Raw genomic sequence first — 144179 nt, 5'->3', positions numbered from 1 at the left:
GTTAGCCAAGTTGTGAATGCAAAGGAAAATTCTTGAAGGAAATTGAAAGTGCTACTCCAGTGAACACATGAATGATAAGAAAGTAAAACAGCTTTATTGCTGATATGGAGAAAGTTGTAGTGGTCTTGATAAGAAGGTCAAACCAACCACAACATTTCCTTAAGCCAAAGCCTAATCCGCAGCAAGGCCCTAACTCTCTTTCATTCTCTGAAGGCTGAGAGAGTTGAGGGGGCTGCAGAAGGAAAGGTGGAAGCTAGCAGAGGTCGGTTCATGAGGCTTAAGGGGAGAAGCCGTCTCCATAACATGAGTGCAAGGTGGAGGAACAAGAAGTTGTAGCAAGTTATCCAGAAGATCTAGCTAAGAAATTATGAAGGTGGCTACACTAAACAAAAAATTTTCAATGCACATGAAATAGTTGTCTAGTCGAAGAAGATGCCATCTAAGACTTTCATAGCTAGAGAGGAGAAGTCAATGCCTGGCTTCAAAAGCTCCAAAGGGCAGGCTGGCTCTTATTAGGAGCTAATACAGCTGGCGACTTAAAGTTGGAGCCAATGCTCATTTACCATTCTGAAAATTCTAGGGTCCTGAAGAATTATGCTAAATCTACTCTGCCCATGCTCTTTAAATGGAAGAAAACCTGAATGGCAGCACATCTGTTTATAACATGGTTTACTGAATATTTTAAGCTTACTGTTGAGACCTACAGCTCAGAAAAAAAGATTCCTTTCAAAATATAACTGCTCACTGGCAACATACCTAATCACCCAAGAGATCTGATGGAGACGTACAACAGAATTAATGTGTGATTCATGTGTGCTAACACAATATTCATTCTGCAGCCCATTGATCAAGGGGTAATTTTGGCTTTCAAGTCTTATTATTTAAGAAATACATTTCATAAGGCTTAGCTACAATAGATTGTGATTTCTCTGGTGCATCTGAATAAGGAAAATTGAAAACCTGCTGAAAAGGATTCACCGTTTTAGATGCCGTTAAGAACATTTGTGATTCATGGGAAGAGGTCAAAATATCAACATTAGCAGGAGTTTGGAAGAAGTTGATTCCAACACTTGTGGATGACTTCGAGGGGTTCAAGACAGTGGAAGAAGTAATTGCAGATGTGGTGGAAATAGCAAGGAACTAGAGTTAGACGAGAGCCTGAAGATGGGACTGAATTGCTACAATCTCATGATAAAACTTGAACAGAAGAGGGGTTACTTCTTATGGATGAGTAAAGAAAGTGGTTTCTTTGGATGGAATCTACTGATAAAGATGCTGTAAAGATTATTGAAATGACAACAAAGGATTTAGAATCCTACTTAAACCTAGTTGATAAAGCAGCAGCAGGATTTGAGAGGATTGACTTCAATTTAAAAAGAAGTTCTACTGTGGGTAAAATGCTATAAGACAGCCTTGCATGCTACAGAGAAATTGCTCATGAAAAGAATAGTCAATCGATGTGGTAAGCTTCATGGTTGTCTTATTTTAAGAAGTTGCCCACAACCACCCCGAACTTCAGCAGCTACCATCCTGATCAGTGTGTAGCCACAAACATTGAGACAAGGCTGTCCTCTAGCAAAAAGATTACAACTTGCCGAAAGCTCAGATGATGACTTCCATTTTTTAGCAATAAAGTAGTGAGTTTTTTTTTTAATTTTTGTTTTTGTTTTGTTTTGTTTTTTGAGAGAGAACATGAGCTGGTGGGGGGGGTCGGGTAGGGGCAGAGGAAGAGGGCGAGAGAGAATCTCAAGCAAACTCCTTGCCCAGCATGGAGCCTGATGTGGGGCTTGATCTCACCACCCTGAGCTCATGACCTGAGCCAAAATCAAAGGTTGGACACTTAACTCACTGAGCCACCTGGCGCCCCTCAAGTAGTTTTTAATTAAGATATGTACCTTGTTTTTCTTAGACACAATGCTATTATACACTTAATAGACTGCTATTGTACAGTGTAAACATGACTTTTATATGCACTGGGAAACCAAAAAATTCATTGACTTGCATTATTGTGATACTTGATTTATTGCGGTTGTCTGAAACAAGCCCTCCATATCTTCAAGTTATGCCTGTAAGTGAGACTAATATTATGAGTCTTATTTCCAAAATACTCAGAAGCATGAATTGGAGAAACATTCTATTTTCTATCCTTAGACTGCTTCTCAACAAGCTAGCTTGGAAATAGATGGTATTAGTGCTAATGGAGATTCATTATCCGTATGTATAGCTCAGGGCAAACGAAAATTTATTAAGTAATATCAACTTTATTTAGAAATTAATACCCATTAATTTGTTGTTGTTAATGATAATAGATCACAAATTGAAAATAGACTGTAGAGATGGAAAGGATTATAGAGACCATCTGGTCCACTTCACTAATTTTACAGATGAAGAAACTGAAGCTCATAGTGACTGACTCCTTTGTAATTCATTAATGTTCACGAGTAGAAGCCACAGTTCCTGACTCCAGTTGTTCATCCCCCTAATCATGCTGCCTTCCTATTGTTAAGCTCTGTTTAGAAATTATGTAAAGTTCCCATTTCACGTATTTAGCAATTGTTCTCTAATATGATGTTATGAAACTATTGGATATCCATTGGATCTGATGCTGATGAACATAGCATATTGACTGATTTTTTTTTGCTCTATTTGTTACATTTAAAATAATTCAATGGAAACTTTGTTGGTAGCCTCAGAACACCATCAAGTGGAGGAAGTGTAGTCTATTTCCCCCTATCCAGGCAAAACCATATGGAAGAAAATTACCTTTACCCTGCTACAGGATATAAAGGGTTGGCTAAGATATATGATATTCTTCAAGTCCTTAGTCAAGATGCCTTATGTCACATAATTTGTTTTTATTCCATATACTGTCTTATGTACTTCTCTAGTGACAAACCAATACACTATTTATTGAATTTTCCTACTTTTGACTCTGGGAAGTCATTCCCACTTGATATTATCTCTACTTCTAATATACATCCGTTTACAACTGTTAATCATTCTTTATGGTAAGGCTCATATTTGAGCTGAGATTTAAAGAATGAGTGAATAAAGAAATGACTGAATAGTTGTCACCACTACCTTTATTAGAGTGAAGGACACCTTTAATTTCATGGTATGTTTTCCTAGTTTCAGGGGAATGGAGACTCTTACCGTTAAAACAGACCCCGTTTCCTGCCTGCAAAGGTTAAACATTCATTTCTTGCCAAGCTATTAAACTGGCAATTATGTTTTTTTAAAGTGTTTCTGTATCATGTTATGTTCCTGCCTTCGTATGATGTCCAACCTGAATTAACATGAGTGGAACAGATGCTAAATGACTGTACCCAAGTCACTTGTGTCCTATTTTACACTTCACTTCATGAACTGTGCTAGACCAGGAGAACATTCCCTCTCCAGCTCCAAGTAACACCATATGTCTTCAAATTCATGGGATATAGGCTTGTGGGCAATTTACTACCCACCTGATCTCACCGTTGCTTTCTTAAAATTTAAGTGGAAGGGAACTTAATATCGCAATAAAAGTTCAAGTTATAAGAATATGTGTTTTTATATTTAAGTTTTTAATAGAATTAATTTTTTATTAGTGTAGGCCAGGGAATAAGTGGTAATTTTTTACTGGCTGAAGTATAAAAGTGCAGAATATTTGTCATTTAGTTTTGTGTAATGAGCTGAAGTTTCAAGTGTTTTTATATCAAAAGTTTATGAAATTCAGACAGGGCTGAAGTTATTTTTTATAAAAGTATTAATAAGCCTTTATTAGGTGATTAATAAAGGTGTTATTTTGAAAAGAAAATATGCCAGACTACTGGAGTTACAGGAGGAACTATATTAACATTGAAAGTGGGGGATATCAGCCACTCTGTGAATGGTGATGGGTAGGGAGGCGGTTTTCCATGGTTGTGTCCTTCTACAAAGAAGTGGTCAGTAAGTCTTGCAGTTACTTTAGTTTGCACTGGTCTTCTGAAGGCATTTCTATTTGCCTTCCTAAGTGGGACTTGCTTTGGAAAAGTACAGTATCTCTGATGACACAGGTCAAACAGGAGTGGATCCTATTTACACATAACACAAACTGAGACTTAGACACAAAGCAGCAAATTTAACCTCAGAATATACCCCCGGTTCTAGAACACTCCATTTAACTCATTTTGAGCAGCGTGAAGTCTGATTATGAAGGAGGTACATGTTTGATCTGTACTTTTGTATACAAACAAAGAAGTGCATAGTGCTTTTCCCGAAGACCATTTTGAATGAAATAGTCTACCTACAGTAACGAGGAAGTAGTCATCATTCTCCGGAAAAAAAGAAAACAAACAAAAAGAAATATCCATAGCAATGATCACAAAATCATCAGAAACTCTTTTGCCATTTTCAGAGTATTAAAGAGGGTAAGACTCATTTCCTCCTCACTAGGAAGAAAGGATTGGGATCCCAGCATAGTCTTGCAAATATTTTCTCTTTTATTTTATTTAAAAAAATTTTTTTACATTTTTTAAATTTTATTATGTTATGTTAATCACCATACATTACATCATTAGTTTTTGATGTAGTGTTCCATGATTCATTGTTTGTTCATAACACCCAGTGCTCCATGCAGAATGTGCCCTCTTTAATACCCAACACCAGGCTAACCCATCCCCCCACCCCCCTCCCCTCTAGAACCCTCAGTTTGTTTCTCAGAGTCCATAGTCTCTCATGGATCGTCTCCCCCTCTGATTTCCCCCATTCATTTTCCCCTTCCTGTTATCTTTTTTTTTTTAACATATAATGTATTATTTGTTTCAGAGGTACAGGTCTGTGATTCAACAGTCTTACACAATTCACAGCGCTCACCATAGCACATACCCTCCCCAATGTCTATCACCCAGCCACCCCATCCCTCCCACCCCCCATCACTCCAGCAACCCTCAGTTTGTTTCCTGAGATTAAGAATTCCTCATACCAGTGAGATCATATGATACATATCTTTCTCTGATTGACTTATTTCACTCAGCGTAATACCCTCCAGTTCCATCCACGTTGTTGCAAATGGCAAAGATTTTCTGAGATCCGAGACCAGCACTGTGCTAGGCACTGGGGATAATGAGCAGAGGTATCATGTTGCTAGTGATGACAGCCTCCCCTTGGTCATCTTGCTCCATGCTCAAGGGGTACTGGTAGGAGCCCTCAAATTGGATAGATTATAAAAGAAACTCCAGGTTAAGTAAATGCAAGAAGGAGGTGTAGAAGTGTGATTCGGTGGTGAAAGGATTATCAAACAGTTCCGAGTGAGAAGAGAAGCCTGGGGGAAGGTGGGGAACAGCTGTATAGCCTCATAAAATGGTCCTTTTCCCTCATCTCTTTTCCAAGGGCGGAGTGGTAATGAAAGAGGATAAAACAACCAAATATTCAGCTCATCATCCCCATTTTCGGGAAAGTAGAATTTGCTCCAGATAAGAGAGGACATCAGCTGGAATCTCCTAACTCCTAGACATGACATTCTATCTTCAAATATTTCAAAGGGCTAAATTGCATATTTATTTTCCAATTAAGCCAAAAATTCCTTTTCCTATAACATTGTTCTATTAGTGACCAAATATTAACATTCAGTTTTTTTTTAAAAAGGGAAAGAAGCTAACACATTTATTTATTTATTTATTTATTATCTATTTATTTATTATCTGGGTAATTTACCCCAAGGAACACACATATTATTTGACTAGTTTGTTTTAAAATATTCTGGGAAAAGTTAGGCCAGCTATTGCACAGAATTTGCCTTGCTTTCTCATGTACTCTGCCAGAATTTTCTTTTTATTTAATTGCCTTATTTTTAATTTTACCTTCTTGCTCTAGGCTTTATATCAACTTTCAGTTTTCAGTGTTTACACACATTAGGTATTGGTAGACAATTCTCATGTTTCCCTTAGTTAGCCAACTGCATGTATCTTATTTATTCTTTTAATATTTCCTCTAGAGTAAATACCTCTGGTTCCTTAATTATTCCTGTTGATTTCTTCTGAACTTCCTGCAGTCTGTCTCTCTTTTTCTTATAATGAGATCCCCAAACTGAATGCATATTCCTGCTTCAGTCTCTCCTGAATCACAAAGAGGGGACTCTTCCTCTGTTCCATAACAATTTTCTTCTTTTGCATATGCAGTCCGGAATAACAATGACCTTCTTCTCTTAACAAGTTTCAGTATGAACCTGCTCATAATTACCTTCTGATAATATTTAAAATATTTCAGAAATATGAACTCACTTCCAGTCTTGTGACTGCAGTCATTTGGTAGATTTGGGAAATTGTGATCCCAGGTTTTTTGAGGCGGGGGCTTTCAAATTACCATGTCATTCTGTTTCATGATGATCCGGCATCCCATAATCAGGTACAGCTGTAAGTCCAGTTCTGCAGCTTTTCCAGGCTTCCATTGCTTCATAATTGATGAAGTGTCAGGGATGGAAGAGGACTGGCAAAATGAATTCTTTCAGAAGAGGGATGGGGATTTCACATATGTGAAAGAAAAGTGTCCATCCTTTAGTTTATTCTCTAAAAAGGTTTAATGTAAGTTATTTCCATGACTCCTTCCTTTAGCCATTTACAATGCTGCCTTAATTAATTTTTCTGAAGTAGCATTTTAGAATGTTACTCTTAAACACTTCTATGGCTTCCCATTGTTTATGTGACAAAATCCACTGTAGCTTAGCACATAAGAATCTCTGAAAATGAGTTCAGCCTTGCGCCCACTTTCCCCCTTTTTAAAAAAATCTGATTGTGTGTACGTGTGTGCCTGTTCTTGTGTAAGTTGTGACTTGCACGTTTTTGTGCATAAATTTCTGTTCACTGTACAACTTTCTTGTACATCCTTCGAGACCTCCATTATTCCTTGTTCTTAGTAATATTCATTTCACCACATCACTCGCTGTCTTAGATTATTAGACATCTCTTTATATATCCTCAGTGTGTCTCCCTTCCAGAACAAGCTCTTTTAACAAAAAGACCATGTTTTCATTTTCTTTTTCTTTTCTTTTTTTAAGATTTTATTTATTTATTTGACAGAGAGAGACACAGTGAGAGAGGAAACACAAGCAGGGGGAGTGGGCAGAGGGAGAAGCAGGCTTCCCGCTGAGCAGGGAGCCCGATGCGGGGCTCGATCCCAGGACCCCGGGATCATGACCTGAGCCAAAGGCAGACGCTTAACGACTGAGCCACCCAGGCGCCCCCATGTTTTCATTTTCTTTATGCTGTTTTGAACAGAGGAAAATCTCTCAAAAATAATGAATGGAAAGATTTCCCACATTATCCCTAATGCTTAAGGGTAAAGGAAATACCAAGTATTAGTAAGTATTAAGGGCTGAGTTGTGGACCCCCACATGTACCTCACAACATGACCTTACTTAGGAATAGCGTCATTGCAGATGTAATTAGTACACTGGAGTAGGTTGGGCCCCTAAACCAATATGACTGATGTCTTTACACAAAGGGAAAATTTGGACATAGAAATACACAGATGCTAGGAGAGAGGCCTGAAATAGATCCCTTCCCTAGCATCTTCAGAGGGAACACGGTCCTGAGACACCTTGATCTTGGACCTCAAGTCTCCAGAACTGGGAGATAATAAATTTCTGGTGTTCATGCTGCTCAGTTTGTGGTACTTTGTTACAGCAGCCCCGCTAAACTAAAACAATAAGAAACTAATAATACTTTAGGGAACCAATGATGACTAATTAGTAGGGCTACCGTATATAGTTATATTTTTTCTTTCTTAAAAAATTCATTTATATTGACTGAGAGACAACTATATTAAATTAATAAAATAGTCTTTAACATCTCTTTGGATACAGTGTTGTGACTCCTATTCTGAAAGACAAGCCCTCTCATTATGCCCACAACAGACAATTTCCTAAGTATATCTTCTGCTTTCATGGCCTTGACTTGTACGTTTTTTCCCTCTGAGATTTCCCACTCATGTTGACATAGATTTGCGGTGTGTGATGAAGTGACAAAATCAATGAAGAAGACATGTGACTCTTCTGCTTGTAAAAGGACTTTATTTTTTGTTGCTTATTGTGTAATGTAAGCCCACCAAACTGTATTTATGAAGAAGTAGTTATTTCTTTGATCCATTACATTCTGTCTGCAGCTTAGAGACTTCTCTTGGAAATACCACGTGGTACATTTCCAAAAATTTTATTTTCATAAAAATAAATTTATGTGGCTCTAAAATGATAGCCTTTCTGTCCTAATGTTTGTAACCAATACGGTGCTTAAGTCAGAAATTCAATTTGAGGGGCGCCTGGGTGGCTCAGTTGGTTAAGTGTCTGCCTTCTGCTCAGGTCATGATCTCAGGGTCCTGGGATCGAGCCCCACGTGGGCTCCCTGCTCAGCAGGGAGTTTGCTTCTCCCTCTCCCTCTTCCCTGCTTGTGCTCTCTCTGCCTCTTTCTTTCAAATGAATAAAATTGAAAAAAAAAAAGTGTGGCTGTTTGGATGGTGAGGAGGAGGTAAGGATGGTCAAATTGATATTAACTAGTTTTCATCTAACTTGGAAGTTGGGAAAGAAAGAGAATTCATTGATCATCCCAAATTGATTTTTAGTAGTTTAACTTGTAAGACTATTGGCAGAAAAATCCAAGTAAATCTAAGTAAATCCTTACTAAGAATTTAGTTCTTAGTAAGAACTAAGTAAGGTATTGTTGCTGTTGGTTTTGTCATCATTTACCAGTCTAGGGACAGATAAAAAGAAAACTTATCTTTTCATTATGAAATGAATTTAAATAAATAGAATAAAGGAAGCTCAATATGAGTGGATTTCCTAAAATTTTATTATTATTGGTTTTGTAATTTGAGAGAATAATTTATCCAAATATGGCTAAACATAAAAGTACAGGAAAAAGAAAATTTTCAGTACAAAGAAATCAAAACATTAACAATTAGATCATTTATAGTAAGATAGAATGAAGATTGCCTGCACATTATGAGAAATAATCTACACCGATAATACACTGTTACTCCTGTGAGTTGAATGCACTTTGAGAGCTCTTGCCTTAAATATTTTTTCATTTTATTTATTTTTAATTATGTTATGTTAATCACCATACATTACATCATTAGTTTTTGATGTAGTGTTCCATGATTCATTGTTTGCATATAACACCCAGTGCTCCATTCAATACGTGCCCTCTTAAATACCCATCACCAGGCTAACCGATCGCTCCACCCTCCTCCCCTCTAGAACCTTCAGTTTGTTTCTCAAAGTCCATAGTCTCTCATGGTTCGTCTCTCCCTCAAATTTCCCCCCCCCCTTTCATTTATCCCTTCCTACTATCTTCTTCTTCTTCTTTTTTTTAACATATAATGTATTATTGGTTTCAGAGGTACAGGTCTGTGATTCAACAGTCTTACACAATTCACAGCGCTCACCATACAACATACCCTCCCCAATGTCTGTCACCCAGCCAACCCCATCCCTCCCACCCCCCACCACTCCAGCAACCCTCAGTTTGTTTCCTGAGATTAAGAATTCCTCATATCAGTGAGGTCATATGATACATGTCTTTCTCTGATTGACTTATTTCGCTCAGCATAATACCCTCCAGTTCCATCCAGGTCATTGCAAATGGCAAGATTTCGTTCCTTTTGATGGCTGCATAATATTCAATTGTGTGTGTGTATATATATATATATATATATATATATATATACCACATCTTTATCCATTCATCTGTCGATGGACATCTTGTCTCTTTCCATAGTTTGGCTATTGTGGACATTGCTGCTATAAACATCAGGGTGCCATACCCCTTCGGATCCCTACATTTGTATCTTTGGGGTAAATACTCAGTAGTGCAATTGGTGGGTCTTAGGGTAGCTCTATTTTCAACTTTTTGAGGAACCTCCATACTGTTTTCCAGAGTGGCTGCACCAGCTTGCATTCCCACCAACAGTGTAGGAGGGCTCCCCTTTCTCCACATCCCCGCCAACATCTGTCGTTTCCTGACTTCTTCATTTTAGCCATTCTGACTGGTGTGAGGTGGTATCTCATTGAGGTTTTGATGTGGATTTCCCTGATGCCAAGCGATGTTGAGCACTTTTTCATGTGTCTGTTGGCCATTTGGAAGCCTTCTTTGGAAAAATGTCTGTTCATGTCTTCTGCCCATTTCTTGATTGGATCATTTGTTCTTTGGGTGTTGAGTTTATGAAGTTCTTTATAGATTTTGGATACTAGCCCTTTATCTGATATGTCATTTGCAAATATCTTCTCCCATTCTGTTGGTTGTCTTTTGGTTTTGTTGACTGTTTCTTTTGCTGTGCAAACGCTTCTTATCTTGATGAAGTCCCAATAGTTCATTTTTGCCCTTGCTTCCCTTGCCTTTGGCGATGTGTCTAGGAAGAAGGTGCTGCGGCTGAGGTGGAAGAGGTTTCTGCCTGTGTTCTCCTTTAGGATTTTGATGGACTCCTGTCTCACATTTAGGTCTTTCAACCATTTGGAGTCTATTTTTGTGTGTGGTCCAGTTTCATTCTTCTGCATGTGGCTGTCCAATTTTCCCAATACCATTTGTTGAAGAGACTTTTTTTCCATTAGACATTCTTTCCTGCTTTGTCGAAGATTAGTTGACCATAGAGTTGAGGGTCCATTTCTGGGCTCTCGATTCTGTTCCATTGATCTATGTGTCTGTTTTTGTGCCAGTACCATACTGTCTTGATGGTGACAGCTTTGTAATAGAGCTTGAAGTCCGGAATTGTGATGCCGCCGGCTTTGCTTTTCTTTTTCAACATTCCTCTGGCTATTCGGGGTCTTTTCTGGTTCCATACAAATTTTAGGATTATTTGTTCCATTTCTTTGAAAAAAGTGGATGGTATTTTGATAGAGATTGAATTGAATGTGTAGATTGCTCTAGGTAGCATTGACATCTTCACAATATTGTTCCTCCAATCCATGAACATGGAATGTTTTTCTATTTCTTTGTGTCTTCCTCAATTTCTTTCCTGAGTATTTTATATTTTTCTGAGTACAGTTTCTTTGCCTGTTTGGTTAGATTTATTCCTAGGTATCTTTTGGTTCTGGGTGCAATTGTAAATGGGATTGACTCCTTAATTTCTCTTTCTTCCGTCTTGTTGTTGGTGTATAGGTATGCCACTGGTTTCTGTGCATTGATTTTATATCCTGCCACTTTACTGAATTCCTGTATGAGTTCTAGCATTTTTGCGGTGGAGTCTTTTGAGTTTTCCACATAAAGTATCATATCATCCACAAAGAGTGAGAGTTTGACTTCTTCTTTGCCGATTAGGATGCCTTTTATTTCTTTTTGTTGCCTGATAGCTGTGGTTAGGACTTCTAATACTATGTTGAATAGCAATGGTGATAGTGGACATCCCTGCTGTGTTCCTGACCTAAGGGGGAAAGCTCTCAGTTTTTCCCCATGGAGAATGATATTCACTGTGGGTTTTTCATAGATGGCTTTTATGATATTGAGGTATATGCCCTCTATCCCTATTCTCTGAAGAGTTTTGATCAAGAAAGGATGCTGTACTTTGTCAAATGCTTTTTCTGCATCTATTGAGAGGATCATATGGTTCTTGTTCTTTCTTTGATTAATGTATTGTATCACATTGATTGATTTGCAGATGTTGAACCAACCTTGCAGCCCAGGGATAAATCCCACTTGGTCATGGTGAATAATCCTTTTAATGTACTGTTGGATCCTATTGGCTAGTATTTTGGTGAGAATTTTTGCATCCATGTTCATCAGGGATATTGGTCTGTAATTCTCCTTTTTGATGGGGTCTTTGTCTGGTTTGGGGATCAAGGTAATGGTGGGCTCATAAAATGAGTTTGAAAGTTTTCCTTCCATTTCTATTTTTTGGAACAGTTTCAGAAGAATAGGTATGAATTCTTCTTTAAATGTTTGATAGAATTCCCCTGGGAAGCCATCTGGCCCTGGGCTTTTGTTTGTTGGGAGATTTTTGATGACTGCTTCAATTTCCTGAGTGGTTATAGGTCTGTTCAGGTTTTCTATTTCTTCCTGGTTCCGTTTTGGTTGATACATCTGTAGGAATGCATCCATTTCTTCCAGGTTGTCTAATTTGCCGGCATAGAGTTGCTCATAATATGTTCTTATAATTGTTTGTATTTCTTTGGTGTTGGTTGTGATCTCTCCTCTTTCATTCATGATTTTATTTATTTGAGTCATTTCTCTCTTCTTTTTGATAAGTCTGGCCAGGGGTTTATCAATCTTGTTAATTCTTTCAAAGAACCAGCTCCTAGTTTTGTTGATCTGTTCTACTGTTCTTTTGGTTTCTATTTCATTGATTTCTGCTCTGATCTTTATGATTTCTCTTCTCCTGCTGGGTTTAGGCTTTACTTGCTGTTCTTTCTCCAGCTCCTTTAGGTGTAGGGTTAGGTTGTGTATTTGAGAACTTTCTTATTTCTTGAGAAAGGCTTGTATTGCTATATACTTTCCTCTTAGGACTGCCTTTGCTGCATCCCAAAGATTTTGAACAGTTGTGTTTTCATTTTCATTTGTTTCCATGATTTTTTTAAATTCTTCTTTAATTTCCTGGTTTACCCATTCATTCTTTAGTAGGATGCTCTTTGGCCTCCATTTATTTGAATTCTTTCCGACTTTCCTCTTGTGATTGAGTTCTAGTTTCAAGGCATTGTGGTCTGAAAATATGCAGGGAATGATCCCAGTCTTTTGGTACCGGTTGAGACCTGATCTGTGACCTAGGATGTGATCTATTCTGGGGAATGTTCCATGGGCACTAGAGAAGAATGTGTATTCTGTTGCTTTGGGATGGAATGTTCTGAATATATCTGGGAAGTCCATTTGGTCCAGTGTGTCATTTAAAGTCTTTATTTCCTTGTTGATCTTTTGCTTAGATGATCTGTCCATTTCAGTGAAGGGGTTGTTAAAGTCCCCCACTATTACTGTATTGTTGTCAATGTGTTTCTTTGCCTTTGTTATTAATTGCCTTATATAATTGGCTGCTCCCATGTTAGGGGCATAGATATTTACAATTGTTAGACCTTCTTTTTGGATAGACCCTTTAAGTAGGATATAGTGTCCTTCCACATCTCTTTTTATAGTCTTTGGTTTAAAATCTAATTTGTCTGATATAAGGATTGCCACCCCAGCTTTAGCATGGTAAATGGTTTTCCACACCCTCAGTTTGAATCTGGGGGTGTCTTTGGGTCTAAAATGGGTCTCTTGCAGACAGCATATCAGTGGGTCTTGTTTTTTTTATCCAATCTGATAGCCTGTGTCTTTTGATTGGGGTGTTTAGCCATTTACATTAAGGGTAACTATTGAAAGATAGGAATTTAGTGCCATTGTATTGCCTGTAAGGTGACTGTTACTGTATATTGTCTCTGTTCCTTTCTGGTTGATGTTACTTTTAGGCTCTCTCTTTGCTTAGAGGATCTCTTTCAATATTTCTTGTAGGGCTGGTTTTGTGTTTGCAAATTCCTTTAGTTTTTGTTTGTCCTGGAAGTTTTTTAGCTCTGCTTCTATCTTCAATGACAGCCTAGCTAGATATAGTATTCTTGGCTGCATATTTTTCCCGTTCAGTGCTCTGAAGATGTCATGCCAATCCTTTCTGGCCTGCCAGGTCTCTGTGGATAGGTCTGTTGTCAATCTAATGTTTCTACCATTGTAGGTTACAGATCTCCTGAGCTGCTTTAAGGATTTTCTCTTTGTCTCTGAGACTCATAAGTTTTACTTTTAGATGTCGGGGTGTTGACCTGTTTTTATTGATTTTGAGGGGGGTTCTCTGTGCCTCCTGGATTTTGATGTGTGTTTCCTTCCTCAAATTAGGGAAGTTCTCTGCTCTAATTTGCTCCAATATACCTTCTGCCCCTCTCTTTCTTCTTCTTCTGGGATCCCAATTATTCTAATATTGTTTCATTTTATGGTATTACTTATTTCTCGAATTCTGCTCTCGTGACCCCAGTTTCTTTATTTTCCATCATTTGGTCTTCTCTATCACTAATTCTCTCTTCTGCTTCATTTATCCTAGCAGTTAAGAGCCTCCATTTTTGATTGCACCTCATTAATAGCCTTTTTGATTTCGACTTGGTTAGATTTTAGTTCTTTTTTTCTCTAGAAAGGGTTTCTCTAATATCCTCCATGCTTTTTTCAAGCCCAGCTAGTATCTTTAAAATCGTCATTCTGAACTCTAGTTCCTAGTACTAATATCCGTATTGATTAGGTCCCTGGCAGTCAGTACCACCTCTTGTTCTTTTTTTTTCAGGTGATTTTTTCCATCTTGTCATTTTGTCCAGAGGAGAAGAGATGAATGAGAGAACAAAATGCTAACAGGGGAACAACGACCCCTGAAAAATATACACTAAACAAATCAGAAGAGACCTGAAACCAGGGGAAAAGAAAGGGAAAGAAAGAAAAAAGAAAAAATGATAAAAACAAACAAACAAACAAAATAAAAAAAACAGAATATAATCAAATATGATCAGGCTGGTGCATAGATCAGTGCCACACACTAGATTTTGGGCGTATTTTGGTCCGTTAGAAGAAAGTGTCTCCCAAAATTTTAAAGAAAGAAAAACTTATATATGTACAAAAATAAGGGTAAAGACGATGAAGGGATGGAAAATGACTTTTAAGATGAAAATTAGAAAAGATTTTATAAAAGGAATTCATAAGATAAGAAGTTGGTTTAAAAAAGAAAGAAGAGGATTTAAAAAAAAAAAGAGAGAATGTGATGAGGCAGGAGACTAGAACAAAGCCATACACTAGAGATTTAGGGTATATTTTAGTCTGTTAGAAGAAACTGTATCCCAAAATTTTAAAGAGAGAACAACTTATATATATATATATATATATATATATATACACCAAAAATAAGGTTAACTACTATGAAGGGATAGAATATGATTCTAAAAATGAAAAATAAAAAAGATATTTTAAAAAAGGTATTCATAAGATGTTGGTTCAAAAAGGGAAAAAGAAAAATTCAAAAAAAAAAAAAAAAAGAAAGAAAAAGAAAGTTAAAAAAAAATTAACTTCGAAAGACTAAACAATCTTGGTAAAAAAGCCATGAATTCTATGTGCAGTATTCCCCTAGTGCTGGAATTCTGCTGTTCTCATTGATCTATAAACTTGTTCTTGGCTGGGTGTTCTTGCTGATCTTCTGGGGGTGGGGCCTGTTGCTGTGGTTCCCAAGTGCCTTTGCCAGAGACAGAATTGCCCTGCCATTGCTGGGTTCGGGCTAAGTAATCTGCTCCAGTTTGCTCTCAGGAGCTTTTGTTCCCTGCAAGCTTTCCATACAGCTTTGGAGGACGAGAGTGAAAATGTCAGCCTCCCAATCTCCACCCTGGAGGAGCCGAGAACTTGGGCCCCCACTCCTCAGTGCACCCCAGAGAAAAGCAGTCAATAAGTCCCATCTCCCTGGTCTCCAGCTGCCCTCCATGCTCACCTGGCCTGTGACCCAGCATTTTTATCTCTGGCATCTGACACTGTGTGGAGTCTCCAAACCCAGCAGATCCCTGTGGTGCACTCCTGCACCGCTCCTCCTGGGGGAGGAAGGGGAATCTCCCCGTATCTGCCACTTGTTGGGTCCCTGCTGGAGTAGCAGTGGCCTGACTGTGCCATGGATCACGGTTTATGGCAACCCCGAGCTGAGAGCCCAGTTCTCGGCTCCGTCTCTGCATCCGGCTTCCCTGCTCCCAAACCTGGGAGCTCTGTCGCACTTAGGCACCCCCAGACTTTCTGTGACCCCGAGAGTCCTGAGACCACACTGTCCCAGCAGGGGTTCCACCCCCCGCTTAGCCACTGGAGTGATGTCCCTCAGTAGAGCTGACTTCTAAAAATTCCGATTCTGTGCTCCGCTGTTCTATCAGTTGCCGGTAGTGGCCAATGGAGGCCCCCTCCCCCGCCGTCTATCCTCCCGAATATTGCCTCGGATTCACTTCTCCGCATGTCCTACCTTCCAGAAAGTGGTAGCTTTTCCGTTCAGAGAGTTGCTGCTATTCTTTTCTTCGATCTCCTGTTGCATTCATAGGTGTTCAGAATGGTTTGATCTCAAGCCGTATTCCTGGGACCAGAGGAAATTTAGGTCTCCTATTCCTCTGCCATCTTGCCTTGCCTTAAATATTTTAACAGTTCTTGAACTACACTTCCATTATTGAATTTCCAAAATTAATAATCTGGCTTTAGTCAACTATGTCATATAGCTGGCATGAAGTCTATAACACTGCATGTCAACTCTACTCAAAAATTTTTTGAAAGATACAAAATTCAATAACTTATTTTTGTTTGTTTTGTTTTAAAATTAATATTCAATTTATTAGTTACAGTTTTTTTAAAAAACATAGTTTTTCTTGTGCTTTTAGGTTCAACCCGTATGTCTTATTCTATTTTTAGATGTAGTTAAAATTTAAAAAATCACCTGTTTAAATCAATTAGGTTTTGATTTAATGTTATGTTCCATTTATAAATGAGGTTAACTATATAATTTTAAACTTTTAAAATTGCATTTATACATTAAAATATTTGATTTTCTTTTTGAGCATTTTATTTCATTTATTTGTGTGTGTGTAACATTTAGGAACGAGCTATAAGAGACTATTAATGCTAGGGAAAAAACTGAGGGTTGATGGAGGGAAGCAGGTGGTGCAGACAGGATAGATGGTTGATGAGGATTCAGGAGGGCACTTGTTATAATGAGCACTGGGTTTTGTATATAAGTGAGGAGTCACTGAATTCTACTTCAGAAAGCAATATTGCACTGTATGTTAACTACCTAAAATTTAAACAAAAACTTATTTAAGAAATGAAAGTAACACATGGCAATCATAAATTAAAATTATTTAAAATAACGGTTTATACAAGTATAGGAAGAAAACAATGAATATTTCTTAAATTCTGTACCAGGCATACCATATAATGAATTTGCTAACTAAAACAAACAAATGAGTTAGGTACCATTATCCCTACTTCAAAGACGGAGAACAGAGGTTTGGAGAAGTTAGCCTGTTTACCCAAGATTACACAGCTAATAAAAAGTAGCACTGCCTCTGAATTCTGTTGTTTTCCTTTTATAGTTTATGTATTTTTTTTTCAACATAGCATGACACATTTTCACAAACACACAAACACATAGGACTGCATTAACTGCATAAAGTTCCTTAGTTTCTTTTGTCCTTATGCAAAAAATCCCACTAAAGTTTAGAAATGAGTTTTTGCTTCTTATTCCTTGCTTCACTGGAGTTGATTTGTGTATTTGTAAACCAGCATCTTTCTCACGATTGAGCTTGAGAGATAGAAAACAGTTCAAGAGCTACTCAGCATGTTTTATTTTTAGCTTTGTCAAAGTTGATATGATATGACCATATCTATATAATACGCATATATATGCGTATTATATATGTCCATATACACATAATTAGAAAGGATAATATAATAGTTTGTAGGAGTTTTTTATGTTTTTATTTATTTTTTTATTATGTTACATTAATCACCATACATTACATCATTAGTTTTTTTATTTTTTTAAAGATTTTATTTATTTATTTGACTTTATTTTTTTTAATTTTTTATTGTTATGTTAATCACCATATATTACATCATTTGTTTTGGTGTAGTGTTCCATGATTCATTGTTTGTTCATAACACCCAGTGCTCCATGCAGAATGTGCCCTCTTTAATACCCATCACCAGGCTAACCCATCCCCCTACTCTCCTCCCCTCTAGAAACCTCAGTTTGTTTTTCAGAGTCCATCATCTCTCCTGGTTCGTCTCCCCCTCTGACTTACTCCCCTTCATTCTTCCTCTCCTGCTATCTTCTTCTTTTTCTTTTTTCTTAAAATATGTTGCGTTATTTGTTTCAGAAGTACAGATCTGTGATTCAACAGTCTTGCACAATTCACAGCGCTCACCGTAGCACATACCCTCCCCAATGTCTATCACACAGCCACCCCATCCCTCCCACCCCCGACCACTCCAGCAACCCTCAGTTTGTTCCTGAGATTAAGAATTCCTCATATCAGTGAGGTCATATGATACATGTCTTTCTCTGATTGACTTATTTCACTAAGCATAACACCCTCCAGTTCCATCCACGTCGTTGCAAATGGCAAGATCTCATTCCTTTTGATGGCTGCATAATATTCTATTGTGTATATATACCACATCTTCTTTATCCATTCATCTGTCGATAGACATCTTGGCTCTTTCCACAGTTTGGCTATTGTGGACATTGCTGCTATAAACATTGGGGTGTACGTACCCCTTCGGGTCCCTACATTTGTATCTTTGGGGTAAATACCCAGTAGTGCAATTGCTGGATCGAATGGTAGCTCTAATTTCAACTGTTTGAGGAACCTCCATACTGTTTTCCAGAGGGGTTGCACCAGCTTGCATTCCCACCAACAGTGTAGGAGGGTTCCCCTTTCTCCACATCCCCGCCAACATCTGTCGTTCCCTGACTTGTTAATTTTAGCCATTCTGACTGGTGTGAGGTGGTATCTCATTGAGGTTTTGATTTGGATTTCCCTGATGCCGAGCGATGTTGAGCACTTTTTCATGTGCCTGTTGGCCATTTGGAAGCCTTCTTTGGAAAAATGTCTGTTCATGTCTTCTGCCCATTTCTTGATTGGATTATTTGGTTCTTTGGGTGTTGAGTTTGATAAGTTCTTTATAGATTTTGGATACTAGCCCTTTATCTGATATGTCATTTGCAAATATTTTCTCCCATTCTGTCAGTTGTCTTTTGGTTTTGTGGACTGTTTCTTTTGCTGTGCAAAAGCTTTTTATCTTGATGAAATCCCAATAGTTCATTTTTGCCCTTGCTTCCCTTGCCTTTGGCGATGTTTCTAGGAAGAAGTTGCTGCGGCTGAGGTCGAAGAGGTTGCTACCTGTGTTCTCCTTTAGGATTTTGATGGACTCCTGTCTCACGTTTAGGTCTTTCAACCATTTGGAGTTTATTTTTGTGTGTGGTGTAAGGAAATGGTCCAGTTTCATTCTTCTGCATGTGGCTGTCCAATTTTCCTAACACCATTTGTTGAAGAGACTGTCTTTTTTCCATTGGACATTCTTTCCTGCTTTGTCAAAGATAAGTTGACCATAGAGTTGAGGGTCCATTTCTGGGCTCTCGATTCTGTTCCATTGATCTATGTGTCTGTTTTTGTGCCAGTACCATACTGCCTTGATGATGACAGCTTTGTAATAGAGCTGGAAGTCCGGAATTGTGATGCCGCCAGCTTTGCTTTTCTTTTTAAACATTCCTCTGGCTATTCGGGGTCTCTTCTGGTTCCATACAAATTTTAGGATTATTTGTTCCATTTCTTTGAAAAAAGTGGATGGTATTTTGATGGGGATTGCATTGAATGTGTAGATTGCTCTAGGTAGCATTGACATCTTCACAATGTTGGTTCTCCCAATCCATGAGCATGGAACGTTTTTCCATTTCTTTGTGTCTTCTTCTATTTCTTTCCTGAGTATTTTATAGTTTTCTGAGTACAGATCCTTTGCCTCTTTGGTTAAATTTATTCCTAGGTATCTTATGGTTTTGGGTGCAATTGTGAATGGGATCGACTCCTTGATTTGTCTCTCTTCTGTCTTGTTGTTGGTGTATAGGCATGCCACTGATTTCTGTGCATTGATTTTATAGCCTGCTACTTGACTGAATTCCTGTATGATTTCTAGCAGTTTTGGGGTGGAGTCTTTTGGGTTTTCCACGTAAAGTATCATATCATCTGCAAAGAGTGAGAGTTTGACTTCCTCTTTGCTGATTTGGACGCCTTTGATTTCTTTTTGTTGTCTGATTGCTGTGGCTAGGACTTCTAATACTATGTTGAATAGCAGTGGTGAGAGTGGACATCCCTGCCGCGTTCCTGACCTTAGGGGAAAAGCTCTCCGGTTTTCCCCACTGAGAATGATATTCGCTGTAGGTTTTTCGTAGATGGCTTTTATGATATTGAGGTATGTACCCTCTATCCCTATACTCTGAAGAGTTTTGATCAAGAAAGGATGCTGTACTTTGTCAAATGCTTTTTCTGCATCTATTGAGAGGATCATATGATTCTTGTTCTTTCTTTTGTTAATGTATTGTATCACGTTGATTGATTTGCGGATATTGAACCATCCTTGCAGCCCAGGGATAAATCCCACTTGGTCGTGGTGAATAATCCTTTTAATGTACTGTTGGATTCTATTGGCTAGTATTTTGGTGAGAATTTTTGCATCCATGTTCATCAAGGATATTGGTCTGTAATTCTCCTTTTTGATGGGGTCTTTGTCTGGTTTTGTAGGAGTTTTTTTATATACGCTTGATACCAATTCTTTATCTGGTATGTGTTATAGAATCTTTTCCAGTCTTTGACTTGTCTTTCAACTCTGTTTATGGCAACTGTCCAGGGATATAAAAATAATTTACATTCTAATGTGTAATATGATCTTTATTTTCTCCTAATAATTTCTAAATTTTGTTTTTATATATGCTTCTAAATCATCTGGTATTCTTTTTCTGAATGGTGTAAAGTAGGTATTTACTTATTTTTAATATGGATTGAAAATACGGCCTTTTGTCGAATGCCATGTTTTGCAATGAAAAATGCCTCACTGTAATGGCTTAAAGGTTTTGGCCAAATAAAACAATAAAAAAATCAAGCTTTATTTGTCTCATATAGTAGGACATCTGCAGGCAAGAAGCTGCTCATTGTGGCTTCGGTCGTTTCACAATGTCAGGACTAATCTGAAAATTTACCCTTTCTTTTCCTCATTCTTGCTGCCTTGTGGTCACAAGGATGTTGCTGTAGCTCCAGCTACCATTTCCCTAGTCCTGTGAAAAGGAGGAAGAAGAGGAAGGGGTAAGTGCAAATTCTAGCTGACCTGTCCTTTATTTAAAATCAGGATAGTAAAATTTTTCCTGGAAGCTTCATCCAACAGATTTTTGCTTATATTCATTGATCATAACTGGCTATATGGCTCTTCTAGACAATTAATGACCAAATGGGGGAAGTGTGACAGAACCCTTTTAGACTAAGTTCAGTTTATCTCCCATAGCTGGATTAGAACCCTATACTCCCTTAGATATAGGGATCTCTCATGCCTAAATAAATTGAGAGAAGGAAAAAATGGTTTTTGCTATAGTTTACATTTAAACTTCTATTACTTGATTTATCATTTTTAAAGTAATCTCAGCTTTTATTTTTATTATTTATTTATTTATTTTTGTTTCAAGTTTTTATTTAAATTCCAGTTAGTTAGCATATAGTATAATATTAGTTTCAGGAGTAGAATTTAGTGATTCATCACTTACATATAACACCCATTGCTCATCAGAAGTGCCCTCCTCAATCTCCATTACCCATTTAACCCATCCCCCCACCCACCTCCCTCCAACAACCTTCAGTTTGTTCTCTGTAGTTAAGAGTCTGTTTTATGGTTTGCCTTTCTCTCTTTTTAATTTTCCTCTATGTTCATCTGTTTCCTTTCTTAGATTCTACATATGAGTGAAATTATATGGTATTTGTCTTTCTCTAACTTTTTTGCTTAGTATAATACACTCTAACTCTGTCCACATCACTCCAAGTGGCAAGATTTCATTCTTTTTGATGGCTGAGTGATATTCCATTGTGTGTATATGTGTGTGTGTATGTGTGTGTGTGTGTGTACATATATATATATATATCACAACTACTTTATTATTTAACAAATAAGCCAGTTAAGAAATGGGCAGAAGACATGAATAGACATTTTCCCAAAGAAGACATCCAGATGGCTAACAGACACATGAAAAGATGTTCAACATCACTCATCATCAGGGAAATACAAATCAAAACTACAATGAGATACCACCTCACACCTGTTAGAATGGCTAAAATCAAAAACATAGGAAACAACAGATGTTAGCGAGAATGCAGAGAAAGGGGAAACCTCTTACACTGTTGGTAGGAATGCAAACTGGTACTGCCACTCTAGAAAACAGTATGGAGGTTCCCCAAAAAGTTAAAAATAGAACTACCCTGCAACCCAGAAATTGAACTACAAGTTATTTATCCAAAGGATAAAAAAACGCTGATTTGAAGGGATACATGCACCCCGATGTTGATAGCAATATTATCAACAATAGCCAAATTATGGAAAGAGCCCAAATGTTCATTGACTAATCTCAGCTTTTAAAGAGATTGAAGAGATAAAGAGGTTAGTATACTTACCCTACCATTTAGAGTCTCTTCCTCAGTGATATTAGTTTATATTTCAGACTGTTCTGAAGCTCTAAGCCCTATTTTTAAGTCTTACTCTTACACTTAAATGTATTTAATGCTTGCCCCCACTCCTTTTTTACTATAACTGCATTGACTTAAAGGAATTTATAGTCATTTATGTATGAAAAGCCCATGAAAACTATAATATCAGAATTTTTGCACATTTAAAACTTGTCATTTTTCACCTTTATATTTGTACCACATCTTGGCTAGCCATAGCGTTTATTTGATCACCCCTTCTTTTCTTGAGGGTTTTGTAGATGTTCACTCATTTCTAGCACTGAATATTTCTAGGAAAAAGTCTGAAGTCAGTTGGCTTTTCCCTCTATCATCTTTTTATTTATTTTTAACCTTGATTTCTAAGTGACTCTCTCTTTCTCTCTTTTTTATATTCAAGATTCAATAACTTTAACAAGATATATCTTGGTATTGATTTCCCTTCACATTTGTCTTGGAATAATGGTGAGTGATTTCAATCAGTTGGTTCAATCTTTACTTGTATTTGAAAAATTTTCTTTCTATTTTTTTAAGATTTATTTATTTTATTGAAGAGAGAAAGAGCACTCAAGTGTGTGAGTTGGGGGGAGGGGCAGAGGGAGAAGGAGAGAGAGAATCCTCAAGCAGACTCCCCACTGAGCACAGAGCCTGATGTGAGGCTCGATCCCAGGACCCTGAGATCATGACCTGAACCAAAACCAAGACTCAGCCACTTAACTGACTGAGCTATTCAGGCACCCCTGAAAGTTTTCTTAATTTATATATTTTTAAAAGTCAAATAGTGTTGATTGTCCTCTTCAGGGATACCAATTAAATATGCTTAGGATATCCCTTGTCTGTTCTCCACAGCTATCATTTTCTTTCTTTCTTTCTTTCTTTCTTTCTTTCTTTCTTTCTTTCTTTCTTTCTTTCTTTCTTTCTTTCTTTCTTTCTCTCTCTCACTCTCTCTCTCTCTTTCTTTCTTTCTTTTTAAGATCTATTTATTTATTTTAGGAGAGAGAGAGAGAGAGAGTGCAGGCAGGGAGGGGCAGACTGAGAGAGAGTCTCAAGCAGACTCCCTGCTGAGTGCAGAGCCCAACATGGGGCCCAATCTCATGACCCTGAGATAATGACCTGAGCAGAAATCAAGAGTCCAGTGCTTAACTGACTGCACCACCCAGGCACCCCCCTAGCTATCATTTTCAGTTTCCATCTTTTGCAGCAAGAAAGCCTTCTAAATTGATCTCAGATTGATGGAAAGAGCAGATATAGGCATCATTTGGATAAATCAAGCATGATTTGATTCTTTAAAGGTTATAGAAGAACTAAATCAATAATGATATATTACAGATAATTCAGCAACAACATAAGCAGGAAGAAATGTATACTTTTGATTCTCATCCATCCACCTAAGAGTACAACTTATCACCAGTTGGCACTCAGTATAAAGGTAATTTTGAATGAGTGAGGTTGAGTAATATTAGACCTTAAATTAGTTCATCTGGCCCCTTCAAACCCAGATTTATAGACACAGTGATATATATAAAAACTAGTTTGGCTATATATTAGCAACTATCTCATCTAAACCAGGTATACTTTACCAATCTCAGGATTATAGCGTATATGATAAGATGAGAGTGTGGCAGAGCATACTTAGGCATGAATTCAATTCTAACCTATCTCTCTTCACTCCTCAGGCATCAAGTCCTGGTGAAATGAAATTCTGAACTTGCAGCTTTTTAACTAGAACAAATGGCAGTGACCCAGACATCTAAAAGTTATGTTAATGGGCCCTTAGTTAAATGACCAATTACAAAAACACTGTTCATACCCATTTTATTTTTCTTGGCCCTAACTTCCATGTACCTTACTGCTTTCTCAAGTATGTTTATTTTCCTTTGTTGTGCTTCTATGTGGCTTTCTATTTATGTCACTTTAACTTCTTTCCTGAGCTATGCATATATATGTATTTTTACCTCTTCCATTGTTTTAGCATATTTTCCTGTCATTTTTGTACTGCTTCTAGGATGTTTTTGTTTTATTAAAAGGTGATCTTTTCATTAAGTGTCAAATAATCATAGTAATGTCTTTTTGATAGGTGAGAATAGCAGAAAAACAATATTTGAAAGATGATTTCAGATAATCTAAGACTAAAGAAGGACATTTAGTCTTCAGATCCAAACCAAGAACAAAGAACCAAGAATGAAGAGTAAAATTGAACAAAACTCATTTTTAGATTCTCTGAAGTTATCCTAAAGAAATTAAGGATAAAGGTAGAATCTTTCAATATAACCAGAAGAAAAAAAAATACTAACCTTATACAAAGAAATAGCAGTTAAATAACCAGAATTTTCAGTGGTAATAATAAATGCCATGGAAAAATAACTTTAAAATGCTGTGAGTTGTGTAAGACTGATGAATCACAGACCTGTACCTCTGAAACAAATAATACATTATATGTTAAAAAAAAAAAACAAACAAGAAGATAGTAGGAAGGGAAAAATGAAGGGGGGGGGAACTGGAGGGGGGAGATGAACCGTGAGAGACTATGGACTCTGAGAAACAAACTGAAGGTTCTAGAGGGGAGGGGGTGGGGGGATGGGTTAGCCTGGTGATGGGTATTAAAGAGGGCACGTACTGAATGGAGCACTGGGTGTTATATGCAAACAATGAATCATGGAACACTACATCAAAAACTAATGATGTAACGTATGGTGATTAACATAACATAATAAAATAAAATTTAAAAAAATGTTGAGGCAAGTTAGTGTAAACTTAGAGTTTTATGCCTAACTATAGAATGGGAACAAAATTAAAACATTATCAAGTATTCAGATATGGAAACCATTAATCCCTATCTTAAAAGAAACAAACAAAAACCCAGACAGACAAAAACAAAATCTGTTAAAGATGTATTTTCAATGAGAAAAAGTGAGGAAAAATAGAAAAGTGGTGGGTTATATGAAATAATGGAATTGTAAACAGAAAAATTAACATTTGCTGGCTAAATTTAATAATCTATTCCCCATTTTAAAAAAACATTAATTTTGTAAAGGTAAAGAGATGAAGTTTTATTTTTTTAATTAATTAATTTATTTTTAAAGATTTTATTTATTTGAGAGAGACAGCATGAGGTGGGGGGAGGGGCAGAAGGAGAGGGAGAAGCAGACTCCCCGCCGAGCAGGGAGCCCCATGCGGGACTCCATCCCAGGACCCTGGGATCATGACCTGAGTCGAATGCAGACGCTTAACCGACTGAGCCACCCAGCCTCCCCTAAGAGATAAAGTTTTAAAGAGTTAAAAAATGTTTACAAAAAGTAAGATTTGAGGGAAAGTTAGTTTAAAAACAGTGACAGTGTTTCCTTGTGATGGCTAAGAAGAAATTAGAAGTACTGTATAGTGTAGATTTTAAAATTCTATACTAAAAATGAAGGTAAGCGCTAAAAGATGAGAAATCTAATTTAGATTGTAAAAATGAGCAACTAAAGAAAAGCATAGAATATTTGTCAGTCTATATTTTGAAATGCCATCTATATGGTATACGTACCAGCTATATGGTATGTGTGAGTGATACACATGAACAAAAGCCTAAAGAATGGTTAAACAGAAAATAATGTAAAATAATGTAATAGGCAAATACAAGGTTTAAAAAACAAAAATGGCAGAATTCATATAAAGTAAAATGAAATTTTCACGTTCACCCCACAATTAAAAAGACTAAAAGGGGTCATTATGTAACAATAAAAGGAGAAATACACCAAGAAGACATTATATTTAGAAGCTTATATGCACTTAACAGTCTAGCTCAAAAATGTACTAAAGCAAACAAAGACAAAATGGGAGTAAGAGATTCATAAATCCATAATGATAGCAGATTTTAATGCACCTCAATCAGAAACTGTTTAACCAAACAGGCAAAAATATAAGAAGGGCAAAAGTAAGTTACAGACATTTTGAGCAACGATACTAAAATTTTGGGGCTGATTGTTGTAATAGAAATCTACTTCCAATAAATAGAAAATATATATTCTTTGCCAGTTCTTTTAGAACATTTGCTAAAATTTACCAAGTGTTAATTTGCAAAGGAAGTTTCAAAGACTTTATATAATTATATCAAACATGACATATTTGCTAATAATGCAATTTAATTAAAAAACAAGGAAAATGTTGAAAAGTTTTTCATGATAAGAGACATTTTAATGAACTCCTCAATAAGTAATGGATTATTCCAAAAATCATAATGGAAATGACAAAATATTTACAACTGAAGAAATTGAAAGTAATCAATATATGCATCCAGCCTTGGGGCATGCAGTTAAAGTAGTACTTTTATGTAAACTGACAGTTTCAAATGATTTTGTTAAAATTAGAAGAACAAATGAAAATAAGTAATAGCCATACTCACCTAAGGAAGCTAGAAGAGCTATAGTGAAGTAAACACAAAACTCTAGTATGGGAGGAAATAGTAAAGGCAAAAGCGATATTTAATAAAATATAAAATAATAGGATACAAATAAAAACACTAGTGAAAATTCCAGTAAATGAAAAAACAGCACAGAAATGCATAATCCAAATAGCATGCCAACATAAGATGTGAAAAAAAAATGAGACTGAGCTTTGAGAACAATTAATTATGACAGTCTTTATGTACCTTAATGAATAATATTCTCGACAGCAAATCCACCCTCACATGGCTGTTTTCGGTAATGACCGTAGTGGAATCTAAGAGCATCTGAATTCCACGCTGGGACTTTTTGTTTCAGCAGAACTAGAAGTGGCTTGTTGCATTAAACAGATGGGTTCTGGAGCTAGAACAGCCAAGTTAGATGCCTTGGCCCACCAGTTACTAGCTTTGCAACCTAGGAAAATTGATCCTTTCTCAATCTCCTCTACAAAACAGAGCCAAGAGTGATATCATACAATCTATGTAGACCACAGAGCATAGCTTTTAGTTCAGAAATAAGCAATAAATATAATAATTTATTGTTATTATTATTGTTGCTGTTAGAACAGAAAATGGAAATATATGGTGGGGTTACAGGAATAAAAATCTTGTCTATTTCCTCCACAACTTAAAAAGATTTCCCTGACTTTATGTTTATTGATCAGATAGAAACTGGCTGTCCTAGCAAGGATGGTTGCAATTTATACGAGAGAGAGAGAGAGAGAGAGAAGGTGGAGGGGTAGGGGGAAGAGGAAGGGAGAATATGCATTATGCATGGGTATTTTTGCGTACACATGTATAGTATATGTGGGACACTCAGTGGAAATGTCGTATTTTTATTAAAGAAGATGTGTCACATCTGTAGATTCAGATGTGTGCCATCACAGAACTTGACACAATGCTTGACACATGGGCATTAAATCAATGTCTTGAGCTGAGTTGAAGTAATAAGCGATATTCAGGGTGTTAATTTTTTTATCAAAGATAGAATGTATAGGTAAACTAACAAAAAGCAAACCTAAAAAAATGGACATAATTTTCAGAAACTCTTAACTCAGAACCATACACCAGCAGATAGATGAAACTTCTCCTTTTCAAGAAAGTGAGCTGAAGAAGTGAGTAAGTCTATTTTTAATGTTTTGCAAAAACTTTATCTTATGTTTTCCTCCCTCATTGCCCCTTTTCACATTTCTTTATATGCATATATACAGCGTTCTTATTTTTATAGAAGCAGAGGAAAAAAAACTACCCTACAATTGATCAGAAAGTTCATTTTAACCTTTATAAGATTTGTTGTCTTTAATTAGTTGAAAATAGTGAGAGGGTCTTCATATGACATTAGTGGGAGTGTCTGAGGGCAAGATTTGGCCCCAAGATTTCTCCAACAAGTATTGCTGTATTTTAAAAATGTCATATATTCTATATATGGTGACTGGGTTTTAATTTAACGTTCTTTTGAATTTTAAGAATAAAGATAGAATTATTTAAAGGAGCAAGTCTCGGTTGAGTCTGCAGGTGTTGGCAAGTGTTAGGCATGAAATCAGCCATCTGTGTTAATGAAGAGTTCCCTGTCTGCCACCTGTCAGGAATCCCTAGCTAGGTAAGAGGCAGGACCATTATGAAGTAGTCTGATTCAGTAAGAAGTGTCAGCTAATACAGAGCTGAAGAGAGAAAGAGAGTGAATTTTCTGTAATCTTAGTTTTCAAAACTTGGTACTATCAAAATGTAATCACAAAACATTATTTTAAAAAAGAAAAGATTAAATGTTTACCAGTTTTGATCTATAAAGATGATAAGGTGACCTTGCTATCAGAGTTTCTTGAACTTTAGTTGACATCAGAATACCCTTGGGATAACTGTTGGAATGCAGATTCTTATATACCAGGTCCAGCATTCAGGCACTGGAATAGGGCCTGGAAATCTGAATTTAAAGTATAGATCCTTCTAGAAAAACTTGGTATTTGTTTGCTAGAGATGTTATAACAAAATACCATAGACTGGGAGGCTTAAACAACAGAAATAAATTTGTCCACAGTTCTGGAGGCTTGAAGTCTGAGATCAAGGTGTGAGCAGGGTTGATTTCTTCTGAGGCCTCTCTCCTTGGCTTTCAGATAGCTGTCTTATTTCTGTGTCCTCACATTGTCTTCCGTCTGTGTTTGTGCATCCCTGGTTTCTTTCTGTGTGCCCAAATTTCCTCTTCTTATAAGGACAGCAATCAGATTGGAATAAGGACTACCCTAAAGGCCTCACTGTAACTTAATCACCTCTTTAAAGGCCCTGTCTCCAAATACAGCCACATTCTGAGGTACTGGGGGTTAGGGCTTCAACATGTGAATTTTGGGGGTGCAATTCAGCCTACGACTGGTGGTATATGTAAAAATGCTCTAGGAAACCATCTCTTGATAACAATCTGTTTTGACATCTGAGATAACTCAAGCAATATATTGAGAATTCATCCCCTCCCAAATTGTTTTCTGAAAAGTAGCTGGCCTTGATTAACACTTTCACAAACTTGCAAGAGAAATAGAAATTGCGCTCTCCCATTCGTGCTTAAAATGTAAAATTTCAGGCTCATATCTGAGTCATGGTACTACTCTCTACCCTTCCCCTGAAAGGACTCCTTGGAACCTACTATGGAATAGCCTGGATATATGGACAAAACAAAAATGCCCCTAGGAACCCTGGGAAGCCGAGTGAAAAGTGGAACCATGATTAATATGTCAGTGAAAGCTTTCCATACTTCCCTGTACAAATACCATGGGAAGTGGGGACCCGACATACTTTGGGCAAGAGTTATGTTTCTAGAAGATTTTATGTAAAGGAACCTTTGAAAAGTGCTTGTGCCACTGACATTATTGCAGTCGCAACTTATTTGGACCCTTGAAACCATGTTTATGGGTTCGACCACCACTTTCACTTGACGATCTGCCTGTGGGCTGCCGCATCAATATGGGGTAGGAGAGTAGGCTTTGCAAGCATGTAACAGAAAATGATTTCCCCATATGGTCGAAATAGGGTAGCAGTAAGTTCTTGCCATATCCTGTTATAAAAGCCTTCCAGAACAGATCTTATCACCAGCAGGGGACCAACAGAGAGACATACACACTAAAGGAACCTCTTATATGGGCAGCATGAAGGACTTCACAGGGCAAACATTTCTTGTTATGTGAAAAGTCCTAGAGGTTTGTAATTTCTGAAATTCTTATATTTCAGGGTAAATTGTGATTTACGTGGTAATAACCATTACATAGATAAGTTCATAATTGAAACTAATTTGCTCAACCAAAAGGTATAGGCACCAATGACGTCTGTATTAATACACTATTCACTGAAGCATTTCCGCTGACATTGTATCAAGCTTCTATACTTAGCTTAACTGTCAAATGCTTCTGTGAGCACCATATTAACGAAATGAAGAATAAAGTCACGTCTAAATAATTCAGAAGAACGTGAAATGACCGAATAATTTAAGCAGAATTCATATTTCCCTCATACACTATGAGGCTCACTATTTATTTTTTTCAAATTATAAAACAAATGCGTGTTTTGTATAAAGGACTCTGACAACTTTTGAAAAGCATCCACTGACAAGGATCATTATTATCATTTTTGTCTATGTTTGTCAATACTTTTCTATGGATGAGTTTTTCTTTCCTTTTTCCTTTCCTTTCCTTCCTTTTTTTTTTAAAAATAAATTCACTATAAAATCACCTTCACGTCATACTTGACTTTGCATGTATAAAGACAAGTTTACATCTCGTTCAGCACCTCCATTAGGGAGCATTGCTTAAAGGGAAAGGTTAACGTTATAGATATTATAAGCTTTTAAATGTCAGAAAATTGTCTTGTACATCTTGGTACGTAGTTGATAATTGAGAATGACAATAATTGAAATCAGACATGAATGTTTTATTCTACATCAGGAAAAAAATGAATAGAATTATTTGATTTGACAATGATTAAAATGATCTTAATGAGATCTATGGATATGTAGTCACCCCTTCCCTCTTCCATGCTTTCCCCCTTTTTTTGTAGTGACCTCTTTCTTTCCAGGTTTTTCTCTATTACTCTCTTTTTGATTTTCTGCTTCTGTACTTAAAACAACAACAACAACAACAACAACAAAAAACTGCTTACTCATTCCTCTGGTATTCCCAAGACATGGGATCTGTGCCTGGAATAGAGTAGATGCTCAGTCATTTTGTTTCTCTTAACTATCTTCTCTAGCTAAAGAAACAGCATCAAGATATTTTATCTGGCACTTAGACTACAATAGGAATTTAGATGCATATAATGTGCTGGATCTGGGTGAAAAACCTAAGAATCACTTACATCAGGAATGAAAGATAGGTTTCTTTCCAAGAGGACTCTACAATTGACTTGTTGGGGCCTTGTTTACTACTTTGTATTTTCTACTTACTCTATATTCTGTACCCCTGGAAATACATCAACCTCATTGTTTTAAAAGCCAGCAGTTTCAACTATCTCTTCCATTTTGCTTGTTTCTTGGTATCTTAAAACTAATGTTTAAAGTGATATATTGATCCCTGTCTCCATCACCAATTACCCACCTCCATATACGTCCCCTCATGTTCTTTATTTTACGAAATACCATCACAGTTCACCCTGTTGCTGAAGGTAGAAATCTGGCAGTCACCCTTAACACCTTCCTCTCTCCTAACCCTTCATATCCAAGCTACCAGAAAGCCCTTTTTTGTTTGTTTTTATGAAAGACTATTTTTTAGAGCAGTTTTAGGTTCACAGCCAAAATTAAGAAGAAACTATGGAAATTCCTCATATGTCCCCACGATTATATAGAATTTCCCATTATCAACATCCTCCATCAATGTACAGTTGTTGTAATTATGACCTACAGTGACACATCATAATCATCCAAAGGGTTGTACATTTTTGGGGGTTGGCAAATGCATAATGACATATATGTATATGACATATATCCATAATTATAGTATCATACAGAGTGGTTTCACTGCCCTAAAATCCTCTGTGTTCCACTCATTTGTCTCTCCCCACCTCCTAAGCCCTGGCAAGAATGGATCTTTTTACCCTTTCTATAGTTTTACCTCTTCCAAAATGTTGTATATTTGGAATCATGAATTAGTAGCATTTTCATATTGGCTTCTTTCACTTAGTAATATGCATTTAAGGTTTCTTCATGTCTTTTCATAGCTTGCTAGCTCATTTTTTAAAAGTACTGAATAACAGTTCATTGTCTGGATGTACCACAGTTTATTTATCCATTCTCCTACTGACAGACATCTTGGTTGCTTCCAAGGTTTGGCAATTAGTAAAACTGCTACAGACATCCATGGACAGTATTTTTTTGTTTTTGTTTGTTTTGCTTTGTTTTGGTGGACGTAAGTTTTCAACTCCTTTGGGTAAATACCAAGGAATATGATTGCTGGATCATTTGGTAGGAGTATGTTTACTTTGTAAGAAACCACCAAACTGTCTTCTAAAATGGCTCTTGCATTTTATATTCCCAGCAATAATGAATGAGAGTACCTGCTGCTTCACAGCCTCATCAGGATTTTGTACTGTCAGAGTTCTGGATTTTGCCATTCTAATAGGTGTGTAGTAGGCATCTTATTGTTTTAATTTGCATTTCTCTGATGACAGATGGTGTGGAGCATCTTTTAATATGCTTATTTGGCATCTGTATATCTTCTTTGGTGCGGTGTCTGTTAAGGTGTTTGGCCCATTTTTTAATCAAGTCATTTTTTTTTTAAGATTTTTTTTTAATTTATTTATTTGACAGAGAGAGACACAGAGAGAGAGAGGGAACACAAGCAGGGGGAGTGGGAGAGGGAGAAGCAGGCTTCCCACAGAGCAGGGAGCCTGATGCAAGCCTCGATCCCAGGACCCTGGGATCATGACCCGAGCCGAAGGCAGACGCTTAATGACTGAGACACCCAGGCGCCCCTCAAGTCATTTGTTTTCTTATCGTTGAATTTTAAGAGTCCTTTGTATGTTTTGGATAATAGTCTTTTATCAGATATATCTTTTGCCCACACTTTTTTCCAGTCTGTGGCTTGTCTTTTTATTCTTTTAAAAGTGTCTTTCACAGGGCAGAAGTTCTTAATTTTAATGCAGTCCAACTTACCATCTTTTTTCATGGATCCTGCCTTTGGTATTATATCTAAAAAGTCATTATGACATTCAGTCCATTCATATTTTTCTTATCTTCAGGGGGTTTTATAGCTATGTGTTCACATTTACATTATGATCCATTTGAGTCAATTTTTGTGAAGGGTATAAACATTATGTCCAAATTTAGTTCTTTGCATGTGGATATCCATTTGTTTCAGTACCATTTGCTGAAAAGATAATCTTTTCTCCACTGTAATGCCTTTGCTCCTTTTTCAAGGATCAGTTGACTATATTTATGTGGGTCTATTTCTGGACTCTAACATCTGTTCCATTGATCAATGGGTTTATTTTTTTCACTAACATCACACTGTCTTGATTAGTATAGCTTTATAATATGTCCTGTAGTTGAGTAGTGTCCGTCCTCCAACTTTGTTCTTCTTCTAATATTACAGTGGTTATTCTGGGTCTTTTGCCTCTCCATATAAACTTAAGAATCATGTTTTTGATATTCATAAAATAACTTGTAGGTATTTTTATTGGAATTTCATTGAATCTATAGATCAAGTTGAGAAGAAATGACATCTTGGTAATATTGAATCTCCTATTTATGAACATGGAATATTTATCCATTTATTTAGTTCTTTGATTTTTTTATCAGAGTCTTATAGTTTTCCTCATGTAGGTCTTGTATGTTTTTTTAGATTTATACCTAAATATTTCATTTCTTTGGGTGCTGATGTAAATGGTACAGTGTTTTTAATGTCAAATTACACTTAATCATTGCTGGTATATAGGAAAGTTATTACTTTTGTGTGTTAGCTTTGTGTCCTGCAACCCTGCTATAATTGCTTGTTAATTCTGCAATTTTTTTGTTGATTCTTTCAGGTTTTCTACCTAGATGATTATGTCATCTCCTGCAACATTGATATGATTACCTATTAGTTCTGGGAGTTTTTTTTGTGGATTCTTTCAGATTTTCTACATTGGCAGTCATGTCATCTGTGAACAAAGAGAGGTTTATTTTTCTTCCCAGTCTATATATTTCTTTTTCCTTTTCTTGTCATAACATCAGCTAAAATTTCTTGTATGATGTTGAAATGGAGTGGTGAGAGGAGATATCTCTGCTTTGTTTCTGATCCTAGTGGAATTCTTTGAGTTTCTCATCATTAAGTGTGATGCTAGCTGTAGGTTTTTTGCAGATGATCTTTATCAAGTTGAGGAATTTCTTCTCTACTTCAAATTTACAAAGAGTTTTTATCATGAATGGGTATGGATTTTGTCAAATACATTTTCTGCATCTACTGATATGATCATGTGATTTTTCCTTTTTAGTCTGTTGATGTGATGGGTTATATTAATTGATTTTTGAATTGAGAACCAGTCTTGCATATTGGGGATAAATCCCACTTGGATGTAGGGTATAATTCTTTTTTTAATACACTATTGGATTCAGTTTGTTAATATTTTGTTGTAAATTTTTTCATCTATGTTCATGAGAGATATTTGTCTGTAGTTTTGTTTTGTTTTTGGTATTGCCTTTGCCTGGTTTAGGTATAAGGGCAATCAATGCTGGGCTTCATAAAATGAGGCAGGAATGTCCTATTGTTGCTTTTGTCCTCTGAAAGTGATTATAGAGAATAATTATAATTTCTTCCTTAAACACTTGGTAGAATTCATCAGTGAACCCATCTAGACCTGGTTATTAACTATGGATTCAATTTCTTAATTAGATGTAGGCCTAGTCAGATGTATATTTCTTTCTGTGTGAATTTTGGCATGTTGTGTCTTTCCAGGATTTGGTTCTATTTCATCTAACTTATCAAATTTGTGGGCATAGAGCTGTTCATAGTATTCCCTTGTTGTCTATTAATGTCTATGGTATATATAGAGGTGTTCTCTCTTTGACTTGTGATCTTAGTAATTTGTGTTCCCTCTTTTTTCCTTAGATGCCCTGGCTAGAGCCATGTCAATTTTATTGATCTTTTCAAAGAACCAGCTTTTGGGTTTCATTGATTTTCTCTATTGATTTCCTATTTTCAATTTCATTGATTTCTACTCTACTCATTATCTTTTCTTCTCCATACTTTGGATTTAATTTCTTCTTCTCTTTCTAATTTCCTAAGGTGAAGCTTAAATGATTGATTTTTGATTTTTCTTCTTTCCTAATGCATACAGTCAATGCTATAAATTTCCCTCTAAGCACTGCTTTCACTGCACACCACAAATTTTGGTTAGTTGGTTTTTAAAATTTTCATTTAGTTTATAGTATTTTCAAATTTCTCTTGAGTTTTATTCTTTGACCCATGTGTTATTTAGAAGCATGTTCTTTACCCTCCACGTATTTTGGGATTTTTCCAGTTATCTTCCTGTTATTGATTTCAAGTTTAATTCCATTGTGGTCTGATGGCAGGCATTGTAGGATTTCTATTTTTAAAATTCCTTAAAGTGTGTTTTATAGCCCATAATGTGGTCTATTTTGGTAATGTTCTATGTGAGCTTGAGAAGAATGAATTTTGGATGAAGTTTTTGGATGAAATAGTCTATAGATACCAATTTTATCCCGTTGATTGATGATGCTGTTAAGTTCAACCATGTCCTTACTGGTTTTCTGCCTGCTGGATCTGCCCATGTCTGATAAAGGAGTGTTGAAGGCTTTAATTGTGATAGTGGATTTATCTATTTCTCCTAGCCGTTTTATCAGTGTTTTCCTCACATTACTTGATGCTCTGTTGTTAGGTACATACATGTTAAAAAGTATTATGTTTTCTTGGAGAATTGACCACTTTATTATTATGTAATATCCTTCTTTATCCATGGTAATTTTCCTTGCTTTGAGGTCTTTTCTGTCTGAAATTAATACAGTAACTCTTGCTGTCTTTTGATAGGTGTTCCATCTATTTACTTTTAATTTCCAGCCTTAAAATTTTGAACAAATTTTCACTTTATATTTAAAGTGGGTTTCTTCTAGACAACATATACTTGAGTGCTGTTTTTTGATCATCTCTGGGAATGTGTTTTAATTGGTGCATTTAGATGATCGATGTTCAAAGTGCTTTTGATATAGTTGGATTATTATCTACCATATTCATTACTGTTTTCTATTTACTGCCCTTGTCTTTGTTCCTCTTTCTGTTTTCCATTCTTTTTCTGTCTTTTATGGTTTTAACTGAGCATTTTTATATGACTCTGTTTTTTCTTCTTTCTTAGAATATGTTATGCTTCTTAAAAAGTGCTTTTCCTAGAGTTTATAATATACATTTACTACTAATGCAAGTCTACTTTCAAATAACACTATACCACTTAATGGGTATTATGAGTACCTTATAATAACAATTCCTCCCTCCCGTCCCTTGTATCATTGTTGTTATTCATCTTACTTGTATATAAGCATACCTAAGCATCAAATACATTGCTGTTATTATTATTTTGGACAAATTTTCACTGTTAGATCAATTAGGAATAAGAAAAATAAAAGTTTTAATTTTACCTGCACTTCATTCTCTGATGCTCTTCCATTCTTTATGTAGATCTGAGTTTTGGGCCTATATTGTCTCCTCTCTAAAGAACATCTTTTAACATTTCTTGCAAGATAGGTCTACTGGAACAAAATCTCTCAACATTTGTTTGAAGAAGTCGTTGTTTCTTCTTCACTGTTAAAGTATAATTTTGTAGGTGCGAAACTCTTGGTTGGTGGTTTTTTTCTCCCCATACTTAAAATATTTCACTTCACTCTCCTCTTGCTTGCATGGTTTTTGAGAAGGTGGATATAATTCTAACCTTTGTTCCTCCCTAAGTAAGGTTTTATTTTTTTCCTCTGGCTTCTTTCAGGATTTTTCTTTATCTTTGATTTTTAGTAGTTTTAAAATGATAGCCTCGATGTAGTTTTTTGGGCATTTATCCTGTTTGATGTTCTCTGAGTTTCCTGGATCTGTGGTATGGTGTCTGAAATGAATTTGGGGGATTTCTCAGTTGTTATTATGTCAAATATTTCTTCTGTTTCTTTTTCTCTTTCTTATTTTTCCGGCATTCACATTATGCATATGTTATACCTTTTTGTAGTTTTCTCACAGTCCTTGGATATTCTTTTCTGTTTTCTTTAATCTTTATTCTCTTTGTTTTTCAGTTTCCAGTGTTTCTATTTATATATCCTCAAGTGCAGAGATTCTTTCCTCACTCATGTCCAGTGTACTAGTAAGCCCATCAAAGGCATTCTTCATTTCTGTTACAGTGTTTTAGCATTTAGAAATGTCTAGCATTTCTTTTTGGTCCTTTATTAGGATTTACATTTCTCTGCTTGCATTGCCCATCTGTTCTTTCATGCTGTCTACTTTATTTATTAGAGCACTTAGCATATTAATCATAATCATCTTAAATTCTTAATCTGATAATTCCTGCCCTGTCTGATTCTGATGCTTACTCTTCTCTTCATATTGTATTTTGTGCCTTTTGGTATGCTTTGCAGGTAAAAGGAACTGTTTTATAGTCCTTTTAATATGTTGGTAAGGTATTGGAAGAGGGGACACATTCTATAGTCCAATGATTAAGTCCCAGCCTTTCAGTAAGTCTGTGCCTTTGAACTATGAAATTCACAATTATTTCTCAGTTTTTTTCTCCTCCCCACCGGGAGACATGAAATGTCTAGAGTGGGCTGGAGTTGGGTATTTCCCTTTTCTCAGGTCAGTTAGGCTTTAAAAATACTCCAGAAAGTTAGACTCTGGTTAACTGGTTTCTCCTGAGTGTAGGCCTTGTTAAGAAGAACAGAGTGCTCTGGTGTAAATCAAAATGGCTCCTTTCCCTTTCCCCTACGGGAAACATGGAAGGATGTTTCTCCACTATTTACTGTGGGAACTTAAAGTCTAGCTCCTAGAAGTACCTCTCACAATAATGTGGAGACTCCTTCTATGTGTCCCCCTGGAGATTTTAACTCTCAGTGTTGTCCACACTGAACCTCCAGCTGTTCATCAATTGTAGTTCAGGTTTTCCTGTCCCTGCACTAGTTTCTGCAGAGGTTTTCCCTCATGAGTCTCTGCTCCAGTAAGCCGTGACTCCGTGTTTTCCTGTCTCCATCTTGAATCTTGGGAACAGAGGCTTTCACTATGCCCTCTTATCCCTTATAGATCCCGGAAGAGCTGATGATTTTTCAGTCTGCTCAGCTTTTCACTTCCTTATTGGTAGGAAGGAGTTGTGACTTCCAAGCTCCTTACATGTGGAACTGGAAACTGGCCCTTGATAATCTGTTTAAAAGGTAATTACCAGTCTTGTTGTTTTATATCCAAAAATGCATCCAGAAACAGTCCACTTATTTTTCCTTCTGTACTGTCATGAATTTGGATGAAGCCACTAGCATCCACTTCCTGAACTAATCCTGTGACTTCTTAATTAGTGTCTCCATTTCTGTTGCCCTCACTGTAATCAGTTTTTCACACTGTAGCAAGAATAAATCTAACTTGAGGAGATCATTTCACTACAACTACTTAACGCTCTTTAATGGCTCTCGTAGGCACATAGAGTAATACTGTTTAACAGGCACGGCCTAATACACCTGCTCAAACTGCCGCCCACTACTCTAAACCCAGTCAGAACTATGGCTGCTTTTGCTCTAGTCTAAATTAGGCAAATAATTGAGTCCAGCTCTTTTCCATCTCTAAGCCTTCTTACACACCATTCCCTCACACCCTAAATCTTATTAATTCATTTTTTTAAGATTTTATTTATTTATTTGAGACAGAGAGAGAGAGTGAGAGCAAGAGTGGGGGGGGGTAGAGCTGGGAGAGGGAGAAGCAGGCTTCCTGATGCGGGGCTCGATTCCAGGACCCCAGGATCATGACCTGAGCCCAAGGCAGACGCCTAACTAACTGAGCCACCCAGGCGCCCCGGTCTTATAATAATTCTTCAGGTCTTAGTTTTATTATTTCATCCCCCCACAAGCCTTCCCTGCACACCAATCTAAATAATCACCTGTTATTCTTCATAGTACTCTATTCCTTACATTTATAGCACTTGTCACCATTTTAAATTACCACATTAATATGTGCACCTTTTAAGATCTATGTTCTTTTGTTAGGCTAAGCATGAGTTTAGAGATCATACTTGTTTATGTTTAACTAAATAATATCCATCGATTTCTAGCTTCAGTTCCAACATGTAAAGAGCTTGGAAGCCATTGCTCCTGTCCTTACCAGAAAAAAAAAAAAAAAAGCTGAACAAACTGAAAACCAATCACTTTCTTGGATCCACTAGAGAGTTACATTTGCAGGCCAAATCACCACCTCAAAATCTGGGGGGACAAGAGAATGCAGAGAGTCACAGCTGAGATCTGTTTACCTGAAGGAGAAGATACTGGAGCCATAACTATTAGAAACACTTAAATGGTATGCATAAATGATGAATTGCTGGGAGATGAGTGTGAATAAGCATGAGAGTGAGCAACTCCTTGGGGGTACAGTCTCAGGGGGCAGGGGAGCACAGTTTCATGAATTATTACCTCTAAAACCCCACCTGGTTCTAAGGATAAAGAGCTGAGAAATATCCCCTTAAACCTATGGTAGAGGCGAGGGAATTTTAATCATTGTGAAATGCAACTGAAACAAAGTGCCACTTTCAAGGGTAAACCCCCCTTTTTTTTTCTTTCTTTTTATTTTTATTTGCATTTATTCTATGCAGAATTTACTCCCAGGCCACAAGTTTTTGTTTCTTCAGTTTCTTCTGGGGTATCTTTTTCTTCTGTGCAACCGCCTCTTCTGGTTTAGGAAAAATCTGCTCTTTTTCAGTAAGGATCATGTCGATGTGGCCTGGAGAGCTCACGTATGGGTTAATCCGACCATGAGCCCTGTATGTTCTACTCCGCATCTTGGGGTCTTTGTTCACCTGGATGTGCTCCATGACCAGAGAATCGACATCTAAACCCTTAAGTTCAGCATTCCTCTCTGCATTTTTAAGCATGGGCAGTAAAAATTCAGCACTATTCTTGGGCCACCAACCTTGTGTCTAGCCCCACTGTTTGGCCTGGGCACACCTACCAACTCCACCATTGTAGTGACGGAATGGCACACACTGCTTCTGCAAAGTGACGTCTTTCAGATACTAGATGGCTTTTCGCATATGCATACCCTTGATGGCCTGGGCAGTTTCACGTGTGTTCTTAAAGTGAACATGAAGATTTGAACCTCTTGATTTACATGATTTCATAGGGTTTTCTGGGTCAAGTGAATAGCGAACCATTTTCAGAGGTCACCTCAGGTCACTTAGGGGAAGAGGTAAAGAGTAAAAACTTTTATAAGAAGGTTACTCCAGATAGGGAAAGGCGTTTCTCTAGTCCCCTTTAGCCTTCCTGTCTCACCTATATTGAAAGGAAAAAAAAAAAAAAAAGAGCAGTACCTCTGGAGAAGCACTTGTGAAGGTCACAGTAAGAGACAGGCCTTTTAAACACAGAAATTTAATCATAAGATTATAGAATGCTTCACTTCCCCATATCTTATCACCTCATCAACAAGACTCTTGTATAATAACAATGGATTATAGCCGAAAGAACTGAAAGATTGGAAGAGTAATCATTGTGAAATACAGTGTATTACAGTTAAAAGTGCCGTACGGCACAGACATTCTCTGAAGAAGAGTACTTAGAGAAGCCCAAAGTCAAGAAAAGAGACAGAAGACAAAGATGATACAGGAATTTAGAGTCTCTGGCACCTATAACTACAGTAACATTTTCATCAGACAAGATATTTAAAAATAATAATTATTATCATGTTAAGGTGTTTAATGGGAAAAAACAAACATACAAGAACAGAGGTGTAATGAAAGCAGAGATGAAAGTGAGATAGAATCTCTAAAAAAGATAAAAAAGAAATGCTAAAAAAAACATGTAGCAGAAATGAAGAATGCTTTTCTTTGATGGACTCATCAATAGACTAGACACAATGAAGTGAAGAAAGGCTATTTAAAGACAGGTCAATAGAAACTTTTCAGTCTGAAATGCAAAAGGAAAAAAGAGTGGTGGAAGAAAAAGAACAGAACTTCCAAGAATTGCAGAACAATATTAAAAAGTATAACATACATGTAATTTAAACACAGAAGAAAGCAAGAACAAAAAAGAAGAAATATTTAAAGGAATAATGACCAAGAGTTTTCCAAAATTACTGACAGACATGAAATCACAGATCTTGGAAGCTCAGAGGACAGGTTAAATGACAACAAACCAAACCAAAATAAAACAAACAAGCAACTTCAACAACACAGCTGGGCATATTATTTTCAAACTTCAGAAAACCAAAAACAGAAAATATTAAAAGAAGCCAGAGCAAAACAAAGAAGTAGAGGGACAAAGATAATACTTATAGGGGACTTCTCAGCCACAAAAACAGTAAACTGAAATATTTAAAGTGTTGAAAAAAAGCCCACTAACCTAGAACCTTATATTCAATAAAATTAAACTTCAAAAGTAAAATAGATACAAGGCTTTTTCAGACAAACAAAAACAGATAAAATTCATTACCAGCAGACCATCTCTGCAAGAAATGTAAGAAATTCTTTAGGCAGAAGGAAATTTATATAAGTCAGAAATTCAGATTTATGCAAAGAAAGGAATGTCTCAGAGAAGGAATAAATAAAAGTAGTAAAAAAACTTTTAGTTTTCTTAGTCTTAATTGCTCTAATATATAACTGTTTACTAAGAGTAATATAATAGTTATAATATATTGGCTGATTATAGCATAGAGATAAATAATTGACAGGAAAGTTATATAAAATGAGAAGGAGAAATTAGAAATACTGTGTTATAAGGTACTGGTATTATACAAGCTACCCATACTATACATGAATTGTGTAGTTTTATTTGAAGATAGATTTAAATTATTTAAAAATGTGTATTGGAATTTGAGGGCAATCACTAAAAGAATTAAGGAAATATAATTGATATTTTGAGAAAAGACTGCAGTTGACCTTGGGTAACAGAAACCATGGGAAGTGAAACCATGAATAAAGAGAAACTACTGTACTCTCTTTTTTCCCTGGTTAAATTGATTAAAGATTTATCAATTTGTCTGATAACCAACCTTGGGTTTTGTTAATTTACTCTATTACTTTTTTTGTTTTTGATGTCACTGGCTGCTGCTCTAATTTTATTATTCTTTTCTTTTAAAATCCCCTTGATTTAGGTTTCAATTGCTCTTTCTCTAAGGTGGGAATTTAGGTTATTGATATGAATGTTTTATTCTTTTCTAAGATAAGTGTTTAGGGCTATAAGTTCTAAGCCAAGTTTTTTGTTGTAGTCCATGACTTTGATAAGTTATATTCATATTTAGTTCAAAATATTTCTTCACTTTCTCTTGAGACTTCTTATTTGACCCAGATGTTATTCTGAAATATGTTGGTTACTAATATTTTAGGATTTTTCCTGCTATCTTTCTGCCATTGATTCCTAGTTTAATTCCATTGTGGTCTGAGAATATATTTTGTATCATTTCTATCTTTTTAAATTTGTTCAACTGTATTCTATGGCCAAGAATATAGTCTATCTTGCAGAATAGTTCATGAGAGCCTCAGAAGAATGTATATTCTGCTGTTAAATGGAATATTCATTCTATAAAAGTCAATATTCACTAGGACCAAGTGGAATTTATTCCTGATATTCAAGGTTGGTTCAATATTTGAAATCAATCTGTGTAATCAACAATATCAATAAGCTAAGGGAAAAATAATATGATCATATCAATTGATGGAGAAAAGGCATTTGACAAAATTCATCACCCATTCACAGTAAAAAAAAAAAAAAAATTTCAGCAAACTGGGAAATGAAGGGAATTTCTTTAACTTGATAAAAAAAAAAAAAACCTATGAAAAACCCACTACTAACATCATGCTTAATGGTGAAAAACAGTATGGTTTCCTCCTAAGATTTGTAACAAGGACAGAATGTCTTCCCTTAGTATTTCTCTTTAACACCATACGAGAAATCCTACTAGTGCAATAAGATAAGAAAAGGAAATAAATTGTATATGAATCTCTAAGGAAGAAATCAAACTGTCTTAATTTGCAGATGATATTATTGTCTATGCAGAACATCCCAAAAAAACCTCCAGTAATGAATATGCCACTCTATCAGGGCCACAGGATTAATATATAAAAGTAAATATATAGAAGTCAATTACTTTCAAACATTCCATAAATGAAGTATTGGAATTTGAAATTTTAAAAAAGAACATCAACAATAGCACCAATGCCTCCATGAATATTTAAAAATAAATCTGACAAAATATGCACAAACCTATATGTCAAGCTACAAAACTCTAAAAGAAAAAAATCAAAAGAACTAACAAAAGGAAAGATAGTATTTGATCATGGATCAGAAGACTCAATATTGTTAAGATGAAATTCTTCCCAACTTGATCTACAGATCCACACAATTCCAATCAAAATCCCAGCAAGCTATTTTTTTTTTTTGTATATTGAGAAATTGATTCTAAAATTTTCATGGAAAGGCAAATGATCTAGAAGAGCCAGCACAATACCAAAGATGAAGGAAAACAAAGTTGGAGGATTCACACTACCAAAATTCAAGACTTACTCTAAAGGTACAGTAATCAACACAGCATGATATTAGCGAAAGAATAGACACATGGATCAACGGAACATACTAGAGAGATCAGAAGATCCACACAATTATACTCACCTGATCTTTGAATAAGAACAAAGGCAATTCAATGGAAAAATCATCTTTCTCAATAAATGATGCCAGAAGAGTTTGATGTCTATATACCAATAAAATTAGACACATACTTCAGATGTTTCACATAAATCAATGCAAAATGTATAAAATAAATATAAAATACAAAACTATAAAACTACTTGAAAAATATTAGATCTTGATGAATTTGAATGTTTAATACAACACCAAAAGCATAATCCATGAATAAAAAATAAACTTGATGAGTTGTACTTTATTAAAAAGAAAATTTCCTTGGGCGCCTGGGTGGCTCAGATGGTTAAGCGTCTGCCTTCGGCTCAGGTCATGATCCCAGGGTCCTGGGATCGAGTCCCGCATCGAGCTCCCTGCTCAGTGGGGAGCCTGCTGCTCCCTCTGCTTCTCTCTCTCTCTCTCTCTCTGTCTCTCACGAATAAATAAATAAAATCTTTAAAAAAAAAGAAAATTTCCTACTTTGCAAAAACTACTCTTGAGGGAATGAAAAGTCTCAATCTGGGAAAAAGTATTTGCAAACACATACCTGATAGAGGACTATTACCCAAAATATATAAAGAATTCTTAAAACTCAGCAATAAGAAAACAGCACAATTAAAAAATGATCAAAAGATCTAAACAGAAATCTCACTAAAAAGATCTGATTTGTGTTCATCAGTTGTGACAAATGTGCCACTCTGGTGGCAATGTTGATAATGAGAGAGCCTCTGCATGTGTGGGGGGAACAGGGAGTATATAGGTTATCTCTGTACCTGCTGTTCAATTTTGCTGTGAACCTAAAGTTGCTCTAAAAAATAAAGTTTATTCAAAAATAAAATAAACTGAAATGTACCTGAATAATTTCCTTTCCTTAACTACTCAGACAGGGACTCAGAAAAAATGTAGAATTGGAGAAATAGAAAACAGAGAAAATGTAGAATATATGCAGATGGAAAAATAATCACATGAAAGCTGCTTACCATCGTTTGTTATTAGGAATTTGAAAATCAAAACAATGAGACACCATTATATCCCTGTTAGAATAATTGAAGTCTAAAAGCTTACAACCAAATTCTGATGACCCATGGACCAATAATAATTCTTGCTCATTGACGGTAAGGATGCAAATAAGTACAGCTACTTTGGAACACAGTTTGGCAGTTTCTTGCAAAGCTAAATATAGTTTTATCTGATAATTCAGAAATTATGCTCCTAGGTAGTCACCTAACTGATTTGAAAATTTATGTCTACATGGAAACCTGAATAATATTTATAGGAATCATAATCACACCAAATTGGAAGAACCAAGATACCTTTCAAGAGATGAATGGATAATACTGTAGTATATACATCCATATAATGATTTCTTCCTTGCTGATTTGGATGCCTTTTACTTCTTTTTGTTGTCCGTACATCCATACAATAAAAGTTATAAAAAGAAATGAGTCATCAAGCCACATAAAGACATGGACGAATTGTAAATACATATTGTTAAGTGAAAGAAAACAGTCTTAAGAGACTGTGTACTCTATGATTCCAAGTATGTGATATTTGGCAAAGATAAAACTATAGAGATGATTAAAATATCAGTATTTGCCAGGGTGCAGAGGGCACAGGGTTTGAACTTGTGAAGCACAGGGTATCTTTTAGGATGCTGAAACTATTTTGTTTGAAACTCTAATGGTGGCTACATGACACTACACATTTGTCAAAACCCAAAGATCTTTACATCATATCAGTGAATCTTAATGTATACAAATTAAAAAAAAAAAAATCACTTAAGAGGCCAGGAGATCCATGGACGGAATGCAGAAAGTGCCAAAACAGTTCAACTGTTTTACGGATGTACAAATCATTTTCACTGAAATATACGGAGAAAAGATGGTGAACTAAGTAACTTTGGAAACAAATGGAGTCTGTAGGACAAAAGACAAAAGCAGGTGTACATAAGTACCGTACTCTAGTTGATATAGTTGTGTCTTACGAGGGTAAGGTCAACAATCCCGAAACCGATATACGTATATGCTGGAATTGAATAATTAGGTACATGGATGGCAGATGATGGCAGCTAGGTTTCTCATTGTTTTAATGAGAGATTACAGATAAGCAATGAGAAAAGGCTAGAATGATCCATGTGGTAATGCTTTAGAGTTAGAGATATCATACGAACTCACGTTTGGCTTACTATAGATACTATAGATAGATTTTTTTTTTTTAATGGAGATTTTTTTTCTTTATTGAGAAACTTAAGACTTGGGTTCATCAAATAAAACCAATTTCTGGGGGAAAAATCAAAACCCACAATAGAAAAAAAAGTTAACACTGTCTGGGCCATAGTAGAACCCAGAGAATATATTCTTTTAATTGAAAAATTCTAGGTGCTTCATAATTGACCTTTTGATACAAAATAACCTATTAAATTTCCAGTTTGTGGTTCTTGGTGTTCAGGTCCATAGGACACGCTAGAAATCTTCAAACCTTGAGCTGAATTCCAGGAGGGGTTATTTGGCTTTTGAATCGTTTTTTCCTTGGCTAAGAGCTAGCAGCGGCAACAGCGCCCACCTTCTGGGCAGCTTCTTTCTTGGCATGATGAGCCTGCAGAACCGCCACAGCTTCATCCACCTTGGGGCGGAGCGACTCGGAGGACTCGAGCATGTGCAGCCAGCTCAGAGTTGTCGATCTCCAGCAGCATGCCCGTGATTTTCCCAGCCAGGTTTGAATGCATGGTTTGGATGAGCGGGAACAAACGTTCTCCCAGCATCTGCTTCTGCTCCTGGGGGGCGTGCTGCGGCCAGCATGGAGGCGGTCAGTGTCTCCTGCCCCTGCACGTGGACCGCAGGCTGTGGCACCTGAAAGGGCTGGATGGCAGGGTGAGGGCTGCGGACACTGGAGGCGTATTTGTAAGGTGCGACAGCCTGAGGGGCAGTAGCAGCGACAGCAGCACGAGGTGCTAAGGTCTGCACGACTGGGGGAACACCTCCAGACTGGCAGCTGTCAGTCAGCCCTTGCTGGGCGGCGCCAGCCCCACCAAAGTCCACAGCCAAGCGGTCCGGGCACTCAGACCCGACTCTCTGAGCGGTAGTAGGGAGGCTGCGAGAGGCCGGAGCATTACTAGTTGGAGCCAGAAGGCGAAGAGCGGGACGGGGCCCAGACTGGCGTATAGCACTTGGCATTCCTTGGAAGCCTTGAGGTCTCCCACCTTGCTGGCAGCAAAAGAGAAATATTTATAGATATTTGTATAAACATGGGTTAGTATACACAAATATTTATTCCCTTGCTTTGTTAACTCAGAGGAACTAGAGGCAATAACACCTCAATATTAATATGCACCTAACACCCACTTCTTGTTTTCTAATGCATATCTCCAATATAAGGACCTGGGGATTTTTGAGAAAGGGCTGATTCTAGGACTAGTACAGAAAATATAAATATTGAACCTTGATTATATTGTAGCAAAAGAAAGTAAGGAAATAGTCTAAAACAACACCAAGAAAGGACAAGAAGAAAGGACCCATTTGATGGGTGTATATCCAAGGGTATGTGCTGTAGGATGCAGCAGAAAGAGTATCCAAAGGCAAATTTGGTGCCATTTCAGCAACAAAGTTAAGTAGGAATGAATTATAACCTGCAATATAAAATAAATATCCACGAGTCCATATGATACAAATAAATGATTGAGTTAATAAATAAATGGAGAATAGCCAAAATTCTTAAGCAGAAGAATTTCAAATAATTTTTGTGCTTACTCTGCCCTTAAGAAAGTGGAGCTTAACTGCCCACTTTTTAAATGTGGCCTGTGCATAGTGACTTCATTTCAAAGAATAGACTATACAAAGGGAAAAGAGGAAGACTTTTACAGTGGAGAAACCTGACAAACACTACCTCAGCTAGGTAATCAAGATTAATATCAACAGTAATAAATCATGCTGATAGTATGTACTCTTGATATGATGTTATGAAAATGGCACTTTACCTCTGTGTTCTTTCTCCCTCAAACACAAAATCCCTGTGTAATCATGAGGAAAAGATCAGATGAATCCTCATTTAGGGGTGGTTCTACAAAATAACCGACCAGTACTTTTCAAAATGTCTAGGTCATCATAAACAAGTAAAGTCTGAGGAACCTAAGAAGACATATCTTCCAAATGTAATTTAGTATCCAGGATGGGATATCCTGGAACATTAGGTAAAATATAAGGAATTAAACTTTGGTTAATAATGTATCAATTTTGGCTCATTAATTGTAACAAATGTGTCATACTAATGTACTATGCTAATAATAGGGAAAATAGGGTGTGGATTGTATGGGAACTCTGTACCGCCTTTGCAATTTTTCTGTAAATCTTAAACAGTTCTAAAATAAAACACTTATATATCATAAAAGAATACAAGAGACTTTCACTTAGTAAATCTTTATTGAGCTAATGATTAGCAGCTGCCTAGTGGACTGAGCTTACAGGTATTCGGAGATCCAGTTGAAGATCATCAAAGTGTCTCTACAGATTAAAACTGTTTGTTAATATTTTTGGTGGGATGTGAGGTGTCAGAAGGCAGGATTAGGTGGGGAATGCCATGCATTTACATCTGATAATAAAATCCCCTCAATTCATACACGAAGTAATTGAGGCCCATGGGAGCCATAGGTACCAAAACTAAGAGAATTCCTAATATAGGTCAGATGTGTTGAAGTTGCAGGTTTTGTCCTAGGTTGTACCCTTACTCCAGTTTACTGGTTGAGTCACCTTGCACAAGGTCTCTACAAGTGTTGACCCTTGTTACACAGTAGTAAAGTACTAGGTACTAAGTTCTGGGCACTGTTCTAAACACTTCATTATGTATTGACTCATTTTATGCATACACACACACAAGGAAGATTTATGAGGCCAATTCTATTATTTTCCCTATTTTACAAAGAGGTTAAATAACTTGTCCTAGGTCACCAAGTGAGCAAATGTCAGAGCCAGCAGTCAAATCTTAGTAGTCTGGGGCCAGTGTCTATGTCCATAATATATTTTTGTCTTTACTCTATATGAAGACAAAACAGCATAATCATCAGTCTCTGGCTGTTTGGGTAGAACCGAAACCCTTGCCTCTTTTTTTTCCCCAGCTCTATTGAGATATAATTGACAAAATATTGTGTAAGTTTAAGGTGTACAATGTGTTGATTTGATACACATATATTGCACTGTGATTACCACTGTAGTGTTAGCTAATATCTTCATCGTGTCACATGGTTATCATTTCTTTTTCTGGGGTGAGAACATTTAAGATTTACTCTCTTAGCAACTTTCAAGTAAATAGTATGGTATTGTTAAGTATAATCATAATGCTGTTCCTTTTATGCTCAGAACTTATCCATCTTCTAACTGGAAGTTTGTACTCTGACAAACGTCCTTCCATCTCTCCCACCCCCCCCAGCCCCTGGTAACCACCATTGTATTCTCTATGAGTTCAAGTATTTTAGATTTCACATATGGGTGAGTTCATACAGTATATGTCTTTCTCTGTTTGACTTATTTCACTTAGCTTAATATCCTCGAGGTCCACTGCCTCATATCTGTCAGAATGGTTATTATCAAAAAAACAAGAAATAAAAAGTGTTGGCAAGGATGTGGAGAAAAGGGAACTCCTATGTACTGTTGGTGGGAATGTAAATTGCATTAGCCACTATGGAAAAAAGTATGGAAGTTCTTCAAAAAATTAAAAAATAGAGCTACCATATGATCCAGCAATCCCACTTCTGGGTATTTATCCAAAGGAAATGAAAACAGGACATCAAAGCGATTATCTGTACTCTCATGTTCACTGCAGCATTTTTTTTCTTTTCTTTTCTTTTATTATTATTATTTTTTACGTTATGTTAGTCACCTTACATTACATCATTAGTTTCTGATGTAGTGTTCCGTGATTCACTGTTTGCGGATAACACCCAGTGCTCCATGCAGTACGTGCCCTCTTTAATACCCATCACCAGGCTAACCCATCCCCCCACCCCCTCCCCTCTAGAACCCTCAGTTTGTTTCCCTGAGCCCATAGTCTCTCTTGGTTTGTCTCCCCCTCTGATTTTCCCCCTTCATTTTTCCCTTCCTTCTCCTAATGTCCTCCATGCTATTCCTTATGTTCTACAAATAAGTGAAACCATATGATAATTGACTTTCTCTGCCTAGATGCCCTACAATAGGTGAATGGATAAAGACAATGTGGTCCATATATACAATGGAATATCACTGCAGCATTATTCACAGTAGCCAAGATACAAAGACAACCTAAATGTCCATCAGTGTATGACTGGATAAAGAAGATGTGAGATATATGTATTTACTGGCATTTAACTCCTATGGTCTCTACTTATCACCATCTTAGTGAAGGTGTCAGCCTGAAACCTTTCACTATGTAGTAAAAGAATGTGCCCAAATTCACACTGCTAATATGTCAGACAGCAACAACTTAAACCAATGTCTGCTTAATCATATAGGCCATGCTCTTAACTATTCTGTGGCAAGGTGACATTTCCCCAGTACCCAACCCTTATAAATGACACATGCAGTTTCGTTTATTAAAGACATGATAAAGATGCAATTTTTTGCATAAAACGCAATTTCTGGACTTGAATCTTTTAGGTTCTCTGCAATTACTTCAAAGAGAACTTGTTACTCTGCCTTCATTTTCTTTTTGTTATTTGGGAATTCATTACTCTGGATAGTGTTAAAAATTGCTCCGGTAATAATAGTTTGGATTTGCTATTCATATTGTGTTCAAGTATTAACTTATCTACACGAAATATCTACTGTTTACAAAAACATATGGATGCCAACGTTTTTTATATTATCACAGAAAATAAACAAAGGTACTTGAGCAATCTCTATTTTATGTTGGGGTTAGCCTTTCAGTGTTCAACAGTACTGTGTGCTTCTTTTAAAATGATTTACTTATCAATATATTATGAAACAGAAGCCTTTACCATTGTCTCTAGTTGCAATATTATTGAATACTCATGTTTACCTTCTGAAGCATTTTCCTTAGAATAGAAATACAAAACATTAGTGCAGGCTTTGTTAAATTTGCCACTTCTCTGATACATGAAAAGTACTTGAGTTGAGGACAGCATTTCAATGGTACTGAAAACCCTGAGGCTCTTCAAGCGAATAAAGACTTTTTGTCATTCTCATCTCTATTAGACTAGCAAATTGAATCAAAACTCTTTGACAGTGCTAAATTTTCAGATTTTTCCCCAAGACTACCTTTGCCTTCTCAGCTAGGGCAACTTGAATGTATGGGTCAAATTTATGTTGTTTTTTTTATATATATATACAAAAGGTATGTATTTGCATTTGTATATATGTAATTGTAAGCATATATGCCTTTACTCTGTAGTATACACAGTATGTGCGTCTTACTGTTATGATGAGAACTAACATATCAGTGAACAGAGGTGAAGGAGAAAACAAAAACATTATGCAGTAACCAAATCAATTAGCCATACATGTCTGAACAAAAAATAAAATTCTGTTTTAGATGGATCTGATACTTGCTTGAGAAATGTTTAATTTTTTTTTTACATTTTATAAATTTGTGTTTGATTTTGAATTTTTTTCCTTCACATATAAAAACCTCCTTCATTGTGCCCCTTCAGTTAAAACATGCCATAATAATAGTCCAGGCTTATCATTTTTCCTCTTCTACTTTCCATTATTGCTAGCAGCACGACAGCTCTCCTATCACCCAGGGTTACAACCTTGAGTCCATCTTTGATTATCTCTCTTTCTACCTTGTGTCTAGGACCTTTCTATGTCCTGCCATTTCTTTCTTTTATAATGTTTGAAAAGCTAGTTTCTTCTTTTTTGGTTTCCACCACCAAGACCCCAATCTACTTTCTTTTATTTTCTTTTATTTCTGCTCCAACTATTGCAATCTTCCACATTCTTGCCTCCATATCTTTCTTCTTCCATCTCAACTACTAGGTTGCTGTAAAGTCCAAGTATCTATTGGCACGTCTAAACCAGAGGAAAGAAAATGGCTTAACTTCAAAATGAATGTATTGAAAAGCAGAAACCACTGTTTGTTAAAGGTACAAACGATTATCAACATTTCAAAAAGTGCATCCCATGGAACTTTTAGTCTTTCAAGATCTTACACACACACACACACACACACCTGTGCTCAAATAATCTTGGGAAATACTGCGTACAATGTCTTCTCTTAAAGACTCAAATTCACACCGGCTTACTCAAAGTTATGGGAAGTCCTGTAGGAACATGAATCTTTTTTAACATTTTTAAGACAATATTTCTTAAATTCTTTTGACATATAATCACTCCTACTCTTTTTAATTTTTTTTTTTTTTTTTTTTTTTTTTTTAGTATAACACGGAGGGCACATTTTGGGAAGTGATTCTATGCTATCACCTTCCTCTATTTACATTTTCCCTTAAAAAGAAGAGAAAAGTCTGGGATTGCCTTAATTTAAAAAATGTAGAGATTCCAGTGAACCATAACCACCATTCCAGAAACCCAAAGAAAGCCTCACCTCCTAGGAACAGCTTTGTCAGTGACTTATTTCCCCTGATGGAAAGATTTATACAGATGATTTATACCAGAAGTGGCTAATTTGGAAACATTTTCACTGCTGTCTTTATGGAAATCTTTCTCAATTGTGCTAAAGCAAGAAGGGATATTTCCCACCTTCAGGCTTCACTGTCAAGCTTTCTTCCATCTTCCTGCAGTCTATATGAAAAAATGAGGCAACAAACAACAAAAAGGGCTTTATATACCAAAAGCTTAATGTCTTGTCATCTTTTTATGTAAATTCCTGTCAGTCTGGGACAGTGTTTACTATGCAGTCTACAGCTCACTGTTTGCCGTGTAAGCTTAATGAATTTGCCACTGATCAATCAGTGTGTCACAAACGCTTGATGGGGCTCACTGTGTGGGAAGTATAGCTCTCAGCCACATTATCTGACAAAAGTGTCTATATAAGCAGTCATCCTGAAGTGCTGATTCTGTTATTTGATTTGGGATTAAACAGTCTGTTGCAAGCCATCTGCTTTCCTATGCACACGTCCTTGAGAGGTTAGATTTCTACTGATGTTGCCCTAAACTCTAACTGGTATTTGAAAGATCAGAATTCACTTAGACATATGCCACTGAAATTGCTGGTCTTGTCCTACAGGACTGTCCAGATTTTGACGTGGGGGCCCGAATCAGGAAAAAGTGTACTTTTCTCACACTGTTGCTGAGTCAGAATCCTGCTGCATTTGGCCATGTGCCCTGAGACCGGAGAGTACTTGCCTGACAAAGTTTTACAACAGTTCACGCTCCTGAGGGTATGAAAGTGTGTGCTGGCTGTTCAAGCCTTATCTCCTGATGACTCCCAAAGAACGCACTTCTCTGGCCTATGCCTGATTACTCTGCAGAAACTCCTGTGGTTTCTGCTATCTCAGCAACTTCTGGAATACCCTACTGAAAACGTGCATATGTAGTAAGTACAAGTCTCTGCCTTCGTATTTGAAATAGAAAATGGTTGTGGTTCAATTCTAGGCAACCCAATCAAATAAAAACCTACTTCATTAATAATCTGACTATTCTTGAAGTAGATTTTGTGTGGGCCTCTATGCATAGAAATAACTTTATTTTTCTTTGGATGTGTATGTGTCATTGTATGCTGAAGTGGATACTTCTGGAAGTTCCCAGATGTGTACCCCACGAATATTGCTTTGGTTTGGGATCTGGACCCCACTTCTTATCTACTCCAATCAAATATAAGAAATAGCCAGAAGGCAAAAGGTAAAGGAGAGGACAATGTGGGCCACAAAATAACTGGTTATACTTATTTATTCATTTATTTTACTGTTTTTATTTCTCTATATTACCACTGTACTGGTTTCCCTCCAGAACCAGTAGAAACTGAAAAAAAAAGGAAATGGAGACTATAGTCTAATGAGACTATATGAATGGACGAAACTATGAACCAATGAATATTTGAGCACAGATTTGATGACTGGTGCTGTGTTAGGTACTGATATAAAAGGGTGACCAATCTGAGTATGATCTGAGATTGGGGCAAATGCCCACAAGTACATAGGGAATTACAGTGTGGAAAATGCTGTGATTAGGAAGGTATAGCATTCTATGGAAACTCACAGGAGAGATCCTTAACTCATTCCTGGAAAATTCTATAACATTTAGATGGCTTTTAAGTAAGGGAATGGGAAAAACCTTGTAAGGGGAGGATGAAATATTTGTAATCACAAAGACCTCAGTTATAGGATTAAGTCTACAAAAGAAGCATTTTGCCAAACAGTCTTTCTATAGCTTTTAAAAAACTGCGGTTGTAAGTATTGTTAGGTTGCTTAATGATTTAGGTAAGAAAAACCATGAGATAAAGTCCCCTTGAATTTTAGGAAAAAAATTGTTTCTGTAGATTTTCAGTCTTCCTGTGTTCCTAAAACAGAATCTATCCAACAGTGTCTATATTCCAAGTTGTATCAGTGGCTAAAAATCTTTAAGGCAAATTTGTTGCCTAATGAAGGCAATCTTTTTAGTTTTAGTGCCTGAATGCCCTTACTTCTTTTAAGTTGAGCCAGTTTTTATCTTGTCTCTTTATATTATTTGTTTAAATATCTACTTGTACATTTATTTGCACCATGAGAACATAAACATTCATGGGAACTATCTCTGAAATAGCAGTAGGATGGATATGAAATTTAGAAATAGGGTTCATTTATTTTTACTGTTAGATTTGAAATTTATTTTTATATCTATTGTTGTCTCTGCTACATAAGCTGAAAAACTGATCTATTCTATATGTGTACTTTATTATGAAGACCCATAATGCTAAGAAACATTTTATTTTTTAAAGAACTATTTAATCAAAATATTTCAAACATTTGAAAACAGTAAATAAAATAATAATCCTCATGTCCATGGGCACCTCATTAAAATTTTAAAGTTGCTCTTGATTTGCTAAATTTGCTTGAGGTGCCTTCTCATTCCAAAAAATAAATAATGAAGATTTGTAGACACAGCTGAAGCCCAACCTTAATTTCTGACCCTTATTCATTCCCACATTCAATCAGTTGTCTTCAGTTGGTATGTATTCAATTCCATACTTTGACAACATATATATGTATTTTTAGACAATATGAAGAATTGTCTTGGGTGTTTGAAAACCATACATACATAATGTCATATGGCCCTAATGCTTTTGGAACTTATTTTTCTTTCATTTATAATGTTGTATTTTGAGATTTTATCCATGTTGATGCATTGATGTGCTTTGGTGCAGTTTTAAAATTTTCAACTATTGTATTCTATTTATTTATCCATTGTTTACTTCCGTACTGATAGGCAATTAGTTTGTTCCAAATTTCAAAGTATTATGGATTAAATAGTGAAAACCCTATTCCATGCTTCCTTAGGAATGCCTTAAAATTTCTCTAGGATGGGTAACAAGGTGGAATTATTTTCCAGGGGATGCACACCTACAAATTACTTTTGTGTTTTCACATTGCTTTCCAAAGTAATTGTACCAATTTAAGCTCCATCAGCACTATATATGTTTTTCTGTTTCTCTACGTCTGCACCAGCCCCTTGGAGTTACCAGAGTTTTAAAAATAAATGCCAATCTGACAGTTGTGCAATGGTATTTCAAAGCGGGTTTAATCTACATTTCTCTGATAACTACGGAAGCTTCTCAACTTTTTCTTGTTGGCCATTTGCGTTACATCTTCAATACATTACCTGTTCATGTACTTCGCTCATTTTCCCATGAGGGTATTTGTCTGTTTCTTTTTTTATTTGTAGGACTTCTATATATTGCCTATGATATATATTGTAATAATGTCTCTCAGTCTGTGGCTTGGTTTTTAATGTGGTAATGGTGTCCTTTTTTCACACACAAGTATTTGGTAGATATTCTAATTGCAAAAGTACATTAAAAGTACAACAAAGTACATGTGGCTTAAAAGGCACAAAATTAAAATCTAAGGTTAAAGAAAGGTGGAAAATATAGTAAAAGAGGTATTAAATACACACTAACCTAAGATGTTGCTGTAGCTATATTAATATCAAACAATGCAATCTTTAAGACAGGAAGTATTACTAAACATAAGAAGAAACATTTGATAATGATGACAGGATCAACACAACATCATGATATAAATTTTTATATGCATGGGCCTAACAAAAGAACCTTAAAACATATAAAACAAAAATATATAGCAATAAAAGGAGAAAAAAGCAAATCCATATTTAGAGTGGGGGAATTTAACACACGGCTGGATCTTTTCAGGGACACTTCTACCTCCCCCTCTAGAGCATGGGTAGAAACATGATTTTTCTTTTTCAGTGAATAGAATTTTCCCCTGGTTCTTTTGTAAATGGTACATCATTTTAGGGATTCTGGATTAGTGCACAAATCTCACCTCCTTTGCCCTCCTCTTTCTTTTGTCCCTCTCTTACCTCCCCGTGAAGTTATTAAATATCAGCCCCTCAGTTTTAATTGGATCTAACGAATCATTCCCTGCTTCCTTCTCCCATCTTCAAAGTAGTTGCAGCAATAACTCCCATTTTCGTGATTCTGGATTTCATTTCTGGCTTCGAGGCTTTCACTTTCATTTTTGTAAGCTCAGCTATCAATTACATTTTATTCTATTTATCTAGCATTTGCATATGTAACAAGTGGATGATGGTTCCTAATGTTGTTCCCCAAATGCTTACAGATTTTCCCTGTTAAGGCACAAAATAAGATTATCTTGGCTGAATACCCCGAGGTTGGGTGGACTCAAGAGACAAGTTCTGAACAGTGAGTTCTGAGCAGATGTGACATATGTTGCTTTATGGACCAAGCACTGAATTGCGAGTGGGTGTTCCACGAGAGTTCTTTATTCTGTCTGGCACATCAGTTAGCTATGTTCAAGATGGCGGCCGCTCCTTCAGCCTGGGTCTCTTATGAAATACGGTGAGCAAAGACTCCCTGCTGACTCGAGAGGGACATGCAGCCAAACTAGGAAATACATCTTTGTTATTATAAGTCACTAAAATTTTGGAATTTTCGTTCATTTGTTATCACAGCATAATTTAGCTTACCCTGTCGGTGGTAGACAGAATAATGGCTCAACCAGTTAAGTCCACACCCTAAACACTGGAATCTGTGAGTTTATTAGGCTAAATGGCAAGTGAGAATTAAGTTGCAGATGGAATTAAGGTACTAATCAGTTGACCTTAAGATAGGGAGATTATCCTGGTTTATGCGGTTAACAATGTCATGGGACTCCTTAAAAATGAAAGAGAGAAGCAGTGAAGGTCAGAGAAAAGTGTAATGACAGAAGCAGGGTTAGAGAGATGCTGTGCCGCTTATTGTGGAGATGCAGGAAGGTGGGCCAAGGGCCGAGAAATTCGGGCAGTCTCTAGAAAGTAGAAAAAGCAAGGAAAAGGTTTTCCTCCTAGGGCCTCCAGGAGGAATGTTGCTCTGGCAATACCTTGATTTTAGCCCAGTGATATCAGTCAGTGTGAGACTTAGTTACACAACTCTAATTTGTGCTGCCTTTAGCTACCGTGTTTATGATCATTTGTTACAGTAGCTATTGAAGACGGATACAATGACCCATAAATATAATTATTTTGTATTGCCCTTAGACACAGGCAAGAGGGGTATTCTTTAGTGGGATCAATATAACATGGACACACACAAAAACTTTGTTCATGAATATAACAAGAGCTCTGTCACTTGAAATTTGGAGTCAGCCCTTGTGCAATGCATCTGTAACCCTAAGTGACTTCACTTTGACCACTAAGTAGGTATGGGATGCTAGAATTTCAAAGAATTTTATTTAAAATATATTTAATAAATTTTTAGTAAATTTTCAAAATATGACTTAAAATTTCAGTTTTATTTATATAATTTAGAAATAAAATTATAAAGTAAATAATAGCTTGACTTCTGCCTTTTATTTTAAATACTTTGTACATTTCAGAAGAAAAATAATGATTTTTGAAAACAAAAATAATATATACTTTATAGTTTTTGACAAAAATGAATTCAAATTCTGTACATTTTAATATTATTGCATTTTATTTTTAATTCTTTAAACCATTATTGTAGCTAGAACACAAATGATGTGAGTATCTTATTTATAACCATGTAATTGGTAATTTTGCAGAAATGAAGGCAAGTACATTTTATGGTGTCAACATACAAAAATTTATGAGTTGTATATGTAATCATTTTATTACTCATGCAAACATTGTTGCTCCATTAGAAAATCCAGAGAAATTTAATAATACTTTAATTATGTCATCTTTTATATTTTATTCACTTTCAATATGCAATATCACTGTTTTATATATTTTTAAATATACTTGTCGTTTTGGTGGTACATTTGTCAAGGCAGGAGGAAAGAATGTATTGTAACTAACAGTTTTGTTCACTCAATGTATAACTTTTAAAAAATTTGGATATATGGTTTATGGAACTACATTTTTACTCCTGTCCCAGGCTCACAAATATTAGAGATGATCCTGACATGGTGCCACTTTTAGAGGTAATGTATAAATAGATGAAAAATTAGGATATATTTGCACATTATTTTTAACAGCTATTGAGATACAATGCACATACCATGCAATCCACCAACTTAAAGTGTACAATTCAGTTTTTAGTATATTTAGAATATTTAGTATATCAGTATATTCTCAGGATTGTGTAGTCACCCCCACAATCCAATTTTAGAATATTTTTGTCTCCTCAAAAGATACCTGTATACATTAATAGTCACTCTTCATCCCCTCCTCCCATCAAAACTAGGCAGACACTAATACTTTTTCTGCTTATGTGAACATTTCATATAAATGGAATCATGCCTTATGTGACCTTTTGTAATAGGCTTCTTTCTCTCAATATAATATTTTGAAGATTTATCCATGTTGTAGCATGTATTCAAATTTCATTCCTTTTTATTGTGAAGTGATACTTCTTTGTATGGATATAGCATATCTTATTTATTCATTAGTTGGAGATATTTGGGTCATCCCCAATTTTGGTTATTGTAAACATTATGAACACTTATGCATATGATCCCATGTGGACATCTGTTTTGATTTTGGTGGGGAGTATATACCTAGGAGTGCAATTGCTGGGTCATATGGTAGCTAATGTTTAACATTTTGAGGAACTGCCAAACTGTTTTCCAAAGTGACTTTATCATTTTATATTTTCTATCAGCAGTATATGAGGTTTCCAATTTCTCCTTATCTTTGCCAACTCTTGCTATGGTTCATCTTCTTTATTATAGTGACCCTAGTAGGTGTGAAATGGTATCTCATTGTGGTTTTGATTTGCATTTCCTTGTTGGCTAGAGATGTTGAATAGCTTTTCTTGTGCCTATTGGTCATTTTTATGTCATCTTTGGATAAATGTCTGTCCAGAGCTTTTGACCATTTAAAAAATTGGGTTGTCCTTTTATTTTTGAGTAGTAAGAATTCTCAATTTATTTTATATACAAGTCCCTTATCAAATATATGATCTTCAGGTGTCTTCTGCCATTTTGTGGTTTGTCTAGTTATTTTCCTGATACTTCTTTCTGAAGCAAAAATATGTTTAATTTTGATGAAATCAATTTATCTATTTTTTTCTTTAGTTGCTTATATTTTTGGTTCATATTTAAGAAATCATTGCTTACCCCATGGTCATCAGTATTGAATCCTATGTCTTCTAAAAGTTTTATAGCTCTGGCTCTTATATGTATGTCTATGATACATTTGGAGTTAACTTTTATGTATAGTGTGTGATAGGTGTCCAGATTTATTCTTTTTTTTGTCCAACTCTCTTCTTTTAAAAGCTGATATCTAAAAAAAAAAAAAAGTGGACATCTAGTTGTTGCAGCACCATTTATTGGCAAGACTGTTTTTTCCCCTTTGAGTTGTCTTACCATCTTTGTTGCAAATCAATTGACCACAAATGACGGTGTTTATTTCTGGATTCTTAGTTCTAGCCCGTCGATGTGTGTGTCTATCCTTATGCCAGCACTGCACAGTCTTGATTGCTGTAGCTTCCCAGTAAGTTTTAAAATCAAGAAGTGTAAGTGCCCCAACTTTGTTATTCTTGTCAACATTATTTTGGCTGTTCTTTGTTCTTCGCATTTCCATATGAATTTTAAAATTATCTTTTCAAACTCTGTAAAAAAATTCACCTAGGAGTTTGTTAGGATTGTGTTAAATCTATTGATCAATTTGGGGAACATGACTATTTTAACAATATTAAGTCTTCTAATCCATGATAAGAGAGTGTCTCTCTACTTATGTGGACCTTTAATTTCTTTCAAAATATTTTATAATTTTCAGTATATAAGTCTTGCAATTCTATTGTTCAGTATATTATGGTGTTATGCTTTTTGATACTATTGTGAATTACATATTTAATTTCATATTTGTATTGCTCAATTTGTTAATATTTAGAAGTTGTATTGATTTTTTGTTTTGATATTACATCCTGAAACTTTGCTTCATAACTTTATTAGCTTTAATTGTTTTATAGTGGATATCTTAGAATTGTCTAAATATGAGATCATGTCATCTGATGCTACTTTCTTTAAGAGTCTCTTATGGTTTGTTTCTTTTTCTCTCTCTCTCTTTCTTCCCCTTCCTATATGTTCGTTTGTTTTGTTTCTTAAATTCCATGAAGTCATATGGTATCTGTCTTTCTCTGACTAACCTTTATTTTTAAAAATAGCTTTGCTGAATATAAGAATCTTGTTTGACAATTATTAACTTTACCCACTTCAAATATATCATTACTTTATGGCTTCATTGTTTCTGATTAAAAGTTATCTCTTAACCTTATTGAGGTATCCTGGTATTTAATGAGTTCTTTTTCTCCTGCTGCTTTCAAGGTCTTCCCACCTTTTTCATCCAACAGTTTGGCAACAGTGTGTCGGGGTGAGTATCTCTAAATGTTTATTCTGCTCAGATTTGTTGAGCTTATTGAATGTGTAGATATATACTTCATTACATTTGGGGAAGTTTTCAGCCATCATTTCTTTTCTTTTTTGATGTAGTGTTCCATGATTCATTGTTTGCATATAACACCCAGTGCTCCGTGCAGTACGTGGCCTCTTTAATACCCATCACTGGGCTAACCCATCCCCCCACCCCCTCCCCTCTAGAACCCTCAGTTTGTTTCTCAGAGTCCGTAGTCTTTCACGGTTTGTCTCCCCCTCCTATTCCGCCCCCCTTCATGTTTCCCTTTCTTCTCCTAATGTCCTCCATGCTATTCCTTATGTGCCACAAATAAGTGAAACCATATGATAACTGACTTTCTCTGCTTGACTTATTTCACTTAGCATACTCTCCTCCAGTCCCATCCATGTTGTTGTAAAAGTTGGGTATTCAGCCATCATTTCTTTAAATACTTTTTTTCTGTTCATTTTTCTCCTTTCTTTCTGGTTTCCCATTACATGTTTGTTTATGCAATTACGGTGTCCCACATTTTCTGAGATCCTGTTTATTTTTAGTCATTATTCTTCTCTCTCTTCTTCAGATTGTACCATTTCTATTAATCTATCCTCGAGTTTTCAAATTCATTCTCTGGCCAGCTCATGTTTTCTGGTAAGTCCTGTAGTAAATTTTTAATTTTGCTTATTATACTTTCAACTTTAGAATTTCCAATCAGAGCTTTTTATTTTAACGTCTACCTCTTTATTGATATGCTCTATTTGCTGAGACCTTGTATTTCTCTTCTTTTAGGCTGGTTTTTCTTAAGTCCTTTGAACATATTTATAATGGCTGCTTTGAAGCTTTTGTCTAACATGTCTGTTACCTGTGTCCCTTGCATTGCTCCGTGTATGTATCACACTTTCTTGTCTGTATGCATGTCTCACAGTTTTTTGTTGTCATTTATGAAACTGGTTGTGTCTGATAATATATTGTAGAAACTCTGGATATTGATCTCCTACCCAGAGGTTGTTATTATTATTTGCTTGGCCATTCGTTCGTTTGTTTAGTGGCTTGGCTGATCTAATTTTACAGTGTATTTTCTCTGCCATGTACAGTCTCTGATGGCTCCACTCATATTTTTCTCCTTGTTTTTATTTTTCTATAGTGTGTAGTGTCTGAAATTCCTGCTCATATTTCCCACCCCTCTTACTGGCTACCTAAGGGGGTCTTCCCTGGGTTGCAATAGCCACTTATTGATCAAAGATTGTGCTTAATTCCAGGTAGCGAATTAGATTTTTACTGCTTGCTCTTAATGTGTATGTGGCTTAAAGGCTGCTATCACCACAGTTCAAGAAGTTTAGGTTCTTATGTCCCATGTTCATCTTGCAGCTAATAGCATGGAGTTTCTCTCTCTTATTTCTTCTTCTTTTTTTTTTTTAAAGATTTTATTTATTAGAGAGCGAGCGAGAGAGAAACAGCATGAGAGGGGAGAGGGTCAGAGGGAGAAGCAGGCTCCCTGCTGAGCCGGGAGCCCGATGTGGGACTCGATCCCAGGACTCCGGGATCATGACCTGAGCCGAAGGCAGTCGCTTAACCAACTGAGCCACCCAGGCACCCTCTTATTTCTTCTGACAGTGTATATAGCCTTGGGTATGTACACAGTCTTCCAGAATGCTAGGGATGAGTGTGATTTTATTTTTAATACCAATTTACCAGGAATCATTCTGGGTCAAAGTAGCTTATTGTTTAGTCAGTGTTGGTCAAAGGTTGTTCTTAAGCCCCTGTGTGCTGGTGAGCCTTCTGATGTGTGTGTGTGTGTGTGTGTATGTGTGTGTGTACACACGCCCGCACAGCTTGGGAATGCTTTCAGATCTGCCCCACATCCTTCTCCGATTGCTTATGAGTGCGTGCACCCTAGTGCATGGGTACAGCCTTCCCAGCCTCTCACAGCTGATTGTGATCTCAGGAAAATTCTTGGATTTCTCTTTTTCTAGTTCTTACTATTAAACGTCTGGCTGCTCCATCTTTTAGCTTGTATCATGGAGCTACCACTCTGCTCTTAATTGCTCTCCAGAAAGATTTCCATTGTTTTCAATAATGCCTTTAGCCATAGACTTCTCTACTGCATTTTGTATAAAGTTAGTGTCTTTTGGTAGAACTGCAGAACTCTTTCTTTTATTTTTTATTTATTTATTTATTTATTTATTTATTTATTTATTTATTTATTTATTTATTTATTTTAAAGATTTTATTTATTTATTTGACAGAGAGAGACAGTGGGAGCAGGAACACAAGCAGCAGGAGTGGGAGAGGGAGAAGCAGGCTTCCCGCTGAGCAGGGAGCCTGATGTGGGCCTCGATCCCAGGACCCTGGGATCATGACCTGAGCCGAAGGCAGACGCTTAATGACTGAGCCACCCAGGTGCCCCAGAGCTCTTTCTTCTTATGGCCTGCCTGAACCTTAAGCAAAAACCCTGTACTACTGCATCAGAACTGGGTATAAGGACCATTTTTTTTTTTTCCTTGAGTGACATCCCAGCTCTAAGTGGGCCCAACAGCTGAAACTTTCCCTCAGGGCTCACTCAGAGCTGGGATGTCACTCAAAGGAAAAAAAAAATGAGTCCTTATACCCAGTTCTGATGCAGTGGTACAGGGTTTTTGCTTAAGGTTCAGGCAGGCCATAAGAAGAAAGAACTTCTGCTATAAGAGTGAACTGAGGAGAGCTGATACAGGTTCCCCTATTTTCAGATTATTGCACGTGGGATAAAGCTTCTGCCCTATGAGTGAAGGCTGGATGGAGGAAGGGAGCCTGGTTCTCTCAGTTATATCCACCTGAAATAGAGCTTGTGCAACCCAGAGCTGAAGAATAAGAGAAACATAGACAGCCATTCCTTCTGGGGTAAAACTATAACCATAGCCTAGGAGCTTGGGGGAAAGCAAGCTCCCATCTTCTTGGTCAAATCTGCCCAGAATAGAATGTCAAGGAAGTTTCCATACGCAGTATTGTGGGTGGGGGTAAGGAAATGAGTCATAGCTCAGATGTTACAGACTCTGGATGTTCTTACTGAGATTTAATAGATTTTCCTAAATGAATGTTTCTCCATCACTATATGTTCTGAGGACTTTTCAGAGACTAAATGTTTGTTTATATGTTTTTTACCAGTTAAATTATTGCTTTGCTGGGGAAAGTATGTGCCAAGCTCCTTACTCTGCCCTTCTGGAATACTCCTGTGCATTGATTTTTTTTTTTTTTTTTTTACCTAGCACAATGCAACTTTTAAAATATGCCTTTGTTTTATTCAATGATTGTTTAATCAGTAATCTCCTTTGCCCACTTAGAATATTTAGTTTAATTTGGTTTGTATATAATATATTATGAGCACATTGTTATATCCAGTGAGTTGTTTCTCCAAGCATTTTTGAATTGGTTTTGCTTTTAAATTAACTTTATTCCTATTTATCTATCTAGCTAATAAGATAAATTATTAAAATTATAATTTGTTGTGTTTTGACAGAAGTATGCATAAACAAAATCAAGGTATGTAACATTTCCACCACTTTAAAATGCTCCCCTGTGTTCTTTTCCAGTCTAAACCACCTCCCACTAGGTCCCCATTTACCACCTATCTGTTTGCTATCAATATACATTAGATTTGTTTTTTCAAGAATTTTATATAAATGAAATAATGTACTTTTTGACGTTTTTTTCTTTTAGGACTTGAAAATGCCATTTTATTATCTTTTCATTTTCATTGTTTCAGGAAATAATTCAATTATAATTATTTAATGTCTTGTATAGAATGTGTCCTTTTCCTCCAGATGCTTTTATGATTTTCTCTTTATACCTGGTTATCAGCAATTTATTATGATGTGTTTTGTTGTTGTTGTTGTAGTTTTCTTTGTGTTTATCTTTCTTTGGATTAATTAAGCCTCTTCAATCTGTAGGTTTATTGTTCTCATCAAATTTGAAACATTTTATCTTATTACTTCAAGTATTTTTCTACCACCCTCTTTCTGGAATTCTAATTGTACATACGATAGTACATTTGGTTTGGTTTCATTAACTTGCTATGACTCTATTTATATTTTTTGGACTTTTGCATTTTCTTCCTGTGTCTCAGTCAGCTGATTTCTATCACTGTGACTTCCAGTTTCTGGGTCTATTATTTTGTAGGGTTTAATCTGTTTATTTCATGCAGTAAATTTTCATTTCATATATTTTAAGTTCTAGAAGTTCCATTTGCTTCCATATCTCCACTTATGTTCATCATTTCCTTTAAAGTTACATAACATTGTTATGAATCTGTTTCTTTAATTACTTCCTACCCCATTTTGGGTGAATATTTTACTGCTTCTTTGTATATCTAGTAATTTTTAATTAGATGTTGAGCATTAGGAATTACCTTGTTGAGATACTTTAATGTGTATTTACTTTGGTTTTGGCAGTTAGTTATACTACTTCAGATTAGCTTGATTCTGTTGAATCTTTTTTTAAAGTTTCTTTGGAAGTCTGGAATAGTCTTTCTAGGGCCATTCTAGTCCTACAACTATGGTGTTACTCTTCTGAGGTCTATAGTGAATGTCCTGAGTGTTTAACAAGGTCTCTCCACTTTTGCTGGTTGAAAGTTTTCCAGTCTTGTGTGCAATCTCTGGGATTATTCAGCTTGTAACTCCCAATTTCCTTAGTAGATCTTCTTTGTGAGTCCTCTTGGATTCTTACCTTATGCATGAGCATCTTAGTATTCAGCCAAGTCTTATGAGGAAACCCATACAGATTTCTGGAGCTCTTCCTCTGAATAACTCCCTCTTCTCCAGTACTCTTGCCCTAAAAATTGCAGATTCTTCTGGCTTCCCAAGTACAGTCTGTCTTCTCAACTTAATGAGATTGCTGTATTCTGCTTGGGTTTTCCCTCCCTGCACCATGTCTAAAGCATAATGTTTGAACAATTATAGAGGTGCTCTCATTTGTTTCCCTTTTTTCTGGGATCATAGTCTTTAATTTCCTCTTATCCAATGTTTAAAAATAGCTGGTTCATGTATTTTCTTCAGTGGGAGGACAAATTTTTATTTTTGAGTTAGGTACCTTATAATCTAGAAAGCAGTATATCTTCAGCAAGATTAGTGAGTAATTATAGGATGTGACTATAAAGTAGTATTAAAGATGATATCTCTGACATTTCATTGGTATCACCAGGTTTTATATGAATAAGACATCTGGAAGATCATGAATCAAAAAGTCTCATAGAATCTAGAAAATTCTTTAAAAATAATTGTTTTGTGACCACCTGATAAACACCGACTATGTTCAAAACATTATACATTTTACAAATTTTATTTCATTTAAAAGTTTTAGTACTCTTTCAAAAAAGAGGTTATTAAAAATTTTAGAGGTAAAGAGTTTTGGGCCCAGAAATAAAGTAATATAACTACAAGGAAACAAAACTATTTAAAATGAGGATTAATTAGGAGTCCATGCAGGTCCGTGGTCTTTCTGATCCAACATCCGTAATATTTTATCCCTCTCTCATCCCACATTTAAAGTACATCTATTCTTGATTAGACCATGTTTGATTGATGGATAATATCACATACATATGCCAGTTATAAATGGAACTTAGAGTAATAATGAGAAAAAAATAGTCATAATACTGTGAATAAACAACTAGAAGAGGCTAATCCTGTGATAATGTTAGAGGGATAGTGGATGTACTAAGGAAGCTGCTTCTGATGCCTTTTGGCAAACTTTGAGCTAGTGAATTATACATGCTCTTCACCAATTAAACAGTTAATTACCTTAAGAGAATCTTGAAATAAAAACCCTGGGCTGAAAACGACAAGGTATACTCAGTATTATAATGACAGGCCCAAAGTAGAAGACAGATTTACTTTCATTTAAAGATCTGACTAATTTATCAGTCCTAACTCGTACAATAATAATAATAAAAACAACCTTTTAGATCTTAGGGATAGTGGAAATATATTCTGCTCCCCTAATTTTACAGGGGAGACCTCTGATTCCCAGCAGTTAATGACTTGTATAAGGCTGAACAGCTGTCTTGGCTTAGCTGAGACTAGAACCAGGACTTAGAGCTCACATCAATGGTAAACAACTTATGAATTGAGACATTCAAGAAAACAAACACAGAAGATAGATAATTGATTATATCTCAGATAAAACCATCAGGAAAGCAAAATAAAACTGCTGCTTTGCCATCAGAGTTCTCTTTTAGCTTTAAGAATAAATGAAATTCATGTATGTTAACTAAAGAGTGACTGGTTTACATCATGTATCATTCAATTTCTGAGGAAAATAATGTCCCAGAATATTATATCGATATTGTTTAAGATTCATTCATGGATGGATTGCTTTGGGAAGTGAGATTTCATTTAGCTTTGAAAACTGAAACTGATTTAAAGTTGGCATTCCTAAAGAGAAGAAAACAAGAGGATGCATTTTTAATGATGGCTCTTCTGAGAAGAGGTAATGTAGCCTCTCTTTTGCTTGTAGGCCTACTACTAAAATTCAACACAAGAGTCGGAGGGTTAGGTAGGGAAGTTTTTGGATAACAGATACATATTTTAAGTATGATGATGCTAAATGTGGGTTTTGTTTTTTCTTTGAAGACCTCTTCCTTTCTTTCTGACACTTGCTTACAAGAAACTAGAGGCTCATTTTGTATTTTCATTGCCACAGTCTTATAATCAGCCATTTCTCTAAGGAACCCTGGTTACCTTTTATTGGAAAATAGGATGTAGAAACCAAGATCTGGGTTCTCATGGCTACTGGGTGTTATTACTTTCAGGCCCTGTCAAGATACAGAGTTAGGAACAATATGCTAACTTATGTGTACACAAATACCTATATGCTTTTTTGTGTCTAGCTATCTCTATATATTCAAAAATGAATATATGTTTATGTTGATATCACTGACTCTATCCTAGAACTTCAGGTTTCAAGCTAACCTTATCTCTGGTTTATTTATAATGTCTTTCTTGGACAGTGAGAAACCTGGCTCAGTGACATTATATACAATTTATTTACATATTTGCTCAACCCTACTACATATGTAAATTAATTTTAGAATTGCTAACCATACTTCTGTGAAGTTCAGATTTACTAATTAGAGTATAGTGTTCATGTAAAGTTCTTTTTTGTCTTCATACTTACCATTTCTCTTCAAACACCACTTTCTGAAAGCAACTTAAGTCATGTCCCTTTTTCTCCACCTTCTTCACTGGGGTTATTTCATAAATTATAATACAGTTAGTTTCATTTGGTGTAGGGATCCACTCAAAATCCTGGTTTATTTTATTTAAACTTGTATATAGTAAAGATCACAGTTCTGTGGGTTTTGACAAATGCATAGTCATGTGTTCTCCTTTAGACCATGGCACTAAAAATGATAAAATAAGATCCTTTTGTATTCAACACCTCTTTGACCCTTACCTCTGGCAACAGCTAATCTTTTTCCATCTTTATAATTTTATCTTTTTTTAATAATGTTGTATGAGTGGAGTTATACAGCATGCAACCCTGTGGGCTTGGCTTCATTTAGAATAATACATTGAAGATTCATCTATGTTGTTGTAGGACTTGGTAGCTTGTTTCTTTTTTTCTTCCCCCAATTATTGCTGAATATCAACATACCACGGTTTATTTACCCAGTCACATAGTGAAGCATATTTTTTTTTATGTCCAATGACTTAGTACATTCATGCTGCTGTAACAAAGTACCACAGACTAGGTGGTTTATGAACAATAGGATTTATTTGTTACAGCTCTGGAGGCTGGAAGTCTGTAATCAGGAAACCAGCATGGTTAGGTAACGGCTCTCTTCCAGGTCACAAACTTCTTGTTATACATTCAGATGGTGGAAGGGATGAGGGGTCTTTCTAGGGTCTCTTTTATAAGGGCACTAATTTTATTCATGAAGGCTCCACTGTCATAACCTGATCATTTGCAAAGGCCCCACTTCTTTTTTTTTAATCATTTATTTATTTGAGAGAGAGACAGAGATAGAGAGCGAGCGCACAAGCAGGGGGAGGGGTAGAGGGAGAGAGAAGCAGACTCCCTGCTGAGCAGGGAGCCTGATGCGAGACTTGATCCCAGGACCCTGAGATCATGACCTGAGCTGAAGGCAGATGCTTAACTGACAGAGCCACCAGGCGCCCAAGTGCCCACTCCTAATAGCATCACAATGGGCATTAGGATTTCAAAATATGAATTTTGAGGGAGACATAAACTTTCATACCATAGCATCAAGTTTTTGTTGATTATGAATAAGTTACTATAAACACTCACATACAGATTTTTGTTTGAACCTAGGTTTCCATTCACTTGGATAATTATCTATAAGCATAGACAGTATAGAGCTGGGCCATACGGTAAATCCTGGATATCATGGTTAACTTTATAAAAAATTGCCACACTATCATCCAATGTGGCCATACCATGTTACATTCCCATCAATAATGAGTGAAAATTCCTGTTTTTTTGCATCCTTGCAAAGATTTGGTATTGTTTGTTTCTGTTTGTTTGCAATTCTAGTGGGTATTTCACTATAGTTTTAGTTTGCATTTTTTAAATGACAAATTATACTGAACATTTTTCTTCTGCCATGTAGCTTTGGCAATACATCTGTTCAAATCTTTTTTTTTGGTGAGGTAAAAGCTTTATGGAAATGTAATTCATATACCATAAAATTCACCCATTTAAGATGCACAATTCAATTTTTTTTCTTTTGGTATATCCCCAGAATTACAAAACTAACTACACAATCAATTTTAGAACAGTGTCATCATGCCAGAAATCCCATACCCTCTAGCACTCACCCTTCCCCACCATTTCTACTAAACTTCCAGACCTGGAAAACCTCTAACTTACTTTTTGTCTCTATATTTTTGCCTAATTCTGGATATTTCATATAAATGAAATCATATAATATGTGGTTTTTGTGATTGGTTTCTTTCACTTAATATAAATCTTTTAAGGTTCATTTATGCTGTAACACATTATCAGTAATGCATTCTTTTTATTGTCAAATAACATTCCATTATATTGATTTACATTTTCCAGATGGCAAATGATGTTTTAAGCATCCTTTCATGTGCCCTCTTGGCCAATGACAGATCTTCTTTGGATAAATGTCTATCTAGGTCCTTTGTACATTTTTAACTTTGGGCTATTTGTCTTTTTATTATTGAATTGTAAATGTTCTTGATTGATTTTTTATATAAATCCCTTATTAGATATATGATTTGTAAATATTTTCTCCTATTCTGTGGGCTGCCTTTTCACTTTCTTCATGGTGTCCATTAAAGCAAAAAAGTTTTAAATTTTGATGAATTTCAATTTGTCTTTTTTACTTTGGTTGTTTGTTTTCTTGTGGTATCATATTAAGAAGCCATTGCCTACTCCAAGGTCGTGATAATTTAAACCTTGTTTAATTGGGCACTAGGGGTGGCCCAAGGGAATGGCTAGGGGCTCGGGGGATGAGGGCCCGAGGCACAGGACCTAGGGAGGGCACGCCTGCCCAGATGGGGTGCCGTCCTGCCCGCGCCCCCCCACCCGCCTACCCTACCCCAACCCCGCCACGGTCCTTGCCGCCCTCCCCCTTTCCCTCCCTCCGAACCCGCCCCCTCCGCCCACCCAGCCCGCCCTTCTGGAGCTACTACATATTTTATAATTTTTTCATTTATGTCTATGATCGATTTGAAGTGTTTTTTTATTTCAAGTTTTTATTTAAATTCTAGTTAGTTAACATATATGGTAAAATTGGTTTCAGGTAGAGAATTTAGTGAGTCACATATAACACCCAGTGCTCATCCCAACAAGTGACCTTCTTAATCCCCATCACCCATTTAGCCCATCCCGTGCCCCACTCCCTCCATCAACCCTCAGTTTGTTCTCTATAGTTAAGAGTCTTTCTTACGGTTTGCTTCCCTCTCTATGTATTTTCTCTGTTCTTTGTTCATCTGTTTTGTTTTTTAAATTCCACATGAGTGAAATCATCCGGTATTTGTCTTTTCTCTATTTCGCTTAGCATGATACACCCTAGATCATCCATGTCATTGCAAATAGCAAGATTTCATTCTTTTTGATGGCTGAGTAATATTTCCTTATATGTATATTTCATCATATACCACATCTTCTTCATTCATCTGTCAACGATGGACACTTGGGCTCTTTCCATAACTTGGCTATTGCTGATAATACTGCTATAAATATTGGGATGTATGTATCCCTTTGAATCAGTGTTTTTGTATCCTTTGGGTAAATATCTAGTAGTGCATTTGCTGGGTGAAGTTATTTTTCTATATAATGTGAAGTAGGGGTCCATTGTCATTCTTTTGCAATGGGTCATAGTAGTTTAGTGCTATTTCTCTCACAATATGAAGCCTCCAATGTCACTCCTTAGGCATGTGCATATTCACCTGGGATGACAGTGACTTTAGCAGGACTCTCTCAACTGTTTCTTTCCCTAATCACTCAGTTGAACTGTTGCCTTTGTTAATATTTTACCCAGCTATTAGCCTTCATTAATTGCAGGTGATTTCTCTATTGTTTTCAGCTACAACCTGGGATATCCGTTGCTCCATAATTTGATCCAAATATTTTCAGGATTAGTCTTTGAAGCCAGTCTGAGGTCTGTTCTGACTTCAGGAGGACTTTGCTTAGCTGTCTCTTTCTTTACTTCTTTCTGTAAGTTAATGGGCCTGTGGTTTAGCTTGTGCTCTCAAGAAGCTATAGCCTCCTCTTAATTGCTTACCACCAAAATATTCATTGCTTTTTAAAGGTTTGAATTTTCCCACACTTTATTTTAAATAAGGTCAGTTCCTTAGAGGAGAGCTTTGGAGCTTTGTTTTTATGGCCTCCTTCTCCCCCAGGGCAAAATCTCAGAACCACCACTCTGGGTGGCAAGGACGGAGGCAGGCTTCTCTTGGTGTGACACCCCTATTTTGTGACCAACTTTCTAGGCTGAGGCAGTAGCCTCTGGTTCTCTTGGTTTATCTCTCTCCGTGTGTGGATTCTTCATCCTATGAGTGAGCTGGGATGATGGTGTTCGGGTCCCTAGTATTCTGGCCTCTCATGCCTGAGGTAAGCTCTCACTCTACAAGCGTAACCTGGATGGAAGAAGGGAACTCCTCACCTCTTGGCTGCACCCATCCTGAGTTCAGCCTCTGCAACATGTAGCTGGGGTGGATAAGAAATGCCTGTGGCCTGTACCTCCTCAGGTGACATTTTGGTTCTTGACTGGGACCTGGGGGAGGGGACCCCCGCATCCATAGATGAACATTTCCAAAGTGGAAGAAGTGAAACATGGTTCAAATACCACAGACTCTGTTCTTAACCAAGTTTGAGTAGATTTGCTTGCGTAAACATTTATTCATTTGCTGTATGCCCCTAGAACAATTTCCAGAGACATTACATGATTGTTTCTTTAAATAATTTTCACAAAGTATGCTTGTTTCAGAGTCCACAGAGCTTCTCACACTATATGAGTATGTGTTTCTGTTCAGATTTTTTGCCCAGCATTTTAATTGGGTGTTTAATTATTATTGAGCTCCAGGAATTCTTTGTATGTTATGGATATAAATCTTTTATTATATGTTATTTAAAAATATTTTTTCCCATCTAGGGCTTGTCTTTTTATTCTTTTAATAGAGTATGGGTTTCTAATATGATAATGTCTAATATATCAATTATTTTCATGGGTCATGATTATTTTTTAATCTGAAAATTCATAACACAGTCCAAGATCATGTAGATTCTCTCCAATGTGTTCTTTTAGAAATTTCGTAGTTTTATACTGAGTGGAATTTTGAATGAGTTGTGAGGATGCATCAGTTTATTATATTTTATTTTTGGAGACTTAATTGTTTCAGCACCATCTGTTGAAGAGACAAAACTTTTGCTCTCCATTGTACTACCTTTGTACTTTTTCAAATATCAGTTAAATGTCAGTGTGGGTCTGTTTATGTCTGAACTGTCTGTTCCACTGATGTATTTTTCTATCCTTTTTAGATATTATGCCATTTTTAATAAATCTTTAAAGTGGGTACAGATCCTGCACATATTTGACTAGTGCTTAATTTTTTGGTGTCATTATATATGGTATTGTTTTATTTCAAATTATAAATGTTCATTGTTGATATATAGGAATATGATTAACTTTTGTGTACTTGTACACTGAGACCTTGCTAACTAAGACCTAACCGGTTTGCAAAACACAGTTATACTTCTAGGAACTTTTTTCTGATAGATTTTATTTGAATTTCCCATGAAATTTCTAGATTGTGTGATTGGTGACATCGGTAGATACGAAATAAAGGAAAAAAAGTTTTGCTTTTAAATCACAAGAGTAAAAATTTAGGGGCTTATTGAGTGTGAGGTGCTCTTTGGGAAGTTTATGTAGACATTTTCAATGCACATTGAAGATACTGGCCTAGAACTCATTAAAGACATCTGATTTGGAGACACCAGTTTGGGGATTTATCAGCACGGAGTTGCTAACTAAAGACTTGAACATGAAAGAGATCAATATAGAGTGTGTAAAATAATAAAAGAATGATTTCTGAAAAGAGGTAATAATATGCTCTCATTTTATCCTTTATAACTTCTGTCAGCAATCATTTGCATAACTGTTTAAAGTCTGAAGACAAACAGTGGAACAGAATTACTCTCCATTGTCTTTAGTATCTGTTTCTGCTCATAAGGAGTACAGAGAAGAGCATAGCCGGTCTGAGACTTCTAGCCTAAGAAAAGCCTGCTTGCAAGATTAATGTAACTGGTCTCTGGAAACTTGGATTTGGAGGGTTTCCACCATCTCCTGATAAGAATGGTTCAATGTACCTTAACTGTTCGTACAAGCAATGTACTTTATACTGAATACTTGCTCTAATTCTGGGAATCTGGAATTTTGGTACCTTGCTAGGCAGAGGTTGCCTACATGACTAACTGCCACACAAATCCTGTGCACTGAGCCTCTAATGGGCTTACCTGGTAGATGACATTTCATGCATGTTATCACAGCTTGCATTAAGGAGTAATTAAGTGCATCCCATGCGACTCCAGTGGGACAGGACTTTTAGAAGCTTGCTCCTGGTTTCCTGTGGACTTTTTCTCATATGGTCTTCCCATTGCGTTTCTCATTTTGCTTCTCATCTTTTGATGTAATAAATCATAACCATGAGTATGACTATATGATAAGTGCTGTGAGTCTTCCTAGTAAATTATGGACCTTGTGGGGGAGGAGGTTTGAGGACCCCTGATAAAGAAACTTGTATCAATTAATTACCATGATTTTGTATATGCTATATATTATTGAATGGCTTTTAGAATTTTCTCCTTATGTTTGAGTTCTTCAGTTTTGTTACAATGTTCCTGCATATGATTTTTTCTTATTGATCTTACCACTTGATGTACCTTTTCAATTGGAAAGTTTGTGGTTTTCTTCATTGCTAGTTATTTCTCTGCCAATATTTCTTTAAAGTTTGCCTCTCTGCTATGCCATTTAGATGGATTCTGGAGCTTCTATGCTATTTCCATATTTCCTATTTCCTGTCTCATATTCCTGGGTCTCTTTACCTCTGTGAGCTGAATTCTGAAAGATAGCTTCAGTTCTTTCTCCTGATTTGCTAATTCTTTATTTAACTGTGTCTTAATCACTAATAGAGCATATTCATTGATTTTTTTTTTATATCACTAGCTATGTTTTTACTTACTAGAACTCTTGCTTGTTTTTTTTTTTTTCTATATCCTTACTTTTTTTGTACAATTTTCTGTTCCTGGTACATGAGGGTTATTTCTCACTCTATCTATTTGAGGATTACTATAATTATTTTAAAGTTCAGATGCATCTATTAAACCATCTCTTCAGGTAAAGATTCTCCTCTTTGGAAATGGCATTCCTCATATGTTCTGTAATTGCTTTCTGTGAGTTTATCTTCTTTGTGAATCTCTGAAAATGGGAGGTTTTTCATCCTGTGAAAGGCCTTAGAGGCCTTTCTGAATAGTGTTTTGCTTGTTGCTTCTCCTTGGGCTCTGTAGGCTTATTTTGCTTTTAAGCAGGTTTTTGTTGGATGGATACCATGAATTCAAGCTCAGCACCCTTAAAATGAAGACTAGGGTTTCTGGTTTGTGGGTTTCTCTCTACATAGTCAAAGTTAGTGGCTTATTCCAACAGTGACTTCCTGCCCAAGTTTTCGGGCATCCATATGTACCGCAGTCCTGCTGTGCTGACGTGCAAGGGGCTTGTGGTTTTGACTTCTTTGTAATTTTGGCTTCTTCTCTGTAATTCTTCTCTGTAATTTTGGCTTTTTCTCAGGACATCTGAAATGCTGCAGTCTCTACCTAGTCCTAACACTCCATAGCTAATCAGATTACTTTGCTACTTCTGTGAATTCTCTCTCAGATTCTGGCACCTGGAAATGTATTTCTCTTACTTAATTTATTTATGTTATCAAATATTACAATTAGTTTTGGGTAGTAAGGGGAATTACAGTGTGTGCTCCATGCTCAATCAACAGTCTGGATCCAGAAGTTCAGACTGTATGTGCTTGTGACGTAGATCACATAGAGAACTATTTGTTGTCTTAAAACAGTATATTTGGTACAAACTTACCAAAACACAGAATTAATCTTTTAAACATTAACCGAGATCATTGATTTAAACTGTTGCAATTCTGAGCGTGGATTATTCTAGATGAAGTTAGTTCCAACTTCTTGTCCAACAGCTCCACCCACACTGCCCTAAATAATACTATAATATTGACAATGTTGGGTTGTCACTGGAAATTGTTTCTTATATGTAGTTATTTACTTTGGTGGCAGCAGTCTGAGACTTTGCTTTTGGAGATGTTTATACCTTTAAACTACTTTTACACCTTTTGTTCATCTTCCCTATAGGTGGCTGCACAAGAAGGGCATTTGTTGTAAGATTTTTCTCCTAGTACCATCATTTTTCATGGCCTTGTGCCACTTGGCACATAACACAGGAACTAGTGAATGACCCAATGTTTTAACTGTCAGTCACCACGAACTACTTTATGAAACAGGCTTAACAGCTCATAAACTGAAAGCAATCCTGTTTACTGCCATCTCTAGATACATAGATTGTTTGCAGCCTGTTACTGTTCTAGCAACACTTAGGGGCCAAGCCCCTAAAGTACTTTATGTATTTCTTGATGTCTCTTAAGAAGGGCTGGTCTTGTGAGCATCCTTGTATTTTTTTCATCTAATATAATAGGATTAGACCTTGGGGTGACTATATCAGAACCACTGACAGCTTTCTATAACATGCTATGCATGAATATGTCTACCACATCTAGAAACTTAGGAGAAATCGTACCACAGAAACAGTTTCGAAGATGAGTAGATTGATTCGCTATTTTTTTTTAAGTGTCTATCAATGTAGGTTAATTGATGCTTTCTTTTCTTTGTCTTATTGGCCTGTCAGCACTTTTTTTTTCTCTTGGTCTTGAATTGCTTTACTCTCTGCTGAAGGTAGATGTATATTCTGAAAATAAAGTTGAATCTATTAAAGTGGCTAACATATAGTGATGTCCCTGTTTTGTAAATTGAGTTCAGACATAGGCTATCTATCTGTTTGGCAGCAAGAGAAGTAGCTTTTGGCCTGAATTTTACTGTTTGAGACGTTAGAGTTGCCTTCAAAGGTGGATAGGGGTCAGGGTAGTATCAGATTCACACATTACTGTCTTTACTGAATTTATATGAACGACCTCCTTTGAAGATTGAAGAATCCAACACAAGTATGCATAAGGCTCCTTTCAACCAGAGAATAATATTTTCACCCGTTTTTATTGTAAGAGATGTTATCTTTTTTTGACATATACTGATTTTTTTTAAAAGTTTGAAGAAAAGCTCTAAAATTGTGGGAGAGTATTGATAGTCACAATGTGTAATAAGAGAGTGTAGTTTCAAAATTTGCAAGGTGAAAAATCTGTGATTTTCTTCTTGATGTGTAAGATCATTTGGTTAGGTTCCTAATAAAATCCTGCCTGTGGAAATCACCAGCATTAGTATTTAATATTACAGCACCCCTGTGAGGAAGATAAGTATTATTGTCCCTTTCTTATGGAAACAAAGAGGGAAATGACTCCCGTGGCAACACTAACATTGGTAGACATGAGTGTTAATGTTGAGAAATGTTCAACTTCTGTTCCTAAACTATAATTACTACCACATAGGTAAGGCAAAAACTAGCTAAGCAGCCAAATGCCTCAAGGAACCTAGGCATATATAATGTGTCAAAAACCAAACTTTGCCTACTGAATAAAACAAAGCAGAAATTAAGTTTGTTGCAAAGCTTTCAACCTACAAGTGGGGAAGCTCAAGGGTATGGATGCAATGAGTTCCGAGTTGCTCACAGACCAAGGGATTGTTAGGAGATAAAAGATTGGCTGGTGGCCTCTACTTATTTCTGAGAAGAGCTGTAAATTCCTGTAAGATTAGGTTAACTTTCCTTTATGAGCTTACATTGACCATCTCCATTTTGTCCTTGACATAATAACTTCATTTTGGTTTAATTCTACAAATACAAATGTTTTATATATATATATATATATATATATATATATATATATGTTTCATTTTTATTTAATTTCAAGGTTAGCCAAGAATTTTAGTCTTTTGAAATTCAAAAACTATTTGGAGTTAATGTATTTTCCATATACTTATAATAATGAAGAAATTTTCTTCTTATAAACAATGTCTCTTATGATAAAAGTTAACTTATTTCTCATATAAGGTGGCAACCACTACATGAGTTTATCCCATAGCAGCTGGACATTTTAAAGGATTAATAAGACTTAAAACTCAGTATTCAATTGATTTCAATTTCCTGCAATTATCCTGTCGACTTTATTTCTAATGAATTCTGTGCCTCAAACATCTTAAGTAAAGTGGTTAACATATGGTGTAGTCAGTAAGCCGATCATTGAGGGCACTGATCCAACTCTGCATAAGCGTGTTTACATTTTCCTCTCTTCCTTCCCTCTCCTTTCTTCCTTCCTTCCTTCCTTCCTCCCTCCCTCCCTCCCTCCCTTCCTTCCTTCCTTCCTTCCTTCCTTCCTTCCTTCCTTCCTTCCTTCCTTCCTTCCTTCCTTCCTTCCTTCCTTCTTTCCTTCCCTCGTTCCCTTTTCCTTCTTCCTTTCTTCAACCTTTTAAAAATTAAATTTGTAAGTTAGCTGGAAAATTCCCATTACACTTTATAAGAGCGGTTGAATATCATCACTGATACATAGGATAATATGTGTGAGTCAAATGTGTGAACTTTGTAATACTATTGTGTGAGTGCACACACATACAAATATATATTTATTTAAAACTGCCTCGACAAATCTGTGAATAATGGAGTCCTAATACTATACTGAGAAGCTTTAAAGGAATAAGGTATTGGTTTCTCTAAAGCATTTGTCTTGTTATCTACAAAAGCTGCTCTTTAATGTTTATCAGTTTCTACTTGAGCAGTCACAAACAATTATTTCCTTCTGAGATTAAAATCCAGACATTGAGTAACGTGATGGAAGAGAAAGAACACATGGCTTCCCCGCTAAGCTGCACCACTTAGGCTCATCTTCCTCATGGATGCCATTTTGCATGGCATATCACCGTAGTTTAGATTTCCCTGATTACAGTCCCTTAATCACCTTTTGTTTGTCTTTGCATTTGTGCTGATGTATATTGTTTGTACATAACAACTCTACATGGAATTTTCCCATACATGTGTCTCTGTTTTTGAATGGCAAGATTCTGGTGTTTGGAAGTGGTATGATTTAGCTTTTTGTCATAATTTACATCCAGGAATCTTCAACTCAATTGGTGCTCAATTGATTTTTTTTTCCAATTAAGTTCAACATTGCTCTTGAGTAGTGCTGTCATTTCCAATGCCAGCATCATTATGAAGCTAACATTCATGTGCTGCTGTGCTGTGAAGGTTTCTCAGGAGTTGTGCGTGCATTATCTCATTTAATTTTCAAAGCAACCTGGTGAATGAAGCATTTCAAGGATTAATACATTTGGCTGTGTTCCATTGGCTAATCTGGAACACTGTGTTCATGTACCATCTGTGAATGGAGGGAAAACCATTCTGCTAAATCAACCAGATCATTGATGTTTTAACTTTTTAATTTTATAGTGTACTGTAATGTGGACAAGTGAAATACACAATTGCTGATGAAACCAGGGAGAATAAAGAATATTATGTAATATAGAGAATTTTCATATTTGGATATTTGACCACAAATCCTGAAAAAGGAAAATATTTTAAATTAAATACTAATATTTATAATAAGCCTATAAAATAATCTCATAGACCTAAATGTTCCAAATTTCATAACAGGACCATTAAATACTATGAAAAGCCTGTTTGGTTTAACCATAGCAAACCATAATTTACACATAATAATCATGGCTTTTAAGCCAAACTGTATATATGTTATATATATAATTTGTTTCCCCAAATTTCTGAATAATATGACTATTTAAATAGAAAGCTATGTTACCCATTCTTCACATTATTCAGATGATTTGGATTCATCCTTGTTGTTAGCTTGGATAAACCCTCTAAACAAATGGAAAATATCTGGAAAAGGAAAATATTAAATTTGAATAATAAAAATGATTTTACTGATAATTTTTTCAAAAAGGATTATTTGCTGGTTTCATTAGGCATTCAGTTATTATAACCATTCTCCCTCTATTATTAGCCATATATTAACTGTACAAACATATACGTGTTCACAGTACATAGCATTTTATTTAAAGCTTTATGTATAAATTTAATTTTAATTCTGCTGTTTCATAAAAATAAGTTTATGTATGTGATAGTTTTGTTTTAAAATAACTTCTTATTTATATTCAGATTATGAACATGACATGCATAACAATTTTATAAAATACAGAAAGCTATAAGAAATGTTCTATAATTCTGGACATACAGGGCTAATTACTATTAACATTTTTCTTCATACACATTGTATATATATATGTGTGTGCATATAAAATCAGGTATATATACCTATATATTTATAATGTAAATCATACTTTATTTTAATAAACGTTATTTTATTTTTTTAAAGGTTTACTTATTTTAGAGAGAGAGCACATGCGCTTGAGCTGGAGGGGGTGGCGGGGGGGAAGGGCCGAGGGAGAAGGAAAGAGAGACTCTCAAGCAGACTCCCTGCTGAGTGTAGAGCCTGCCACAGGACTCAGTGTGGGGCTTAATGCTGGGCTCCACTCGGGGTTCCACATGGGGCTTGATTCCTTGACCCTGAGATCATGACCTGACCTGAAATCAAGGATCCAGTGCTCCACAGATTGAGCCACCCAGGTGTCCCAATAAACTTTATTTTTTAAAGCTGCTTTAGGTTCACAGCAAAATTGAGCAGAAAGTAGAGAGATTTCCCCTATACCCCCTGCCCCTACACAGGCACAACCTCCCCCCATCAACATTTGGCACCAGAGTGGTACATTTGTAACAATCAATGAACCTACACTGACAGAATCAATGAACCTACACTGACACGGCAATACCACCCGATGTCCGTAGTTTACACAGGGTTCATTCTTGATGTTGCACATTCTATGGATTTTGACAAATGTATAATGACATGTATCCACCATTATTGTGTCCTACAGATTAATATTACTGTCCTTGGAGTCCACTCTGATCTTTTTTACTGTCTTCATAGTATTTTGTGTTAATATTTTTTTTTACAAAAACATTCTTTTATGAACATATTCCATGTCATTAAAATTTTCAAATATATAATTTCATAAAATTATATAATATATTGTATTTAAGTATCATTTCTCTTTTTTTATTCTGATATTGTTGGATATTTAAGCAGTCAATTTCTTCTTTTATTATAAATAGTTCCTTTAAGTAAATTTTTATCCATTAATTTAAAAAAATTAGGATTTTCTTACCACACAGTGGAGATGTTGAAGTTCATATTTTCCAACTGCTCAGGCTGAAAAATAAAGTCATCTATGGTCCCTCTATTTCTTGCCTACCTTACTTACATTCTATCATCAAATTCTTTCAACTCTTAACTATAATCTACATGCAAATCCAACCATTTTTTACCAGTTTATCATATAAACTATTCTACTCCAAGTCACCATCTTTCATTTGTATAAGTGCCATAGCAATATTAGCATAGCCTATTGCTATGGCACTTATAAACCCTTGTCTCCCTCGAACTATTCTCAACATAACTAGAATGATCCTGTTTAAAAACTAAGTTAGATCATGTCATTTCGGTGCTCTTTTAATTAGAAGAGCAAAGGAGCTAAACTGAATAAGGATTGGGAGAAAGGAATTATTACCTGAGTTTAAAAGTTACAATCAGGTTGCAGTAATCATTTGTATTTTATGTACTACTAGAAAGCAACTGGAAAATGAAACAACAACAAAAATTCAGCCAAAGTCAGTCCAATATAAAATATTGTGGAATAAGTTTAGCAAAAATGAGAAAGACATCTACATTGACAGTGTGGTATTTGTGAAGGAATAGACACATAAATCAGTGGAACAAAATAGAGAGTTCAAAAATATATCCACACATATATGATCATCTGTATGAAACTACAAAAGACCCTGAAGAGCCAAAGCAACCTTGGAAAAGCAAAGCAAAGCTGGAGGCCTCACAATTCCTGACTACAAGTTATATTACAAAGCTGTAGTGATCAAAATGGGATGGTACTGGCACAAAAATAGACACATAGATCAATAAAGCACAGTAGAACCCACAACTATATGGTCAATTAATCTTTGACACAGCAGGAAAGAATATCCAGTGGGAAAAAGACAGTCTCTTCAGCAAATGGTGGTAGGAAACCTGGACAACAACATGCAAAAGACTGAAACTGGGACTGCTTTCTTACACCATACACAAAAATAAATTCAAAATGGATGAAAGACCTAAATATGAGACTTGAAACCATAAAAATCCTAGAGAACACAGGCAGTAACCTCTTTGACTTCGACTGTAGCAACTTCTTTCTAGATAGGTCTCCTGAGGCAAGAAATAAACTACTGGGACTTCATCAAAATGATCATTTAATTTTTGACAATGATACAAAATAAATTCAAAAGGGAAAAGATACTCTTTTCAACAACTAGTGTTGAAACAATTGGTAATTCATATGCAAAAATATGAATCTCAATCTAAACCTCAACTTATACAAAAATTAAGTCAAGATTGATCATAGACCTAAATACAAAATGTCAAATTTTAAAAAAATTTAGAAGAAAACAGAAGAAAGTTTTCTTAACCTGGATTTAGGCAATGAGTTCTTAGACACTGAAAGCATGATTCATCAGTGAAAAAATTATAAATTGGATTTTGTCAAAATTAAAAACTGAACTATTAGATATTTTATCCTGTCATCTTGCTAAATTCATTTAATATTTCTCATAGTTGTTTTATAAATTCTTTGGATTTTCTATGTAATCAATCCTGCCCTCTATAAATGGAGATATTTGTATTTAAAAAAAGTTTGTTTTTTTTTTTTAAAGATTTTATTTATTTATTTGACAGAGAGACAGACAGCGAGAGCAGGAACACAAGCAGGGGGAGTGGGAGAGGGAGAAGCAGGTCTCCTGCTGAGCAGGGAGCCTGATGTGGGACTCGATCCCAGGACCCTAGGATCATGACCTGAGCCGAAGGCAGACGCTTAACGACTGAGCCACCCAGGCGCCCAAAAAAAGATTCTTTTTTGTCATTATTATGGGGAGGATCTCCTGAACAATGCTGACCATAAGTGGTAGGAGTAATCATCCTTGCTTATTTTTTCAATGTTGGTGATAAAGTATTTAATATTACATCATTAAGCAGTACTAGCAGTTGTAGAGTCTTTTTGTGTATTTGTTTGTTTTTGGTAGACACCTTTCCCAAGTTGAAATAGTTTCCTTTCATTCATAGTTTCTGAGAGTTTGTGAATTTTTATCATGAAGTATTGAATTTTGTCAAACGATTTGTCTGCATATATTGAAATGATCATTTCTTTTATTCCATTATATGTTGAATTAAATTGATGGACTTGCATTCCTGGAATAATTGGTATTTGAACATGATATATTATACTTTTTACATATTTCTGGATTTGACTTGATAATATTTTTAAGTATTTTTTGTGTTTACATTTATTAAGAGATATTTATCAGTAATTTTCTTTTCTTTCTTTTTTTTTCTTTTTTGTTTTTTTGGTAAGTTTTGTCAGGTTTTTGTCTTAACTTACATAAGCCTCAAAAATTGGATTAAGAAAAGTTTCCTCCTCTCAATTTACTGAAAGAGTGCAAAAATTGGTGATATGTCTTTTTAAAAATTTGTGATAAAACTCACCAATGAAACCATTTTGGCTTGGGATTTTTTTGTTATCAGGATTTTGATAAGAAATTCAATTTTTAATAGCTATGTGGCCATTGAGATTTTATACTTCTGCATGTGTGTCAGCCTTGTTCAATTACATTTTTCAAGATAGTTATACATTTTTTATCTGAGCTTTAAAATTTGTTCCATGAACTTATTCAGGATAGTTTATTTTAATTTTCCTTAGGATAACTTAATCTTAATATCAAAAATATGGCAAGCACATAACAAAAGAGAAATTACAGGCCAGCATCTGTCATTCTCAGGGATTAAAAATCATGTAATAATAATTAGCAAATCAAATTCAACAATCTATTGAAAGAAAAATATATAAGATCTAGATGAGTAAACTCCAGGAGAGAAATATGCTTAGCATCAGGAAATCAATCAATGCAATCCACATATTAATGGTTAAAGAAGAAAAAATGTCAACTAGAAAATAAAACATATTATTTAATTATGATACAAGCATGTAGAAATTGAAAAATAGAAAAGAACTTCAACCTGAGAAAGAAAAATACTGCATAAACATACAGAAACTCAAATTTAATTGTGAAACATTGAATATTTCTTGAGATCTTTAAAAAGATATGGGTGCCCATTAACTTCATTTCTGTTCATCGTTAGAGAGGACCTAACTAGTACATTAAAGCAAGAAAAACAAATACATTAACATTGTAAAGATAGAACCAATTTTTTTCTTTAGTGCACTTATGCAATTTTGTATATGGACAAAACAAAATTATCAATTTATATATAGATTATTAAAATTTATAAGATAACATAGCAAGTTTTTTGAGTAAATCAACATATAAAAATTGGTTTTGTAAATGAAGGATTATATATATATATATGACCTTAAAGTGAGGAAGGCCTTCTTAATAAAGCCCCCCAAAGCAAACTCTACAGAGCATGAGAGATATATTCAACCATACCTATGTTTGATTTGGTAAAAAATACCACAAAAATGCCAAGAGCTTATTTAAAATCAGGAGAAAATATTTTCAATGTCTGTAACTGATATGGATTAATATTAGAGTACACAATAATTGCTTATAAGTTAGTATAAAAATATAAGAAACCAATACAAAAACGAGTAAAAGATATGTAAAACCAGTTCACAAAATGTCAAACACAAATATTTATTACATATGTGAAGAGCTGGTTATACCTGCCATTAATAATTTGAAAAAAGTAAATTAAAACTCTAATGAAATTGCATATTATCTCCACTTGTCAAAAATTAGAAAGTTGAGTAATATCTATTGCTGGTGATTATGCAAGGAAATACACAGCTTCTGATAATATAAACAAGTGAAGATATTTTGGAGCATGGTCTGCAGTATATGGGGAAATGAAATATTTGTATAATTTTAAAACAGAATTCAATTCCTGAGCATATACTCCAAAGAAATTCTTCCAATCCTTCATAAAGTTGTGCAGGTAAATTCATCCCCTACTTCTGTGTAAACTAAGTAATTAGAGTGCCTTACTTGTCCATAAATCAAGGCAAAGAATGATTAAAATGCTGTATATAGGATTAATGGAAAGATATGAAGTGGAGACAGATATGAAATAAGAATATAAACAGAATTTTATAAAGTAAAAAGTGAAAACACAGTGATTTTATAGCACAATATCCATATCTGTCTATCCATCTATCATCTATCACTTATCTTTCCCACCTTGCTATCTATCATCTATCTTTATATACAACTACTTGGTTAATTTAATTAATATTACACAGAATATTAGAAAATGAATTTTTCTTTTTTAGGCCATAAAGTTATATATGTACTACTGTAGCTTAATATATTTTTTATATAATATTTATTTTTTTAATTTGATCTACAAGAACTGTATTGAACAATCCTAAGACTTTGGTCTGACCAATTTTCTCCTGTATTTCTGTTTCCATATTACATTAGTCAGCTCATATGTTCACAAATGTTGTGCATTCATTTTGGAAATAAACCTTTATCCATAAAAAGTTATATCATTCTCATTCTTATTTAATGACCTTCTGGAATTAATTTTGGGGGCATTCGTGTTTGCCCTTTTTTTCTTGCTTCCTTTCTTCTTTTTCTTTTCTTTTCCCTATTCTTCTCTACCAATTTTTTCTTACCTCTTCCTCCCTCCCTCATTCCCTCCTTCTATCCCCCTTCTTTCCTCCTTCCTTTCCTTCTTAATATTTTTTTGTTTTGTGGGGAAGAGATCTAATCTCTATAGTTTGCCTATCCTTTTATTTTAGTATTTTCTCACCTCTTTTTGTTAACTACCTTCTTGTGAGCAGATAAAGTTAGTCTGTATTTTTTTAGCCCATTTGAATGTGGTTGATTTTTAATTTGGGATTTTAATTTTTATCTCATTTACATTTATTGTGATAGTTGATGTATTTTTATTCTATTTTTATCTCTGAGACGAGATGAAAGAATCCCAACAACTAAAAACACAAATAGAGTGCAAAATACTTCTTTTTTTTTTTTTAAAGATTTTATTTGTTTGTCAGAGAGAGAACACAAGCAGGGGGAGTGGGAGAGGGAGAAGCAGGGTCCCTGCTGAGCAAGGAGCCCAATGTGTGACTCAATCCCAGGACTCTGGGATCATGACTGAGCCGGAGGCAGAGACTTAACTGAATGAGCCACCCAGGTGTCGCCAAAATACTTTTTTAAAGTTAGGTTTTCAAAACTTATTTAACTCTCTATGTTTTACATTTTAAATTAATTTATTTCTTGACTATTCTCTCTGTCATGTATCTGTTGCTTTAAGTATAATTTAGACAATTAGACTATTCAGATGACAATTAGTGTATTTACTTTTTAATTCCCATCACAAATCTTTGACATAATATTCAATCTTGTAACTTTATTGAGATAATTTATTCTTTACATTTTTAAAATGGCTTTCAAATTCACTACAAGTTTTTTTTGTACAATGACTACTCCATATTTGAGTTTCTTATATGAGCATCTTTCCAAAAAGAAATAACTTCAAGTAATTTTTTTTTCAGGCATGTCTGAGAATGGGAGAAACATGTTTTAGGCATGGCATAAGTTTTCAGAATTTCATCTTTGTATTCATATCTTTGTTCTGCTTGCTCAGTTATTGACAGCATTATTGATAGGAAAGTGTGGTTTCCCCCAAAAGACTAAGTTATTATTACTAGAATAAAGAAGGTTGCTGAAGAGACAAAAAAGCAGATATCTCCTACATATTTTGCATTAAGTTTGACCCTCAGTTACTGTTTAAAAGGTAAACACTCTCTTTAAAATGTACTCAGTGAACACATTCATTAAGAGTTTTATCATATTTCTTCAATGATTGACTTTCATTACCAATAAATTTCATAAAAAGTAGTAGTTTAATATTCAATGAAATTGGAATCATATAATAGATGTGTCTGTGTGGCACCTTAGAAAAGCTTAATATTCTATTTGTGTTTGTATTAGTACTTGCACATTAATGGTGATTATAATCTACTTTCCAGGGAGGAAAGAAGGTAGTAGAGTAAAATTCAAGTCCTCCAAGCTCTTATAATTTTAAAAACTATTTGGACAAATGAAGGTACACAGAATGAAAGTCACAGTTAATAGTTAAAAATGATGGTTATTAATGAAATTGTACAGAGAATATATAATGTACTCCTTCCTCCTCCAATTATTTTTTCTTGGAGTTATGTAGCAGGGTTGGAGAAGGCTGAACATTAATTGTTTTAAATATCTATTTCTTCTTGTCATGTGCCCCTCCAAAAAAAGGGCCATTAGTCAGATTTAAAAAAAAAATTAAGGTAGTTTTCTTCAAATAAATTATTTCCTTTTCTTGAGATACCATGAATACCATATATTCTTGTGCACATGAACATAGCCTATTTTGATTGTAAAACCTTTGGTATATAAGAATTTTAACAGTTCTGAAACAAACAAAAAAGTTTCACTTATTCCAGAAACCCTGATGGGTTTTAAACTGTGTAGCTCATTTCTTTGTTATATGTAACAAAAGAAACTTTGGCTTTCTGACTGCACTGTTCTGGTTTGTGCCAGGTTACTACTGCCTTTTACAAGACAGAAAAACGTTCAGCACTTCTGACTCTGAGGGCTTATTCAAAGACCAGAGCCTTGAAAAGCATTGAGATGTCCTTAGAGCTAAATTTACATTATTTTTATGGTTTTGAGATTCTGATTTTCGGTACTTCGGCGTTTACAACATTTGATAAAGGACAGTATTAGTGGTAGAGGGAGAGAGCTTTAGAATATTTTCTATGCTGTATAAATTGGTTAGCTAGTCATCAATGTCTTCCATATTCTTGGCCACTTACAGCATGAAGAGATTTCCACTAAGCCAATAAAAATGCCAAATGCTTTGAGAGTAAATAAAGGATACAGTCAAAATTCTGACATTCTGTTTTATTGGCCAAGAATGTAAGGAGAACTAGAAAATATAAATTCCTCCCTCTCTTCCTCTTTACCCTTCCTTCCTCTTTTTTCTTTCTTTCTTTCTTTCTTTCTTTCTTTCTTTCTTTCTTTCTTTCTTTCTTTCTTTCTTTCTTTCTTTCTTTTTCTTTCTTTCTTTCTTTCTTTCTTTCTTTCTTTCTTTCTTTCTTTCTTTCTTTCTTTCTTTCTTTCTTTCTTTCTTTCTCTTTCTTTCCTTCTTTCTTTCCTTCCTTCCTTCCTTCCTTTTCTTTTTTCTTTTCTTTCTCCTTCTCTCTCTCTTTCTTTTTCTTCTTCTCTCTTTCTCTGTCCCTCCCTCCCTTCTCTCCCTCTCGCCTTCCATTCTTCTTTCTTTTCTTTCCTTCCTTTGTTCCTTTCTATTTAAATTACAAAGAATTGGGTATGAGCCATGAGAAATGAAGTTGATTGATGTCTGTTGTTTAAAATAGCAATGGGTGCCATATATGTGTGATAAAATATATAATCTAACACATGTTACATAATATATTCTAATGTATGTAATAGAGTTAATCCTATTTTGAGGCATTTAGGTATTTTCTAGGGTTTTTTTGTATCATAAAGAATATTAAGTAATTTATACAGAAATCTTTGCCAAGTTTCTGTTTGCTTCAATTAAATTTTTTGAAAGTACACTTACTAAGATAAAAAGTATGAATAACAAAAAAGTATGAGTAGATTTTAAAAGATATATTTATTGTTATTACAGAAAAGTCTATTGATTTATAATACTTATTATGAACTGCCTTCTTTATGATACTGCAATCATTTCAAGTAGATTTTCTTTTCAATTGTTTCTCTTATTGAAATGCCTAGTTTCTTCCCCAGCTTGGATCCCTGATGCTGGCAGCCAGGCTTATAACTCTCCATGCATGACATAGGCTGAGTCTATTCTGGGTAATCTGAGTAGCCAAAGAGAAAGTCCTCCACATCCAAGTTTCCTTAATGAAATAGCCCTGCCAGCTGACCTATAGTCACACTCTCAGTTGACAATGACCATTCACCAGTCCAGAGCTTTGAGTCAGCTTTAAATATCAACAGCCAAGAATTTATTAGACACAAAACCAGAGACCAAACAGACATATAGGAAAAAGTACTTTTAGTATCAGACTAGAAAGTCCAACAACCAAATGGCAGTTGTATCAGAAAGGGAGATCAGAGAAAGTTAAATGAATACAATCATCAAATAAATGATTCAGAATTTCATGGAATTGAAGGACATGAGTTTCTGTATTCAAAAAGAAACATATTCAATGAAAAAAATTGATTCACATTAAAGCCTGTCATCATGATATATCAAAACGCTGATGTAAATTGAACAATTGCAAAAGGTTGTTAAAAAAACAAATAAACAATTAAAAGGTCACATACAAAGAATCAGTAGTCCAAATGTTTGTGGATTTCTCCATTGAGATACCAGAAACTAAAAGACACATGGAGCAAGACATTCAAATATTGAAAGAAAAGGACACCTGGCCTAGAATTTTATATACAAGTAATTATGTGTAAAGTAGACAAGGATATTTTTAGACAGAGGAATTCGCAAAAAATTTACTGCTTATATATGCTTTCTTCAGAACTGAAGGAGTGAGTAAACCAAGAAAGAAGAAATAATAGGATCCAGGAAATAATGGCTTTAACTCAAGAAAAAGAAACAGCCCTAGGATCATGGTGAAAGGGGATGTCAGGGTGAGAGCTGTGCTCCAGACAGAAAGAAGGTCAAGAAACTTCAGGGGATCCGTCTTCAAGATGAATGAATTGATAGTAGACCTATAAGGTTTTTGAACATATTGAGAAAATGTAGACACCTTGGGGAAGGCTTGGGACTGAATTAGTGGGAAAGAGAACACAAAGGTATAAACAAGGTAAATATTACCTTTTATATAAACAAAAAATTGTCCCCCTCTGAAAAAGCAATCTCCACCTGGTACGTAGTTCACCTGAGAATACTGTTCACAGGGGCGTCTGGGTGGCTCAGTTGTTAAGCGCCTGCCTTTGGCTCAGGTCATGGTGCCAGGGTCCTAGGATCGAGCCCCACATCAGGCTCCCCGCTCCTCGGGAAGCCTGCTTCTCCCTCTCCCACTCCCCCGCTTGTGTTCCCTCTCTTGCTGTGTCTCTCTCTGTCAAATAAAAATAAAATCTTTAAAATAAAAGAATATTGTTCACATAATAATGATAATCTAAGCATTGAATATTGATCTAATTAAAAGTATGATAGAAAAATTGAGAGGATGAGTAAACTTAGATCTATTTCACAGGTAGAAATAATTCTGGAGATACATAATTTGTTTATGTTTGGGAGGTGAGTGATGTTTGACAGATGACTAAATTCTCATCTTCCATATTGGAAAATCAATTAATTACTTCTAAGACTAAAGAAATTTAAGAATTAGATTAATGACCTTAACCAGGTGAAAGAGCTGAAAGCTGTTGCTTCTGGGGAATGGAAATAGAGATAGGGGTTGTAAAGGCCATTATTTCATAATAAGTCTTACAGAACTATTTAATATTTTAATCTATGTGAAGGAAATCTTTGCTGAAATCAGTAAGTTTAAAAAATCTACATGAAAAAATATTTGATCACCAAAATTCTAAATTTTATATAGGGCAAAACTGTGGTAAGATGTTTACTGCCCAGATAACACATGCAAAAGCAAAACAAAAGAAAACAAAAAACCCCTGTGAAACTAAATTATAAAATAAACAATTTGTTCCACAAAATTACTGTGTTTTATACTAGCTGCTAAGTTATATCGACCCCATTACACTGGATATCTTACCAAGCAGTCATATGTTTTTGAATAATTAATTATTGCTTACTGTGGTGATACATTATTAGCATAAGATAATGGCATTTTCAGATAGCTGAAGTCTCCTTAGGCAGACGGGTCTTTGGCAAATAAATGTTGTGTGTATGTAGACTACAGTACAAAATAGAATTATGAATATTTTTAGGGAAACTTACAAATCTTAAGAATTGGATAGCAGGTGCTTCTGTTTCAACCTGAAGTAACAGTTTGTTAATGACACATCCCATAATCAGATTTTCTATCCATGGATTTATTGGCTGAAATAGTTATTAATATGACAAATTTATTAGCCTGCGATGAAGAATGCAAACATTGAAGCACAGATGGTCTCCTCCAACGAGTGGCAATGTGAAGCATCAGATTTATCATGAAACACATGAAACTGTTTAGAACCATGGTATTCTGGCCTATGAAGGAAAGAATAATAGGAATAGTAACAATTAGCAATAGTAGCTTTATACTTTAGTCTGCATTTTAGGAAATCTTTGATAATGAAAATTTTAAAAAAACCCTTTTTTAAAAAAAAGAGTTTTTTAAGTGCTATGTCAAGAATTTTACTTCTTTATTGAACTAACTGCAAACTGAAGCAGTTGTCATGGTTTGTACATTTGAATTATCTTCTTATTTTTTGCAGAAATTTAATTGTGTGTGTGTGTGTTTGTTTGTTAAAACAAAGCTCATTTCTGAACACTCACCTAAGAAAATGCCAGCAAGAAAGTCTGACAACACCTGCAGGAAATAGCAAAAAGAGCATTGTAGGTGATATGTCTTGTGGGGGTTGGTGGTTGGTGGTAAAAATCAATTACATTCCTTATAAATAAATCCAGGGGGTGGGGTGGATGCAAGATGGCAAGTACAGATACTGCATTAGTGTCTTTAAATATAAATCATCCATAGAGTAAGTAGCACCTACCATGACCCAGTTGTGGAACACAACTGAAAGCTACAAGAAAAGGTTGAACCCACATATAATAACCCTGTGCAAGTGATCACAACTAGCGTAAATGAAATTGTGCCAGAACTGAGCCCCTTCCTAAGCCATTATTATTCCTTTTGGATGCGCATATTAATTGCCAGAAATCTGTTCCATGGCAGACTTTGACCTCAATAGGACTTGCAAAACTGGTTTAAGAGATGTCAGGTTTTATTTTTATTTTATTTTTTAATATTTTATTTATTTAGAGAGAGCAAGAGAGTACAAGCAGGGAGAGTGGCAGAGGAAGAGGGAGAAGTGGGCTCCCCACTGAGCAAGGAGTCTGATGCAGGGCTTGAACCCACGACCCTGGAATCATGATCTGAGCCAAAGGCAGACCAGGCTTAACCAACTGAGCCACCCAGGCGTCCCAAGAGATGTCAGGTTTTAGTGTCAGTAGGAGAGTAACTACAGTTCTAGCAGAAGGGGTTTACTTTTGTGTGTAACACTTGATTTCCAGTCTTAATTCCTATGTATTCTACCTTACTGAAGGAATTCAAAAGAGAATTGAAAAGAGAAGATAGTTTTGTGTATCAAGCACAGAAAGCAGTCCCAGTTAAGTAGGAAGGCAAAAATCTCTAGTTTGATCTTTTGTGTATGATGTGCTGATGGCCCCCATGAAAAGAAGTGGCCTGAATCCTCTGTGATGAAAACACTGTTCACATATTTTAAGTCGAGTAATTGCTATCATTTAATGAATATCTGTCTATCTATGTATCTGTCATCTATCTATATGTACCTATGTATCTATCATCTATAGGTATATGGCCTCTGATCTGAAAAAAACACTACAACATTATTGTATTGTGTCCATGTTGAAGATAGGGTTCTGACATGAAGAATTAGTGCTTTGACAATATCCTTGTGACTACTCTCAAACTGGAAAAAAAAAAAAAAGAGAAGAGAGAGAGCCAGAAAGAAGTCTTTGAATATATCCAGATAAAGCATGCTGGGTCTTGGGGAAGAGACAGGCAGAGGGGAAGGAGAGTGGACAGATAGAATATATTTCAGAAGTAGAAATACATCTGTGATTTTTATAATATAAATGACCATATGTTACATTACATACATATATATGTATGTTTATATATATATATGTATATATATATATAAGGAACCTATATGTTTATATATATATATATAAACAACCTTTCAAGGTTTCAAGGTGTGTGTGTATATATATATATATATATATATATATATTTAAGTTGAAAGGTTTCTCTCTTATTCCCATGGCTCAAAATCCTTTCTGCTTTCTTTTCCTGAGCATTGTGGGTGCTAGAGTTTTTTGTGATACTGGAATGGTAGAAACATCCAGGAGATTGGTGGTAGTGGTGCTCTAATTGTTGCTTTTATGACATCTGCTGCTCATAAGTTGCCTTGCTTAAGAAACAAGTGTAGGTGAGGATGTGGAGAAAAGGAATCCTTTTGCACTGTTGGTGGGAATGCAAACTGTTGGAGCTACTCTGGGAAACAGTATGGAGGTTTCTCAAAAAGTTAAAAAATAGAACTACCCTATGATCCAGTAATGGCACTACTGGGTATTTACCCCCAAAATACAAAAACACTAATTCAGAGGGATACATGCACCCTCGTGTTGATAGGAGCATTATTTATAATAGCCAAATTATGGAAGCAGCCCAAGTGCTGTCCATCAATAGATGAATGGATAAAGAAGATGTGAGATATATATATATATATATATATATATATATATATATATATATATGGAATATTATATATTAGCTTATAATATATATTATAATATATGTTATAGTACAATATATTGTTTAATATATAATATATACATAATGGAATATTATTCAGCCATAAAAAAGCATGAAATCTTGCCATTTGCAATGACATGGAGCTACAGAATATCATGCTAAGTGAAATAAGTCAGTCAGAGAAAGACAAGTACCATATGATTTCACTTATATGTGGAATTTAAAAAACAAAACCAATGAACAAAGGAAAAAAGAGAGAGAGACAAACCAAGAAACAGACTCTTAACTATAGAGAACAAACTGATGGTTACCAGAGGGGAGATGGGTGGGTGTAGGTGAAATAGGTGATGGGGATTAAGGAGAGCATTAGTGATGATCACTGGGTGATGTATGGAATTCTGAAATCACTATAGTGTACACCTAAAGTAATGTAACACTGTATATTAACTATATCGGAATGAAAATTAAAAAAAAATAAATAATAAGCTGCCTTGCTTAGTAAAATTCTCAGTTTTTCTGTATATGCTTATACAGTTTTATAAAAGGTATTTGTCTTTATAAGTCTCCCACTTATTGTACTTTTTACAACCATTTTATGTTGAGGCTATAATAACTTTCAATTATATTTGGCAACTTAATAGAAGTTTAAATTGGAGCTCTATTTTTTAACTTTGAATTGTAGTTTAAATCAAATAAACTGAAAATATGTAGTGTTTAATTAGATTAGTTTTTTTAAATTAAGGTTTTCATTTAATTCCAGTATAGTTAATACACAATGTTCTATTAGCTTCAGGTGTACAATATAGTGATCCAACAATTCTTCACATTACTCAAGTGCTCATCATAAGTGGTTTCAATATATATATGCAACTGTCAGACGATTACAAATATCAAGGTAATAAACATTTTCATCATCTGCCAAAGTCTCCTTGTATCCCTTTATAATCCATCCCTCCCATCACCCCCATCCTTAAGCAACCAGTAAACTTACCTGTTATGGCTCAGTTTGCCTTTTTTAGAACTTTATGTTAATGCACATACCATTTTATTTATTTTTGCCTGGCTTCTTTCCCTCAACACAATTATTTTGAGATTCATCTATGTCGTTATATGTAACATTAGTTTATTTTACTGACTAAAAAGTATTCCATTGAGCAAATATGCCCCAATTTGTTTATTCACTTATCTGTTGATGAGCATAGGAGTTGTTTCCAATTTGTAACTATGACAAATAAAGTTTCAATGAGTATTCATATGCAAGTCTCTGTGAAGACATATATTTTCAATTCCTTGTGGTTAATAAAAGTTTCAATGAATATTCATACACAAGTTTTTGCACGGACATGTTTTCCATTTGTAGTCAATGCTGAGAGATAATATGACTGAGTCCTATTGTAGGTGGCTGTTTAACTTTGTTAGTAATGATCATGCTGTTTTCCAAAGTGGTTATACCATTTTACATGCTTATCAGCACTGTATGAGAGTTCCAGTTGCTTTACATCCTCACTGAGATTGTTTATTTTGATCCATTCTTGTGCTTATGTAATGGTGTCTCATTTTAATTTCAATTTGCATTTCTCTGGTGAATAATAATGTAAAATATCTTTTCATGTACTTATTGAGTATTCATATATATTCTTCCGTATTAATTCTTATTGGATTGTTTGTTTTCTTACTATTGGGTTATAAGAATTTGTAATATTCTTTATACAAAATTTTTGTCTTATATGTGTTTTGAATGCTTTCCCCCAGTCTGTGGCTTGTTGTTTCATTTTTTAAATGATATTTTTCAAAGAACAAAGTTTGTTATATTGATGAGGTTCAGTTATTAATTTTCTCAAGTTTGGCTCACACTTTCTATGTTCAGTGTAAGAAAACTTTGATTTTGCCAAAATCACAAAGATTTTTTCCTGTGCTTCTTTTCTAGATATTTTATTATTTTAGGTTTTATATTAGGTCCATTATCTATTTTTAGGCAATTTTTGTTTGATGTGAGGTCAATGTACACTCTTATGCATAGATATCCAGTTAGTACAGCACAATTTGTAGAAAAAACTTTCTTCTCCCCATTGAATTGCCTTGTTACCTTCATGAAAAATCAACTGACCATATTTTGTGGGCCCATATATGGAGTATTCTATTCTATTGATCTATATTTTCATGTGCTTTTTGTTTTGTTTTTGGAAATACTAAGTTGTCTTGATTACTTTAGCTTTATAGTAAGACTTAAAATCAAGTAAGGTAGGTTCTTATACTTTTTGTTGTTTTTTAATTGCTTCTACTAATTTAGGTCCTTTGCATTTCCAAGCAAATTTTATTTATTTTTTATTATTTTATTATTTTTTTAAAGATTGATTTATTTATTTCAGTGAGAGAGAGACTATGGGGGGAGAGACAGAGGAAGAGGGAGAGAGAAACTCAAGCAGGCTCCCTGCTAAGCATGGAGCCAGATGTGGGGCTTGATCTCACAACTGAGATCATACTGAGCTGAAACCAAGAGTCTGACACTTAACTGACTGTGCCACCCAGGCAATCCCCCAAGCAAATTTTAGAATCAATTTGTCAAATTATAAAAAAAGAGATGTGGAATTTTTATGGGATTTTCTTGAATCTATAGACCAACTGTCATCTTAATAATATTGACTATTCAAATTCAGGAACTAGGTGTAAGTCTTCTTTAATTTCCCTCAGCATTTTTTTTTTTTGTAGTGTTCAGCATAGATGTCTTGAACATCTTTTAGTATATATTTCATAATTTTTGGTGCTACAGTAAAAGTGATTTTAAAATTTCGTTTCCACTAATTTTCTACTAGAATATAAGAATAGGTTATTTTTAAGATGAATTTTGTGTCGGGGCGCCTGGATGGCTCAGTCGTTAAGTGTCTGCCTTCGGCTCAGGTCATGATCCCAGGGTCCTGGGATCGAGTCCCGCATCGGAGTCCCTGCTCGGCGGGAGGCCTGCTTCTCCCTCTCCCACTCTCTCTGCTTGTGTTCCCTCTCTCTTGCTGTGTCTCTCTCTGTCAAATAAATAAATAAAATCTTAAAAGAAAAAAAGATGAATTTTGTGTCATATATCTTTGCTAAATTCATATTAGTTTTAGTAGTTATTTTGTACATTTCCTGGTACTTTCTATTAGAATATTATATCTATAATATGGAGAGTTGCACTTGTTCATTTTAGATATTCATGCCTTTTATTTTTTTCTCTTGGTTGTTGTACTACAATGGCTAGGGCAGTCTGTGAAATGATGAAGTGATTAAAGTAAGCATCCTTACTTTGTTTCCAATCTCATGAGAAACCAATTTAGTTTTTCACCATCAAGTATATTTTTTAAAGAACCATTTATCAATTTAAGGAAATTCCTTACTACTCCTATTTTGCTGAGAGTTTTTATTGTGAAAGGATATTAAATTTTGTAAAATCATGTTATTTTTTTCCTTTACTGAGTTGATATGGTAACTTACATTGACTGATTTCAGGATGTTAAATCAATTTTCTGTTCTAGGAATAAAAGATATTTATTTGGTCATGATGTATTATCACTTTTTCTATATTGTTTTTTTATTCAATTTGCTAATATTTTTAGGAATTTTTAGTTTGTATTCATGAAGGGTATTCTATAATTGTTTTCCATACATTTTCTCAGGTTTGGAATTTGGTTTATTCTGGAATCATAAAATGAATTTAGCAATGGAACATTCTCCCCTATTTTCTGGTAATTTTCCCTCCCTACTATACTATTTGTATTATCCGACAAATAAGCTGTTATTTAATTGATCTTAAATAAACCCCTTTACAAGAGAACAATCTGAAAAAAATTATCTATAGTCACTCTCTCACCCATTCTCTGTTGAATCTATTCAAATCTGTCTTTGTCCTCTCCTTTGTACCAAATCTGTTCATATTGAAGTCGTCAAAGACTTCCACATTGCTAATTCTATTAGTCTTTTTTTTCAGTGTAACTAAACTAAAAGCAACTAAAAGCAACTAAAGCAACATTTGAAATAATTGATCCTTCTCTAAAATCTATCTTCATCTGGCTTCCAAGACAACACACTAATAGGATTAATCTCTAACTCCTTGTGATTTCTTATAAGTATCATTTGCAGTGTCTTCCTTAGCTTTCTCTCCCTTCTAAAAATGGAGTAACCTAGGACTTTTCCTTGATCGTCTTATCTTTACCATATATACTCCTATTCCAAGAGATTATGACCAGTCTCAAGGCTTTAAATACCAAGAATATGCAGATGACTCTGAAATTATCTCTTTTCCAGAATACTCTTCTGAACTTCACACTCATATTCTACTGAAAGTCTCCATTTAGATACTTAAGAAGTATCACCTCATCTCCCTACTTCTTTCATCATGTCTTCTTTCAAGCGATAATATCCGGTCTTGAGAAAGCAGTAAAAAGAAGAAAAAAGAGGTAAAGAATATGACAAATGGAAAACAAAAAACAAGATGTTTGATTTAAATCTAACCATATTAATAAATTAAATTGTCAGTGGTCTAAATATACCAATTAAGGGGCACCTGGGTGGCTCAGTCGGTTAAGCAGCTGCCTTCGGCTCAGGTCATGATCCCAGGGTCCTGGGATCAAGCCCCGCATCGGGCTCCCTGCTCATTGGAGAGCCTGCTTCTCCCTCTCCCTCTGCCTGCCACTCTGCCTACTTGTGCTCTCTCTCTATGTCTCTGTCAAATAAATAAATAAAATCTTAAAAAAATAAATAAATATACCAATTAAAAGGCAAAAATTGTTAGATTAGACAAAGATATAGGAACTAAGCTGAGTACAGAAATGTACTTTTAGTATAAATATGCAAATAAGTTAAAAGTAAAAGGATGAAAACCAATATACTATGATAATACTTATCAGAAAGGCTATATTAATAAATATATTATCAGATAAATCAGAATAGGCTATATTAATATCAGACAAACTAGATTTCAGAGCCAAAAATATTTCCAGAGATAAAGAAGGTTATTTCATAATGATAAAAGGATCAGTTTATTAAGGTGGCAGAGCCCCAAAATATATGAAGTAAAAACAGAGAATTGCTTGGAGAAATGGATAAACTTCAGTTATAGCTGGAGATTTCAACATCTTTCTCTCTCTCTCTCTTAATAACCCATGGAAATAGAGAATCAGTAAAGGTATAGAAAACCTGAACTATAACCAACTCATTTGTAGTAATTGGTATTTATAAAACATAAAGGGCAAAATAGCGAAAAATACATTTGTTTTAAGAGTACATTAACATATAAGAAGATAGACTATATTCTGAGTCATAAATAAACCAAGTCTCAACCAATATGCAAGTATCTAAGTCATAGAATATGTATTCTCTGACTACTATGCAAGTAACTTAGAAATCAATAAAAGAAAGGTATCTGGAAAGTAGCCAATTATTTGGAAATGAAAGAACACATTTCTAAATAACCCATGGGTCAAGGAAGAAATAGAAAGGGAAATTAGAGAGAATTTTGAGATGAATGGAAATGAGGACATATTAAAATTTATGGATGGTGCTAAAGTAGTACTTACAAGGAAATTTATAGCACTGAATGCCTATGTTAGAAAACAGGAAAGGTCTCAAGTTAATTACCTCAGTTTCAACTTTAAGTAACTAACAAGTACTAAGTAGCTAGAAAAAGAAGAGAAAATTAAATACTAAGCAGCTAGAAAAAAAGAGAAAATTAAATACTAAGTAAAGGGAAGAAAGAAAAAAATAAATATCAGAGTGGAAGTCAATAAATTAGAAAACAGAACAATAGAGAAAATCAATGAAAAAATCTGGTATTTTGAGATCAATAAAATTGATAAAACTTTGAATTGACAGAGTGAACAAGAAAAAAGAGATAATACAGGTTACCAACAATCAGGAATTAGAGACACAATATCACTACAAATATTAAAGATACATAGGAAATTTATGAACAACTTTCTGCCAATAAATTTGACAACTTACATGAAATAGAAAAAGTTCTTGAAAGAAATAAACTATAAAGCTTATTTAAGAAGAAATAAATAACACAACTAGTCCTATATCTATGAATGGTGTTGAATCTGTAGTTAAATATGTTCTTTTTTTTTTAAAGATTTTATTTATTTATTCATGAGAGACAGAGGGAGAGAGAGAGAGAGAAGCAGAGGGAGAAGCAGGCTCCCAAGGAGCAGGGAGCCCGATGCGGGACTCGATCCCAGGACTCTGGGATCATGACCTGAGCCGAAGGCAGATGCTTAACCATCTGAGCCACCCAGGCGCCCTAAATATGTTCTTGTAAAGAAAACTACAGGTCCAGATGTCTTCCCTAGTGAATGCTAACAGATATTTATGGAAAAAAATAATAATTCTTCTCCAGAAACTCTTCAGAAAGTAGAAAAAGAGAGGAAACTTCTCCATTTATTCTGAGTCCAGCATTAACCTGATACCAAACTACACATAGATATTATAATAAAACTACAGACTAATATCACTCATGAACATACATATAAAAATCCTAAACAAAATTCTAGCAAACTGTATCTAGCCATACATAAAGAGACTAATATGTCATCATCAAGTAGTGTTTATCCCAGGAATGCAAGACTGGTATAACATTCGAAAAACCCATTCTTTGACTGTATATGAGTCTAAAATGTTCCCATATATGCCAGGGTCTCTCTTCGAGCTTTCTTTTTTATTGTTTTATTTGTTAATATTGCATCAATATCACCCTTTCTTATGGCTTTAAATTTATTATGTGAATTATAGCTGGGAAGACAGGTAATGTCTTATCCCTCATTTATAAGGTTGGATTAGTTTCCCCAGACTTTTTTCTTTCCATGAAACTTTAGAGTAAGTGTTTTAGGTTACTCAAAAATAACCAGTTGGAATTGATCTTTTTAATGATACTGAATGTCCCTTCATTTATTCAGGTAAACGTCTATGATCTTGTTATGGACTGAATGTTTATGGCCCCCTCCAAGTTGATGTTGAAGCTCTGACCTCTAATGTGATGGTATTTGGAGGTGAAGCCTTTAGGAGGTAATTAGATTTAAATTGAGGTAGTGAGGTTGGGCCCCCATGATTTGATAGTGTCTTTATAAGAAAAGGAAGAGAGACCAAGCTTTCTTTCTCTCTGCCATGTAACTGTACAAGAAGGCAGTCATCTGTAAGCCAGGAAGAGGTCCCTCACTAGGAAATGAATTTGCCAGCAACTTGATGTTGGATTTCCCAGCCTGAGAAATAAATATCTGTTGTTTAAGTCACTAGTCAATGGTGTTTTGTTAGAGTACTTGGAACTGATTAATGTAGTCATTTATTATAATTTTATTGTTTCCTCTAAAGAGGAAATTTAAATATTCTTGCTTTCATTACTTCTTAGATATTTTATGATTTATATTGCTATTATGATCAGTATCTTATTGTTAAGTCCTATTTTATTGGGTTGTTGCTGATTTAAATAAATGCTTTTAATTTTGTAGGTTGATTTTTTTTAGTTGGTAAACTTGCTAAAGTTTTTATAGTTACTGATTTTTTTAAAGGTAGGTGTTCATTTCTTGACAGTTTGTGTCTTCTCTCCCAAGGCGCAAGGTAGTCTTGGCCAGGACTACCAGAGTTTATCAATCATTAAAAGTAGTGTGTATAAAGACAATAGGTATCTTTGTCTTACTCTGCATTTCAAATTGAATGCATATATATTCTAGTTTTCCCACTAAAGTTCCTCCATTGTTGCAGGTTTTGGTATATCACATGTTGGTAGACAGCCCCTAAGATGACCCCCCAATGATCCCTGCCTTATGGTATTTATGCTCTTGTGTACTCGTCTTCCTTTGAGGGTGAAGTGAGCTTATTTATTCACTTCTAATGAATAGGATACAGCAGAAGTGATACGATGCCACTTCCAAGATTAGGTTATAACAAAAACTGTTGCTTTTGTCTGGGTTCACTCTATTGTTAGTTCTGGGGGAAATCAGTTGCCCTCTCATGAGGCAGCCCTGTGGAAAGGCCCACATAAATGAGCTGGATGTAGATTTTCTGTGGTCAGTTAAGTCATGTGGATGAGCTTGGAAGCAGTTCTACTGAGGCCTATGAGTGGATTTGGAAGTGGATCCTCCTTCAGTGAACTTTGTGATGATTATGGCCCTGACCCACCCACATCTTGATAGCAGCTTTTTGAGAGACTCAGGCAGAACCACCCAGCTCATCTGTATCCACCTGACTGATTCACAGAAAATAGGAGATAATAAATGCTAATTGTTTTAAGTTGCCAAGTTTTGGGGTTATATAGTAGTAGATAACTAACACACATATTTACTTACTCTTTAAGAGAATTCCCCGCTTTTTCTAGTTTGCAAAAGCATTGCAAATGATTTTAAATCATTATTTGAGAAAATCATATTTTTTCTTTGTCTTAATAATAATGTGGTAGAATGTACTTTTGGGATGCTGGAACACCCTTGGATTTCTGTAATATACTCTGCTAAGTCATGATATATTTTCTTGGATTTTTAGTTAGCTAATATGTTCTTTAGGAATTTTGTTTGCATGTTAATAAGTGAAATGGCCTCATGATTTTGCTCATTTGCATTGTCTTAGCATTGCAGTAGCCCCATAAATTACTTGGGTCCTTTTTGGCCCCATTTTTAAATTAAAAAATGTATATGTATTAATTAAGACAGATATAGCTACTCACTGAAAGTGTAGTAGAACTGACCTATAACGCCATTTGAAACTTTGTAGAAAGAGAGCTATTGGCTACCATTTAAATTTCTGTAAGATTTAGTGGTCTCTTCAGTGCTTAATTTTATCTTTTGTCAATTTTGGCATTTTATAATTTTCTAGGAATATATCCAATTTACATAGGCTTTCAAGTTTATTGATATGATTCTTATAATACTCTAATATTTTAAGTCTCTTTTATGTTTTATTTCCCTTTTCTGTTCTGCATTGTGTTTATTTACATCTTGCCTCTTTTTTTTTGGTCAGGGTTTTTAAATTCTTTCTTAAAAAAATAGCTATATTTTTCTTACTTGTCTCCATTTTTTACTATCAATGTTATTGATTTCTTCCTTTATCTTTATTATTTCTTTCCTTTGATTCTTTAGGTGTTGCTATTCTACAATCTCTTTCATGAAACATTGAGTTTGTTTGTATTTAATCTTCCTTGTTTCCTGATACACACATTTATTTATTTATTTACTAATTAAAGATTCATTTATTTATTTGAGAGAGAGAGAGAGAGCACAAGCAGGGGAGGGGCAGAGGGAAGAGTAGAGGGAGAAGAAGACTCCCCACTGAGCAAGGAGCCTGACATGGGGCTTGATCCCAGGACCCTGAGATCATGACCTGACCTGAGATGCTTAACCGACTGAGCCACCCAGGCACCCCCTGATACACACATTTAAACTGTGCTTTCACTTCACCTCTGTCCCACACAGTTTGACAGCCTCTGTTTTCATTGTCATTAGGTTCCAAAATGTTTCTTAATTTATTTTATTTTGATCCAGGAATTAATTAGTAATATGTTATTTAATTTCCAATATATGTAGGAAATTAAAGTTATCTTTCTGTTATTAATTTTGAATTTTGTTGCATTGAGGACAGAGGACAAACGTATCATATTGTCCTTTGGGATTTTTTACCTCTGCCTCATGACTGAATATGTGAACTCTTTTTGTTAATGTTCTGTATGTGCTCAAAAACAATATGTTCTTCTCTGTGGATTGTAGAGTTCTATGTATAATCTCAAGCTTATGAGTTGTTTTTTTCAGACGTCTGGTATCTCTGCACATACTTTTATATGGTTGCTTTCTTTGTATCTACAAGTGGTGTAAGATCAACAGCTAGAATGGTTTCTTCTAGAGTTCTTTTAGGTTCCTTGATATATTTTGAGGCTATGTAGTTAGCTCTGTATATGTTAGTATGTTCATGCTGTATATGTTTTGCTGTTCCTTTTATCAGAATACAGCATCTTTTTTTTCTTTTTTAAATAAAATTTTGTCTTAAATTTGAATTCATTAGATATTAAAATTTCTACCTAGATATTTTTTGTTCATAATATCTGGTACTTTTTTTTCCATCTGTATCATATTTAAACTTCTTCATTAAGTGTGTCTTTGGATGGGAGGGTTTTTTTATTTTATTCAGACCTTTTATATTACTGTAACCTTTGTAATGTGTTCATATCTTTTCTCATGGAATATAATATAAACATTCTGCAAAAAAATGTAACCTGTCAGCTCAGTATGTGTGGGTAAAAGTACTCTATTTAGATCTGGAAGGACTAGGATATTACAGAGATAGTAAATAGTCTAGGTTTATAGATTCATATCATGACCTATTCAAAAATGCCCCAAATTTCACCTGGTTTCACACTATGGAGACTAAACTTGAATGTGGTATATATCTCTGGCTTGGGAGAAAAGATGTGCAAATATGAGTAAGAACTGGGACTTCCTTGAACCACCTGCTTAGCAATGCTTGTGTAACTGTTTAAAATAGGGCTCTATTAAAAACTCCCCTGTGAGATATATGGCAGAGTCCTCCAGCTGGTAGTGTTCCTGACATATAACTCTGGTTCAGCGCTTGCTGCACTGAGGTGGGGCATGAAAAGCAAGATTGAAGGAGGTAAGGCAGTAATTATGCCTCTGTGATAGACTAAGTAATTGAGCGGTTTAAATGAGAAGGTTACAACTTGGAATGAGACACAAAAGAACTTTGAATATAATGTCAAAAGTAAATATTGGGTAGATACATTTTTCCTCTCACAATTGACTTTAATTGGATTTTTAACAAATGTATATTAAAAGAAATTATTCATACTTTAGGCTGCCAGTGTTAGCTGGAATGGATCTGTTTGCATGTGAATTATGAGAGTTTTGTTCTCATTTTTCTTTCTTTCTTTAAACACTGTTTCAATGTATTTTGATGTTTTTTAGTGTATGATGTTAGTTTGAAAATACATATTCGAATGCAACTTCTCCCTTGTGAATCAATAATAATAAGTTAAATCAGAAAATACTGTTTCTCTTTCAAGCTTGGCCTTTCTGGGGCAAGGTACGGGCACTTCTCTTGATGTTTTACTTTCAAGTTGTCTAAGCAAATTGGAAATAGTGCACTGAAGGCACTTTCACATGTGATATCTGTTAAACGACATTTACAATTTATGTATTCTTACACTGAATTTTCCTTTCTACTTTTAAAGACTAAGAAATAAAATTTCTCTCCCCAGTTACTTTTTTTTCCTATTTGGCAAAGAGAATATTGAAATATATTTTTTGGTACTGTAGATAAGCAAGGCTATTATTTTATCCATCAATTCCATTGTACGTCTACATTTGCTAGGAGTTTCCTTTTTAACTCTTACATTTGGTTTGGCAGTGAGAAGATCTGTCTATCTTTAACCCAAGTAATTTCTTTTAAAAATAAAACGTCTCTTAACTCCCACCCCTGAAGGTAAGTGGTAAATTGTACAATCATACTTTTCATCTACACGTGAGGTATTTACATTAAATATGCATGACATATATAATGTATGCATAGCTGAAAGCAAAAACTGCCACAGTGTTAGAATCATTTAAAGACTTTATTTCACAAAACATCTAAAATACCATAAAGAATTAATTAATCCTGATGCAAAGCACCACAAATATGCAATTCGCAAAGCTTATTTTTAAAGGCATAGTTTACAAAAATATATACATAAAATTTTCTTTTGGCAGATTGATATGACTCATAGAAAGCACATAACATGCAAGAGGAAGAAGAGACTAAGTGGATGCACGTAAATATGTGATTTTTATGCTACTGCAACTGAATGCATTGGTTTCATCATTAATTTGCTTATATCCTTGTTAATTCTTTTAATACCTTTCTTTGGTATGGGTCAGGTTAAATATGATAAGATAGGGATAAAATGTTTTTTTAAAACGGAGGAATTGCTTTGTTCTGAAGTTCAGCTAATAAACCAGGGGAGATCAGAGACAGGAAAAACATTGAAAATTAGAGGACATTTGATAAGAATGATCTCTCGTATTTGTAAAGCACTTAACAGATTTCCTCATTAGTAACTGCTGATATTATGATCTTAACATTTTCGGTGGTGAGACCCTGGTTAACAGGAATTAAGAGATGAGTGAATGGGTAAAAAAATCGAGGCAAAGAAAAAGACTTTTCTTAAGAAGTCTGCCGTGAAAGGAATGATATGGAGCAAAGATAGCTGGAGGACAAATAGAGGTATTTTATTAAATTATCTTTTGATTCATTGGAACATAGGTACAAGTGGAGGGAAAATGCAAAAACAAGAACCAGAAGGTATGAGAGATACCAGGGGTAACTAATAGAATATAGACAGAGCTAAAGGACAGAAGGATTGCACACTCTCATACAGAGAGAGGAAAACAGGAAAAAGAATAAGTAAATATGGAGAAATATTTAGAGGCTGGAATAGAAACATTGAAGATGTTTATTTTCAAAGATTCTGTAATTATAGCAGCAAAGTTTCTCTGGAGAATGAGAGTCTGCAAAGAGAGGGAAAGTTTATGATTGACATTGTAGGAAACAGCATAGATATTAAATAAGGATCGCTGCAAATGGCAGTTAAGCACCCAACTGATACTGGAATAACTGGAAGTTTAGTGACTTTCCCAGCAATGCCTGACAAGGAGGGGGCAGGAGCTGAGACCATGGGCGTTACCATTTATCCAGGGTTGGAGAAAATGTGAACTTTAGAGAAAGTAAAAATTGGTCTGTGAAGATAAACTATCAGAACTTCTATTTCATTTTGATTTTTTAACCCCTGAGAGATAAAGGTTAAAGTTTTTAAGGCTTAACTCCTGCAGCCTGGCCACCCAGGGAAGGCACTAGCTTTCTACAAAGTTCTGTGGAAACCAGCGACTGATCCTGGTCAGTGACAAGGCTTGGATCCCAGTCCCACGTCATGCCTAGGAAGGGGCCGGTGCTTCATCAGTGGGGAAGGCTGATACACTGTGCTTGCTATGTGGTAAAGGTTCCTCTACAAGACTTGGGCCCCAGCTTCATTACCAAACCAGTGAAGGGCCTGGTGTTTCTTCACTCATGAAAGGTTATACACTGTGCTTGACACAACTTCAACTGCATGGCTCTTCTCTGGCCCTGTGACTTCAACTGCCTGGCTCTTCTCTGGCCTCCTGTTAGGGGAGGAGCTGGTACTGCAAGGTTAAGGTTGGAGTCACTATCTGGAACATTATAGCATTGTTGTACCCTGACTTCTGATCATGCCAGTAGAAGGGCAGTGCTTCCTTGATCTTGGACAATTCCCCTGTCCAAGGGTCTCTGAGCCTCCCCAGGAGTCCTGGCAGGTTATGGTGCTCTCTACAGTATAGGATGGGGCAACTGGACCTAAACACCTGCCGTAAAGCCCCCTCCTTGAATTTGCCCCTGTGAATGCCATCTATCATTCTGGAGTATGTGTGGGTGCTGCTTGGCCATTTTCTGACAATCAGGAAGTCCAGGGACATCATCTCTATCATGAAGAAAGGCAGATCTTTGTTATGGCTAACCAGAGATGGGGAGATAGAGGAGGGCAAGAGGGAGCTGAAGCTCATTGACTTTTACAATAGGCCGGTATCAATGGACCTGGGACAATATAAAATCAGTAGGTGTAAGGGGGTGAGAGAGGCATAAAGACAGAGGACTATAGTCAGAGAAAATAATTTCCTGATTTGAGTTCATGCATGTAAGCATTAGTGCATTATGTCAAGGTTCAAACCGAAGAGTTGGCAGAAGTAATGAGAAGGCAGCATATTGCAAATATGTTTTTTAAAAATTTGTAAAACTGAATTGGTTAAAGTTTTAAGAAGAATTTATCCTCTGCAAAGTTATTTCCAGTATATGTTTCTTTCTGGCATTTTTTAGTATATTATTTCTGGGCTCTATTATCAAAACATTCTAGTAAAGAAGTAAAGAGATAAATTGATGAAGGAAATTTTCTTCAACTCTTTTATTATTGACTGTAAACCACACACACACACACACACACACACACACACACAAACATACACACAAACACTATCATATATTCTCCTGAATTGAGGAAATTACAAAATATCTGGTGGACACTCAAAAAATAATTGTCAGTATAATCATTAATGATATGTACTGTCATAAAAGATTACTTGAAGAGAAGACTGATATATCTAGGAATTCTATGGTTAACTCATGGTAAATAAAAGCCAAATCAAATATTTTATCTCCTCATTTTAGGACATAACATGTTTGAAATTAGGTGCATTTGAATTTGACGGTATCTTAGTTTTAATAAAATACCTTAATAATATTCTCATTAACTCTTCTTGTAAATCTAAATGTTCTCAGTGCAGAGTAGGTTGTGGGGAAAAAACCTTTTTAAAACATGTAGTATCTCACCTATTATACTTTATTTAATTTATCACTTCAGTCTTAGATTGTTGAATTGCCTGTAGGAATTAGAAAGTGGAGAATGATAGGGTCAGATCGTGCCATTACAAATATAAGTTAATACCACATTTTAACATTTTATCCTCTCTCTAAGACTCCAGTCAGCAAGCGGATATTGTCAAATTGCAGAGTTTTCTCTGCAATTAAGTAATAACATGCCGATAACAAAACAACCACCCAAATCACGAAATCAGCAAAACAGAAAGGGAAATGTGAATCTTCACTTCTCTCTCTAGCTATGCAAATTCCACGTGGATTTTTCTGGGCTGTCTGGATTGCAGGTTATGCTCCTAGCATGTAAAGGCTTCATTCCAGATGGACTGAAATCAGAACTAAATATCTGGTTCAGCCACGATGAGTTATTCTATAGTCTGCAGTCTTAGACAAATGTCGGAAAATGTAGCTACGTTTTAGTTTTGCTCACTTCTTATGGGTGCCTAAATTGTGATAACTTGTAGTTGATAATTGCCCAAAGTTCAAAATTGCAATATTTTTCCTCTTGGTGAGAAGGAGGGAAAAAAAAAATGAAGGATTTTTCGTGTCTCTCAGATATATTGGCCTATTCTCCAAATGACAGGTTCCTGACTGATCAACTGTACCACCTGCTACTAAAGCTCAGTAATATTAGTCTGTGGAATGGTTTCATTCTCATCTCACACCTCAGAGATCTTGCGCTCAACCCCAGGCATCCCTTGTGTGTTTAAATCAGCTTAACGGCTCATACAGTGCGCTGATTTCCTTGTAGGCCTCTGTTTTCTCAAAAAGTGATCACCTTTTGCCAATGCCCTCAGGATTAAACAGGGCAGTCTGGTTTTCCTTTTCTGCATTGGCTATACCTTTGTAGTCAATAAAAGACTAACTAGAAAAGAATCAGCTGATGAGAGAATCAATCTTCTGGAAGCCTCCCCACAGTTTTCTCATCATTTTTGTGCCGTCTGTCATCTCAGATTGTAAAATGGAAACCAAAACTCAGTATGTGGGAAGACTTTTACTGCTCCTTGTTAACAAAAACAGTAAGACCAGGGGTTTTGATCTTATGAGTGTATAGGTAAACAGTAAGCTGTAAGTGCGCACTCTTGAAGTGGCTTTTCTCTGTTTCTAATGGAGGTTTGCAAAGAATTATCAAAGTGGTATCAAAAAGGTCTCCTAACATACTGTAGTGTGGATATCCATTCTGAGGAGGTCAGGTTAAATCTGAAGGTCTTATATAGGACGATCCTGGGGTATCTTGTGGGACAGCAAGCAGTACTATGTGCTTCTTCCTAATAGAGAAACAGAGAAATAGAAAAAGGACCCTTTCTGCATTTTTATCACTGGTTACATTGCACTAATTTATTTCTATAACATTACATTTTAAATGAAGTGACATTTTATCTCACTTAACTTTTATTTTAACAACTTAATGTCACATAATTTGCTTTCTTGTAGAGTACTCAAAAATATGTATGAAATATATTCAGATTACTTTGGCAGATAAAGGTCATTTCTTCATATAACCCATTGTATATATTTTCTCCAGCGTCAGAGAATCTGCAAATCATTTTCTTCTTGCTTTTAGTTTATGGCTTTAGATCTCATTTGTTACTTGAAAGCACAATGAGCAGAGGGAATTTAAACTTGCTAACTGATCCTATTAAAATACAAAATAGAGTTTGAAATTTCCTTTTTTTTTTTCTTTTTTGCTTGAGTTCAGGCTTTCAGTCAGTTACAATGCTATCAGAGCTGTTTAGCTACTCCCTCTGGTAATATATAAAATACATTTAGTAAAAATAAAAATGTATTTTTAAATGTGTGAAATCCATTTGAAATTCTCTAGTATGAATTATGTTACTGAATTATGAAGTAGAATGATTTCATTACTTTTTTTCAATGTCATTGAAGTAGCCAAATGATTAAATTGTTCTGCTTTCTGGAGCCAGGAGTATGGTTGGTGAGACCACGATTGGCATTTTTCTACCGCTTATTGTTCACTTGTTACTGGCAATTTGAGTGTGTTAATGATGTATTTTCTTCTGTGAAGATATTTAATTTTTTTTATCTGTCTTTGAATTTGTAAGGTAATAACAGAATACTATTAGAAGGGGAAAGACATCTGTAGCATTTTTCTAATTATCTGGAATTTATTTCAATTTAAATCATACATGAGGTTAGCTCATAAAATGGAGAAGGTGGGGAATAGAATATTCTTCATCTTATCAGCTTATTCTTTTCTATTATCGATACCCATTGACTGTTCATGAAATTCTCGTCATTACACTGGATTGACTGTTCATAAAATATATAGCCTTTTCCTGAACGTTATGTAATTGTGTATTTTTTTTTTAGATTAATCATTTATTTTTAGAGAGAGTGTGCAGGTGCACGCCCACACATGAGCCAGGGTGAGGGGCAGAGGGAGAGAATCTCAAGCAGACGCTCTGCTGAGTGCAGAGCCAACATGGGGCTCAATCCCATGACCCATGAGATCCAGACCTGAGCTGAAACCAAGAGTTGTTTGCTCGACCGGCTGAGCCACCCAGGCTTCCTAATTATGTAATATTTTTGATAATGCAAAAGATCCAAGATTAATTAAGGAATCTGAATGACATTGCACAGAATATCCTTATGTTTTCCATATTTCTAAGCTGTTTTTTTCAATATTTGATATTGCCTCATTTTCTCATTACAAATTGTCCCTTAGACATTGAGTTTTATATTGATTGGTTGATTGCGGGAACACTTTCTATAGCTAAAATTTCTTGAGAAAATAAAGATCCCTTTTCTTTCTCATAGCCCAAACTTAACATTATTTTTAGTGCTGTGTTATCACAAAGCACCTAAATCTCACGATGGCAGGATCCTCACCTTCCATGTCATAATTGTATCTCCTATATCTGACATAGAGAAAGTGCTTCATTAGTAGTTGTTGATTCAGTAAAAGTGGGAATTTCTAGAGGATGACTTTATCTCAGAGTCTAGAAGTTCTTAAAAATCTGAGTACCTAGGATGCACAAACCAGGTTGCTGGGGCCTGCGACATAGTGTAATGCAATATTACTGCCTTTAAGGGGTTTACCAAAAATGGTTTTTCACATTACTTAAGAGCAGTGGTTGGGGTGGAGGGATGGTATGAGGATTTTTTTATGTCATTTTTTGTTTATATTATATATCTTTTATCTGTTCCAGAAAGGATACTGCCATGGGAGAATAATTTGGTTGTATTTCTCATGAAACCATTGCTTGGAGAAACCAGTTGTATGAAAGCAAAAAGAGAGAAAGTGAAAAATTCAGTCAGTGACTTTATATTCCAGTCTATATGTCCAATCTACTTAATTTATTTTGGTCAGTATTGTTTTTCTTGATATTATATAAACAAACTGATGGTAAGATTGTCCAAATAAATATTAATTAACTGAGCTCTAGTTAAGGCATGTCATGCAATTCTCATTTGCATCTTGTAAATGTTAGGCTGCTTTCAGTATTGCTGTCAATATAGATGGAATAGGGTATAGAATTAAGCAGTCAGGAACAGGGAAAATTGCAGGCCAAGTGGAAAATTACTTAATGTATAATAGGGAATATATAAGTGCTATGCAAGAAATAATGTCTTTTTTTCAGTTGTGTCAGATGTATCTTACTTAGAGAAATAAAAAATAAATAACAAAAGTCAGGGGAAAACTCATATATTTAATAATTTAGATGCCAAAGTGTACTATAATATTCTACATCATTCTTCTGTTTGACAGTGGCCTGTGATTTCTTTTTCCAATTAAAGATAATTTTCATGGCTAATGCCCATATCTTCACATTTTTCATCCTCTTTAGTAAAAACTCATTGTATTATATTAAGCACTGTGTCCATCCAATATAACCAAGCCTTCAAACTCACACTGAATCCCTGATAAAAATTTAATATTCAAAATTCTCTTGCCGTCTTTTACTGTTGCTATGGTAAACTCATGATGACACATACAGTTTGTCTGGAATAGTAAACCCCAAGTACAAAGTTATAAACTAATAAGAAATCATATGTAATTATATATATATATATTTTAAAGATTTTATTTATTTGACAGAGAGAGACACAGGGAGAGAGGGAACACAAGCAGGGGGAGTGAGAGAGGGAGAAGCAGGCTTCCTGCTGAGCAGGGAGCCCGACGCGGGGCTCGATCCCAGGACCCTGGGATCATGACCTGAGCCGAAGGCAGACGCTTAATGACTGAGCCACCCAGGCGCCCCAATCATATGTAATTATAGAGGCATCAATGACATCTGATCATGGGTGACTCCCTATTATGTTATTTTTATTGTTAATATACATAATTAATTATAATAATTTATTACTGCATTAATGAAATAGTAAAAGAAAATATGTATATACCCTTCGTTCTGTTTCCAAAAAAAGGAACTTAAAGCTATATGTGAAAATCCATACAACAAAATATAAAAGAACCTTTAAAAAATCGAGTGAATTGGGGCAAAGGAAAAAAATGAATCTGTGGGTGAGGTTGGTACACAAAGTGCAGGATAATTTTGCTCTTCTAGTAGAGATGGATCACACATTGGCTTTAAGCTTCCAAGTAACCTGTAAGAAAAAAAAAACATTATGAGTTACATAATTCATAATATCCATAATCTAAAAATAATCTAGTTGCCTTGGCAACACAGAGATCCTGATAACAAAGATAAACTTCTTCTTCTGGGTCTCCATTGAGCAGGCACTGTTTAACTTGGGGAATATTGCCTGCATTCACATCTTACAGGGAATACCCTAACCAGTTTCATAGGGCTATTTCTTATGATATCCCTCAGTATAGGCTGATGGCATCTTACCAAATTAGAATTTAAAGGAAGCTATTTTACAGCTATGAGAATAAATAAATAAGTATTGAAGTTAGCCAGTATCCCTAGTGTATTGCAAAGAGTAGAATCATGCAGGATCCTTGTCAATTTTGCTCAAAATCAAGTCAGAGAGTGGTCAAAGTAAAGAAAAGCATTGAGGAGGAGAATGTCAGTGTCATAGATTATACATGTGGTGCTTAGTTTCCAAACATTGCATCAGTGTCAAAATTTTAAAATATAAAAAAACCATTACTGTGACTCAAAGAGACATGTTGAATGCAAATGTGTCTTGCATTCATTTACTGTAAAGGGGAATTAATTGACTTATGTAACCGGGCAGTGGGTGTATCTGACTTAGTCATGGCTAGATTCAGAAGTTCATGTGATGCCATTAGGATTATATTATGTTTTTTTAATCTTCAGGCTTTGCTTACCTCGGCCAATATTCAGATAGGTTGTCTCCATATAAGAGCACGACTACATTACCTTCACTGGTTATGATATTCGGGAGTGTTTTCATCATAGGTCAAAATTCTGACTAGATTTATTGTTTAACCAATTACTGGGGCCATGATGATGTGACTTGTGATTGCCCACTGTTGAAACCTGGGCAGCAGAGGTCAGTTTCATGCACACCACGTAGAATAAATATAATAAATAAATAGATTCCTGAAAGGTCTAATAAAAAACAGTGACATTTGTTTATATCCTATAACCTTCTTTCTTTGCATTATGGCATAATTAGGTATACAACAAAACTGAAGGCAAACAGTAAAAAATTTTTTAGGCCTATCTCTTGGTTCTTCCTGAATTTTCTTTTAACCAGTATCTTAAATATTTTAAAAAATTAAGTTTGTTTTGACACTTTTCTTTCCTAGTTTTCTAGAAATAAGCCTGTTCAAAGGGAAATATATTTCTTGATCAGGAATAGCTAATAATGTTCCCAATTATTCATTTTCTGTAGTTTCATTTTATTAAATGAACTCCATAATGTAATGTGATGTAGACTAAACTTCTAGCCTCCTTTGAAGCTAATTGTAATTCTATGACTAAGTTCTTTCCTCCTGGATGTAACCTAAGTGATTATATGCAAATTCTGGGACACCTAACTAAACAAAAAGCCCTTACATGGGTGAGTCTCTAACCTCCCTTTTCTTGGGCTAGAACAAAGGATATGTGGAGAGCTGGCTTTGACTTTGCAGATGAGAACATTCTGGGAGAGATTCTTAACCTCACGAGGTTCCGTGAACCGAGGGATCTATAGACAGAATCCAAGGGGGGCATGAACTTGGAAGGGAACAATTATATCTTAAATTTCATTAACCTCTAATTAAAAAATAGCATTTCTTTCAATTATGAGTGTAGGTAAAAGCCTTTGTATTCTTAGCGGTATCTGTGCCCTTCTCATCTGTAGAATAACAGATATTTTTATATCACATTATAATTGAAGACACATCAAAATATTATGTTTATCCCTACTGAAAAATTTTGATAGTTATTATACCAACCACTTAATCTTGATATTTAATGTATTAATAGTCACATATATTGCTGTTTCATGAATTTGTTTTTCTAATATTTTGATTGGATTTATATTTTAATATAATTAGGTTTCCTTTGGAGTCCTATTTATTTTATTTTATGTGATAAAATACTAATCAAATAAGGCATTCATGGACCTTTGAATATAGCCAGAGGGACCCATGACTCAAGGTGATGGGGAGTCAGGTAGCAATTTGGAGGAAGAAACTTCTGGTTCCTGACTGGGCTTCTAGGGCATAGTTGCCCTGCCAGCCTCACAGCTGGACTATTGGACTACTGCTGGTGTTTGTTTTCTAGGGTTGCTATAACTAGGTGCCACAAAGTAGGTGGCCTCGAATAACAAAAATTTATTTTCTCATAGCTCTGGAGTCAAGAAGTTTAAAATTAAGGTGTTGCCTGGGTCTTATTTCTATGAAGCTTCTAAGGGAGAATCCTTCCTTGCCTCTTCCAGCTTCTGGTAGCCCCCAGGCATCCCTTGGCTTGTATACGTGTCACTCCAATCTCTATCCTTCTTTTCAGTTGGTGTTATTTCTGTGTATCTGTATGTCTGTTCACATTGTCTTTCCTCTTTTAAGAAAGACACCAGTCATATTGGATTAAGGGCCTACCTTACTCCAGTATGACCTCATTTGAACTAATTGCATCTGCAAAGAACCTATTTCCAAATTAGATGGCATTCACAGGTACTGGGGGTTAAGAGCTCAACATATCTTTTGGGGGGGACCCAATTCAACCCATAAAACTTGAGACAAACAGATATTTCCTTGTAATTTAAGGCACTCTATTTTGAGGCTTCTGTTTTTTTTTTTTAACTTAACCTGTACTTGGGTTCAAATATACTTTGTCACCCAAAGTAAGACAAATTCTAATGTAGGTAACAGAGCTCTTGTAGAGTCCTGATTGCCCAAGCAATTAATTATTCCCAGTCTTTTCCAGTTCACAATAACTATATTCTCTGATCAACTGACAAAGTAATTCCTTAAGGACAGGAGTCCAGCCCATATCCTATGTTTTTTTAAAGATTTATTTATTTATTTGAGAGAGAGAGAGAGTGCACATGTGTGTGCATGTGAGTGGGGGAAGGGGCAAAGGGAGAGGGAGAGAAACTTTAAGCCGACTCCCTGCTGAGCATTAGCCTGACTTGGGGCTGGATCTCACAGCCCATGAGATCATGACTTGAGCCAAAACCAACAGCCAGGCACTTAACCAGCTGAGCATTAGCCTGACTTGGGGCTGGATCTCAACAACCCATGAGATCATGACCTGAACCAAAACCAACAGCCAGGCACTTAACCGACTGAGCCACCCAGGTGCCCCACCATATCCTATTTTTAAAAAAATAAAGTCTTATTAGAACATAGCCACATCTATTCACTTAGTATTGTCTTAGCTTCTCCCACACTACAGTGGCCAAGTTACATAATTTCAGTAGAGACTGTAGAGCCCATAAAGGCTAAAATATTTACTGTTTGGTCATTTACAGAAAAAGTTTGTCAACCCCTTCTCTAGGATATGAGAGAGATGAGCAAGAGGTTTGACTTATTCTTCTACTTGGTCTCTGTATTATAAAGGTGGGGGAATCTTGTTAAATCAGAACTCAAACAGTAAACAAACAGGGAAACATGAGCCAGAACCTTAAACTGAGCCTATGAATTGCTCAAAACACAATTTCTAGTTCTGGGATATATTTACACCTGTTGTTGAAATCAATTATCTAAGGCTAATCCCAGACAGGAAAAATGCACACAATTTCCAAGTTTCCTTAATAATAAGAAAGCAACAATAAATTGAAACTCCCTTGTAATAGGAAAAATGGTTATTTCAAATCAAGAGACTGAAATTCTAATAAGAACAATCATCGCTATAATTGTATGATATTTCTTACTTCCACTAGCATTATTAATGGGACTATGGTTTGACCTGACAATGAGAATAGCTTCCCTTGTGGCATTTTGGCAGTTCTATTTCTGTTCTTTGAGAAATAAGGAGCAGACAAAGAATAAAGTCCTTGCTTGAGCTGCTAAAACAATAACATAGTGTGAAGAATTTCCAGTTACTCATGAACTCAAAGGACCCCATTTTTATGGCTCCTTGCGAACTGGAAGCTTGATGGACACTCACAGAAAAGACCTTAGTTCCCTTGAAATCAGCAGTCATTTGAGGAAATATCACTGCATTTGGGCCCTATAGACAAATGAGTATAGCAATGAAATTTCTTTTGGAAAGGAAAAAGATATCTTATGTAAAACAATATGAAAGGCCACAGGAAAGCAGTTAGTATGTCATGTTCAGGGTGCATTGTAGAAGTAATAGGGAACTTGCCAACCACAGGCTTAGCTAAGTTACTGCAGGCACTAGGACTTTATGGTCACAAATCTCCTGGGATTTCTGTTAAAAAGATGTGCTCTACTTTAGAATTTTTGGTTTTTCTTTAATGAACATTTTTCAAAATGCTGGGGTGACAAGCAGAAATTACAATATTTTTGACACTTATTTAAGAATAGAATTAGGACACAAAGATTGTACTATTGCCATAATTTAGTGGAACTTGAAAAATGCTAGACAACAGAAGTCCAAAAGCATAAGAGACATTTTAAATGGCTAAACATTCTCCTGCTTCTACCCTGTTCTTGCCCAAAATGATGATATTCCTTGATTGAACCCATCATGAATTATTGTCGCTTTTAAGGGAACTTTTTCTTCAGCCATTATCTTCTCAATTCCCCTTCCTTCATTTTCAACCTCTCCTCCTTTTCTTATTTGTCTTTCATAAAGACAGATTCTGTTTGGGTGCATTCATCTGCATAGAGGTGTGGTAAATGTTCCTATACACCGGACATGTGAAGATATCTAAATTATGTAGCAAAGGCCTATTTCGATTTTTTTCTAAACTCCATAGTCTGGAAAATGAATTTTAAAAGAGAGTAGAGTAGTGTTTAAGATAAAACTCTGAAGTACAACCAATAAGGTTCTGATTACCTAAGGCAGTCATCGGCCATCTTTGAAAGTCTAGGGAGGCTCCTTCCTTACCCAGGCATCCCAAGTATGTACTGTGCACACCTTGACTGGGAAAATGGAATCCATGAGAGAAGGCAGAGTGAGCTAAGCCAAAAGAATTAACAAAACCTGAAGGAAGAAAAGTGCAAGGGTTTTAAAGACCTGAGGAGTAGAACATTTGGAAATGGGAAGGAGTTTGATGGGGGGATTTAAACAGAAAAGAAAGGCAGGAATCAGACTGTACAAGAACTTGCACATTTAATTACGATAACTTAGCAAATATTTATTATGACTCTATTAGGTGCACTCCCCAGTGAGAATTATCTGGAGACCATGAGGAGTAAGACAAACTCTTTTTTTAAATTTTAAGTCCAGTATATTTAACATAGAGTGTTATATTACTTTTGGGTGTACACTATAGTGATTTAACAATTCCGTACATCACCCGGTGCTCTTCAAAAGTGCACTCCTTAATCCCTATCCCCTATTTTCCTCATCTCCTCCATCTACCTCCCCTCTGGTAACCATCAATTTGTTCTCTAGAGTTAAGAACCTGTTTTTTGGTTTGTCTTTTTTTTTTTTCTTTGTTTTGTTTCTTAAATTCCACATAGGAATGAAGTCATATGATGTTTGTCTTTCTCTGACTGACTTATTTCACTTAGCATTATATCCTCTAGATCCATCCACATTGTTTCAAGTGGCAAGATTCCATTCATAAGACACATTTTTTTTTTTAATTTCAAGCATTGTGCAGCCTTGTGGTAGAGATAGGCAGATACATGTAATTTCAGTCAAAAATAGTAGGCATGAATATAGAAATGTGCTCAGCCAAAGTGTGAAAATACAGGGAATAGATACTTTAAGGAAATATTCCTGGAGGAAATGATGTCTGGGGCAAACTCTAAAGACTATATAAAAGCCATTCTGGTTTTGAAAGTTGAGAAGGGCCTCCTAGACAGAGGGGCCAGAATGAAACAGTTACAAGAGAAAAGTGAGATAAGAACCATAGGCAATTTGGTACTACTGGGCATACAGAATGAAATGGAGGTGTTACATAAGCTTAGATATTCTAGAAAGAGCCAGGTCTTTGAGTCTTTGGATACCAGACTAGAGAGGCCTGTAGACAATGGGGAGATGCTAGATGTTTTAGGATAATAGCTATATATTAGATCACCTTGACTATAGCGTGGATAATAATTTAAAGGTAGCAGGACTGCAAGTACACAGAACAATCTGGAGGCTGTGGCCCTGTAAATGGGGAAAAGAGGGAGAATTGACCAGATTGGTGGTTTTAAAACTTGGAAGCTCATCCTAAGTAATAGATTTTATGTTTGTGTAACTGAGAGACTTATGGTGCCATTGAAGGAAAAGAAATTCAAAGAGCTTTTCTATTTTGGCATGTGGTGAGAAATCTGGTAATGTGGTGCTTATGACTATTTATATTATCATTATTATGCCCTTATGTATGTATAAAAATTGATCTGATGCATAGGATTACCTCAAGTTTAAAGTGACAGGACAATCTAGTAGAAACACTGAGTAGGCAGTTAGAAATTCAACTTGGAGTATCTGGCAGACTCTTGTGATGGTCATAGGTCTTTGAATTTGAAATCAAATCCAATACAAATTATACAAATCTCTAAACTAACTAGTATATAGCAATTTATTATTTACCAAGAATATCTAGTTATATTTTGTGGTTTAGTTCTCCCATAACTGTAGTAGAAAAGACCATTTCCATGTAGCAAATGTCATCAAAATACTCAGCATTTTATTATAGTTTCACTTAACAGAATCAATATGGAAAACAACTATAGCAATCAGAAATGTTGTCTACCTGTTCTCTATGCACATTTTAGGCTTACCTCCTGTGTGGTAATTTTCAGCAATTCATTATTAGGAAGCTCACACATATCTCCTTCCCCAATGTCTTGACTATGAGCACTCAAGCCACTACTTTCCATTGGTCCTGAAAAGTTGTTGAGAAGTTTGGATGACATTGAATATGAGCTCCGGAAGTGCAGAAGGCAGGTTTTACTTATCTCTCTTCCCATTGCCAACAACAATGAATTTGCAGTCAGTAAGTTTTTGTTGAATAAAATGGTTAATTTATGGATTAATAATTTGTTAATACAATTGTTTAACAAAATTTTTTTCTCATCATTTTAAGTTATTTGACTACTTTTAAGGTCTTCTATATCTGGCATCAGAAAACTCTTTCTTTGGGTAAGTGAATGTTTCAGATAACTGAAACTAATCTCTCAAAGCTCTTTATTTGAACCACTTTTGATTAACATCTTTTCAAAATTGTATTACATGCTGTAGATAAGAGAATAAGGTTGAATTAATTTAACCATTTCATGATGGCTCAGGTCCACTGTAATAAGCATTTATCATTGTACTTTACAGCAAAACAATGCAGACCTCAGGGACCATTGAACTAGCAGAACGGTTTGTGTCTAATATCTCATGGACTCAAATTGCTGTATTTTTCTGGTTGGTCTTCTGTTCCCTATTGCTTTTCTTCTGTCACCTGTCACTCTCAGTTGCTGGGGAAACCAAACAACTGCATTTATTAAAATAGTAATCTTAATTTTAAACATCTGAATCAGTGTATTTGTTACATGAATTCTCCTAGGTAACTGATTTCATAGCATACTGACAGTTGGCATATTCCCCTTTTCTTAGCATACCTGGAAATATCTGAAATGAGAAAACACTTTTTTTACAGTTATATTGAGATATTTAATTAATAAAAAATAGTACATAACTCACACACAAATAATATTTGCAGTTTGCAATAAACCTTGAATATTTCTGAATGATCTTCTCCTCCTTCATAAACATTGATGATGCATTCCTGATATGGAAGTCTCTGTGGGTGTATGTGTGTATAAAAGTGTCCTTGCTTTGGAGTTTGCCCTATTTATCCTGACTCCATAGTACTCGTTGTTCACTTCAAATTTGTATATGAGATATTTTCTTTGGCATAAACAGCTTAAAAATTTCCCAAGGTTAGTTCTTAGATACAGTACACATCATAATCAACAATAACATTTAGATCTGCTCAACTAAATTACCATTCCCCCTGTCTGCTCCAGCTGTTCCTCCTTCCATTGGCTTTGGTTTTTGTAAAATCCGCAAACTACATGACCTAGACACTAGTTATTGTTGACCTAATTTTGAGGTCAACAATGACCCGGATGTTGCTAGATCCAATGGCCTAGTCTCAGTTTTACTTGGTCTATCCCAAGATGTGGTAGAGTGGATTATTCCTTTCTTTGAAACATGTTTCTTTACTTGGCTTCCAGAACCTCATCATGGTTTTGATTTTCTTCCAATTCATGGACTACTACAACTAAGGCTGCTCTTTGGTTCCACATCCTCTTCCAGATATTTAAAGGTTGAAAAGTGTTCTTATGTTGGAGTTCATCTGTTTATAATGAATCTCTGTGTGACCTTCCTCAGTCCTGTAGACTTAAATATTTGTATGCTGATAACAAATTTGCATCTCAAACCTTGCTTCTGGTCCTGAACATCAACTGCTTATTTATCATCTCTGCTTGGATGACCAAGAGGTACCTCCAAGCTTATTAGTTCTGATTTTCCCTCATAAGATGGCTCCTCTGTCTTCCTAATCTCAGGAAAGAGCAACTCGATTCTTTCTTCCAGTTGCTCTGGCCTAAAAAAGTGGGATAAAATGTTAAGCACTTTCTTTCTTTCTCTCACGCTGTCTTTGGCAAATCCTGTGAGCTCAATCTTAGAAATATATCTAGAATCTGACTAACTTTCTCACCTCTGCTTCCCTGGTTCAAACTGCTGTACTTCTTAGACCACAGAAATAGCTGATCTTGCTGCTTTTATTCACTGCCTTCTAGAAGCCAATGTCCTCTCAGAAGCCAGAGATATCTTCAGAAAATAAAACTCCAGATCATGCACGCCTTTTTCCCCACTCTCCAATCGTTTCTTGATGAATTAAAGAAAAAAAATAAAATCCAGGACCTCTGGCATGGTCCATAAGGTGTGCTGTGTGATCTGGCCATTTTGTTTGTCTGCAGTCTCATTTCTATCTCCCACTGTGATGCAGGCACCCTGGCTTCTTAGCTGTTCATCAGATATATCAATGACAACTTTTGTGTTTACTGTCCTTCCTTTTACCTCAATGATTGCTTTCCCATAGACCCATAGCTCACTTTCTCACTAACTTAAGCACAAATGTCACCTTACCAGAGTATTCTTCCCTCACCATTCTAGTAAAAGTGCATACACACTTTTGTTTATTTTCCCCCATCGGACTCTGGTATTTATATTATGTTCATTTTGTATGCATCTATTTGTACATTTTTCTTTCTTCTTTTTTTTTTTTTTGTACATTTTTCATCCAAGTAGAATGCATGCCTCTTGAGAGCAGGAGCTTCATTTGTTTTGTTTGCTGTTACATCTTTAGCACCTGAAATGGTGCCTAACACTTAACCATGCTCAATACATACATGTAGGATCAATGGATGGATGAATGATGACCTCTGGGTCTCCCAATTATTTGCTAGGTCCTTCTTGAGAAATGTTTTTTTCTAATCTACCTGCAGAGTCTTTTGGATTTGTACTATTTACCCTTTACCATTTACTTTAGTCAAACACACACACTAAATCAATTTGTTCTGTCCTGAGGATAATTCCATGCCTAACCTATAGTACAAGATCTTTGTGACAACCACTTTCGCTGATGCTCAGGAGCCTTTTATTACCTTATTTTGGGCTTGTGGTTTTGTTGAAGCTGACTGTGGTTATCTGAAGTCTGATTGCCAGTTAAGACAGGAATTACTTTATGGATTTTATTGTTTAAAATACTAGAAGTTTTTCAGTAAAGAAATATTCAGGAAATTATGCTTGATGTATATTGAAATTTTTGAAGCAGAAAGAATTAAAAGGAAGGTTCAAGCATTCACTCATTTTTGGGTTGATGAATGGCAAAAATTATATAAATGGAACTAAAAAGTAAATGCAATCAATACATAATATTGTAATACTAGTTCTAAACATCATACTTGTTACAGCAGTGAATTAATATATTGAAATCTCTTTACTATTGAGGTTTTCAGAGATTGGCTTATTATACCCATATTAAATATGCCATAGACTTGAATGTAATTATTTTCAGGGATAACATAAATATAAAATGAACAAATTTATAGAAAAATTTTATCACAGTTTGAGTTTTGTTTTTTTCTTGTGGGGCATAATCTCAAAGACATTCCAAAGAAAATAAGGTTTTATAAAATAAGTGAAACAAATATAGAAATATCTAGTACTTTAAATCAAAGTCAAACACTATATTGAAAACTGAATTGGTTGAGAACACATTAAACATTAAAGAAATGGGCATTAATTAAATGCTGGCATATCAGGGGGTATTAAAAATCTCATTGAATGATAGGCTTTTCTTATATTTTGAGTCTTCTGTTATAGTATTGAAGAAAAGAAAACATTTCTACATAGAAACAAAAAAATACCTCCCACCCAAACAAATACCTCCCACCCAAGTAAACAACATAATGAACAAAAAATTCCGTTGACTTTTTTTGTTTTGATTTGTTTGATTTTGTTTTAATAATAAAATAATTTAATGGCACACTTATTGAAGTGTCCAAGTTTGGGTAAGGATGGCAGAGACCTCTTGTTTCCTAACCAAAATATCTTTTCCCATTTTTCCCTATTAATAGAACCTTGATTTTATTCAGGGAGGTAATATATGTAGTTTAAAAAAAAACCCAAACAAACCTACATACCATGCCTGTCCTATTGGTAGGTCAGGTCATGACATGGTTACGGTCAAAGAGGGAAAAGTGAAAACATTTGTGTGAGGCTTCTAGGACCTCAGCTAGAGGCAGCTTGTACATTTCATTTTTACTCTTTACCCTTTTCTTCCTGCCAGAAAAAGGGAGAAGATGGCTGGAACTCTAGCAGCCATCTTGAGAACAGAATGATGGAAGGTTTATTAGAAGCTTGAGTTATTGCCTGAGTTTTTGATTGTATCGGAGTCTTTGTTCCAGCCCTGGATGACCTGTCTCCAGATTTCATTCATAAATTTTAAATTAAATCTCTAATTTTTGAAGTTCCTGTTACTAGCAGCTGAATGCAATTCCGATATTATGCAGATAATCTTCAAGTAAAATTTGACGAGGTCTCTTGCTTCTGTTCTGTGTGGTTTTCCCAAGTTTGCCTTCTCCCATATGTCATTTTTGTCATTAAGCTGACTTTCCTCATGAAAATAAAATGACTAGAAATTCTAGGCCTCACATCTGCACGTATTGCCCAGAGCAAAGAAGAATTCTCTTCTTTGCCATTAAACACAAGTCTAGTGATTCATTCTGATTTAACCTAGCTGAACCAGTTACTGTGCAAGAGGTATGGATTACAATATTTAGCTTAACTATTTCCACCCAGCAGCATCCAAATGATGTCATGTAATATTTAAATATTTGTGCCAGTGGAGTTGTGAATATGTTTTTGGCAATAATTTTTTTATAATTATAAAAGCATACAAAGTCATTGTAGAAAAGTTAAAATACAGAAAAATATGAAGAACAACATAATTACCCCTAGTTCCAAGAACAACACATTTGGGACATTTAAGTATATCTCCCTTTTATATGTTTATGTGTGTGAGTATACACACATACACGCAAAAAAGGCACAGGTGTATTCTTTTTTTGTTTTTATTTTAGAGAGGGAGAGGCAGGGGGTGGGAGAGGGAGAGAAAGAATCTTAAATAGGCTCCACGCCCAGAGCAGAGTCCCATGTGGGGTTTGATTTCACAACCCTGAGATCATGACCTGAGCCAAAATCAAGAGTCGGACGCTTAACTGACTGAGCCACCCAGGTGCTCAATACAGGTGTATTCTTTTTTTTTTTTTAAGATTTTATTTATTTATTTGACAGAGAGAGACACAGCGAGAGAGGGAACACAAGCAGGGGAAGTGGGAGAGGGAGAAGTAGGCTTCCTGATGAGCAGGGAGCCCGATGTGGGGCTCGCTGGATCCCAGGACCCTGGGATCATGACCTGAGCCAAAGGCAGACGCTTAACAACTGAGCCACCCAGGCACCCCATACAGGTGTATTCTTGAAGCATGCTGGACAGATATGAAACTTGAGAAGTTAAAATGAATTGCTACTTTACATACCAAACTGCTTAAGAATAAATTAAACCTGTGAAAGAACTAGGTATTAAGTTCTGGCATCTAGTCAGCCTACTGTGTGTGTGTGTAGAAAACTCTGGTTGATATGTTGTGTATACATATATGTTATGTGTGTGCGTATGTATATATAGACACACATTATTTTATTATGTGTATATTTTATTATATATATTATTGTTATATGTACTTATATATACATATATGCATACACACATGTACTTTATATATATAAAACAATAAAATAGGTATCATATTATTGTAAAGTTAATATCTCATCTTTTTAACTTAAGATTACTTTGTTTTGCATGACACTAAATATTGTTGGATTGTTTTGTTACTTTTGTGGCCATGTATTATTCTCTCTTAAGAATGATTAGTAAGTTATTTAACCATTTCCATATCATTTGGTATTACCCCCCTATTTTACTATTATAAATAAAGCTGTGGTTGTTATGCTCATTAATAAATCTAAACCTAGTTAACTAAATATCACTAAATAGTTTTGTGAGAGATTAGCCAGTTTGGTATGTTGTCTTAAAGGTTATGAATATTTTAAACCACGTTGATAATAATTGGAAAATATCTAGTAGAAAGGTGATAGTTTATTTTACCTCCAGAGACATTTAAACATCATTTACTGTACTGCTACAGACACTGAATAGCATTTTCAGCCATCCAGACTATCATTTTGATAGTTTTAATGTCCTCCTTTTGGAGAACTAGTGAAGTTGGTTAGTTTTTCAGGATTATATATTTTTAAACTTTTTCTATAGATTTTTTTTTTGCTCACATCATTTTTTATTCTCTGAGTTGTACTTATATTTTTCTTATTTCTATGTTAAGTTTTTTTAATCCTCTGACTGTTTATGGATTCTTTTTAAAAGGGGTCAGAAGTAGTCAAAATTATTAGTTTTTTCATTTATGGTGACTTTCATCACATATCAGTTTATTCTTTCATCTCTTGAATGATTTCATTTAGCTATTTTGCTTTCTGAAATTTATTTAGGTTTAAGTGTCCAGAGGAGAATCTCAATTTCTTTTCATTTCTCAATGACTAAAGAATTATCCTATGATGATCAATTCCCCCCTTTCCTAATATGTGATGTCATTCTTATTTAAAATTGTTGTCTGTAATAGTCTGCTTGCAGAGAATTTTTCTTTTCCACCATCTGTCAGTTCTTGATGTAATACCATATTTCTTTGATTACCATTACCTCGTAGTGTTAATATTTCTTGATAGAAGCCCTCTGCTGTCACTATAACTTTGCAAAAATTTTTTTGAACATTTGAAGATTTTTGGATGTATCCCAGGTTCATTCTGTAAGGTTAAAAATGATAAAAACTGGGTTTTTTCACTGTCATTATATGTAAATTTATAGATTACTTTGGGGAAGTAACATTTTATAGTATTCTGTTTTTACATTCAGTCTTTATGTATTCAAATCTCCTTTTGAATCTATATCCATTAGACCCCTTGCAGGAGAGAGCACACCTAAAGGAGGATTGAGGAGTTTGTGTTAAAGGGACTGTTCACAAAGATACGGAAGAGAAGAGAAGTAGGGATGGTGAAGCACTTTGACACTAGTAACAGTGCCAAACCATTATCGTTCTTAGGCTTGAAGGGGTGAGGAGGGGCAATAGTTAAACCAAAACTCTCTGAAATCCAGCACCGTAGAAGAGGGCTACCTGATAGAAGCTGCAACCTTCAGCTGAGGCATTTGACCACCTCTTAGAAGAGAGAATAGGGATAAGAAGTACCTTGAGAACTCTCTCAACCATCCATTTATGTGTGTATGTATGTATGCATGCATGCATGTATTTGCCGCTGCCTCCCATTGGGTGAACCTAGAGGGGAAGGGAAGCAGGGTGGTGCCGTCTCTGGAGATCAGCCTTGGGAGGGAGAAGACAAACAGAGAGACAGAGCGTATCTAGGACAATGTCTGTCCTTCAGTTAAGTTTGTGCTTTCCTCCTTATGAGTCCTTTACATTTATCTTGCATTGCTCTATCAAGTTAGGATCCCTGCAGGGAATCATATGACACATGCAGCTGACATTTTTGAGCTGGTTTTTTAATGAAAGGACAGTTTATAGGAGCGTGGGTATAATATGTTTGTTAATAAAGGAAACAGATATGGTGTGTAGGGGTGTCTGGGGGGAGAAAGTGTGGGGAGTTGTTACCTCCCTTAGGCCTGAAAGAGCAATGTAAATACAGTCTGTGTTAATAAAGGAAACAGACATGGTGTGTAGGGGTGTCTGGGGGGAGCAAGTGTGGGGAGTTGTTACCTCCCTTAGGCCTGAAAGAGCAATGTAAATACAGTCTGTTCCAAAGCAGAAGTATTTATTTTAAACTGATGCTAGAGATGATATTGTGAGTATCATTTATGAATTGAGATGTCAAAACGATAATTTTGGGATTAACATTTTCTGCTGATTTTATTGAATATCCAAATGTTATTAACTTTTTATTAATAATTTCAAGAGATTCTTTCCGAATGACTCACATAAAATATAATTCCTCTTTCCTGAACAGCAGTGTTTACAAAAAAGAGTAACATGTACTTTATTTATGATTGCTAGGAGAATAGTAAACAATCTTCCAAAAATCTAAATCTTTGAAACTTCTGTAAATGGCAGACATTTTAAATGTCCCCTAGGCTTTACGGTTTCTCTTTTCATTTTATATAGCAAACCCCAAGATTTTTAGCAGGGCACCTCCTCCTAACTAGAGACTAGATTTTCTTCCCTTCCTTGCATTCCAGGTGTGACCATGGGAATAAGTTGTTGTGTGAGAAATGAATGGAAGGGATTTGGGCAACTTCTGGGTTTTCCCCCTATAAAATGATTGAGTGTGAACTTCCCTTGTCCTTTACCCATTTCCTGCAGGTTGGCGTGTGAGTGGTCAGCTAGGTATGAGCATGCAGACAAGGGCACAGCCTAGGGGAGGGGACAGGAGCAGAATAGAAATGTGTTAGCCCAGGTCCTCCTGAAGGCACACACTGAGAGGGGATTAAATGTGTAAGAGATTTATTGGAGAAAACCCTTCTGAAGGATAAAGGGATTCTGAAGGAATAAGGATTGGGCAGGGAAAGCGAGACTTCATCTGAGAGATGGCAGGCACATTATTAGAAAGTTTCAGCCGAGGTTACAGGGAGTCATCTTGCTAACACTACCCGTTAGACCCATGCTCTGCAGGTAAGAGCTTGTGCTGGTACTGCAATTGTACACAGTCGTTGGTTGACAGCATCCTGGGGTAAACGCGGCCTCAGTGGTGGTTGATCCAGAGGGTCACAGCTGGAGTTGTTGGTCAACGATGTTTCTTGCTTCAGGATCTCTGAGTGGTGCAATTTCATGGCTACTGTAAGCAGGATTTGGGATCCCTGACTAGGTAAAGGAGCAGAACTGCTTTCCTATCCTGAAACATTTCCTTCCCTCTTTGACTGCCTTATTAGAAGAAATCAATTTTTATTTTTTTAAAGCTAGTCTATTTTGGGGACTCTTTATTACAGGCACTTCTCCTTGTCCTCATACATGTATCTACTATATTTAATTTGTGAAACAGAAAACAATTTCTTATCCTCATATTCTGTAAATTGGGTACGTTAACCTTGGGTTTTTTACTAGAAAATGTGCCTTTGTCCAGTTTTGAGAGGAACGTAGGTAATGTCTAACAATTGCACCTTAAAATATCCATCTTAAGTGCTTCCTTGATTCATGATAACAGTTAATTTTATAGTAGAAATGTGCTCATTGCTTACCTAGCATCTAAGCTCCTCCCCATTAGTGAGTAACATATAGATCTGCCTTTGGGTGAGGTAGAAATTGATTGAAGCTAGTGCTGTCCAATTGAAATATAATGTAAGCCATTATATAGTTTTAAATGTTTAGGTATTCATATTTGACAACGCAAAAGAAAAACAAAAGATAAATTTTATGTTTTATTTAGCTCAGTAAATCTAAACGATTGTCAGTTCAATATGTAACCAATATAAAAATATTAATGAAGGGCACCTGGGTGGCTGAGTCAGTTAAGTAACTGACTCTTGGTTTTAGCTTAGGTTGTGATCTTATGGGTTGAGAGATCAAGCCCCTTGTCGGACTCTGTGCTCGGCGGGGAGTCGGCTTGAAGATTCCCTCTGCCCCTCCCCCCACTCTCTGTCTCTCTCTCTCTGTCTCTCTCTAAAATAAATAAACCTTTTAAAAAAGTATTAATGAAATGTTTTACATCCTTTTGTTGGTACTAAATCCTCAAAATCTGGTATGTCCTTTACACTGCCATCACACCTCAATTACATGCTAGTTGTCATCTGAAATACTTGATCTGTGTTTAGATTTCACAAAGGTTGTAGTAAAAATGTAAATTTACATACTGATGTTGCCCCAAATATACTTAAAATATACTGAATTTAATATATGTTTAAATTAAAATAAAAATTAAGATGCAATAAAATGAAAAAACAATCAGTCCTCCGTCACACTTGCACAAGTGGATAGTGGCTTCCAATATTGGATAGTAAAGATAAATTAAGCCAATTAAGGTAATCCCATCCCATTTGCCTGAGTGGTTGTTTTTTTTTTCTTATTTAAGGATTTTATTTATTTATTTGACAGAGAGAGACACAGCGAGAGAGGGAACACAAGCAGGGGGAGTGGAAGAGGGAGAAGCAGGCTTCCCGCTGAGTGGGGAGCCCGATGCCGGCCTCGATCCCAGGACGCTGAGATCATGACCTGAGCCAAAGGCAGATGCTTAATGACTGAGCCACCCGAGCGCCCCCTGAGTGGTTGTTTTAAGGCAGAAATCTACAGTCAGTAGATTAGACAGTCAGTATTTGGCATTTCCTTGCTGTGGAATTATTATGGTTGTCTCTCGAAATTGAACTCAGGATGTCTGCTCTATAGTTGGTAATGTGATACTATCCCTGCTGCAAACCACTCAATTCTGCCTGCCATTATAATGCAGAAGCAGCCACAGATGATTAGTATATGAATGAGGATGGTTGTGTTAGGATAAATTTTCATTTATGGACTTTGGAAAAATTTAAATTTTGTATAATTTTCACATGCTACAAAATATTACTCTTCTTGTGATTTTTTTTCCCAACTATTTGAAATGTTAAAACTATTTTTAGCTTCTGGGCTATACAAAAACAGGCCCCGATCCAGCCTGTTCCTGCAGATCTGATTTGTAGACCCTTGCTCAATTGTCTTAGAGATGGAAAAGGAGGCAAATATCTTGCAATCTCGAGAGGATACAGCATGAAGATAAAGTTAATATTTAGAAATGGGCCAAGGCGGGAGACTTGCAGACAATGAACTTAGAACCTTTATTGGACTGTGTGTGAAGACCACTTTCCTTTCTATTCTTCTTAGTTACTATAAATAGTCCTACCTTACAAAACAATTTCCTATTTTACTCTTGAGTGAAGTTCTAAAACAGATGTTTATTATACTTAATGAACTTAATATTATTTGTTTTATTTATTTTTAATTTAATTTATCTAATGTTATTAATTATTAATTAATTTATTATTTATTATTTATTAATTTAAACACTTAGGATTTTTAAAGTGTTGTGGTACCACCAAATTTCTCAATGATATGGTAGCATGTACATAATATGTATGGTGTATGCTGTGGCATATAATGTATGGGATGCCATTTACTCTACTGAGAGTGAAGACTAGTGAAATAATGAGCTTAGTTATAGCCTGAATCTTCTTAAAACTAACCTGCAAGTTTTAAAGACATATCTCCAAAATTAGACTTTTAATTAAAAGTCATTTTTAAAAATTCAGATAAATAATTGAGACTCAAAGGAGTTAAGTCAATTGCTGAAATGACATTGCTTTCAGTAGCTGATTGGGTTTTGAACCACCATCTGCTTGTCCCCTGAAGCCCAGACTCTTTTTAATGTACTGTGCTATCACATAAATGAGTAACTTCTGAGATGGATCTAAGCTTTTTATTTTTAATTTACTAATTTATTACAGTAATACAAAAAATGAATAACTGGATTCAAATTTGAGATAGAGAAGAATAAATTCTACTTCAACCAAACTGATGAATTTTAGAGTACAGAATTATGTGTTGAGCTATTGTTCAAAAGGTCAGAGGAAATTGAAAAATTGTCAAGATACATGTTAAAAATTTATTAGAATAATGATGACTTTCTCCTTTACCAATGCTTATCAAAATTAAAACAGTATATTAATTTTCAAAGTTTTATATCAAATTAAAAATAGGTTGAATGAGTCAAATGATCTAATCAACATTTGCATGAATTCCACTCTATAAATTCTTGATAAAAGTTATAAGCATCTTTTTGTCCTTTAAGATTTATTTAGTAGGGCAATTTTGCTGCTTTTTTACTGATTTAAAATAAAATGACTTCTACTCTCACAATAGATTTCATATACTATTAATTATTTTTATGTTTTTATTTCAACACTAGCCATAGAATGAATATTCTAAGTCATACAAACTGTAATAGCAATGCTAATATATCTTTTTATTTTCTCATTTGAAATAAAATTTTTATGGTTATCTAATAAAATCTTGAATACACTGAATATTTGAAATTTCATAGAGAGCAGCCCTGGAAATAAAATCATATCTATTTTCTTGGTAGCAGAACTCACCACCTAATTCTGTTCTTATATATATTATATCTCCATACATACTTATTGAATCTTTAACCATAACTCTAGCAAAAACAACTGTGAATCTGTTTGATTGCTAAGCTTAAGGAATATTTTACATTATGGCGAAATGATTTATCAGTTAAAGTGAATGTCCACTGTGACTAGTAAAGTCTGTTCAACAATACAACCAGTTCCTGTATACAGACAACTTTATAATCTAAAAAAATCTTATTTATTTATTTCATATTTTATAGCCAATTTAACATAATGAGTTTCTCAATTGTCAACTAGTTTCAAATTGTCACAGTTCAAGTTATATCCCAGTACTGATTTCTGTACCATACCAATCCATAATGCGTAGCAGGAGACCATGGTCCAGAATCCTAGATAAGAATCCAAGCCAGTCAGATGCCACTTTATGTTTTTCAGCAACATGACGGTATGCTCTAAATGGCCTTCTACTTACAAGTTTTATTTCTTTGCCAAAGTGAAGGGAGCAAAATAATCCCATGTATACTGAAACCATTAAACCATTGAAATCGAATTTGTATCTTGAGGGGAGTCACCTTCATTCACTGTTCATTTGCTCCATGTTTCAATGAATGATCTAAATAATACTGTAAAATTAAATTTTTATTTAGTGCTGATGAAATATTTATTTATTAAAAATGTAGTCATCTGCAATCAAATTTTTACTTCAGTCTCTATATTTGGAATCTGCTGATAGTTACTGGAAGCTGTTTGGGGATTGGAACACTCAGCACTATTGTATTGTGATCAATAATTAAATTTAGTGCTGACAAGCATCTAGTTTATGCGGCAGTCTCTGACAATCCCATCTTGCAAAATTAATCCTTTCCAATTTATTTAATAGAGGACATGAACAATAAAATAATTCAGACAAGTACCAATGTAGGATTATTTCTGGTCAATATTACTTTATTATAAATTGGGTCCACATACTCATTAGTAAATTAACTGTCAAATCTGAAAACAGCCTTTTTTTGTTTAAAGGTAATTATTGGTACTGAAGACAAGAAGGCACTTAACCTTGCTGTACAGTTGTCCTTACCACAGTGTTTTTTATTCCAGGCTATAACTAACCCATCAAAGCTGCAGAGGGAAAATAATTAGTGATATTAAATGGATAGAATTTTAACTGTTACAAAGCCATCATGGTTTAGATACGGAGAATAGAACTGGACAATGATATAGGCTTTTATAATTATTTGAAGTCTGGGTTTATTCTGGAGATATTTTAGCTTTTGCCACCTGAAAACTCTGGAAAGAAAAAAAAACATTGTTATAGAGAGAATTCTATTTGAGAAACAGGTTAGACGTGGCTGTTTTTTTTCATAAAAATCTTATAAAAATTGCTTCTAGTTTTCTGTGAGATTTGACAGTTTGTAAGTTCTTTGGAGAATATGTCTTTAGGAAAATAAAGTCTCTCTCATGTGATGTTTTCTCAGTTTCCTAATTTTTCACCAGATTAATTAACCAGTTCAAGCACTGCTTGAATTCTCTAAGTTATTTTAAGGAAGTATCTTACACATTTGTATAAGCTACTCATTTTTCTACTTTGCTTTATTATGTGCACACAAATTTAGAAGACAGATATCATCCTAGTGTATCAAGGCAGGGAAGTACAATGAACAGAACTAGATTTTAAATACTACTCTTGTAAACAGACTTAAAAATGCAAAACATATGGCATCTACAGCATATCTGGAATGGATACCCTCTTTTATTATACATGTTTCTAGATGAGGCAAGTAAGAGGTAATATTTTTCAGTGTTTGGACCAAATACAAATTTGATGGAAAAGTGCTGAGTCTTACCATATTGACTGCTGCTACACCTATCAAAGAATTGAAACAGCGTGAAGAGAAAGTGGCATATATTCATTCTATTGATGTAGCATGCTGTCAATAATCTGCACCTTGAAGTCCCCAAATCACATGTGTTAACTGTTCCATCTATTTATTAAATGGTTCAGAATTCACAAAGAATGCCAACGTGCTATTTTATTTGTATCTTGGAAATATACTATACCTACGTCTTAATCACTGAGCTTATATTCACACTGGGGAGTCAATGAGCCAAATGATAAATAATGAAAAGTTAGCTTGTTAAGTAATACACTGTTGACTGGAATAAAATGGTTCAAGTTCATTCAGCTTACCCATTCATTCTCAGAAATAAGATGAAAAGAAGATACGCTAAGAGTGCCTTGTAGCTATCAAAATTATGTTTATGACTGAATGATGCTTTAAAATATTTTCATTATTGTACTACTAAATGTAAAGTGGCTGCATATTTGAGGTCTTTAAGAATTACCATTATTTTATCATGAGGGCCTGTGCAGAACACAGCTGAGCGATCAGGGGCTTGGAAACATTTTGTTTAATATACTCTTGCATAGTTCGTAATGTATATTTTAGTCCCCTTCTTTATCCAGGCTCAAGCTTCCCGTGTCATTATTGTGGTGTGGTGGCTGCAAAGCTCAAGGTCGAACCAGCTGCTCACCACACTTCAAGAAGTCATGCAGACCGTGATTCTTTGTGCTAATATATGTTGTTTTCTTCTCTTTGGTTCTGTGTGTTGACTATGTGCTAGCTTACACCACACCTCCTGCTTCTGACTCATTTCCCCTGTGATTTCTAATGCCATTTCAGCTCATTCTTTTGTGAGAATGAGAAAAAAGTCATCTGCTAACTAGGCCTCAAATTAATTTCACTATTTATTTGTGATGCTTGCTCAATCACCATCGGCCTCGTCAACACCGTAAGACTTATTAAATAGTTCCTTGCTCATGACAATCTTATATCCTTCTCAAAATTGGTGAAACATCCTCTGATCTCTGCGAATTTGCCACTTAAAAGATCAATGTGCATAAATAAAGACTTATACCATTGCAATTTGCTGAGAATTTGGTGTAAAAGGAAAACCTATAACATAGGCTTTGTGAAAAATGAAAGGGAGAGGCGTATCCATGAAAAATGAAAGGGGAGGCATAAATGGCCTCCCTTCCCATTCAGTCAGAGAAGGTTTCACTGGATTTGGTCGCAGACAATCATGTGTAGGGCAGTGGCTCTGTCCAGCCTGGAGCCGCAGAGCCCTCTGGGAATATCGGAGAAGGGGAGGGTGTTTGCCTGGTAAGTACTGTTGACCCCTTTTCATTATTGGCTAGGTTTACACTTGCACCATTCGGGGATGATGAGAATCAGCTTTGTGTGAGCAGGTCAGGAAGGTCAAGCATTTTTAGGGGCAGGTTTGTTCAGAACATAAAACCAACATTACATTCCATCATATGGTATAATAAAGTTTTATAAAGTTCAGTTGTTAATAACAAAGCTGTGCAACTAGAGTTTGGATGCTCAGGAGAAGTATCAAATGACAGTCATTGTAGAGAAACCATTTCATGCAGACTAAAAGGCAAAATCTGTACAAGAAGGAGGGTTTCCTGTTCTCATGCTGGCATTTCTCAGTGGTCCTCAATGCTCCTTGACTCACTGGCCCTGCCCCAGCTGCACCAGGCACCTCACTCTCCTGGTCACCCCAGGTGCGCTCCTATCTCAGGGCCCAGCACAGACAGAGTGGTTTACTACTTCACCCTCCTCAAGTCCTCCTTTGATCAACCATACCCTGTTCTATTTTTTCTCAATAGCACCTTTTATATACAATAGTTTATATACAGTATAAGAGATATAATTACATATTTGTGTTAAATATAAACCCCATGAGATTTGAGATTTCTGCAGTGGTGGGCCAATACATACTTAACAATCAGCTCTTGGGGGCAGCAGCGGGGAGAGCCCTGATTTGTAACATAAGCCAGTATCTGCGGTATAAATGTTCCCATCATGCCCATTTCAAGGTACCAGGTTTTAATGAGCAGCTTGCAAAATGGCTCGAAATGTAAAAATAAGTCTCACAAACTGGTGTAAGCTGGCTTTAGCATACTATTGAATTTTTGTCTCCTTGGTTCTCTGGTGTATCCCTAGTACACAGAACAGTACCTACCTCTTTATAGATGTCTGATATTATTGAATGATCGAGGGGAACCTAGGAATTGATCTAAAAGCGACCAGCAGAAAGCATAAATCTGGCCATGAGAGCTCTCTGCTTAAAATACTTTAGAATATAACAATACAGTATTAGCAGGCTGCATAGGGCCCACAAGATTTGGGGGCTGCCTCCTTCTGCAGCTGTCATCACCAGTCCCTGTGTTACATTTTATGATACTGCTAAAGAGAAAACGATGATCATTCCCTGTCCATCCCACATGGCTTCATTCCTCTGCAACTCTGCACATGCTTCTCCCCAAACCTGAAATAGCTTCCTGTGTCAATTGCCTCATAAACAACTGAAATTCTTATAAACATGCATGGGCATCACATTCTCAGTAAAGCTTTCCAGAATCCTCCTTACTCTTTTCAGTGTGCAGAGACAGAGTCAAACAGTTCTTCCTCACTATTCTACCTATTCTTTATACATACTTCTACTTGCAGTTCCCAATTCTTTCCTCTGCAAAGATATTTTTTCCTCTTTGTATTAGATTCAGTTTTAATGTTTCTCTTTGCTCCTTAAAGGTGTTTAAATTATAAAAGTAATGCATTCTCTCTTTCAAAAAGTGCAAAAAAAGAGAGGCATATATAAATTAAAAAGCAGAAGTTTCCCTTAAATCCTGTATACATTCACATCCAGGGTTAATGACTGCAAAACAATTTGGTATCTGGATTATATCTCCAATATTCAAGAAATTATATTCCCCTATAATTCCGTAAATGTACATCTATCTCTATCACTAGACTGTGAACATCTTGAGAACACGTTGTGACTTTCCCGTTTCCTGAGACCCTAACACAGCACTTGGCACACAGGAAGTCAAAATAAATGCCTGGTAATGAGACCAGGACAACCATGCTTGTTAAGACCACTGCTGCAGAGAAGAGTCTGACTGTTGATGTGTAGAGGTTATTCTGGAACGATTGTAGAATGACCTTCAGTAGCCAGTCTTCATTTTTTTCCAGACCATAAAAGATACAGCTATAATAATACTGACTTTTAACTGTCTTCTAGGCTCTCATTAGTGGAGATCTTGTCCGAGAACAGTTTTTAAGTGTTGCTGATGAAGTGGGTTCAGAACCCGGATGTGAAGTCTATAATGCAATGAAAGTATGTGATTCTTATACTTGCTAAAATGTTTATGGAGGGTTGCTGGATAAAAGTACCTCATTATACAGAAACTGTGTATCACAATTACTGGCTGCATAATGCATAAGTGAAATCAGTGATTAGATATGCATAATCTTCAGATTTAATTTACAGAATTTAATGTCTGTGAAGAGAGAAAAGTTAGACTCGGAGCTAGAATAGCTGGATTTGATTCATAGTTATAATCTTTAATAGTCATATGAGCTTGGGCCAGTCCTTTATCTCCTGAAGCTATTAATTCTTAGTTTTGGAAAAGCAAGAACATCTACCTCAAAGTGTTAAGACAAGTACTATTCCTTAGTTTTTTTCCCCACCATTACATAGTGCTGTCTATATGCCAGACACTGTCCTAAGCATTTTATAAACATTAACTCACTGATTCTTCTCGATAATCCTCCGAGGTCTGTACAGTCACCATCGAGTCACTTTACAGATGAGGAAACTAGAATATATTAATAACTTGCCCAGAGCCACAAAGCATAAGCCATGAGCCAGCTTTTGGACCGAGGCTGTGTTCTGAACTACCCTATGATCATATTTTTTAAAGTATTTTATAAAATATAAAGAACTTTGTAAATGAAAAGTGTGATTATTTCAAATTAATTTTTCAGTATCAGTGTTTACTTCCTTTAAGTTGCTTTTTTTTTCCCTTTGCTAATAAGCTGTAGGGCCAAACATGAAAATAACCCTAGCTACTGTGATTTAATATTCTGTGACAATATTGTTGTTATTACAAATAATAAAATGTTATGTGAAAAGCAGAATTTATCTTTGCCCAGAAGTAAAGGGCAGAGGGTAAGTAGGGGTCAGTGTGGAGAAAAGTCCAAGCTGATTCATAAACGTTTAATAACATTATGCTCTCAAGCTCTTGGACCAAGCTTAGGATTGGGAATTATTTGACAGTTACTAGAGCTGCTCATTTCCAAATTCCATTTGTATATAAACTGAAATAAAACAGGTATGCTGCAAATTTGGCCTGCATCACACTTATTGTCTCTGTTTCTCTGAGCATCTTATATTTGAGAATTTAATGGTTTGGAGAATTAGTAAAGGAATTTTGCTGATATTTAAGACCTAGACATAATCTTACTTACTGACTTAACATGATCTGTTGGGAGGATTTTATCCAGTAGATTGCAACCAGGTAAGTAATAGGTACACATTTCAGGAAGTTCTTATTTTTTATTTATTTTTTAAAGATTTATTTATTTACTGGAGAGAGAGAGAGAGAGAAACAGAGATAGAGAAAGCATGAGCACAAGGGGCAGAAAGAGAGGGAGAGAGAATCCCAAGCAGACTTTGCACAGAGTGTGGAGCACAATGTGGGGCTCAATCTCACAACACTGAGATCATGCCTTAAGCTGAAACCAAGAGTCAGACATTTAACCAACTGTACCACCCAGGTGCCCCAGAAAGTTCTTACAAGAATATACAAATGAATAGTACGATGACAAAAAAGTAGTTCAACATAGACAAATGCAAGATAAAATTTTGAGAATAAAATAATCCAAACTAGATTTATAGAATTCTGGGCTCATAATGATAGTCAAGAGTTATTAAATTCTGTTAAAAATCAAATTTAATACATTACTATAATTAAAAAGTCCAACAGAATGTTAACTATAATATAGAAGGGCATTGGAAACAACAACAAAAAAATCCAATTGAACAAGATCCTGGGACTTATCATCTAAGGTACTGCTTGAAATTGTTGTCACTAAACCTCAAGAAAGGCTTAGACTTCATAGAATCCTAAAAGGCACAGGGAAGAATAGCAGAAATCATCAATGGAAATGCACTACTAGGCTATGAGTGTAGGCCACCTAAATCAGATTAGTGCACCGTAATCATGGTGAAAAGGCTAAAAAGTGATTGAAAATTACAAACCCATTTGAGGAAAAGGGAGAGAAAGGAGTGTAGCCCTTGAAGCTTAGGAAAAATAAATTTAGGAAAGGTAGAAGGAAGGATAAACACATAGGGTAAGAAGAAATTTAATGAACTTATTGTCCTGATGCCAAATATTCAAATAAATTCAAAATAGATTTAATCTTTTTTAAAATTTTGTTTAAAGATTTTATTTATTTGGGAGAGGGAGAGCATGAGCTGGCGGGAGAGAGAGAGAGGGAGAGAGAATCTGAAGCAGACTCTGTGCTGAGGGCAGAGCCTGATGCAGGGCTCGATCTCACAGCCACGAGATCATGACCTGAGCTGAAACCAAGAGTCCACCGCTTAACTGACTGAGCCACCCAGGTACCCCAGATTTACATTAATCCTTAAATGAGAAACCTAAATTGGATTGCTATAAGAAGTGAAGGTATGGAAAAGAGGTATTTTTTAAGTTTTGAAGAAAATAGGTACAACACACTTTCACATGATGTCTCAATTTCTATGTAAGAAAAATAACCATGGGTCTAATTTAATTAGGACAGACTGGAGTTCTTTCATTATACCACATTGTTAAAATATTTTTTATTCTTCTCTTTTGGTGCATATGGTCTTTATTAATTAGACCCAGGGCTATTCTGTATTACAGTTGGTTTGAACTAGATTTTTATGGCTAGAATAGATTTTTGACATAAATTTAAAACAAAACACAAGCGCGTGCACACACACACACACACACACACATCTTGACAGTTGATACTATGAGGTACTAGAAATATTCCTCAGTTTTGAGGTGAGGCAAGTTTTATAGTCAGGAATTAAAATAGAAAGCATTCGAATGAGAAAAATAATTTATTAGGGAGAGAAAGTGTACTGGCTTTGGAGTCATAAAGACTTACATTTTAATTTGTCATGTGCTTCTTACATATTTGAGCTTGGGCAAGTTAATTAACATTCTTGAGCCTCTATTTTCTGATCCATGAAATAAGGTGATTATTAGGATTAAATGAAAGAATCTATATAAAACACCTACCCCAGTGTCTGCTGCAGAGTAAAGACTCAATAAATATTGGTTAATAATCATATTAATGACACTAAGCATAAAAATAACATCAGGGGCACCTGGGTGGCTCAGTTGGTTAAGCGACTGCCTTCGGCTCAGGTCATGATCCTGGAGTCCCGGGATCGAGTCCCGCATCGGGCTCCCTGCTCAGCAGGGAGTCTGCTTTTCCCTCTGACCCTCTCCCCTCTCATGCTCTCTCTCTATCTCATTCTCTCTCTCAAATAAATAAATAAAATCTTAAAATAAAAATAAAAATAAAAATAACATCAAACAGACATTTGAGAAGAGGGTGGTAAAGAGTACTCATGAGTGCTCTGAGTACATGAGTGTATTCAGAGAAGGGACCTTAGACATTGTCTACATTTGAGTATATCACTTTATAGTTAAGGAAAATTGAGTCCATAGAAATTGAGAACTTTTCTCCCCATTTCATTAGACATTGCAATTCAGTCAGTGTCAATGGTGAAAGCTGGGCATCTGGAGACTTAGGTTTTCTAAATTGTTCTCTGAACACAACCTGCAGATGAATCTGATGCATAGAAATATAATTTTAGAAAGAAAGCAGATTTGGTGTCCTTGTGCTACTATTAATTGTTTTTTTTCCTGTTGTTTTTTCTTTTTTATTTATTTTTTATTATGTTATGTTAATCACCATACATTACATCATTAGTTTTTGATGCAGTGTTCCATGATTCATTGTTTGCGTATAACACCCAGTGCTCCATGCAGAACGTGCCCTCTTTTTTTTTTTTTTTAAGATTTTATTTATTTATTTGACAGAGAGAGAGAGCGAGAGAGAGAACACAAGCAGGGGGAGTGGGAGAGGGAGAAGTAGGCTTCCCACAGGGCAGGGAGCCTGATGTGGGGCTCGATCCCAGGACCCTGGGATCATGACCTGAGCCGAAGGCAGACGCTTAATGACTGAGCCACCCAGGCGCCCCAGTACGTGCCCTCTTTAATGCCCATCACCAGGCTGACCCATCCCCCCCACCCCCCTCCCCTCTAGAACCCTCAGTTTGTTTTTCAGAGTCCATCGTCTCTCATGGTTCGTCTCCCCCTCCAATTCCCCCCCCTTCATTTTTTCCCTTCCTGCTATCAAATAGTACATTATATATTAAAAAAAAGAAGTTGTTATTTTTTAAAGATTTATTTATTCATTTGAGAAAGAGAGAGTGAGCACAAGCAGGTGGAACAGCAGGCAGAGGGAGAGGGAGAGGGAGAAGCAGGCCCCCCACTGAGTAGAGAGCCCAACAGGGGGCTCCATGGGGCTCGATCCCAGGACCCCGGGATCATGACCTGAGCCAAAGGCAGACAGTTAACAACTGGGCCACCCAGGCACCCCTAATTGTTATTTCTTGATCATGTATAATGTTCCAGTTGCTTTTTGCACGTGATTTCTTTCTTTTTTTTTTTTTTTAATCCTCGCAAAGACCTATTGAGACAGGCATAGTTGTTGTTTTTCCCTACTGTACAGATGAGGGAACTGAAGTTTAGTTCAGGTTTAGTGGTTTGCTCAAGTCTTACATCTAGTAAGTAGTAGAATAAGATTTTGAGTCTAAATCTGATTGACTCAATAGATCACGCTCTTAACCCATGTTCTACATTATTAGAAAGGAAAGAGATAATCTTGGAAAAATGTCATTTTAGCAGGGTTATCCATACAGCCAACACTTAGAGGAAGGTCAAAATAGATGATGGAGACATTCTCTGCCAGACTGGGGGCTTTGTTTCCATTTCATGACAGTGTAGTGAAGATATCTGAGTCGGGCCCAGCACTTTATTGCCATCTGCCTCTTTCCCTTCTCTGTAAAGTGTGGGTAATTATACTTTAGCAAGATGTTTAGGAACTTAATTAATATTATTGGTAAGAGATCTTTAGATTAATGACCCAATTTTGTTCATAAAAAACACATCTGGACCTGTTTTGCTGAGCTTACATGATTCTTAAAAGAAGAGATCTTATTCATAATAATGTATTTATTTTTAGTCAGCATCATAATTAAATATTTGTGTTTGCCCTGACTGTGTAAACATATAGGCTAGGCACTGGTGGTTCTAACACATCATTCTTGTCTTCAACGAGCTTGTATTTAGGGAAATAAGACCTTCCAATGTGTAAATAATAATTTTAAATAACAATCGACAACATTCAGATAATTGCAGTCATAAATGGAATGTGAGTTGTTAAGATGGAACAAACACAGTGTCTGTGTTGGCTGAGGGAAGGAATATTCTAATTAACAGCTTATCAAAAACAAATTGATATTTTTGCCGAATGAGAGTACACCACCATACTTATTTTTGTATTATTAAAAACAGTATTAAATATGTTCTTTTCAAAAGCAAGAGTACATTTTATAGTTTACTCAATTCTATACATTTAAAAACTTTTATTTTTAATTGAAGTATAGTTGACATGCAATATTAAATTAGTTTCAGGTATACAACAGAGTGATTTGACAATTTCATACATTATGAAATGCTCACCACAAGTGTAGTAACCATCTGTCGACCATACAAAGTTATTAAAATATTGTTGACTGTATTTTCTATGCTGTAATTTTCATCCCTGTAACTTACTTATTTTGTATTTAGAAGTTTGTACCTCCTAACATCATATACTTATTATTAAAAGAAAATATAATTCTAATTTAGTATGTTTATTTTATTGAAACTATAGGATATGTTTAAATAAAAGCCACCAACCTGGAATGTCACTTCAAGGCAAGGTCATTCACTGTAAAATGGGTGATATATCAACCAATGAGATTTTTGTGTTTTGCAGTGAGGTAGTGGGAAGAAATTGAGAACAGGAGGAAATTATGCCTAATACTGTGTGATATTCATAAACAATAGTTGTGATCTTGTTTCAGGTTAGAAACTTGAAAAAAGAGAGAGATTATCAACAAGAGAAAGGAGTCTGATACATAATCAGTGCAGAATTTTAGCAGAATCTGAGAATGTATAGTCCCAAATATTTGTTTTCCGAAAATTTAAAATAAATTCTCTGCAAGGATGATTTTATTATAAACAAGTTATTAGGTTTTGCACTATTACTCTAATTTGGGATGCTATTTATAATAGAAAAACCTTAAAAATAATTTGTTCAATTAACCCAATTCTGATATATGTGGGACAAAATAGCAACCTAGATTGTACATTTAATTCTGTATTCTTGAAGGTGGCAGTTAGGCCTTATACTTAGACCTTCATTTATTACCATTGTCTTCTAGCTAATTCAAAGAAGTAACATAATTTGAAGATCACGATCTCTTGTGCATTGCTGCCAAATTACATCTCTTAGTTGGCAACCAATGTACTTATCGTTTCCAACATGAAAATGTGCTATTAATTAGATCACTGAATCAACTCCCCAGTTGAGAAAGAAAATGATCCCCCAGGGAATACAAAGAAAACTAACCTGTTAGTGGAGCACATTTAATATGGGAATCGATTTCGAAGGAAACCATAGACCAACCCCACCCTGGCTACCCTTTTCTGGAATCCCTTAGAAATGGAAAGACTGCCATTGTTTAAGAAAGATCTAGATGTACTCAGGCTTGAAGGGACCACAAGAGACAGTCACATTTTTACAATTTGCGTATTTCCATTTTGGTATAATGTGCATTTAGCACACCATCATTCTTGTTTGCCTGTCTCCCTAGCTGGGAATGTGTTCTAAGAAGGCAAGGGCCAAATCATATTAATCCCTGTATCTCAGCACTTGGCACAATTTCTAGCATATTGCAGGGATTTAAGAAATGTTTGTAATTAATGCCTGATTTCCTTATAACTTTTTCAGTCCTGTGTTTCTAATTAAATAAACCATTGCTTAGGAATGGCTTCTGCATGTGAGACAATGCATATTGCCCGTGACTACATTCTCACTTTTCTGAATCTCAGACTGTATAATTTTCCATATCTGTATAGAATATATTTTTAATTTGTGTTCTATAATATATGGTTTATAATACATAGAGTGAATGATTACATGCTTTAAGAACAATCTTTAATCCAAGATTTCCTCAAGAGCTACACCCTTTTTAATGTCATCTATAATACCAAAGTCAAGATATGATTAGATCATCTGAAGGCAACTTTTCCTCAACCACAGATTTGCCAAATATGCCTCTCATAATTTTACTCATAGAATATGCCTGTTGTTACAGAAAAGAAAATGGGAGTTCTCTGCGCCTTACAGGAAGGGTTAAAACACAGTCATTAAAATTTAAAAATAAGAGCAATGGCTAAATTCCAAGCCAATAAAAAAGTTACATGCTCTGCATGATTTTTAATGGCTATATAGTAACAAGGAGGCTATTCAATTATGGTAATATTAATGTATTTGGTGTCCAGTCTCCTTTGCTTCTCTTATTTTCAGAGACTAACATTATCAACTTAACATAGTATTTTTTTCCATTTCAAAATTTCAAATATATTTATCTCTTCAAAACTTCAAATGAATACTGAGTATTATTTTAATTACCAGTGGAGATCTATTAACTTTTTTTCTCATGTCATAGAATCCTTGATCTAGAAGACTTGACAGTATCAACTAATTGGAGACCACTGCTTTCAGGTAAATCATTATGTCCATTTTAGAGATAGGACACTAAAGCTCAAAAAGATAACAGAACTGAGAAAAGAAGAGAAATTAGATCTAATGGGGACCTTTCTCCTACTCTTTTTCTCCACCTGAAAGTCTCTTCGTTACCTATCCTACCTTCCTCCATAGCCTCAAATACTCTTTTTTAATCTGTTCAAATACCTGTGATATTTGGTGTGAGGCTGTTTCTATCTAATGCCACTTCTATGCCTTAGGTCTTTATTTAAACCAGAAGACAGAAAGAGAAAATGGAGTTTCACAACTTACATTCCATTGTCAAAGTTTCAGAAACACCTGGAACCAAGGTCCTAGACATTTTAAGTTCCTAATTTTATATACCTTACATATTGGCAGTCAAACGAAGATGATTAATACTGGTGATAATTCCAATATTAACCATCATTCCATAGGTATATATCACTTATAACATTGGAGAGAAAATATAAAGAATTGAAAGCACTCATAAATTCCCTTGGAAGTTCCATGTAATTTTTTACCTTGATTGAAACATGATGCCACTTCAGAATGGCATTCAAATATTTATCTCTTGGATAAATATAGGTAATAAAATCTTCATAGTCTATACATACTAGTGATGGTGATGTCCATAACACGGTGAATATAACATACCTGAGGTGGTTTCATGTAAGCCTATAATGAATGGCCACTGAGGTCCATAGGAAGGATAAAGTCCATCCCAACATTAAGGAAAAGTTAACCGGTTTGGGTGTGAGTGTCTGTACATGTACAAGCACACACCCATCCACTGAAAACTGCCATGTTCCACATGTCCTCAGGAGACTATTTTGTCTGGAAAATTACTGAAAGGGTGATACGTTTTCAGCACAATATCCATGTTCTTGGCTCTGACCTTTAGATTAGCATATCCAGATATGTTTAGGCTCAGAGTAACTAAGTAGAATTAAACAAAATCAAAGAGAAGGAAGTATCATCCACGATGGCTGCATAAGGAAAAGAATTTTGACCATGACCAGAAGACTGAATCCTCTTAACCCACCAGCAAGTCCATACAGAATGTCATATTATAATTATGGGAAATATGAAGTCAGAGCAAGGAGATTTGGTT

General features: G+C 35.4%; 2 pseudogenes; both read right to left on the bottom strand.

Annotated features, from left to right (window-relative positions):
- Positions 1 to 39398: 39398 nt before the first annotated feature.
- LOC118356860 lies at positions 39399 to 39966 on the bottom strand (annotated as a pseudogene).
- Positions 39967 to 45788: 5822 nt separating this feature from the next.
- On the bottom strand, positions 45789 to 118542 carry LOC113920364 (annotated as a pseudogene).
- Positions 118543 to 144179: the final 25637 nt, after the last annotated feature.

This window comes from Zalophus californianus, chromosome 3 (genome assembly GCF_009762305.2).
Source record: "Zalophus californianus isolate mZalCal1 chromosome 3, mZalCal1.pri.v2, whole genome shotgun sequence".
NCBI classification, from domain to species: Eukaryota; Metazoa; Chordata; class Mammalia; order Carnivora; family Otariidae; genus Zalophus; species Zalophus californianus.
This window is presented reverse-complemented; position numbering and strand designations above follow the sequence as displayed.